General features: G+C 56.7%; 2 protein-coding genes across 3 annotated transcripts; one reads left to right on the forward strand and one right to left on the reverse strand.

Moving 5' to 3' along the window:
- Window positions 1-5,113: 5,113 nt before the first annotated feature.
- Window positions 5,114-14,471, reverse strand: MECR (mitochondrial trans-2-enoyl-CoA reductase). 2 transcript variants are annotated; one of them, XM_075173664.1, is made up of 10 exons: window positions 14,159-14,471; window positions 10,638-10,735; window positions 10,361-10,492; window positions 8,641-8,784; window positions 8,455-8,557; window positions 8,097-8,199; window positions 7,741-7,814; window positions 7,179-7,239; window positions 6,626-6,698; window positions 5,114-6,289 (listed from the first exon to the last, which is right to left on the reverse strand). In XM_075173664.1, exons 1-10 carry the CDS (start codon window positions 14,287-14,289, stop codon window positions 6,126-6,128), a joined length of 1,083 nt encoding a protein of 360 aa, XP_075029765.1. In that variant the 5' UTR covers window positions 14,290-14,471; the 3' UTR covers window positions 5,114-6,125. The 2 variants fall into 2 exon arrangements, with proteins under 2 accessions (XP_075029765.1, XP_075029766.1); XM_075173665.1 differs by having other exon boundaries at window positions 5,114-6,284; window positions 14,242-14,333.
- Window positions 14,472-28,795: 14,324 nt separating this feature from the next.
- Window positions 28,796-105,298, forward strand: PTPRU (protein tyrosine phosphatase receptor type U). The gene is made up of 30 exons (XM_075173876.1): window positions 28,796-28,868; window positions 47,032-47,160; window positions 55,442-55,713; window positions 55,834-55,915; window positions 56,600-56,715; window positions 56,901-57,075; window positions 57,720-58,013; window positions 61,590-61,898; window positions 65,619-65,728; window positions 66,151-66,352; window positions 67,151-67,253; window positions 67,385-67,658; window positions 69,345-69,381; window positions 69,900-70,038; window positions 73,758-73,915; window positions 76,182-76,372; window positions 77,606-77,678; window positions 78,676-78,752; window positions 81,887-81,923; window positions 82,266-82,363; window positions 82,459-82,575; window positions 83,869-84,023; window positions 85,575-85,710; window positions 85,808-85,957; window positions 86,123-86,296; window positions 88,393-88,533; window positions 98,513-98,638; window positions 100,981-101,138; window positions 102,224-102,359; window positions 104,968-105,298. Exons 1-30 carry the CDS (start codon window positions 28,796-28,798, stop codon window positions 105,028-105,030), a joined length of 4,305 nt encoding a protein of 1,434 aa, XP_075029977.1. The 3' UTR covers window positions 105,031-105,298.
- Window positions 105,299-139,055: the final 33,757 nt, after the last annotated feature.

Genomic DNA, 139,055 nt, shown 5'->3' on the forward strand with positions numbered 1-139,055 from the left:
CCCCATATACGGGGCGTTGTTGGGGTCCGCTTTCTGATGGGCCGGCGGTCGTGTGGGGGTCCCCCTTCCCCAGGTACACGGCGATGATGGGGGTTCCCCTTCCCATGGCTCAGAGGCCTTGTGGGGTCCCCCCTCCCCACGTGCCAGGGGTGGAAGGTCGGGGGTCCCCTATGTGCCAGGGTGCTTGTGGGGTCCCCTATGGCAGGGCTTGTGGGGTGCCCACTTCCAAAATGCGCCGGATACTGATGGGCTCCTCCTTCCCCAAATGCAGGCAGGAATGGGGGTCACCCATCCCCACACCCTGGGGTCCCCCCAGAGCATCCCCCCTCCCTGGCGACACCCCCATTCCCAGCCGCACTCAGCCGTTCCTCATTCCCACCGATGAACAACACCGGCCCTCTTGCAGATCCCTAAATGCCATTTTTGGGGACTTATTTTTATCGTTTCAGTCGACACATCAGATGCCGAAATCACACCAAAGCCCAGCAGCGGCTCTCGGGAACATTTCAGCTTTAGCAGCCACCACCCCCCTAAAGAAACCTCACCCTCACCCCTCTAAAAGATTAATCCCGTCTATCTGCAACGCCAGCAGCTGGATTTCCAACCGCGATCCCGCTCGTTTGACAAGTAGAGTTAAATTTAATTATTTATTCCTTCGTGCCCTGGTGTAGGAGTAAGCGCTCGGGAACATTTTGTGAAAGTAAGAGAGTTCTCTAAAGCTTGTTAGGTTTTATTGCCAAGTCAAATAAACAACGGGGATAAAAGCTTTGCATTAATTTTTCTGGTTTATGTCATGCTTAATAGTGCTCTTAACGATCTCAAAGACCTTTTCTTCCTTTTTTTTTTCCCCTAGTTTATTCGTCGATCAGGAAAGCACGTGATGCTGCCCTGCCTCCAACGCCGGCGGCTTTGCTGCGGCGATAATGAAAATACAAAATATCGGGGGGTTTAATAGTGATGGGAGAGCGGAGGGCAGATGCTGGCAAGGCGTTTATCACGGGTTACATCTAGTAGGCTTCTTGGTTTGCTCTTGTCTAAGGGAGGTCTGAGGGCGAGGGGCTACGAGGGGATAAAATGGCTTCAATACGGCCTGGCAAATTTAGCTGCTAACAGGGGCTGTGAATTTGAATTTTAATATCAAAGCGCTTTGCTCTCCCAAAAGCAAGCGCAGTTGTAGAGGAGCCCCCTCCAACCTTGAGCACCGTCCCAGCCCGACTGCCCTTCTCCTCACCCCCCCGGACCTAAAAAATGCCTGAAAACGAAGGTACAACCCTTAACTCCCCCTTTTCACTCCCAAAAGCCGAGCTGGAGGAGCGAGACTCCCCCCTGCAGCAGTAATTTTACATATCGGTGTTTTCCATCGCCCGTCACCCTCCAGGGAGGTAAACGTGCCGCTTGCGGCTCTGCCCTGCCATCAGCACAAGGCAGCCGTGGAGCAGAGCGGCCGTTTACCACTCTCCACCGGCGATACTCAAAAAGTCCCTACGGAAAAGAAAAAATATTGCATTGACTCCGAAATTGCAGGATGCTCAGCTGGAGGATGACATTGCTGCACCGCGGCCGTGCAAGAAATAACCGAAGTCCTTGTTCTGAGCTGGTGCACCAGTTTATTTCAATTGCAAGATGTATTGGGGTAACGTTTCACTTATACTTCATTCGAGGGAGCAGCACGGAGAGCCTGCTGAAAGCTGAGAGCATCTCCTGGGTACGGGGACAGCCACGACAGAAGCAGCGCTACTGAAATCACAGGGCAGGGGTTGTTCCGTAGAAGGGGGTACGGGCATTTCTGCACGGGGGGAAAAACGTCAGGTCTGGGGCTCTGTGGTGCCCAGCGCCGCAGCCTGCCCCATCCCTCCCTGGGGACCAGCTCCCGGGGGCAGCGGGAGCAGCACTGCCCTGGCAGGACACACCAGAGGCAAAGACACTTTGGTTCACTTCTTGGCTCAGAACAGCTCTCTCCACGACAAGAAACCAGGGCTTTTCAGCAATGGCTTCTGTCCTCCACTTCCTCTTGCCAGCAGACGGGCGCCACGCTGTGATGTCACCGTGATGCAACACATTGGAGAACTCCCCGTGGTGCTCCCCAGGCAGCCGGCGCCACGGCCCTTCATCCTGCTGACCGGCAGGACCAAGCCTGGCTGGTCGGGGAAAGGGCCACGGCTGCAAGTTGCAGCCAAGCTGCAAAAAAAGGAGAGAAAATGGAGCCGCCCTCACCCGAGACATCCTGGGCTTCTGACACGGAGGAGCCAGGTTGGTGGGTGGCTTCAGCTTCTCCACCTGACCATCCAGGAGGTGATACGGGAGCACCTTGGGATGCTGCCACCGGACCTCTCGCAGAAGAAAACACCCTTCAAGGTTTGCCTGAAGAATCCTGGGCCCCCATCATACGCTGGGAGGAGATCAGTGCCAACACCAACCAGTCTTCAGCCTGCTCCTTCCTCAAGAAGCTCTGGAAGATCGTCGGCAGCCATCGCTTCCAGTCAATCTGGTGGGGCGACGATGGAAACTGCGTCGTGATCGCGGAAAAACTCTTCAGAAAGGAAGTGCTGGGGAGGAGGGGACCCCTGAAGATCTTTGAAACCGAGTCCATGAGAGGCTTCGTTCTCCAACTTGACCTCCACGGCTTCTGCAAAATGGAAGGGGCTTCTTTCTCATCTGCCTCCATCGAGGAGCTGCAAGCACCAGCAGCAGCAGGGTCTGCTCTGGGCAAGGTACGTCGGTTCCTCCGCACACGAAAGAACCCTCGGGACATGCAGGGGGAGAGGTTCACGTTCAGATCAAATAAGCCTTTACGAGGTAGGAGATGGGGATGGGAGCAAATGGCCCCATTTTGTCTCGCGGGTCATTTTCAGGAATTCTCGACGCCGGATTTCGCAGGAGCAGAAATGCTGACAAAATAGATTTTGGTTATTTCTGCTTACTTTGAATCTGTGGGGCGGAAACACAGTCCCATCGTATCGTGCTTTTTCGTGCTTGCTCTGTATCTGGCTGCACCAAAAGGTTAAATCTTCTTGTGGCATCTGCTTAACGCTGACAAGAGACACGTCAGCATCAGCATTATTCCCGACGTGTCCATCCCACACTGAGGTGCCTGAGAACCAGTGGTATTTGGGCTTCTCCGTCGGTTTTTAGCCTTTGAAAATCCTGCACTTTTCTGCTCCCAAATGCCGAAAAGACAAGGGTGGTTATTACTTAACAAAACCCCATCCCAACATTTTATTCAGCCTAAACTTGAGGTTTAAAACGCCCCGGAGAGTCCTTTTTAATGCCCGTTTTTGTCTTTTCTGATGCCGATGCTCAGTTACCGGATCTCTGTCGTTCTCCTTCTTGCAATGATGGCAACTAACTCCTCTCCTTTGCCTTTTCTAGCTGCTCTTCTACTGCGACCCCTTTTTTAAGAGAGATTGCCCCAACCTCCTCGGGACGTGCACACAAAGTGCTGGTGAAAGGCGGAGAGCCCCAACTGCATCCCCGCTGGGCGCCAAGCTGAAGGAAGAGCACCCGAGAAGAAGACGGCCTGATGCTCAGCCGGCGGTGGGAGCTGCGGAGGAGGAGAACGACACCCAGACATCTGCAACCGCCAGCTCCACCGCGACCGAGCCCCGGGCTGACACAACCGCCGGACGGGCAGTGCCGGTCCATCCCCACCGAAACGGCCCTGCAGCCCCAGCCCCGCGGGCACCCAGAGGCGGCTCCTGCTCCGTCCACGGCTTCTCCACACCGTGTCACACCTCCTGCCCCAAACAGCCCCTTCGCACCAGCCGTGGGGCTCCCCGCGCTTCCATCTGGGCGGACAAATTCAGCTGCTCTGCAGGTCCCCGGGGCTGGCCTGCCTCCATTCTGCGCTCCATGGTTTGCGATGGCCATACTGGCAGCAGCTTTTGCCGCTCCCGTGCCAGGGCCACCGCACGGCCAAGCTCCAACCCACCACCACTGCCCAACCTGCGCCTGCGGACCAAGCACCGCAGCTGCCGGTTGGACCCTGATGGGAGCTGGACTGGAAATAATTTCTGTACTGGAAGAGTGGTCAGGCCTTGGCACAGGCTGCCCAGGGCAGTGGTGGAGTCCCCATCCCTGGAGGTATTTAAAAGCCGTGGAGATGAGGCGCTTGGGGACATGGTGTAGTGGGCATGGGGGGGTTGGGTTGAGGGTTGGACTCCATGATCTTGGAGGTCTTTTCCAACCTTAATGATTCCATGATTCTGTGATTCTAATAGGGTTGAGCAGAGCTGAACCTCGCTCCCGAGCAGGAGCACAAGGAGTTTCTTCCCCCGTTATTCTGCTTTTACGAAGCTTTATAGCACATCTTGGGGATTTTCACTCTTCTGGCGAGTGTGGATGAGACCAGTTGTGGCCCTGGCTTTACTGGTGGGGCCGCTGGGGGAAGGAGGGGGTAAAGGCACACATCGCCCTGACAGCATCTCACCCCCTTGCAGCTCAGAACCGAACCGTCCTCTTCCAACCCCAAACCAGGGGCAAGCAGAGGGACACGGGTGGCCACCAATTTGGGGGGGGAATACATAACCCGGGGTTTCTCTGCTGCTTGCAATGGACCTCGAAAGGCCGGGCACGCGTCCCCCCACCAGGCACTGGGCCCTCGCCCCAGGGCTTTGCTGGCCACGGAGCTGACGGACGTCTCCAGCACTTCCCCCCCTGCTGAATATCCTAATTAAGATCAAAAACTGAAATTAAAATGAACAGCGTGTTGCTGCGAAATGGCTTTGGAAGGGACTCGTGGCTCTTGTCCCCCTGCCCTGTTGCCCTGAGGATGAGCCTCATCCTTCCCATTGCAATAACTGGGGGGAAAAATGTATCTTTGCCTGTCCTGGGGCACAGATTTGGGGTCAGAAATGCTGTTTTTGGTGCCCGATGGGCACTAACGGGGCAGAGCCAGCCCTGTCTGCCCAAAACCACATCCATCCTGCAGCCGCTTTTAGCAGGACGCTAACTGCTTACGTGTAATTATAATTAAAGCTTTATAGGCTGGGAAATCCCCAGGATTTTGGAGGGGGAAAGGGCCAGGCAGCAAGGGAACCCGGTGCATTGGATTTGCCCATTCTTAATGCCGTGCATCCCCTGCCCACCCTCGCACGCCGGACTGAGCACAGAAACATTTATTGGCAGCATCTTAAAAAAATATATGTATATTAGACATTGATTTCCAAGAGGTTTTTTGTCACAATCAGTAGTGGCAGTGGGAACAAAACTGAGTTCAAGTCCAGGTATTGCAAAAAGCCCCCCTTGCCCTGCCCGGGTCTGGCTGTGACCTGCTGGGTGACTCCTGTCCCCACCTTGAATGCCACCAGCCCAGGGCTGTCCCCGAAGGGATGAGGGTGTCCTACAGCTCCCGCTGGCGCGGCAGCGCTGGCTGGTACTTGGTAACTTGGTGTTTTTCTTCTACCCCCGTCCTGCCAGTATGGCATGGGCTGGGCAGGGAAAAATAAAAAAAAAAAAATTTAAAAAAATAAAAAATAAATTTTAAAATCTGATTTTTCTCTGCAATTCAAGGTGGGGAGTGCCCCCAGCCCCGGGGCACTTGGCTGCTGAACTCGGAGGGGGGGGACATGGAGGTGGCTCAGAGGCTGCAGCAGCGCAGGGGGGGCCGTGCCGGCTGGGGGAAGGGCAGCGACCAGCCCCCTGCTACCCTGCGAAGTCACCCAAAAGCAGCCAAAAATCACCTGGAGGGACAGTGCAAACAGCAGAACAACATTGCCAGCTGCTAAGCCAGGCCGGAGGCGGGGGTGCAGCCCCCCCCAGCCCCAAAAACACGCACGAGGGGAAACTGCTGCTCTTTTGACACCCTGAGCCGAGCGAGCCGCCGGCTCCGGGCTCCCTGAGCTTTCTCTTGCACCCAAACTCACCCCAGCTAAAGCGAGATTGCAGCCTCCCTTCAGGAGCAATTAGCACGCTGCTGTCCGTGCAAAGCTGCAGAGGCTTTTAAAACTTCAAGTGGGCACCCAAAAGTTAAAAAAAAAAAAAAAAAAAAAAAGAAAAACCAGTGGATCTGGAGGTTTTTTTCCCTAAGCATCTCTGGTCTGCGGACAAGGCAGCAAGGGAAAGCTTGGCTGCGGTGGAGCAGCACCGGGCTCAGCCCGCTGCCGCCCACGAGCCGAGGTCTCGGGGGCTCAGAGGAGGAGGATCTGCTTCGAGGACGTGAAGGGCTTCATGGATGCCTCCAGTGCTGCCTTGTAGTCCTGCAGCGGGACCTGGGTGCAGGCGGGCGCGGTGAGCTGTCCCCTCCGGATGAGCTGGCACAAGGCGTCCATCATGCTGGCCAGGCTCTCCTGGTCTGCAAGGGAAGGAGGGAGCTCTCACCGACGTCCTGCGCCGTGCCAGAGCCACCGGCCGTCCCCGGGCAAACACCCGCCTGAAGCCGCACAGGCTCCCGGGGACGCTGGGTGCGACGTGCTCCCAGCTCGGGCACGTGGGATGGGGCAAGAGCCCCCGGCGTGGTGGCACGCCGCGGTCCCTGCCCGAGTCACAGCGCCCAGCGCCTGCGTTTCAGCCGCGCTGAGGACTATCAGCGCTCACGACACAAGTAAGAGCACCGGGGCGGCAGGTCAGCGACCCATTCCAGTGCCGACCCGCCGCACCGGTGCCGTCCCTCAGCACCCATCCGGCTCACCCTGCGCGTGCTCCTTCCTCCACTGGGTCATCCAGAAGCCGCGAAGCCGCAAGTCCCGGAAGATGAACGCGCTCTGCGGAGAGAGGGAGCCGCGCACCCGGGTGAGACCTGTCCCCTCCCAGCGTGACAGCGGTGGAAGGTGGCAGGGAGGCTCCTCGCTCCCTCATTAGCGCTCTCATTTGAGAGTCAGGGCACCGCGGGATGCGGAGATGCGACTCCCAGGCGTGGAGTCGGGGCAGGTTCGATGCTTGGCGCCTGCGGGGCCATTTCCCTGCTGGGATTTCACATCGGCCCAAATCCTCCATAAATAAAGCCAAGAGACTCGCGCTGGGAAGCAAAGCAGCCCGTCCCGTAACGGACCCCATCAGTTACAAAAAAAGAAGGTTGGAGGCTCTGAACGTGACACCCAAGCAGGTGACAGCGGCAGAAAATGAAGCCTCTTGCTGCAGGCAGGCGAGAGCCGAGCTCCCGCGGTGCCAAGGGGACGGGGACATCAGCAGTGGGGCGCAGGGGACATGCTCTTAATTTCCCTCGCGGCATCTCCAGTACTCACCACAGGCACCATCACGGGCTGCTTTGCCATCCCCCCGTAGGTGACCAGGGTCCCTTTGGGCCTGGAAGAGGAAGGGGGTACTCGGTGATGCGGTCCCCAACGTGCAGCTTTGACCTTGCCAGCCTCTCCCTCCGCCGTACCCAGCCCCACCGCTGCACCGACGGGGCTGCTCGTGCACCAAGGGCTCCCCCAGTTACCCCTCGGACTCCACTTTCCAGAGCTCCCCTCTCACTCCCATGCACCATTAAGCTGAATTTGCAGCTAAATACACCAGTTATACCTGGCCAGGACCTGGTGGACCTTCATAACCGAACCTCAGCTGCCTCCAGCCACCGGCAGGGTTTGAGACACACGGTGATGATGGTTTAACTTTAAGTCACTGCTGTTTTCCAAAACCACTTCTTCTCCACTCATCTCCCCTCACCAAAACTTCAGTGATGACCAACATCAGCTAACAACATCTCCGGCCACCTCTTGCACTCCAGGGCCTCTGGAGCAGGACCCCCCGGTGCCGGCTGCCGTCCCCGCGCCCGTGCCCAAGCCACCACCCAGCCAAACTTACTGCAGGTGCCGCAGCATCTCCGTCGTGCTTTTGCCTCCGACGCAGTTCAGGGCGAGCCGGGGCTTCGGGATGCTCTGCAAGAGTTTATTAAGAAGGTTCCCAAATTTTAGGGCTCCTTTTGAGGATGGAACCATGGTTCTTGATGGAGCAACTGCCTTAACCTCAACATTTACCTGGGGGCAGCTAAGAGTCGGAGAGCTAAAATCTATGATCCGACCCTTGGGTTAGCGGCAAAAGCCCTCAACTTCTGGGGCTAAATCCTGATCTAGAGAGAGAGATTTGTCCTTCCCACCATCCCCGCGTCTTTCCCCGCAGGGACAGCTCCGGTTGCTCCAGTGGGATCCGCATTGAGGTACCTTAAATACATCTTTCATCTCTGGCTTTCTCAGCATCTCCTCTGTGACGACGTGGTCTGCGCCCAGGGCCATCAGCCTCTCCACCAGCTTTGGGAGATCAGGTCTGCGGGAGGAAAAAACCAAAAAGGACTCGATGAGCCAGAAAGTAGTGTCGCCTTCTCCTCCCTCCTGCGCAGACGTAGCTTGGGGACAACAGGGCAGAGGCTGGAGGACACCTTGGAGGAGCCAACAGGAGAAAAATCCGGGGTTGGATGGGCAGGATGACCAGATCCAGCTCCCGACCTCCTGCCAACCTCCAACCCAGACCAAGGGCAGCTCCTGCCCCGCAGGAGATCTTCTCCTCTCCCAGGGGACCCACCTGTCCCTCACCACGTTGATGGTCTTGAGGCCGAAGGCTTTGGCGATCTGGATAACAGCCTGGCCCACGCCGCTGTTGGCGGCGTTCTGGATGACGGAGTCACCTGGATAGAAATAAATCCAGATTTTCATTGCAGAAGCGACCGGCAAATCCACCCGGATTTCTTTCCAGCCAGCAAAGCCGTACCCGGCGCCAGGGTCTCGAAGTCGGTCAGCATGCGGTACGCCGTGCAGGGGTTGACGCTCAGGGTGGCGGCGCACAGCACCGGGATGTCGCTGGGCACCTTCAGCAGCGTCTCCTCGGGGAACACCCCCCACGTCCGCCACGTCCCTGGGTACCGGCAGCGCGGCAGGAAGGTGGGCAAGGAAAGGAAAACGTTATGAGGCCACAACTCACGCCATAGCCTTAACGCCGGTCGCGGCAGCATCGCTACGCCACGTCTAAATCCCGGAGAGTGAATTATGAAACGTTTTCCTGTTCGGGTACGGCCAAAATATTGCGAGAGGCAGGGGATGGATCCCCCGTTGCCTGCTGAGATTTATCACCCAGCGAAGTTTAATTGTTTCCCAGAGGGATAACGGGACCGGAGCTCCCTGGGCACAGGGAGTGTGTGCAGAGCTAATGGAAATACTCCCCATCCTGTGGATGAGCCCGTATATTCAAAGCCAATTTACTTAGATTTAGTCTCTCTATATTTATACCCGATTTAACCCCCTATCATCCATTTACTTTTTTTTTTTTTAATGTTTAAAAATATCACATTTGGATCTTAACTAGACAGCTTTCCTTCCCCCATTAAGCAAAAAAGCCTTTTAAGAAGAAACGGGCAAAGAACAAGCTGTTACACTAAACCAGAAGCGACAATTTTTCTGGCCATTGGCATTCTGGAGGAGCACAAGAGACATTTGTTGGAAAATAAATTCCCGTGCTTTCCCATCAGAGCACTGTTAAGGAGAAAACTGTAATAAGATACAACCATGACCTTGCACAGGTTAAATGCTTTATCCCGGGTCTTTAAAGAAGCTCTAAGTAGATGTGACAAAACGCGGTTGTTTCCAGAGAAGCACAGATTGCTGCGATGCTTTATAACGGCGCAGAAGCCCCATAAAGGGTCTGTGCTATAAAAAAGTAGATTATTTCTAAATTCAAGTTTAGCATAATCAATGGCATCGCTACTGCTCCTATTACAAGTGCTCCGGGTATTTGCATTGCATGTGTCCCGTGTACAGGAGCCCCTTCCCCGCGGGCCCCCAACCTTCCCTGGGGACCCCCATCCTTCCCCGGGGACCCCCATCCTTCCCCGGGGGACCCCCCACATTTGCAGAGGACCAGCAGCATCACTCGCTGTGGCTGGGGATCAGGTATTGAGCTCGTTTTAAAGAAAAAAAAAAAAACAACCATTAAAAATACATGGCAAAAAGAATAAAATTTAAACCGAGATCTAAACAGGTGCGAAACGAGGATGCCTTTGTGCAGCTCCAGCGGTTATCCCGACGCTTCCAGTCTGAGACAATCCAGCCTGTTCTCCTCACGACTAGGCTAACGTGGCACTAAATGGGTTCCGACTGCTGCCTCCCTCACCCGGAACATTCTCTAATGGAGTTTTTTTTTTTTCCATTTTAAGTCACATCCAATTAGATGTAATTGCTGTAAGCGGGAGGGGCTCTACCCACACCCAGCAAAGAGGGTGCTTTGGAGAGCAGCGGTTTTGCTCTGGGACCCCCAAAATGCCCGCACCACCTCCCCAAGCATCGGTTCGCACGAGAGCACAACTACGGGTTTGCTCCTGCTGGGCTCGAGCATCCCAAAAAAACCCCGAGAAGATGCTTTGCAGGTGGGGGGATGCAGAGGAGGACCTCGCCGGTGAGCAAGGCTCCAGCGGTGCCGCGGCTGGGTACGCACTCACCGAGTCCGGCGCCCGCCGGGATGACCCAGTCCCCGGGTTTCAGAGCCGCCACACGACGCCCGACCTCCAGCACTTCCCCGACACCTTCGTTCCCTCCCACGGCTGGCAGCGGGGAGAGGATGGCGTAGGTCCCTGCCGGGAAACGGGAGGTGGGCTGTGGAGCCCGTCATACCCCAGACCTCCCCGTCCCAGGAGCCGGCTCCAAACCCTCCCAGACCTCCCGCCGGGAGCATCGCCCAAGAATTAATACGCAAAAAAGATGCAGCCGGCGCGTTACCTTGGATCATATTGATGTCGGCGGGATTGATGGGGGCTGCCAACATCTTGACGTGGACATCGGAGTCCCCCAGCTCGGCCACCTCGAGGTCCTTTAGTCTGAGACACAAAGGAAAAGTGCGTTAATACAGGCTTGGCTGATTAATGCACCTTGGTTTAGGCTGGAAAGAGATGCCTGTATCACCTACACAACACGTTAGACTTAAACAGCACCGTATTCCCCACCTCATCTTTATTGCTGTAGCCTGGTCTCCTCCAGTGAAGAAACCCAACGTCCAACTTAGACGTCCCCATCGAGTCTCCTCTGTCCCCAGGGAGCCGCAGGTAGCAACGCCCGCCTCCACCCCCAAACCTCACACCCTTAGCCGGGGTTAGGAACAAACCCGAAATACTCCTTGCACAGAAAAAAGCCCCTCCAAGAGGGATGACGTCGCCAACCCCTTTGCCACGAGGCTGTTTTAAACGCGGTGAAGATGCTCTTCCACCGAGGGAAGAGCGGGGCTGGGTAATTTAGCTCATCTCCCTCCCACAAACGCATCCTCCCGGTGGGCACGGCCCCGGGGGAATTGCAATATAAAACTTTTGGGATACCTTGGATTTTGCAAGAGGAGGGAAAAGTTCCTCCAGAAAACCCTGCAGCACCACGACACAAACCCAGGGGAAAGAGGAACGGGGGGCTCGGTGACTACCTGCCCCACCTCCCAGCCCGGGCAAACCCATCCAGTCGTGCCCGTTTGCAAGATGAAGGCAATTTTCACTACATTTAAGGCTGCCAATTTTAAGAGCGGTTATTTGCCGCAATTACACGCCGCTACGTACGTGTCAAATTTCTTTTCGTGGCTTGGCCTGTGCTGGCAAAGTGGTTTCCCCCTTCCCTCCTCCAAGCTGCCCGGCTGATTTGGAGATAACTTTGAGGTTTGAATTAAATAGCACCGAGCGCATGTCAGAAGGCTTTTAGCACGTGGGAATTTGCATCGCCGGCTGCAGCTCCGCCTATAGGTCCTACATACGCTCCAATAATGGTTTTGGGTGAGGGCATCAGGCTCCAGCTCTTGCTTTCAGCAGCGGCCACCCAAACAGAAAGCCCACAGCCTGCATCCTTGCTGAGCATCCCCGCTGTGCGGGTGCATCCCCGCTATTCGGGTGCACCCCCGAGCACAGAAATCCTCCGTCTGCCTCATGCAAATGCCCCCGTTCGCCGTCACTCCGCCTGTCCCGACCCTGCACACCCATCTCAGGAGGTCTCCGGCTTTTGCAAGTATTTTCCTCTCCTAATTAGCAATTAGGACGATGAAACGTGAGGGACGCTCCCAGGAGGGTCCAAAAAAACCTCACTTGGAGAGTTTGGCATTAGCGAGGTGCAGGATACAGCCCTGCAGCTGCTGAGTATGACTAAGAGTCCTGACTTTGGTGGATTTTGCTCAAAAACGTGTGTTTTTTGGCAAGGTTGTGAATTACGAAGCCAGGTGTGCGTCTAACACCCAGGCAGGAGGCAGCGGCTGCTGTGCAAACCCCCCGCCAGAATTAGCAGGATGAAGTCAGCTCCTCGCAAACCCGCTTCAAACCCAACCGCAAGGCTTCGGCGGGAAAACACGGTGACTCCATCCCGTTTAAGGTTTAAAAAAATTAAAAATAAAATAAAAAGCGGCATTACAAGACGCTGGGTCCCACGCGGAGGCATCGCTGCCAACGGGTGCCCGTGCGTCCGGCTCCCCGGCCCCCAGCAATGCCGTCCCCACGCTGTACGTATTTTTCTGCCTTGTTAGGCAGCAAATTAAATCATTTTGGGTTTTGCCACCCTCTGCATGTCCGACTAATTGAAAACCCGTTCCTTTTTCTTAAATGAGGTTAAATATTGAGGTTAAAGTTAATACCACGCAGCACCCCTGCACAGCCCTGTGCCAGCACTTTGGGCACAAACCCGCCGCTCAGATTTCCATCCCATTAAAAAAATCAGATTTATATTAGACAGACGGACAGATTTTTGATGGAGGCTGCTAAAAGCCAACCACCCAACAAAATCCCACGTCACCAAAGTAACGCTCACTAATCTTAACAAATTCAGCAGGTTGCGTAAAAAAGCCGGTGTTTCAGCTGGCCGGGGGTTTTATGGCTCATCCTGCCCCGCTTTCGCGTTACGGGAACTCGGGTATTTTCAGAAACCTGCAAAAAAAGAGAAGTCACGAAGCACAAGACCGGCCTTGCACAAGCAATGGGCAGCAAATCTCAGGAGCCGTCAGCGGTGATAAGCACCGTTGCGCAATTAAACGGTCATAAGAAAAAGCAATCATCCATCCCCCCAAAAAAAACCCGGGGGTTCGCTGTCTGGATGCACCCGGATAACTTATCAGCACCTCCTGCATTGACCTGAGCCGGGTCAGCAAATCCTGGAGGTCTCCTCCAGGAAAAAAAGGGATAAAATCCACCAAAATGTGACTTTCCCCTTGCGAGGCTTTTTGGCCGGTCTAGAAGGAAAATCCCACGGTGACGCCGAGCGCCAGGCGCTGTCCCCAAAAACCACTTGCGATGCCAATGGGCACGACACCGGCTTGGTCCCCTAATTGGGACCTCAAAGAGAAACCCCGTCAATGGGATGCAACCGGGACGAGGACGAAGCCGGGGCGCAGCGATGCCGGGGGCTCGGAGCTCGCCATCGTCCCCCAAATTAAGCACGAATGGGCTTCCTGGGAAAAACACGTGGTTTTAAGGCAAATTGAAGGAGCGGCAGCAGGCGGGTGGGGGACGGGAAGGCAAAGCCCTGCCGAAGCAACGCCCCCCCCCCCGGCCCCGGCATCTGCCTGCGAGACCTCGGCACACTGCGGGGTGTGGGGAATGGGGGCACCCCCCGAGTACCCCTGGGCGCTCAGGAGCCTCCAAACGCCCTTGGCACTGCCTCGGGGGTCCTGCAGGGAGCTGCACCCCATCCCCACCCTGGGGTGGGTAACCTCCGACCCTGCCTGCATCGCACCCCCAAAGTAGCCCGCCAGCACCCCCAGACCCGCACCCCCATCTTGCACCCCCACCCCACACTGCACCCCTGTGCTATCCCCCCCATACCTATGCCCCCCACTGCACCCCCACCCCAGCCTTGCCCTTACACCTGCACCCCCACCCTCCCTGCAATGCACCCGCAGCTTCGCCCCCACCCCATTCCTGCACCCTCTACTGCAATGCACCCCACTATAGCCCCCCCACCTGCACCCTCACCCTATACCTGCACCCCCTACTGCAATGCACCCCAGCATAGCCCCCCCCACCTGCACCCCCTATTGCAGTGCACCCCACTATAGCCCCCCCATACCTGTACCCCCTGGCAATGCACCCCCAGCTTCGCCCCCACCCCATTCCTGCACCCCCTACTGCCACGAACCCCACTATAGCCCCCCCACCTGCACGCCCACCCTATACCTGCACCCCCTGCTGCAACGCACCCCACTATAGCCCCCCCCACCTGCACCTCCACCCTATACCTGCACCCCCTGCAACGCACCCCCACGCTCGCCCCCCCATATCCCCCCTTACTGCACGACGGCCGGGGGCTCCCCGTGCCGCTCATAGAGCAGCCCCCGCGGGGGGGCCCGCGCCGTGGCCGAGCGCGCCCGCACCGGGGGGGTCCGCGCCCCGCGCAGCACCCGCGCCACCGCCCGCTGCATGCCGGCTCGGCTCGGCTCGGCTCGGCTCGGTTCGGCTCGGCTCTGTTCGGTTCGGTTCGGCTCTGTTCGGCTCGGCTCGGCTCGGCTCGGCTCGGCTCGGCTCGGCTCGGCTCGGCTCGGCTCGGCTCTGTTTGGCTCTGTTCGGTTCGGCGCGGCTCGGCACTACTCGGTTGAGACCGGCGCGGCCACCAATAGCGTCACGAGGGCAGCCCCGCCCCCGCCGGGTCGGCCCCGCCCCCCGCCCGCCTTAAGGCGGCTCGGCCACAGCTGCGATGAGCCGGCGGGGCCTCAGCGGGGCGGCCCGGGGGGATTCCCGGGATTGCCGGGGCCGGGGTCCTGCTTCGGGGCTGGTTTGTCCCAAAACGCCCGTGACAATATTACGTGTGCTAGTGTCAGCTCCCCGTGCCGAGCCATGCCAGCCCAGAGGCCTCGGTGATGGGCACAGGAGCCTGCTGTAGAGCCCAGGGTTCCTTGCATCTTGGTGCACGTGGTGAGACATTTTGGGGAGAACAGCCCTTTTTCTCTGATTTATTAAGAGGTGGCTTCCAGCCAGCCTGGAAGGGACGTATGTGCTCGCCATAGGTGGGGAGAGCCGCACGGCGAACGTGCATCAGATGATTATTTAAAACAACAGCTGCCTGACACGAGCGGTGAGAAAAAAAAATGCCTAATAGTAATTTAATTCAATGTTTTGTATAATTATCTTGAAGGAAAGGTCTCATTTAGTCTTCCAATTAAAACTGATTAGGTCGGCGGGAAAGCGGGGAAGCGAAGGTGTCCGCCTTGCTGATCGACCTGCCGCAGCAGAGTAAACAGCGGATTTTAAAAATAATTTCTTATTTCGTGTAGGGATTGGACTTCTCCGGCTGGGCGGCAGGAGCAGCTCAATAAATCCTGGTTTGCTCAGCGCAGTCCGCTTCTCTGTGCAATTAGGAGATTCCTTCGTTAACACCGTCCCTCCCCCGGCCAGCCCGGGGGGTTTGCTGGTTCGCCCGTGGACCACCGCACCCAGGGGTGCAGCGGGGGTGAGGACCCCGCGGCGGGGCTGGTGCTGCTGCCCCCGGGGCGGCTGGGGACCCCCGATGGGGCCAGATCCTGCACCTCCCGGAGACGTTGCTGTTTGCAGGTCTGGGGGGTCCGGCTTCCTTCCCCGCCTTACGGCGGTGGGGGTTTCGATGGCCATCAGCATCACCCGTAAATCCGGCCGCTTTCCCTTCCCGCTCCCCCAGTCCCGTTCTCAAGCAGCCGGTATTTTATTCCCATAAAATTGCTTCATCAAACGATATCCAACGATATCCAAGTGAGAAGTTACTCGGCTCACGCCCAGCCGATCTCCTGCCAGCAGATTGTCCCTCGTCTGTCCCCATCCCGGTGACACGGTGCGCACAGACCCGGGTGGGCATCCGAAATTCGCCGGGGTCCTGCCGGGGAGGGTCCCTCCAGGCTGAAGCGGGGGGCTGAGTGACCTGAAATGAAAGACCATAATCAACTTGCTTGATATTTCACGTTATTTTTTTAAGAAAAAAGGAAAACAACATTTTTTCGGGGGTGTGAATTCACGTGAGCGGAAGGTTCGAGAGGAAGGAAAAGTCCGGTTTTTGGAAAAAAATCCTCTTCAAAGGTGCTGGTGAGGATTTTTCTGCCTCCTTGCTCTTCTGGGGTGGGATCTGCAACTGGGAGGGAGGGCTCGGCTCGGCGCGTCCCTGCCGAAGGCTCTGCGAACGGACGAGGGGAGCAGAGAGAAAAAGAACTTTTCTCACCGACTTCTTTTATTATGAGACATTTCGGTGTGGCTTGTAACCACAGTGGGTGTAAAAATCTTCAGACGCCCGTGGGATTTGCAAGTTGGTTGTTGCTGACAAATGCTCCCGCCAACACCCCGCGCTCGCCGAGCCGACGGCACCCGTGTGCCGCAGAGCACCGGCACCGCTCGTGACACTGGTTGCTGTCTCCGGGCAGGATGGGAGGACTGGAGAAGCTGGCTGGAGGGACAGGGTGGGACCGGGGCGATGTTCACCCTGCGAGAGCCGAATCCACCGCGGGAGGAGTCGGCCAGTGGCATCGCATCTCCCCGCCTCCCCAGGCCACCTCCGTCACGGGATGGCGATTAATTCAATATATACATTTTGATTGTATTAAATTCAATATGGCCTCAAAAAATAGACAGATAGGAGTGCTAGAACAAGCAAAGTCAGGATCGACTACCAGCCCTTGGGTTGCTGGAGCTGGTGTCCAGCCCCCTCCGTGGGTGCTGCCAGGATAAAACCCCACACGGGAGCTGGGGACCCGGCCCCCCGGGTCAGGGCGATCGCAGCCGTTGGGTGCAGAGAGAAATGAGATGAGCCCGTGGATTTCAAAACACATTTTCTTGCTCTAATTGGCAGCACCCCCTTTTATTCAGCGTGAATCATGGGGGGAGGCTGGATTTGCTCCCTGCTGTGGCAGCTCCGGGGATGGCCCATCCGTGCAGTGAGTTTGAAAGGGCTCAGAGCAACCCCGTGCCACTGGTGACGGCACCGCAAGGAGCCGTCGAGTGACAGCAGAGCCACGGAGGGCAAAACAGGCTTCTCCCATCTCGTCGGTCTGGTGGGACGCTGAGCACATCCGTGTCCTGGCAGCATCTTTACCCCCGGGGAGGAACGGTCCTCGGGAGGCTGAGCGGGGTGTGCAGTCGCCTCCGGCATGGCTGGCTGCTTTAAATCAGCGTTTTAATCTGATCACAGCAATAAAATAATAGGATTTTAATAGCTTCGAAAACTGCAGCTTTCCGAGGGTGCCAAAAGCGCTTAAGATTTGTTACGGTGGGGCAGCTGCAGGCGCGGCGTCGGGCACGGCGGAGGGTGCTTGCGATGCAGGCGAGCCTGCGCGCTGGGAGACGCGGGTGCCCACGCTCCGCACGGCGTGGCAAAGGGTTAATAACTAATTACACCAGCAAAATGAGATGCCTTTCCATACCCTTAGAAACGTATGCATTCGCAAATCAGGGCTGGCAGACAATTTATGATTATTTTGTTAATGTTTCTCCTGTAACAAGCACAATTTCCTGGTGATTAATGACGACTTCATCTCCTGAAATTGCATTTTTTTGAGGAGAGATGCATGAAAATCCACTTTGCAGTTGAGAATTTAGGAGTGGGTGAGGAGGGGAGGAAGAGGAGACGGTTCCTGAGCCCCCGGAGCTGCTGCGGGTGCTCCGGCCGGGGGAAGGAGCGATGCTCCCCGCTCCCCTCTGCCTTAAAACCCTGTTAGTGTTAATGAGCTATGATTTGTCCCAGCCACTGATTAATTTGCCTAATTCATACTTGTTCATGGCTGGAAAGCAAAAGTGCTGCCGATGAGGTGGGTTTATTTTTGCAGACGTGTGGACCCCCCGACCCAGAGCCCTGGGGGATGCGGGGATGGGTGGGAGCAGGCGCCTGCAAGAGCTGGGTGACACCAGGGTGACACCAGGGTGACATTTGCTGTGATTTTAACCCTAAAACCTCAAGACCTGTTGAGGACAGAGAATTTATCCCCTGGTTTACAAGAATGAGTCAAGCCCAGCAGGTTCAGCCCGACCCGGGGAGCCTGGTGTGCGCCGCGCTGCCTCCGGCTGTCCTAGCGCTTAATCAAGCTAATGTGGAATTATTAATTAACTGCTTACAAGATCGACACGCTTTTTAATTAAGGAGAATAATAATCTATTGCCTTTTCCCTTTTTGGTGGAGAAATTGAAGGTGTGTCTGCTTCGCTTAGGAATAATTAAGAAAGCGGAGGCTGGAGAGCTTGCCTTCAAGGGGGTTTTCCTTGGGGGGACGCTCGGTGTTGCGTCTCGGTGGCCTTCCCACGGCAACCAGACGTGGTCCAAGCACCCCCGGAGACCCGACACCCTGGCAGGTGTTTTGGGTGGGGGTGCTGGGCTGGGATGCCCCAACAGCACAAGGCTTGGAAAACGATCTTGTAAAATAATTCCCTTTTTCAGCCAGAGAAGGGGATGCTCCAAAAGATGTGGCACTTAGGGACGTGGTTTAGTGGGCGCGGGGGTGTTGGGTTGATGGTTGGACTGGATGATCTTAGAGGTCTTTTCCAACCTTAATGATTCTGTGATTCTGTGAAACATCCCGTGGGGGAAGGCGGCCGAGGGGCCGCACCGAGCGCAGAGCTCCCGTCTCCACCAGCCTCTTCTCCCTCTTTTCACCCGGTCGCTGCAGCCCCTGTCCCGTCCTCCTCTTGTGCCCAGCGTAGGGTCCTGGGCCCGGACCCGTCCCCACCACCTGGTTTTTATAAGGTTTAGGAACAGCTCAGCTGTTATTTTCCCATTTCGAGCCCCATTCACCCCAAACCCAGCAGCACTGGTGGGGTCCCAGCGCTCTGCCTCGATCGCCTTTTTATGAGATGTGCCTGAATCTTCGAATGAAAAATACATTGTGCTTAAAGACCCGCTTTACGTAATCCTCGGCTTATCCCTGAATCCCTCATTTAACACCTCGGCCGGCGCTGGACAACTCTGCTGAATCCTTCACCTAAAAACTTGTGCCCGATGCTCCCGGCTCAGGGCAGATGTGACCGAATGCCTAAGGACGCTTTATTTTTTTTAAGCGCACCGATGGCTGCTTCTTGCCCCTGCGATTTTTTTATCCCCCTTTAAATTGTTTCATTGTCAGATAATTAAAAAAAAAAAAATATAGAAAGAAACGCAACGTTCGGCGGCTAACGGAGAATTGATGAGTTCTGATCCTCTGCCAATGAGATGAACAAGGAGGCTTCATCCCGAGCCGTAAATAAGGAAGGAGGGGGAGATGCGGAGAGGATCCAGCTGTGTTGCTGCCCTGCTCTGCCCAGGAGCGGCGTAACCTCGGGACATCGTCCTTGCTTGGTCTTTGCTGTTGCTTTTCCCATCGTCGCTTTTTCCCCTGCCGCTTGTATTTGGGTCGTGCAGCAGAATTGGTCCATCCCTGGACTCTCAGTGGTGATTAATGCAAAAATCATCCCCTTTAGGCATTTTTCCAGCTCGGGGTAATGAAGAAGCTGGTCCCCCGGGAGCGGTGTTTGGGGGTTGATGCAGAATCGAGGGGCGATGCTCGCAGGGCAGCGTGCAGCCGGGTGGAGGGATGCTGCTTTTGGGACCCGTGTTGCCACAACGGCACCCAAAGGCATCACCCCTGGGTGACTTGGCAGGGAAGGTCTCTTGAAATATGCCCAGGTGAAGAAAGGCATCAAATCAGCATCTTTTATCCTTTTTGAACTGTATTTTAGCTTTTCTTTTTTCCTCCCCCCACTCTAGGTCCCAACACGTTCCCATTCTGCTCCCGTCGGCTGCAGACCCGAAATACTTCCAACGTTGCAGGAAGCTGCGAGCGTGAGCCGTCTTATTTGGGAAAAGAATGGCTCCATCTCTGGGTTTTGCTGGTTCGAAAGCTGGTTGGTTTTGTTCGTTCCTGTTCTGCTCGAATGCCCGACGAGCTCTTTTTGTTGGAAACTGCCGAGCGCATCCTTTCTCCGACGGGGTTTGGAAAACCACCAAACTGGAGCTGCTGATGCTCGGAGGAAGACAAACAAGAGGGCGGAGAGCTGACCCTTCCCCCGTACATAAAATTGAATAAATAAAACCAAACAAACTGTAAAAACAAATTAATAATAATAATAAATAAATGCTGGATACAATATTGTTCCCTCCTTTCCCTTCAGTTGGATTTTAAATGATCGGGGAAGGCTGGTTGCACACCCGTCTCCGTGCTCAGGCTCCAGCCTCTCAGCACTGAGAGATGATTATGAGAAATTTGAGCAATATCCAAACCCCAGGTCTGAAAATAAACAGCTTTTGTGATTTTGGATGTGATCAGAAACCCAAAACGCCCCGGCTGATTTCCATCCCCCCCTCCCTTAAAAAAAACCATCCCAAGGCAATAGCGGAGGAGAGGGCACAGAGAGTTTTGGTGTAGATCTGCTTGGTTTTAATGCCTTTATTCTTTTTTTTTTTTTTGATCAAAGTCTTTTTATCGCAAGGTTTAGGGATGGGCAAATCCACGCAGCTGGGATGGGGGATGGTAGCTGGTCTGGGTTAAGTGCTGAGCGGATGGACAGATGGATGGTGCGTGGTGCTCTGGAATATTTTTGGGTTAAAAGTGGTCTGTAAAAATCCCAGGAGCAAATGTGATGCTCCCGGACAGCTCTGGAAGAGGGGCAGGGACCGACTCTGACCCTCGTGTCCCCACTAACGGGATTTTTAACTGGTTTGCATGAAAACGCCGGCGGGTGCTGGGTTTAGGACCGCAGGGAAGCGCAGAGCTATTCCCTTGCTTCCCTCCCACCATCACGGAGGTCTTTCCAGGAGTGAAAAAAAGAGACAAAAATAATCCAAAGTGAGATAAATAAGCCCAAAAAAGGGTGGTAGGGAGGAGACATTCGGGCTAAACCTGCCCGGGCGGCAGCGAAGGGGCTGGGGAGCGGCTGCAGCCCCAGGAGCATCGCGGTGTGCCTGGAGGTGACACCGACGGTGCCGGTCCCTGCTGAGGCCCCGCGGCTGTCGCACTCCGTGGCGGGAGGTGTTAGTGGGGGGGGCAGAGAGGGAACGGGCATAGCCCTAATGTCAGTGCTGGGATTTTATATTTTGAAGTGGAGCTGCTGCCTCGGACCATTCCCTTCCAGCCCAGGAGGAAGGACCGGGGGGGTTTTGCATCCCCCTAACGAAACCGCTTTAAAATCCCACTGGGGGAATTGGTGGGCACGGGGAGGTCGCTCGGAGCTGGCCGGGGCAGTGCTGCCCTGCGGGGCCAGCCCAGGGGCTGTGGGCCGACCCCACCGGCTCCGGAGCATCTCCCGCACGGGCTGGGATGCTGCCATGGGCCGTGCCGGCGGTTTCGCCTGCGAATTTGGGGAGATAACATGCAGCTCATGGGAAGTGCAGGAATAGCTTGAGAAAGCTCCTTCTGAGATGGAGAGCAACGTTTCTCCTCGCAATCAGCACCTGGGGTGAAAAAATAGCAGTTTGCTGGCTGCATGTGGTCCTCAGGCTCAGCCACGTGTCGGGCATCTGTGAGGCTGTGCCACCGAGCGCTCAAAAAAATGCTGTCGGAGCAGCGCCTGGGCGAGGATTTAGCTCCGGGTGTTGGGCACCGATCCCTGGGCTTCCCAATTCTCCGCGGAGAAACCCCGGTGCCCTTTGAGCACAAACCAGGAGGCGGGTTGGCAAGGGGTCGGCTCTTAAATAACATCTTCTAACATCTTCTAACATCTTCTAACATCTTCTAACATCTTCTAACATTTTCCTGGCTATTTCCTCTGGGAACTCTTGTTCATTCGTTGCATTGAGCAGGAATAGGAAGGTTTATTTGGATGAAGACACAGAAGTTATTTCATCCTTTCAGGCTGTGATAACTCATCTAATAGCCCTATTACATCCGGCCACGGCACGGCGACGGGCGTCTGACTGCTCAGGGCTGGTCGGACCTGGAGGAGAGCGGGATGAGATAATCTATTTTGTCTGTTAAGAAAGAAAAAGGGTTTTTGGCATTAGTAAAAGGCAGGTGATTTGAGAAAATAGCAGAGACTTATTAGAGATAAAGAACTGAATGGGGGTGTAATAGGTGTAGGTATAGAAAAAGGAAAAGGGGGATGTGGGGGGAAGAGGGAGGGAGACTGGTGAAAGGGAAAAGGGAAAAAAAAAAGCAGAAAGTAAAAATTTAGGGGGTGAAATTGCTTAAATTGCAGTGCAGGCCGCTGGGAGCGGTGCCCGCGGAGGTGCCAGCCCCACGCCCTGTGGGTTTAATGGGGAAAAATGGGGAATTAGTGTGCTGGCAGCAAAATGTGGTATTCTAAAGATAAATTAAAATTTAAAGGGTTTTGGCGTGGAAAGCCCTGGTCAGGGTGGAGATGCTCATCCAGCTGGTTTGGGTGAGGCTGGTGGGTGCCGCAGCTCCATCCTGTGGGTGCCGGGGTGAGGGCTCGGGGCAGCCCCTCTCCCTCGATCTGCCTTTTTATGGCGATAATTGAGAGCAAAAAAAATCCTCCCCAATGCACTGTTGACTCCGAAGAGATTCAAAGCCCCAAATCCCAGCTTTTTACCCCAAACCTGGGGGAACCCAAGAGATGTGGTGGGGCCGCGATGGCTTTGTTTGAGGCTGCTGTCACCGCACGGTCCGGAGCTGAAAACATTTATCCTTCGAATGGGAGGGACAGCTTCAGCCGACACCATTTGCAATCACGGCAAGACCTGTATTTTTCCTGCAAATGACTATACTTGAAGAGCGATTACTTCATTTTAACTCCATTGCTCCTGCGAGGCGCTCCGGGGCTGATGGCAGCGGGGGAGACAGGGCAGGGGAAGGGCTGGGGGGCTCATCCTGCTGGGTGCTGAGCGCTCGCTGCCCCCCGACCCCTCAGCTCTCGCTCAGGGTGGAAGGAGATGCTTGGGAAGGGATGGGGGATGGGATTTGCACCCCGGGGGTGGGCTGGAGCTTGGTCCTGGTGGGACATCACTGGCTCCATCCCTGTAGCTGCATGGAGCAGTGCTGTCCGTCTGTCTGTCCTTCCATCCTCCCTGCTTCCCTTTGTCCCTCCTTTCTTCCCTCCATGCAGGACCGGTGCTGTGCCATGCAGGATTAGCGCCGTGCCATGCAGGATTAGTGCCATGCCATGCAGGATTAGTGCCATGCCATGCAGGATGGGTGCTGTGCTGTGCCACCCCCAAAACCATCCCTGTGCCTCTGCCTGCACCCCCTGGGCCTGCCCCGGCACCGCTGCGAGGCAGGTCCTGCCCGCAGCTCTGGCAGGCGGTGCCAGTCCCTTTGCCGCATTTCCCTGTTACACAACCGGGATTTGAGCTGGATGTGCTGGACAGGGACCCGTCCTCACCCAGAGCCCCGTGGGCAACTCCTGCTTGTCCCCGAACCTGCTGGCCATAGGAATGCATTCCCTTCACGCATGCACGCAGCCCCTCCATGCATCCCCTCCATGCATGCATAGATCGCCTCCACGCATTCCCTCCATCCATGCATACATCCCATCCACGCAACTCTTCTATGCACGCATACATTCCCTCCATGCATACATCCATCCCCTCTATGCATTCCCTCCACACATCCCCTCCACGTACCCCCTCCAAACTACATCCCCTCCACGCATCCCCTCCATGCTTACATACGTCCCCTCCATGCATCCCCTCCATCCATGCATACATCCCATCCACCCATCTCTTCTATGCATGCATACATCCCCTCTATGCATTCCCTCCATGAAACCCCTCCACGTACCCCCTCCATGCATACCCCCCCTCCATACCCCCCCTCCATACACCCCCTCCACACATCCCCTCCACACACCCCCTCCATACCCTCCCTCCATACCCCCCCTCCATACATCCCCTCCATACACGCCCTCCATACACGCCCTCCATACACGCCCTCCATACACCCCCTCCATACACCCCCTCCACACATCCCCTCCATACCCCCCCTCCATACATCCCCTCCATACACCCCCTCCATACACCCCCTCCATACACCCCCTCATACACCCCCTCCATACACCCCCTCCATACACCCCCTCATACACCCCCTCCACACATCCCCTCCTCGCAGCCGACAGCACCGCCATCCCGGGGGCTCCTCCAAGCCCCCTCCCCAGGGCAGGAGCCCCCCGGGTGCTGGCGCCCGCCCTGCCCTGGGCCAGCGCCAGCCCTTCACGGGCAACAAGGAGCCTTTGTGGAGCCCCCGGCTCCCCCCGGCTCCTCTCATGCAAAATTCGGGCCGCGTCCCCACCACGGGTGGCAGATCCAGGGTGCATTAATAGGCCTCGTTAAGCAGCATGGATATATTTCCCTAATTAATCCCAGAGCTCACCCGAGGAGGTTGCGGTTGGGTTTTTTCCCCTCGTGACTCACCAGCGGGGGGGGTTTGGGCTGGGGGGTGACGGAGCAGGATGGTGACCCCCCGGGGAATTGGGGACGGTTTTGTTGCGACATGCTGGCTGCAGAAAAAAAAAAAACCCAACCCCTTCCCGTTTCGGTTTGCAAAGCAATTGGTTTAGAAACACAGTTTTGGGGTTTGAAAGGCTGTGGAAGGCACGGGGCATCACTCCAACAGGCTTGTGCGGCTTAAAAGCTCCCTGTTTCCAGGTTGGCTCCCCCCAAAATCCTGGAAATATCCTGCTCCTGCTTGGCCTCAGCTGCATTCTCCCCCCCCCGACCTGAGACGTTTCAGCTGCTGGACCCCCCCCCCCCCGTGTTCCTCCCCAGCCCGTCCCTCGGGCGCTGCGTGACCCCCGTCCTCTTCCCAGCAGGATTTGGGGGGGGCTTTTCCCTTCGACGCATGAAAAAGCACCAACTCCCCCATCCCGACCTCTTAGGGGTGTAACGGCAAAGAGGAGAGGGATGGCCGGATCCTGCGACACCCCTGGGGACCGGGGGGGGACACCCTGCGGAGCCAGCCCCGTGCCAGCCCCCTCCTGCCTTCGCTGCCGCGTGTCTAAGCGGCTTAATTCCGTTCTCGGGCATTATTTTAACGGGCTTTTGGCGTCGCCGGGCGAGGATTTGTCCGGATCGCGCCGTGCTCGGCGTCGGGCAACGCTTTGCCGGTGCCGGCTGGGAATGGGGCCGCATCCGCGCCCGGCTCGGGGCTGGTGTGGTTTGGAGAGAGGTGCCCATCGCCCTCCGCCTGCACCCCGAATTGGGCTTCACCCCGCGCTGGTGCCGATGGGGGGGGGGGGTGATGTCCACTTTGTCCCCGGAGCTCTGGGGACAGCCACATCCCTGCGAGGAAGTGCCACCGCGGTGCTAACCTGGCTGGGGGCTTGCTGGGAGCAACTGGGGGGGACTGGGAATGGAGGGAACGTGTTGCACACTCCTACGGCACAGGGAGGGGTGACACTGGGGACACTGCCAGGGGGAGTGTTTGGGGCTGGCGGCTCTGGGGTGACCCTGAGCGGAGCCCCTGCCCTGGGGAGCTGCTGCGGCCGGGGAGGAGGAGGAGGAGGCAGGGGGTGTGCAGTGTCCCTGGGGCTGTGCAGTGTCCCCGGGTCAGTGCAGTGTCCCCAGGGCTGTGTTGTGCTCTGTCCCCAGGTCAGTGCAGTGTCGCCAGGTCAGTGCAGTGTCCCCAGGGGCTGTGCGGTATCCCCGGGTCAGTGCAGTGTCCTCGGGTCAGTGCGGTGTCCCCAGGGCTGTGCTGTGTCGCCAGGTCAGTGCAGTGTCCCCAGGGGCTGTGCGGTATCCCCGGGTCAGTGCAGTGTCCTCGGGTCAGTGCAGTGTCCCCAGGGCTGTGCGGTATCCCCGGGTCAGTGCAGTGTCCTCGGGTCAGTGCGGTGTCCCCAGGGCTGTGTTGTGCTCTGTCCCCAGGTCAGTGCAGTGTCCCCAGGTCAGTGCAGTGTCCCCAGGGGCTATGCGGTATCCCCGGGTCAGTGCAGTGTCCTCGGGTCAGTGCGGTGTCCCCAGGGCTGTGCTGTGTCCCTGGGTTAGTGCAGTGTCCCCAGGGCTGTGTTGTGCTCTGTCCCCAGGTCAGTGCAGTGTCCCCAGGTCAGTGCAGTGTCCCCAGGGGCTATGCAGTATCCCCCGGTCAGTGCAGTGTCCTCGGGTCAGTGCGGTGTCCCCAGGGCGGTGCAGTGTCCCCAGGTCAGTCCAGTGTCCCCAGGTCAATGCAGTGTCCCCAGGGCTGTGCAGTGTCCCCAGGTCAGTCCAGTGTCCCCAGGGCTGTGTTGTGCTGTGTCCCCAGGTCAGTGCAGTGTCCCCATGGTGGTGCTGTGTCCCCAGGTCAGTGCAGTGTCCCCGGGTCAGTACAGTGTCCCCAGGGCGGTGCAGTGTCCCCAGGTCAGTCCAGTGTCCCCAGGGCTGTGTTGTGCTGTGTCCCCAGGTCAGTGCAGTGTCCCCAGGTCAGTGCAGTGTCCCCGGGTCAGTGCAGTGTCCCCAGGGCAGTGCAGTGTCCCCAGGTCAGTCCAGTGTCCCCAGGGCTGTCAGCAGAGCCACCAGTTCCCAGCAGATTCCTTTGCTCCGACTGCACCAACGCTGGGGCGCTGGGTAGGGGACGCGACGCACACGGAGCCATGGGGACAGGACTGTCCCTGGGGCAGGACCACGCTCCCAGGCTGGCCCAAACACAGACACCACCCAACACCCCTGCAACCCCCACCCTGTAGCCTTCCTCCCCTCCTCCTCCTCCTCCCTGTGGGGATGAAGGCTCTGCGAAACAGGCTGTTATTTTTAGCTCTGATTTAGCCGGTGCATCCCGGGTTTTCCCCATGCAGTAAATTAAGCGATCCTCCCGTCCATGATTTACTCGGCAAAAAGCTCTTCAGCTCCCAGGAAAAATTCATCTTTGAAATGAAGTTGCAACGATGCGGCCGGGGTTGGGATTAAAACTGCGGCAGCGATGCAAACACTAATCGGGGTGCCTGGTCCTTCGCCTGTACCCCAAGAACCAGCTCCGGGGGTGGTTTGTCCTCCCCAGTTTTCCCAGCAAGTGTTTCTCCAGGGCTGGATTTGACCCCAAATAAATCCGTCAGTCCCACATGGAAAAGCGGCACGGCAGCATCCCGGGGCCGAGCTGAACCTGGACGAAGCTTTTTGGTGCTGGTGGGCATCGTCGTCCCACTGCCAGGGCTGGAGCTTCCCAGCGGGTTCGTGGGGCTCACCGACACCCGGGTACCGTCCCCCCCCATCACCCCGCTGGGTGCTGCCTGGTCTTGCGGGACAGGGCTGCATCATTACAGGGTGCTGCTAATGCCGGGGCTTCTCCCTGCGTCATTTGGGGTAAAAAGTCCCCATATTTTGTGATATTGTTCCCTTCGCAAGTTTTCATCTGCCCAAGCAGTTTCCCAGCCCGGAGTCGCAGCCGGGGCTGGGTGACCCAAGCACGGATCACCCCGGAAAGCTCCCCCCCTCCTCACCCCAAACCTTTGGAAAAACATTTTCCTCCAGAAATAGGGCCGGAGAGGATGTCGGCGAACAAGGCGCCTTTCATCCCCGCTGGCACTGCCGGCGGGGACGCCCGGGGACTGCCAGCGCTTTGTGCCACCTCCTGCGCCTGCGCCCCGCGTCCCCCGCTGGGAAAGGGCCGGAGATTTTCCTCCTTTTACACCCTTTTGGGTTTTTCTCCCTTCTGCTTGCTCCGAGTTACGTCCTGCACTTCCCTCCCTCCGTCACCCCCTTCCCACCTCAGGGGACGGTGGCTTTGCTGGGGGTCACTGGGGTCCCCTGTGCCACTGCCACCCCCATACAGCCTTGTCCAGGTTTCCATGTCACCATCCTGTGGGAGAAAGCATCATGTCCCTGTCCTTCGAGGACATCCAGCGGGACACGGCAGCTCGTGGCAGAGGACCAGGGGGGTTTTGGGGTCTGAGGACCCCCCCGGGGTGGGCAGGAGCCTCCGTCCCCAAGGAGCGGCAGGGCCTTCGTCCCCAGTGCCCAGCCCACGGGGACCACACTCTGCTCCGGCTCTGCACCCCGTGGGTGCTGGGGCTGGAGACCCCCCCGAGGGGCTGGGGGCACCTGCCAGCCCGCCCTGGGGTGGGTGTCACCCCCCCTTCGCTCAGCTCTGTGAGGTGCAGGAGCCCCACGCAGGGTGCTGCTGCACCCATCCCACCTGCAGCTCCCACTGCTGCCCACCCCAATAACCCCCCGCCCAGCCGCCCCTCAGCACCCGCCCAGCACCCCTGGGGACACCCCTTCTGGAGCTGGGGACCCTTCTGCTGCCAGGCACCCCCCTGCACCCACGGACCCCTCAAAGCCTTGCACCCCCTTGCAACCAGGGAGTCCTCCCTGCACCCAGGGACACCTCACCTCCCTCCCACACCTGGGGTCCCCCCTGGAGCTGTGCACCCCCATGCAACCGGGGATCCTCCTGCAGCCGGGGTCTCCCCTGGAGCCGTGCACTCCCCTGCAGCAGGGGACCCGCGTGCAACCGGGGACCCCCCTGCAGCCGTGCACCCCCCTGCAATCGGAGACCCTCCTGCAGCCGGGGACCCCCGTGCAACCGGGGACCCCCCTGCAACCGTGCTGCCTCCTGCACCCAGGGTCCTCCTTTGCACCCGCCCCAGGTTCAACCGCCGCCAACTCCGCAGCCGCGCACCCCCCGCAGCCGGCGCTCCCGGGCAGCCTCCCCCTCCCCACTACCGGGGAACCCCTCCCGCAGCCGTGCACCCCTCCCCGCAGCCACCGGGACTCCCCCCCTCTCCCCCCACCCCCTCAACCCCGCCGCGGGCTGGAGGCGGGGGCGGGGCTCGGGCTTGCGTGTGCGCGCGGCCGCCGGCAGGGGGCGCCCCCGGCCTGCCCGCGGTGGCGGCGGCGGCGGCGGCGGCGGCGGCGGCGGCGGCGGCGGCGGCGGCGGCGGCGGCGGCGGCGGCGGGGCCCGCGCGGCGCTGACGTCAGGGCGGAGCGAGCCGCCGCCGCGCGGCCGCCGCTATTTGAGGCGCGGGGCGGGCGCGCGTGCCCCGCTGCGCCGCCGCGCCGGAACCGCGGGCCCGCAGGCGGCGGCGGCGGCCCCGGCCCCTCCGCCCCCCTCCCGCCCCGGCCCCGCCGCCCCCTTCCCGCCCCGGCCGCACCATGCGAAGCGCCCGGGCGCTGCTGCTCGCCCTCGCCCTGCGGGTCTGCGCGCTGGACACCGAGACACCCGCCGGTAAGAACGGAGCGGAGGGGGGGGCACCGGGAAGGGGGGTGTGCTTGTGGCGGGGGGGGTCCTGCTTGCTCTGTGGGCGCTTGCGAGCTCGGGGCGCGCTCGCCAGCACCCCCGGTGGTGGGGCAGGGGCGGGCTCCGCCGCTCCCGGTGCGAGGCTGCGCCTGCCCGTCCCGCCGCCGGGGCTTCCTCGGGGCGAGTTGGGGACACCGGTGGCCGCAGCTCGCCGGGGCTGACCGGAGCGCGCCCAGCCCGCTGGCAGGCGGAGGGGCCGGGCTGCACCCTCGCACCCCGCGTCTGCACCGCCGGAGCTGAGCCCACCCCGAGCCCGGCGGCCTCTGCTCGCTCCCCGGGTACCGGAGCGACCTCCGTCCCCGCTCCGTCCTCCCGTCGGGAAGGAAAACTTCACCCCGCTGGCAGCGTTTGCAGCGGGAGCCCTGCCAGGGTTTCGCGACTCGGGGGTGCAACCGGGCATCGCACGTCGGGAGCCCGGCCGGGGCGGGGGGGTGAAGCCCCGCTGCGGCCCCGAGCGAGGGGCGCCGGGGTCCGAGTTATTTATTTGCAGGCACCGCTCGGCCCGGGGGGATTTGGGGACCCTTCGGGAGGAACAGGTGGCGGCCGAGGCCGCTCTCCGGTTGCAGCCTGCCCTGGCTCCATTTGTGTCACCGGGATATAATTAGAGTTTTACCAAAGCACGATCGATTTTTATTTTTATTTTTTTTATTTTTTTTTTCCTCCTTTCCCTTCCCTTGAGCACTTTAGCAATTGAGACCTGCGGCTTTCCTCCCCCCGGGAAGGAGCATGGCCTGACCCTGCAAGCAGGCGCTGGGGAAGGGAGGAAGGCAGAGACGGGGAGGCGGGAGGGCAGCTCGCTCCCGACCCCCTCGGGAGGCAGGAGCAGGGCTTGGGTGCTGCGAGGTGGGTGAATTTGGGGTTCCCGAGGTGCTGCCTGGGGCTGTGAGTGCTTTTTGCAGGGGAAACTGAGGCACAGGGGAGGAGGGAGCTGGCGCCTTGCTCCAAAGGGGACCCTGGTGCTGCAGCCTCCAGCTCTTGGGTGATGCTCCGTGCATTTAGGTGTATTTTTGTCTGGTTCTTTGATTTTCTTTTTTTAACCTTAAAAATGAAGCGGCTTACCTGGATGCAGTCCCCATGCTGGTGCATTGGGTTTTTTTGGGTAGTGGCCTCTCTCCAAAAATTATAAATAGTGACACCCATTAGCAGTAAGCAAAATAAGGCTGACCTGTGTGGAGAGGGGGGGGATGGATGGATGGGGGAAATACGAAGCAGCTGAGGCTCTCCACAGCTCATGTGAGGTGGAGGAGGTGGGGAGGGAATGGGCTTATATTTTACTGGGGCAGCTGAAGGGGGGAGTCGTGTGCTGGGGTGAGGGGAGATGCTGATCTGTGCATGGAGCAGCCCCGTGCTTCAGGGCAGAGCAAGGAGGCAATAGGGAAACTGAGGCATGCAGCTGGTGAGGGGCTCCGAGTCCTCTGCTAGAGGAAGGGGCTTCTGCATCCCCCGCCGTGTGTCAGAGGGGGGGTCTTGAGCTGTGCTGCTCCCCAGTCCTGAGGTGTGTGTGTCTTTCTCCGATGGCCATCATGGCTAAGCCACAGCAGCCTGTGAGGGGCTGGAGGGATGGAAGCGGGGACGTGGCGGTGGAGCAGGGCTGGGGGGGCTTTGTGGGGAGGCTCCCCCTCCTGAGCAAACCCTTTCCCCTCTGTGGGCTTCCTTCCCTGCAAGATGACATTTGCAATCGGCAGTATCGAGCCCACTCCTGGTGTAAATCAGGAGCATGTTTACTCCAGCGTTTCTCCTGGTAGATGCAGAGCAGGCTCAGCTCCGTGGTGGAGCTGGAGGGGCTGCGTTTGGCTGGAGACGAGGGGTCTGCTTCCAACTCCCTGGGTCTCTCGCCCTCGCTGCCGGCTGCTTTTTACATGAATCCTGGTGTTTGCTCCTGCTGCTGCGGCTTGGCCGGCTGCGGGGATGTTGGCTGGCTGTGGGGACATCACCCGGCTCGTCCCTGTGGGGCTTGGGGCTGCATGGCAGGCAGGGCTGTGGTAAAAAATATTTAAGGTGGCTGCATGTGCTCTGGGGTCACCGGAGACCCCGAAGCCAGTCACGGGGAGGATCAGCTGCTTGGCTCTGTGGGTATTTGGAAGGCAAGTGGTTTTCTTGCTGCTCCTCTGCAAAGAAGGGGTGTAGTGTGATCCCTTCCACAAGTGGGGAAACTGAGGCACTGCATGCCTGTGACCGGCAGAACTCAATGAACAAGTGGCTGAGCTGGGAGAGAAGCTGGGTGCTGTGGTTGCAGCCTCCCCACCGGCTCAGGATGTTCTTTGCTCCTTCCCGGAGCACGCAAACTTTTGCAATTCATTAAGATTTCAGAGCAACTAAGCTGTCGGTGCCTGTCTGAGTTCTGAGTTGCGCTTATCACGGAGGACGGGGGGGGGCCAGGGTGGTGTTGAAAGGCGCTTGCTGAACCTCCAAACCGACTGGTCCCTTGTGCTCTCGTGGTGTCAGCTGGCTGTGACGGGGACCTGTGAGTTGTCACCGGTGCGATTTGCCGGCCCCACCTTTCCTCTCTGGGCTCTTTGCAATAAAACATGGAGCCTTTCCCCTTGCTAAAAGCCTCCGGCTGGGAGCAGGCTGGGGCCATGGGGCAGCGGCTCTTGCAGGCTCAGCTCTTTCCTCCTCCTTTTACCTTCCCCTGCTAGGAAAGGGTGCAGATCCATGCCTCTCTGTTGCACCCCTGCACCCCAAAACTTCAGCAATGAGTTGCTCTCCAGGTGTACCCCAGCCTGTGTTGTCCCCCCTCCATGCTCCTGAGCTGTTTTCCGACAGCGCTGGCAGCAGGGACATGCGCTGGGGACACGCGCCTGCAGCCGCTGGCGCTGCGTGGCACTCCTGCTGTAATTATGCGGAAGCTGTTTGCGCTTGGGTTTGACTGAGTTAGCAGCAATTAAACAAATAAAATATTTGGGTTTGGAGCTTCCACTTAGGAGGCTGGTGCTACTGGGAAGCCCCGGACTGGGGTTGGTGGCATCTCTGGTGGCACTAGGACTGGTTTGGGGGGAGCTGGGGGGGGGGGGGGGGGGATGGTTGATGGTTGTGTTGGATGAGCTCCTCGCTGGGGGCAAGGCAGGAGGGCTGGGGCCACCCAAGGGTGCTGTCACCCCCCTGCCCCAGGACAGCCTTTGCAGGCTGGCAGGAGGTGGCACGGGTGACCCCGACCCCGCGGCGGCTGCGTTGTCTCGGCTGAGTGAACGGGAACTGCCGAGCAGACGCCATCCCCGGGGCTGGGATTGGGGTTGGGGAGCGGAACAAATCTGCCTGGCGTCCCCCCGCCCCGGCCGTTAACGGCAGCATCTCCGTCAGTGGGGTCACGGGGGGGGGGACACTGCGTCTCTGCATCCCAGGGCAGGGGCTGGGTGGGGGGTTAGGAGCTGGGGGCTGTCCCCCGGGTGCTGCAGGGACACATGCTGCTGCAGCCCCCTGCACCAACCCCAGGGTGCTGGGGTCGGGGTCAGTGTTTGGTGCTCGGGTGCCTGATCCCGCTCTTCCCAGCGCTTTGCCCAGTGTTTATTTCCCTCCACCTGGCTGGCGATGGGCTCTCCCATGCCAGGGCATTTTTTTTTCCTCACCCCACCTTCACCAAGCACATAAAATGTGCAAGAGCGTTACATTTTCCTTGTCAGCTTGTTCCAGGCTTGGATTTTTTCCCCCCTGCCTGTTCTGCCGTGCCGGGGAAGAGTCTTTCTCTTGCTCCTACATGTGTGTTTTTAATGCCCTGGGAGTGCCACGGCCTTTCCCAGAGCCCCCAGACAGTGCAAACACCCCCCAGCCTCCTCCATCGGGATGCTCTGGAAAATCCCGCTGTTGCTGATCTACCCAAGTGTGCCCAGGGTGGAGGTTTCCTGCTGCCAAGCCCTTGGCTCTCCTGTATCCCCTCTCCGAACACTGGATCATGGTGGATCTTCAGTGTCTGTGGGGATGAAGCAGAATTTAGGGGTTCTCCAAGTGATGTTGGTGCTCCTGGATGGACCTGTCCCCCTGGCTCTGTATCTGCAGCTCTGTGGTAGAAGGTGGCAATGCCTGTTTTTCCCCTGCAACCAAGACTTGCAGTTGTATTTGCATCATTTTTGCTCTCTTCTTGCTCCAAAACTCCTGTTTCATGTTTTTTTCCTCCGGCTGCTTGGACCTGCCCTGGCCTTGGGAACAGGGATGCTGGTGAGTCACCTCCTGGCCAGCACTTCACATTTTTCCCTTTATTATCCAAACTAAGACGAACCAGCCCCATTCCAGCTTCCCTGGGAGCTTTCCCGGAGCAAAGCCAGCAGGATCAGGACCCCTGGGGAGCAAAGATGCTTCCTGGAAGACAAAGGCAGATGCTTGTTGGTGGCTTTGACCCCTGCCCTCCCTGCTGCTTGTTGATGTTGGTTTTCCCCCTGACTGCACCCGGGATGGAGCTTTTCCATCGCACGCAACCCATACCCCAAACTTGCTCTGCAGAGAGGCTGAGAGCCCTGAGCACCCCAAAGCACCCCGTAAAAATCCTCTCCTGGCTGCAATCCCCCCCCCAGGGATTTGCTGCTTTGCTTTTGGCAGTTGTGCAAGGGTTAAGCCCGAGGGGCTGGCGAGGCAGAGGCAGGTAAATCCCTGCTGCATGCTCAGAGCTGGGAGGTAGCACAGGCTCTGGAGAGCGTTATCGACACAGCCCTGCCATCTGCCTGCTTAAACCTCCATAAATAAGCTTTTTAATAATCTATTATTAACATGCACTATAATTGTCTTATTAGACATGTCTGGGAACCTTTAGTTACTGCGTGATTAAATGTCAAGATTCCCAAACCTCCTCTTCTCCCCGATGGCGGCTTGGGGTTTGTTTTGCAGCTTTCCTTGGATCCCACTCTCCTGTTCCAGGTTGGAGACCCCTCTGCCTTGTACTTGGGGAAACTGAGGCTTTCCCCTCCGGACAAGGAGGATTCCCAGCAATTAGTCCCCTGGAGCTAATTGGTTCCTCATTGGCAGCCTTAAAATAAATAAGTCCTGGAGATGGAGCTTTTTCTTTCTGCTGCAGGTGGCCTGGCAAAAGCTGCTGCTGGTGGGTGATGGGGTGCGGGAGAGGGGGGTGCCAGCCTGCGGTGCCCCGGCTGGAGGGGGTCCTGGAGGGGGCCCCGGGTGAAGGGCATCCCTGGGGAGGAAGAGGAGGGCTGTGGAACTGGTGGGTGCTGGAGGGACTTCCCTGGGTGTTCCCCGAGCTGTTTTCTTACCAAGCCCTGGGAGCGGCTTCTTCTACACCCTCTGCCCGGATCGAAAGCCAAAGTCCAGCTCTGCTCCAGCTGCTGGAAAGCAAATGCAGAGCCCCTGCCTGCGGGGACAGCCCCGTCCCCCTGAGCTGCTGCTGGCACCGGGGCGGGGGGGGGGGAGCTCACCCACCAGCCCTTTTGAGCTGGTTTTTTTTTTTGTTTTTTTTTTTTTTTTAAATCTGGAGTGTTGTTCCTGCTTGCTGGGCTGTCGTTAGCTGCAGCTCATCCCCTGGCTGCTTTCCTGCCTGGGGTGTCGCAGCCCTGGTTTGCAGCACCCGCCTGTGCCTGGGCGCTGGTGGGGGGGACAGATGTCCTGGGGTAGCCCATGGGTTTCCTACAGGTTTAAGGGGCTCAGGCTTTGCACCCCAATTTCTCCCACCCGGAGAGCGAATCCCAGCATGGATTGTGGCAGCTGCACGCTCCGTGAGCCAGGATGGGGCTGTCCCCCTGCACCTTGGCCAGACCCCAAATCTGGGTGCTGGTGCTCTGCTTGCTGCAGGAGCAGGACAGCAAAGCTCCCCCTGCTCCCCCCTTGCTGTGGGGCTGCAGGGGGGCATGGGGGCCTGTTCCTGGGGGGTGGCTGGCCATCGGGGTGCTAGAGCGGCCACTTGCTCCGGAGCAGAGGCAGGGCTGCAGTGGGAATGCAGGGAGGGTGATGCTCCTGCGGTTTGGGGTTCAGCGGGGCCGTGCCTGGAAGGAGCCTCCCAACTGTGTTGGGCCATAAACTTGGTTGTTTCCTGACCTTCCTCCCCCCTGAAGTGCTCCAGATGTTGGGGAAAGGGGAGCTGGGCAAGGGTGGGTGGGTGCTCGCGTCCCTCCTGCGCCCTGCTCTACCCTGCAGCATCCTGCACTGGGTCCGGTGGCCCCAGCTCGGTGTGGGGGGCACTTTGCTGGACAGTCCCGTTGCTGATGGGGGGAGCGGGGACACTGTGTCTGCCATGCCCCGGTGCACCCCACTGCCTGGGGACCCCTCTGTCTGCTCCCCCCAGGGGTGGGCTCCGACTGCGGGTGGGCAGGGGGCTGGGGAGAGCCCTCCATCCCAGGCAGGGATGCAGCAGGCAGCGGAGCACTGCACCCTCGCTGCAGCTGGGGGGTGTAAAAATGTGTTGCAGCCAGAGCAACTCTCTGAATATTTTTTTTTTGTCATACACTATTTTTTTGTTGGTTTTTTTTTTTTGGTTTGGCTTGAAGAATATTGGAGAATCGCTCCAACAGGGTAGTTGTGCTGGTGCAGCCCTCCTTGGCTGTGTGGGGCTGGCAGAGGGTCCATCCCTCCCCGCTCCGGGGCTGTGCTGGCCGCTGGCCGCTGCCCCAGCGCGGCACCCACTGGGTGCTGGGGACCCCCCGGCGAGCCCTTCATAAGCCTGCTTTGACTTCCTGGCCCCCCCCCAAGTGGATCAGACCTTTCTCGACATCGTTAAGTTAATCAGGGTTGTGGCCGGGATTCAGCGGCTGGCTGGCTTGAGGTGCTCTGAGCTCGGACAGGACAGGACGAGGGGACAGGGGCACCGATGACCTGATGCGTCCTAACGAGGCCACTGTCCCCGCGGCTGTTCTTGGTGCCTGCAGACGACCGCGCGTGGAGATGAGCCGCGGCAGCCCCTGGGCATTTGAGCCCGGCGTGCTGCTTCGTGCCGGAGACCTTCAGCCTAATTAGCCCAATTAGCCCAGCTGAGGAGTCCGGTCCAGTGTGCTTCACCCTGCAATCGGACCGTCAGCCGCTGGATGTCACCGGGAGGAGGATGTCACCGGGAGGAGAGCGGTGGCCAGTCTGGGAGAGGAGGTGGAAGCCTTGCTGCAGCCCAGCGGCTCCCCCGGTGCGGGGGGCTCGGCTTTGGGGCGCTGCCCGGGGGTCTTCTCGCTGTCTGACGGGAGATGGTGGAAATGGCTTTTTCTCCGATGGGCCAAAGGGGATGGAGCATCGCGGCCGCTCGCTTACGGAGGTGAAGGCAGGAGGAGGGATGGATTACGGACAAACTGCGCTTCCTTGCTTGGATGGATTTGGAGGAGGTGTCGGTGGAGCTGCTCTGGTTTTGGGGATGCTCTGCAGGGCTCCTCGGGGGTGCAGCCCCCTCCCTGGCCCTGGTGCCTCAGCTCTCCCCGAATCTTGAGCTGTGACAGTGGAGGGTTCAACAGCAGGGATTTTAAAACCTGGGCCGCCAGTCCAGGCAGATCTGCCCAAGGAAGGTGCCTCCTCCGAAGCCCTTTCCCTGCCGCTGGCAGCCCACCCGTGGGGACAAGGACCTGTCACGGGGCAGCCCCACACATCCTCGTGTGCCAGGTCCTGGGTCATGCAACGCTCCTCACCCTGCGGCAGCGCATCCCTGCCCGTCAGCAGAGGCGTGTTAGCACCCTTAGCAGGAGAAATGCTCTTCCCGTAATCACTAGGTGCTGCAATTTGGCTAATTGAATTAGCGGAGGTAGGTGATCCCTGGTCACCCCCCCTCGGCACCTCAAAGTCCCCCCTGGGATGTCTGGTTCTGTGGTTTTGGTGGCAGTGGGACACCCACCTCTGCACCCAATGGGTGCTGGAGCTTTCCAGCGTGTCTTTGGGGAAGGTGCAGTTTGGGGGTGACTTTTGAAGCCCCCCTGGTGCCAGGGCAGGCTCTGGCCTCTCCCCGTGGGGATGGGGGTGTGATGGGGGGTTGCCCAATGCCCAGGATCCTTTTCCCAAGGACTCTCCCCGTGCTGCATATTTTTTACTGTATTTTCAGCTGTCTGCTGAGTGATAAGGTCCCATCGATTTTTCTGCAGCCAGCGATCGGCCTGCTTTCCTTTGGTTATAGCGGTATCAAACCAAAGCAGCGCATCTCTGCGCTGGGTTATTTCTCTTTTTATTCGTTGAACTTTTTATTTCGGAAATCACCTGGGCTCCTGTCCGGGGACCCGCTGCTCAGCGTGCCTGGCTCTGAAGAGCAGTTCTCTGGGCAGGGGGCCGCATCCTGCCTTTCCTCCCGCGGGGCGGCTGGGCTGTCCTGCTTGGGCTGGGTTTAGTGGTTGCAGCCGGTCGGGGATGGGAGCTGGGACCTGGCCGGGGCAGGATGCGTGCGGGGAGGGGGTGCGAGGCGCTCGCATGGGGTTGCAAGTCGCTGTGTGTACTTTCAGCACCACTGCAGGGTCTCTTCTCTGACCACCCATGCGCTCCACCAAATTTTTCAGTTATTGCTGCATAATTAGTATAATCCCAGAGTTTTTAGTGCGTGACCAGGGCGTGAGCTGAGGGTGCTGCAGGTCACCCCCTCCCCGTGGGGATGGGGGCAGCTCTGGGACCAGCAGCGGGGCAAGGTGAGAGCACCGTGCCTCGGTCACACTGCCTGCCCAGAGCCAGGGGTCTGGGGGGGGGGGTCCCCAGTGGGGCCATGCCCAGGCCTGGGGGGGTGTAGTGGGACACCCCGACATGGGTGGCTGTGGGATGGGGGGGGTGGGAGATGCTTGTGCTGGGGTGGGGGTGAGGCAGCGATTGCATCCCGGTCTGCAGGAGCAAGGAAAAAGAAAAAAAAACTTGAGGAAGGAAATGCCAGGAATGAGGCTTTGGGCGTCTGACGTGGTGGAGCGGTGGCAGCAGGGGGGTGGCGGAGTGGGGTCTTGTGTGGTGAGAGCTGCGGTGGGGGTGATTTTGGGGGGGACTGAAGGGGTTGCTGCAGGTGAGCCCCCCCTGCCCAGCGGTGCTCGCTGCTCGGCAGCAGTTTTCCTTCCCCCGGAGCTGGATGGAGGGGCCTCAGCCTTCCCGTGCGGGGACGCGGTGCGGGCGGGTGCTGCTTCCCAGGGGCTTGCTGCAAATCCAGCCTTGGGGGTTCTCTGGGCTCGCGGGGAGGGTGATGCCTTGCCCTGCCGGGATGCAGCGGGGGAGACAGACCCCAGCAGGGCTTTTGGGGTGCTGCCGTGGGGCTGGGGAGCGGGTCCCTGCGTGGGAGCAACCGGGGAGGAGGGAAGGAAGGAGTCGGGATGCGCGATGGGCGGATGCACCACGTGCCCTGTCAGCTGCCAGCGCCGTCCGTGATCCATCCTGCGCCCTGGCTGTCGGCCGCGAGTTCTTCTTGTGCGACCAAACTCGGGGTTTTGCTTTCAGGGACGGGGGTTCAGACCCATCCGTGCACCGAGTCTACCAGGTCTCAGCGGCGCGGTGGCACCGTGGTGTCCCCGCTGGTGCGGTGCTCCCGCCTGCTCGCCTTCGGAGCTGGAGAGGGGTAGGGGGGTGGGTGCCTGCCTGCGTTTCAGCTGAGTTTTTATAGGGCCTATGAAAATAAAGGAGTGGGATGGACTTTGAGCAGCTTTCCAGAAAAAAGGGAAACTTGATTTTTTTTTTTTGACCGTTTGCAAAGCAAACCTGGCTTCGCAGCCGGTGGTGCCAGCGACGGAGGGAAGGTATTAAAAGCAATAAATAAGCTGTTGAGGAAAGGCATCCGCAGGCTCCTGCGACTCTGGATTTACAACGTGCCGTCCCTAAGCACCAGCTGCTTTTATACCCAACGTCTGCATGGGTGCCTGCACCCGGGGGACCTGAGGAAATTACCTGCCTGGTTAAAAGAGGTTTTAATCTCTGGGAGCACTGGCTGGCACTGGGATGCTGGTGGAGACCCCCAGATGAGTTTGCTGGAGCTGCTGGTTTTTACCCCAGCCTCGGGGATGGGTGGATGCCCAGGCCAGCACTGGCCAGGGATGGTTGAGCCCAACTCGGGGACTGGCAAAACCACACCTGCTGATGGGATTTTTGGGCTCGATCAGCCGTATCCCCACCTTTGCCTGGCCGAAGGGTTCCCGTCTCAGTCCGGCACGTTCCCCAGAGCTGTGACACGGACTCCCTGGGCACGGAGAGCCTTTTTATTCCCCCCACGGGGGCTTCTGCCGGTGGCTGTAACCTCCCAGCAGATCCTGTCTGTCCCCCCCATTTAATAGCAAAGGGTTTAGCCGAGCCCAGCACCGGCAGCCGGGCCCCCAGGTGATTGATTTGCTCACGTCAGCCACATTGCCACCTTTAAACCTTGGTGTCCATCTTCCCACGTTGCTTTTCCCAGTTCTGGTGCAACAGGGAGACGTCCTCCTCTCTGCCCCGACCTTCCTCCCCGCTCTTCTTCCTCCCACTCCCTGAGGACTGGGGAGCAGATGCTGGGCACGGTGGGTACCGGGCAGCCCTGGCTGGTTTTGCCGCGTGAGGGCTCTTCGGCAACGCAAGCGGCTCCGTTCTCCGCCTGGAAAGGCCATAAATAACCGGGCTGAGCTGCTTCCCCGAGGCCCGCCGGCACGTGCTCCATCACGGCAGGATTAGCCCACCGGCTGCTTCGCTCCCGCATCCGTCACTGCGGTGAGGTGGTACCCACAGGGTGGGGGGGGCAGACTGAGGGTTCCCCCCTTTTTTTTTATCCCCCGCAAAATGGGGTTGGTTTGGAAAACTTGGTCTTTCCCCTGATTTCTGCAGGCGGAGCTGGTGTCGGAGCGCGCCGGGGGTGCGGTGGTGCTGCTGCCGCGTCCTGGGGAAGCTGCTTTCCCTGCCTGGAGTCGTGCCGAGGGAGCATCTCCATGTCCTCGCGGGTTCCCCGAAAGCAGCGTTTCATCCCCGGGGCTCACTGTCCTGGTCTCTCTGGGTCCACGGGCATGTGGGGTGGATAGCCTTCAGCAGGGCCATGGGGACCTGATGGTAATAAAGGAGCAGGGGGAGAAACGAGCTTTTTCCCCCCTTTTTTCAATTTATTTTCATCTTTTTCCCCCCTTTTTTCCAATTTATTTTCATCTTTTCCCCCCCCTTTTTTCAATTTATTTTCATCTTTTTCCCCCCCTTTTTTCAATTTATTTTCATCTTTTTTCTGCCCTTTTTTCAATTTATTTTCATCTTTTTCCCCTTTTTTCAATTTATTTTCATTTTTCCCCTCCTTTTTTCCAATTTATTTTCATCTTTGCCCCCTTTTTTCCAATTTATTTTCATCTTTTTTCCCCCCTTTTTTCCAATTTATTTTCATCTTTTTTCCCTTTTTTTTCAATTTTTCTTTTTTCCCCCCTTTTTTCCAATTTATTTTCATCTTTTTTCCCTCTTTTTTCAATTTTTCTTTTTCCCCCCCTTTTTCCAATTTATTTTCATCTTTTTTCCGCCCTTTTTTTCAATTTATTTTCATCTTTTCCCCCTTTTTTCAATTTATTTTCATTTTTCCCCCCTTTTTTCCAATTTATTTTCATCTTCCCCCCCTTTTTTCAATTTATTTTCATCTTTTTTTCCCCCTTTTACCTTTTCCCCCCCAAGGTGCCAGGTAGGTCCATAGCCCAAGCCGTGGTTGCACAGTACGCAATCGATAACGGATGGAGCTTTCCAAAGGCCTGCCTTGTTTTTCTTCCTATGGGGTCGAAGAGGCAGCCCTGACTATGTTAATTAAGTGATGGTTCATTATTAAAGCACTTGTGTTGCAGCTTAGTGGCCTCCTGGCCGGGAAGTGTTTCTGGGCTGCAGGACCTCTCCCGACCTGGATGTAAATAATGGAGAAATGATGCTGGTCCTTCCCCCGGCAGCAGCACTGGCCGGATCCAGGTGCTGTGCAGGGACAGCACTTGGGTGGGATGTTAAATACACGCGTCCGCTCCAGCCGTGGGGCCGAAACCTCCCGGCTTGTGCCCCACAGCATCACTGCAAAACAGCCGGGGAGTTGCAATGCCTGGTTGCGCCCGCATCGGGGTGATGCAGCACCCTGGTCCCAGCAGTGCTGATCCCCCCCCTGCCCCGGGAGCTGCTTTGGGGGGTGGGAGGGAAGGGAAGCTGCATTTTGCAGCTGGATGTGCCCCAAGGAAGGACTCCGACTGGCAAGATTAATTATTCCCCCTTTGCTTTTAAATGCATCTTTGTGATAAAGTGATGCGTAGTGCACTTGGTCCTTGCCCAAGCACAAGCCGGCCCCGTGGCATTGCAAACCCTTCGGAGTTGTATTTTCCTGGTTGTATTTGCTCTCCCCAGGCTTGGGGATGCCTGTAGTGAATCCACATCTCCCAATTCCCCCCTGTCCTCGGGCCTGGGGTCCCTTGGAGGCTCAGGGGGGGCCGGTGCAGGGGCTGGGCACTCGCCGTGGGAGGTTTAACACCTCCGTGGGGACTTGCAGGTAAAAACCATAACGAGTCTAACATGCAAAAAAAAAAAAGAGATTTGTCTTCTGTAGTTGCTGGTAGATGGATATTGTTCTCCTAGTCCTGCGCTTTCCGAACACTGAGGTTATCAGGCATAAGTGACTTATTATGCAAATCCTCCGTCTTAATATCTGGCTGCTCTCTCCCTGGAATTGCATTGGCTAAACCCCATGCGTTATTGGAGCTGCTAATGTTTACACATTAGCTTCTTTGGCTAATATACAAGGCTTCAAGTTGCAAATTGATGTTTCTTACAGCTGAGCAAATTATTTTTCTATTAAATGCAATATTTAAAATGATTTGGAGAAGCAAAACAAACTACTGGTGAGAATTTTAATGGAGCTGCTTTCCATATTCTTCTAATCAGCTTTTATTGGGGCCAGGAAATAAGTAATATTTTTTCAAACGTTTTTATTTTGCAGAAGTGGGGAACAGAGAGGAGCAGGCATTGTAATCTCTGGTGTGTGTAATGCACAAAAACGTTTGCAGGTGCCTGTTGCGCTTGTGCCCCAGGCCCTTTGAGCGTGCAAAGTGCAGCTAAGGGGGGATTTAGCTCCCCTTTGCCTGGACAAGAAGAGGTTTTCCTAATGCCGAGCCCCCCCCGGGGTGTTTGGGCTTGGCTGGGGTTGGCCGCGGAGCTGATGGGGTGCTCTGCGGTGGGGTCTCCGTCGGTGTGAGATGCCGGGATGCTGCGGCACAGGACCTGCTCTGCATCTTGGTTTTCTCGCTGAGCTGCATTCCTCGGTGCCACATCCCCCCCCGAGCGAGTCCCAGACCCCTGCACAGCATCATCCCCCCAGGAGTCTGAGCCCCCCGCAGACAGAAATGGGGTTTCCGATCCCTTATCCATTAACAACCTCGACCGGGAGCCTGCGGTATGGTACATACGAGATCTGGCTGGATGAGAAGTATTGCTAATTTTAGCTGAATTGCAGTATGTGTTCGCTATCCCCCGTGTCTGCTGGCACCCGGAGGAAAGCAGCTCCCGGCGTTTCCTTCCCGGGGCACGTTCCCCTCGGAGCGTGCCAAGGAAATCGCCTTTAAATAGCAGCTGGGATCTGGGCAGTGGGAGGCTGGCTCGGCTCCGCGGGGGTGCCGGGGAAGGGATGGCATCTCGCTGGCATCCGCTGGAGCGGGGTTGTGCATCCCAGCAAACCCCGGCTCCCTGGGCTTTCCGCCGTCCCTGGGGGGGATGATGCTGGTTGCTGCTGGTGTTGTGGGACTTTGCCAAATCACCTGCGTGCCTCAGTTTCCCCATTTGCAGCAGCGGCTTTAGCCATTTATCCTGTGTAAAGAGCTTCATCCTTTGGTGCAGTAAAAGAGCATCTTTCTCATATGGGAGAGGTCTTGGGTGATAGTCCAGGGCTGTGTGACTTCGTGTAGCCTCCAGCTCTGTCCCTGCTCCTGGGAATCGGTGAAAACTGCTGATTCGGGAGATGCTCACCCCCACTGCATCGGTGTGTGTAGGGTGATGGTGGGTCATAGCCCTGTTTTGCTGCACGGGGTGTTTGCACGTGAACGCTCGGCAGCCGGGGCGATGCATGGTGTGTCCTGCGGGTACCCGAGTCCTGATTTCCTGCTGATGGGGAGGAGCTGCTGGAAAAGGCCAGGGATGAAAAATTAATCCTGACTCCAAAAGGTCACACCTGTGTTAGCTTTCCCACTGGTGCCTGCGCCGTGTGGTATGGGGTGCTGGGGGCTTGTGCCCCTAAGATGTTGCCCCCCAGAGATGACCGTGGGGCTAATCCGGTCCTGGCTAAGCCACGACTGGAGCAAAATGGGCTTTTTCCTGTCGGTTGGCTCTGCTTCGTCCTGGACCGGGAGTCCTGGGCTCCCACACCGAATTTCATAGCTCTGGGGAGCCCCTGCTTGCTAAAGTTTGAGTATAAACCCCCTTTTTTATAAAGTCTTTCCACTTTTAGGTATATTATTCGTGTAGCATCCCCATGCGATGATGCCCCGAGGGTCTGGGCGGTGTCGTTGCCCTCCTCGGGGTACGGGAGCATGCGATCCCATCATGATCCCATCACGGATGGTGCCGGGCTGCCCTTTAGCGCAGGAGCCTTTTCAAGGCTGCTCGATAAAAGAGAAGCCCGTGGAGCATGTCCCACGGTGCAGGAGGTTAAACAGGAAAGGTTTAAGTGTGTAATTAACTTTGAAGTGAGAGGAGCATAGACTCGGCGGATGAAAGAGCGCTGGGCGGGCTGGTGGGCAGGCGGCCACGTTCCTCGGTGGCCACGGAGATGTAATTAGACGCCGTCCGTTGTACTTGGTTGTTTGGTCTTTCTTTTCCTCCCTCTTCTTTGCAAATCCGTCGTTCCTTCTCTCTATCCCCAGGGAGGGGGATGCTGGGTGGCACCGGTACCCGGGGGGTGCTGGGTGGCACCGGTACCTGTCTCCCCGGTGAATCCCTTAAACCACCTCTTCTTTTTTTTCTTTCTTTTTTAAAAAAAAAAGTCCATCTGGTGTTTAAGCCCCACGTTAGCGCTTGCCCCTCTGCTCCCTTCAGCTTGGACCCGCTGCAGTGCCAGAGCGGTGGCAGTGGTACCCAGGGTGGGGATGCTGGGTGGCCGTGGCACCCAGTGAGGATGCTGAGCAGCACCAGTACCTGTCTCCCTCAAGCCACCTCTTTTTTTTCTTATTTTTTTTTTAAATTTTGGTTTATCTGGTGTTTAACCCCCATGTTAGCACTGGCCCCTCTTCTCCCCTCTGCCTGGGCATGCTGCGGTGCTGTGGGGGCTTCACGCAGGGTGTTTAAGGGGGTACCTCTCGTCCTTGGCGTGGGTGCCTGTCGTGCGTTGGGGCAGGCTCTGGCTTTGGAGAGGTTTAGGTGACTTTGGGGTGTTCAGGCCTCCTCTTGGATGCATCACGCCCCCGGGGAGCAGACCGTCACACCCTCGGCAGTATTTTTAGCCGCTCTCGCGTTCGAATCGCACCTCCCACGCTCGCTGCCTTCATCCCACTGCCCAGAGCTGCTGTTATCCTGGCCTCGAGCCAGCGCAGGGGCTGGGAATTGGGGGCTCCTTATTTCCACCTGGTGATTTTTAGGGAGCATCTGAACCCGGAGCGGTCCTGGCTGATTCCCACAGACCACGTCCCGCTGCCATTAGCCCTTAGGATGGGTATAACCATCCCCGTTGCTGCAGACGGGTATTTCGGGTTGCAGTCCCCCTGCCCTCCTTGCAAACCTGTTGGTGAAACCTTAATTATTTGAAAGCCACTCTGGGTTTACCCACTTTGACTTGCCATGGCTGTTGGGGGACCCACAGCCACCCCCTCTGGAGCTGGACCGTTGGCATTTAATTGCTCAGATGTTAATTTTTATGCCCCTATTGATCTTGTGATGGGGAGGGAGAAGGGGCTGGAGGTCGAGCTTCTCCCCAGCCTTGCCCTTGGATGGGGAGGGGTGGTGCCAAAAGCGTCCCAAAGCTCATGGAAACCAAGGCTCTGCAAAACCCTTTTTATTTTTTCCCCCTGCGTATACAAATCATAGACAAATTTGGTGGCGAAATGGAGCGGCCGGTTGAGCCGCCTTCATTTTGCGCCGTGGATGGGGGAGCGGATGGGAGGGAAGGCTCGCGCCGGGAAAAGCCATAACAATAAACCTGTCCGAGGAGGGAGATGGATCGGCTCGGCCAGCTGTTCCTCCGCCAGCAAAATATCTACTCCACGTAATTGCATTTTAAGCTTCTGGAGCCTGGGCATCGTCTCGCAGGTGGCCGAGGATCCAGCCTTGGGGTGATGGAGCAGTGGGGAAACTGAGGCGCGGAACCAGTTGGTGCCGGTGGCTGCGCTGGGGATGGCAGTGGGATGCGGGTGGTGGGGATGCAGCCAGGAGGAGGAGGTTACGTCTCCCCCGACGTCGTTAGCGGCTGGGAATAGTTTATTGGGGGTGAAGGAATTGCTTTTCCCTGGGAAATGGGGCTGAAAGACTGTTTGTCTCTGCTCTGGTTTCTCAGATCAAAAATACCCCAACACTAAGAACAAATTTCTTCCTCCCAGAATATCCCATTTCAGCAGATCTTGGAAAGAAACACTTGGGCTTTTATTTTTTTTTTTTTAAATCACTTGGCACTTAGTTTTTGACACTTTGTTTTATTTTGAAAATTTTTTTTTTCTTTCCTTCCTGGAAAATTTTGACAGATTTGTGCTTTTTCTCCCATTAGAAAGCGCAGCCAAATTTCAGGCTCTTTAAAATCCGGCGTGTTTCATGGCAGGAGCCGAAGGAGCTGGGGATCGGGGTCTGCGGTGCGGGGGCACATCCGCACGTGGGCTGGGCAGACGCTCCATTTTGGGAAGGATTTTAAGAAAGCTGTGAGGTCTCGGTGCCTCCAGGCATATGAATAGGAAAGAATTTGCTTTCAGGTTTTTTTTTTAAAAAGAAGTTTCTTGTGGTTCTGAGAAGAAAAAAAAAAACCCAAACTTGGTGATGGAGCTGGAGTGCGTCCTTGTGCTTTAAATAATGAGTGTAAAGAGTGGGGAAAAAAGCCCCGAATCTGTTCTTTCATGTGAAAGAGTTGGAAATCATAAACTTTGGGACATCTCACGGGCTTTTTTTTTTTTCCCAGTGTTTGGACTTGTGTTTGCACAAGCGACACGTCCGAGCATCCCCCAGCATGGGGAAGCGCAACCTGCGCCGGCAGCAGCGAGGCCATTAACTGGCAAATCCCTGGGTGGCGAGGGGAATTACTGATGTAATTTGGGGATAAAATAGGAAAAAAAACCAGAAGAAATAATCCCCTCGCCAGGCTCTGCTTTCATGCTGGCCCATTAGGAGATATTTGCCTTTGTTCGTTCTGCTTGCTCAGGGCTTTCTTAACGTGCCTGCCCTCGTCAGCCCAGGGGCTCGTATTAATTAGCGCTGGCGCCTTGGTCCGCCTGTAATCTGTGGGTTTAACGGAACAATGGGTCAGTATTAACGAACTGGTCCAGAGCGGCCCCCATGGGCAAAGCCAGCCCCAGAGCTCCTGGCTTGGGCTGGATGCGGGATGGGGGGGCTGGATGCGGGATGGGGGGGCTGGATGTGGGATGGGGGGGCTGGCCAGCATCTCAGCGTGCTCTCTCCACGTCACCTCAGTACACGTGGGGACAAGTGGCCTCTTGGCATTTATTCCCATTCTCCGTGCTCGGCCGAGCACCTTGCAGACCAGGGAGGTGGTGTGGGGGCTTTCGGCTTTGCCCCAAACCCCCAAAAGATAAATGAAAGGGCTCAGAAATGCCAGCCCGCCGCTGCGGGGGGGGGTTCAGTGATGCATTTTAGGGGTGTGATGGCTGTGGGCTGTTGGAGGTCCCGGCTGAGACCTGCCGCTGTCGTGTCAGGCAATGGACAGACCCCCCCAGAGCTCAAGGTCAAAACACAGGTGGGCAGGCGGAGGGCTGATGTTTTGCAGGAGCCCTCGGGGTCTTGCGAATCCTTTTGTGACTGCTGCAGCTGAGTGCCTGTTTCTTGGGAGAAACCCCCCGTTCGGTGACCGGCCCCTGGGAAGCAAAGCTGGGAGCTGCATCCCACTCCTGCGACTGAGACCTCCCTTGGAGCTGAGACCTGCCAGCTCGTTCCACTGATGGGGGAACTGAATGGGAGAAATGGGGGATTAGCAGCAGACAAGACCATGTCCTCGCTCACGGGTGCACATGGGGGGATGCCTGGGGTCCCCCCAACGTTTCGGGGGGAGCAGCACACCATCCCAGCAGGGCTTTTGGGGAGGGACCCGCCATTCTGTGGGGTCTCAGCGGGGACTGATGGATCTCTCTCTCGGCAGCCGGCTGCACCTTTGAGGAGGACGGCGACCTGAACCAGTGCGAGTACAGCCAGGGCGAGGATGATGACTTCGGGTGGGAGCTCATCCGCAGCTATATGATGCCACACCTGACGGCCGACCTGCCTCACGGTGAGTCCTGGTCCCCAGCGGGGCCACGCTCGTCCCCGGGGACCTCTGCTCCAAACCCACCCCTCGATCCTGTACCCCAGAGCCAAACCCAGCGGCTTCTCCTGGTTTAATTCCCACAGCGTTTTAGGTTTGACTTGTCCTCGGTCGCGTGGGCAGGGTGCTGTTGGCGAGGTGTGATGAGCTGTGTCGGTCCTCGGCGCGGTGGGGCGGGATGCTGCGTGGCCCTGGGGACGGTGTTGCTTGGGGACAAGGGACAAGGGACCCTGCTGCTGGCGGGAGGGAGGAGGGTTTTTAACAGCACAGCAGGGACAGGGACATCAGATGGCTCTGGGTACCAGCATCGCTGCCGTGGTGGGGTGTAACCCCATGCCACCCCAACCCACCCTGGAGCAAGGGGGTGGGGGAACCTGCAACCCATCCAGGCATGTCTTTTTGGGGTGAAAAGCCAGGATTTCCAGCTCCACTCCCTCCGCACATGATCTCTACCATGGCTGCGTCTGCTGCCCGCAGCCCAGGCACCCCCAGCCCTGGTCCCCGGGCTGGCCGGGGGCTGTGTGGGGGGCGTCCCCTCCGCCCTGGCATCTCCCCGCCCACGGCAGCGGGATGGCAGCAGCTCGGGCGGCTTTCCATGCTTCCCGCGGGTCTCGGCAGCATCTCTGGCGATGCCAGATTCCCCATCTGGCATTGAGCGCAGCATCTGCGGCTGCCGCCAGCCGGGATGCACCCGGATCCCGTCGTAAAGGGGCACCTTCGGAGCCGCTTTCCCTGCAGCCACCGCCTGCTTTTTCCTCGCTGGCATGTTGGCTCGTGCTGCTTTTGCAGGCTCACGAGAAATTCCTGTCTGTGGGAGATGTGGAAAAGGGGGGGGAAAAATGTGTTTCTGGCTCTTGCAAGTGTGGGGAAGGGCTTGTGGCTGTGAGTCGGAGGCATCTCTAAAGTCTCGGGAACTGTAAAGAAGAAAATGCAAATGGACTTTTTTCTTTTTCTTGTTTTTTAAACCAGTTTCTGTTATTTTCTGGGTCCAACCCCTCTCTGATGGCCCAGTTGGGGGAGCAGAGCCAGCCGGGCAGCCGTGGGGAGCTCCCCCTCTCCCACGAGGATGGCGTGGGCTCCGTGCCTGGGTGGCATCTGGGGGCTTTGCTTGCTCCCAGCTCCAGACCGTGTCCCGCTGTCACCCCCTTGAGTTGTCCCTGTACCCATTTGCTCTGTGAGATGCTCTGGGCTCAAGATGCTCCTTGTTTTTGGGAGCTCCTGCCTGGTCCCAGCGCTCCGGTTCCTCCTGCCCAGCCTGGAGGTCCGGTCCCATGCTGAAGATGGGCAGAAAGGGAGGAGAGCTGGTTTAGAGCTCGATAGTAAAAATGACTTTTTTTAATTAAAACACTAACTGCTTTATAGAAAACTCTTTACTGCTCCATCAATCTGCCTCCAGCTGTTTATCTCATGCCTTGTTCGTGCCAGGGCTTAATTTGGCTTTTCCCCTCCGCTAACCCTCCTCTTCCTTGACCTTCTTCTCTTCCCAGCGCCTTTTCCTTTCCTGTCCCCACTGGTATGTCCTGGGCACTGGGTGAGGGCAAAACAGCCCTCAGCTGTAGGACTGCTGACAGATCCCTGCTCTCTCTTGATGATTTTCCAAATAATCGCTTTAAACTGAACGATCCTAATTAGTGTCTGTCCTGGGGGGGGTTTTCCCAGGGCAGTGAGGAGGGAAGCAGAGCTGGGGATTGAGATGGCTCATGGTGGAGGGTCTTAAACCTGTAATTAGTGGGGTTTTTCTGCTCGATTTTCAGCTGTAATTTAAAATCTGCAGCAAACTGCCTGAGTTTAAAGCCTGGGGGCTGAAGGGGTGAGGTGGAATGGGGCTGCTCGAGGAAATAACTGTGGGTTAGCAAGAGATGGGGGCTTAAATTTATGCAAAGTTTAAGAAATAAACTCCGGAGTTGATGGGGAAGTGGATGCAGCCATCCCAGGTGGGATGCTCTGAGCAGGGTCCGGCCCCCGGGAAGAGCACCCGTGCCCGATGGTGACACCCAAAGGGGTGCTCATCCCCATAGCCGGGGGCTCCCCAAATACCAGATAGACACTGTTTGCTTGTGGTCTTGGGGCACCCAGTGGGTGCAGGGACCCTGTTTTTGTATAGTTTCACCCCGGTATGCACGGGGAGCTGTGCGTGAGGCTCCCGCAGCCTTCTCGCCCCTCCTGGTCCCCCTCGGCAGCTCGGTGGCTGAAGAGTATTTCACAGCACCGGGGCCTCTCCAGGGAGCACTTTCCAAAGGAGTCTCGTGGTCTTAGATGAAAATGAGTTTTTATTGGAGATCAGCCAGTTTCAAGGAGCGTAGGATTTGCTGGAGCGGATGCTGGCTGCTGGCCACCCGCCTCTACCTTTGCATCCCTCTTTCTTTTTCCTTTCTTGTTTGGTTTGGGTTTTCCGCCCCCCCCTCCCCTCTTCCCATCTTGACTTGTCTCCCTCTTCCACCTAAAGATGACGGATGGGTCTCTCCGGTGGATGGGTCTCTCCACCTTGCAATTGTGATTATTTTTTTTTTTTTTTCCCTCCGCAGCTTTTTATTGTTGTTTTTTAAAGGAGCAGTTGCAGGGAGCCAGGTAAGGCAGACATGAGGATGCACCATCGCTGTGTCTGCACCAAAATAACTCTCCCTGGATGCTTCGGCTGCACTTCCCTCCTGCCCTCCCCCCGGCATCGCCTCCGTGTGCCAGGCTGGTCCTGCCTTCAGGCTCTGCAATATCTGATCCAGGAGCCCTGGTGTTTCAAAGCTGGGGGGGGAAGAGGGGCAGCGTGTGCCTTGCTCTGCAGCACCCGGCATTGCTGGGCACCCGAAGCCCTTTGAGGAGCGGGGGACGGGGCGGCAGGGTGGTCCTCAAGCAGGGACGGGGCAGGGATGTGAAGTCAGGCTGATTTCTTGAGCTCCTGGGGTGAAACACAAGTTGAGGTTATTTAATGAACATCAAAATCAGAAACATCTGTATCAGAACTGGTGTGGCCAGCAGGAGCAGGGAGGTGATCGTGCCCCTGTACTGGGCACTGGTGAGGCCGCACCTCGAATCCTGTGTTCAGTTCTGGGCCCCTCACTACAAGAAGGACATGGAGGGGCTGGAGCGTGTCCAGAGGAGGGCAACGAAGCTGGTGAAGGGCCTGGAGCACAAGTCTGATGGGGAGCGGCTGAGGGAACTGGGGGTGTTCAGCCTGGAGAAGAGGAGGCTGAGGGGAGACCTCATCGCTCTACAACTCCCTGAAAGGAGGTTGTAGCGAGGTGGGGGTTGGTCTCTTCTCCCAAGGAACAGCGATAGGACGAGAGGAAATGGCCTCAAGTTGCGCCAAGGGAGGTTTAGATTGGACATTGGGAGAAATTTCTTTACTGGAAGAGTGGTCAGGCCTTGGAACAGGCTGCCCAGGGAAGTGGTGGAGTCCCCATCCCTGGAGGTATTTAAAAGACGTGTAGATGAGGCGCTTGGGGACATGGTGTAGTGGGCATGGGGGGGTTGGGTTGGCAGTTGGACTCGATGATCTTAGAGGTCTTTTCCAACCTTCATGATTCTATGAAAAAACAGGGTGTTTAGGTTAAACTCTGTATGAATTTGGATGGGACAGGTCCAGGATGGAGCACGGGGCAGAGCTGAGGTTGGGTCCCTGGGGGTGCTCCTTAGAGGACAGGGGTGCTCTGCGGAGCCCCAGGGTCTCCCTGGGAGAGGTGCAGGCCCCTCTTTTTGTAGCTGGTCGAATTCGCATGTGGAAATGCAAAGGAGATGGGTTGGGAGAAACTGCTGCGTGTCCTCCTGGGGACCCGAGCACCCGGGCTCCTCCGCTCTGCACAGCTGTACTCAAAAATACTAAAAATCACACTTGTGGGTACGTTTTATTTCCGAATGGCTTTTTTTTTTTTCCTAGATTTTCCTTCCAAACTCAGTGCCATATAGAAAAGTTTCCGTGAAACAGAGTTTCTGTTCCCTGCTTGGCTCTTCCCTCTCTCCATGCGCGGAGCTGCCGTCGTGCTCCCCACGCAGCCCCATCGCGATGCCCCAGCACGGCCGTGCCGGGGGTGACCGAGCTGTTGTCCCCACCCTGATGAGCTCCATGTCCCTCCATCCCCTCTGAGGAGTCGCTCCTTCAGCTGATAGCTCTGGCACCGCTTCCTGACAGGCTTCTGCTGCATATCCATAAAAATCTTGGAAAAATTAAGCCTGATGTTTGGCTCCCAGGGGAATTGCTCCGGTCTGTCCAAGGACCCCGTGGCGGTGGCAGATCAGCCCTTGGTGCTGGGGCTCCCCTGGGAGGTGCTCATCACCGGGGAGCGGGTACCCCATTCCCGTGCCGGCTCCGATTCTGTTGAGAAGAAAAACCAGCGCCCGAGCAGGCACCGTCGGGCTTCGTCTTCCAAAGCGATTTCCTGGGGGCAGATGCTGCAGCGCTCAGACCTGCTCCCCTGGCACCTCCGGGCTGGCAGTGCCGCCCTCTGCTGCCATCCTGCCTTCTGCTGCCTTTCAATAGCTCTCTGATTATTTTTTTTTTTTGTATTATTTTTATCTCTCGGTGGTTTTGTAGGAGGAAAAACTCGTCGAGACAGGGAGGCTGGGGAGAGCGGGTTCTTCCCTCCTCTTCTTGCTGGGCTGTTTCGGGTTTTTCCCGGAGGGATGCAGGCAGGACCCTCGGGACGGGCAGCTCCTTCCCTGCGGGCGAGCAGGGCTTCAGCCCGAAGCTGGGGAGAAAATCCTTGGGAGCAAATTGCTCTCAGATTCACGGCCAAGGTTATCGGAGGTGCTAAGTTATCCTCGAAGACCTGATTTGAATCCCAAGGAAGGGCTGATGATCCCACAAGTGGGAAAATGCGGCTGGAGACCCCGCATTGAGGACTTTGCTGGGGTGGGTACAAGGCTTTCTGTGCAGTTTAAACCGCATCGTCGACTTCTGTGTAGCAAATTGATGGTTTTCCCGTAGGGAATGTTGCTGAAAACTTGTTTCTCTTTTCATTTGTTTGATTGAAATATTATTTAGCGCTTTTTGAGTCTTTTCTTTTTCTCTACAGAGCACTTGGGCTCTTCTCTAAGAGCCCACCTGAAAACTAAATTAAATTATATTGCTGCAGCCGAGCTGGGGGGGACACAGAGGGGCTGACTTGTTATTTGCGGTGACAAAGGGGTGACAGCTCGCCTGGACCGGCATCTTGATTCAAACCGACCTTAAATTGAGGACCAGAGGAAGGATTTAACGTGCAAAGCATGGTATCAATGTGCGCCTGAATCCCGTCCTTTGGTTTGAAGTCTCAACGGGGGGGGATGCCCCAGGGCTGTTTCTGTGGCTCCTATTTCATGGCAGGTTTGGAAATGATTTTCCCCATCATAAGTTTTGGAGCAGATTTTTTTACTGTAATGCCAATGTATGGACAGGGCTCAAAACTAACCCCAGCTGTGCTGCTGAGCTGTGACAGTGCATCAACCCTCCGGCTGCCCGCAGTGGTCCTGCCTGTCCCCCCGACAACAGCTCTGGGACGCAGCAGGGCTGGGACACCCCCTCCTCTCCATCCCTATCTCCCCCTTTCCTGGCAGGAATTAAGATAAGCTTTAAAAACTGGAATTTGGCAGCTTGCATAGCTCTTGCTGCAGCTCTGCTCTTGCCCTGGCTGCAAAAGCTGCCGGATCCTGGTGGAAACTGAGCACCCAGTGGGGTGGGGGTTCAGGGGGGACCCTGGCAGCGGTGGTGGGAACAAGTGGAAGGGGTCTGGGGGACCCCTGGGTCCCTGCTTTATCACCCTGGGGGGGGCTGTGCAGCCCCCTTGCCCCCCAGGAGCACCCCCAGGATCAAGAGACCAGGGACGAGCAGGTCGGTGACCTGCAGTGGGACTGTGACCCACGGGGTGGGTGGTGGCAGCGTGTGTGCAGGCTGTCACCCCTTTTGTCACCCTTTTGTCACCAGCTGGCTGTCCCCCTGCCTCCTTGAGCTCCCTGTGCCCCAGTGCTGCTGGTGGGAGCACCCAGGCGGGGCTGTGTTGGCATTTTATTGGGGTGCGTTAAAAAAAAAAAACAACCAAAAAACCTCACTGAAAACCAAAAACATCCCTTGCAAAAAAAAAAAAAAAGACCAGGGGCTGCCGAGGGAGTTTGTAACCCCCAGCCACCTCTGGCTGCCTGCCCCAGGACCTTGTCCGTGCCAGGGGATGCTCCGGTGCAGGGTGCAGTACCCCAACACGGGGACAAGTACCTCTGCTTCTCCTGCGTTAAAACCCCCTGAATTTGAAGCTGAAGCTGGGACCAGTCGTTTATGGGGGAGGAGGATATAATTAGCACAAAAGCGAGCGGCGGGAGCCTGGTTTCTCCGATGCAGCAACGCTGGGAAGAAAATTAAGGGGGGAAGAAGAGCGCGTGGGGGAAACTCTGCCAGATGAGCGATGCACCGGTGGATTGCCACCCGTTCGTGTCCGTGGTCCCAGCTGACCTTAATGGACACTCTCCGTCTTTTAAAGTAACTTGTCAGTGGTTTAATTTTAGTCTTGGTCTCTTTATTTTGGTCCTCTGGCTTTTTGTTTTTAAAGGGAGGGGAGGAAGAAGGGGCTGCGTTCGTTAATGAGAGCCTGGAAGACTGAGCGGTTGGAGGTGGCTTTTGGAAGATGTCCCCTGGCGCGGGGCGGGTCGGCCTTCGCTCTCCACGCTGCCGTCGCCTGGGCCAAATGGAGCCGCTCTCGTTAGTGCGGAAATAATTTTGCCCGAGGGAAGGAAAAAAAAAAAAGAGACGGAATATGGACATAGTGCCTTCCCCTCTGTCTGTGAAATGCGGCTGTGTTGACTATAAGAAAATAAATTCACCCTGAGTATCTGCCCGGAGGGGCCGGGCGGCCGCGGGGATCGGCAACACGGTGAAAATTTTGCTTTTTGGTGCTTTCTTTCCCCTGTCCCAGCTCCCATCTCTGGAGGATGCACTGTAGCGCGGTACCCGGCACCGCATCTCCCCAGCTGATGCTCTGACCCCCTGGGTGTTCTGGGGTCCCCCCCCAGGCACAGCTCCCAAACGCTGGAGGGGATGGATGGGTGCCCCCCACGATCCCCCGCTGCCTTCGTTAGGGTTTTTCTTGGTGCCCGCTCGCTGGGAGCCGATGGGAGGCAAGCGCGTGAATTCCTTTAAATTAACCGGCGGTGAAAGCTATTAATAATTAAGCGCCTACTGTCAGGGAAACAATGGTAGACTCGAATAAATGGCCTGGCTTTGTTACTTACAGCTTCTGCCGTTATTAAAATGGAAAGGATATTAATAATCCCCTCGCCTTTGGTGTTGGGGAGGGTTTGGCAGGGTGGCTTCCCATCCGCCCCGTGTCCCGGCCCCATGGCTGTGCCGCATGGCTCTGGGAGCTGCTGTGAAGAGCCAGGACTCCTGAATCCCCCTCCTGCCTCTGGACCGCCTGGGATGGAGCATGCGGGGCAGGGAAGGATGTTGCCTTTGGGATCCCCTTTGGGATTCTCAGCCTGCCTGCCCCATAAGTACGGCCTCGGGGTTGCAGTGGGGCAAGCGCCAGGACTCCTGGTTTCAGTGCTGGGGATTTTAAGTGATGGGAGATGGGGTACCAGCGGCTGCCGGTGGTGCGACGGGTGGAGAGCCACATCTGGGTGGGCATCCCGGAGAGCCGCTGTGCCGGCATCCCGGAGAGCCGCTGTGCCGGCATCCCGGAGAGCCGCTGTGCCGGCATCCCGGAGAGCTGCTGTGCCGGCATCCCGGAGAGCCGCGGTGCTGCCGCTCATTAAGCTGACGAGCGCTTTTTCCCCCTCTGCGAGCGCCTGCTGAGCACAGTTTAAACTCGGCGACAACTGCGTGGTAAATGAATCGAGGCGATGGGAATGGAAATTAAACGGCTGGGGCCCGGCTGGGGAGGGCAGTATTGACGCAGCCGAAGCTGTGAGCATTGAAGGAAAGCAGCGGAGGGGCTGCGGTGGCATCGAAGCCGACGCTGACCCTGGGGTGTCCTGGGGGACCGTGGCTGTGAGCAGCTTATCCTGGAGGCAGCGGGTCTCATCCTTCCCTCCTCGTCCGGCAGCCAGGTCCCATTTTGGTGTCCTGCTGCTGCCCAAATGGGCACCTGACGCTGACTCCATCCCTGTTCCCCTGCACGTCCCTGCGGGCTGGCGTGGACCGGTACCCAGCGGGACCCGAGCATCGTTGCCAGGTCACGTGCATCTTTGCAATCTTGCATCCCCCACCTTCTCCATCTCTGCCGGCAAAGCTCAGGAGATGCAGAACAGGGGGATTACTCCACGCTCTCCCCCCTTCTCCCTCCCGCCGCAGGCTCCTACCTGATGGTGAACTCCTCGCAGCACGCCCCGGGCCAGAAAGCTCACCTGCTCTTCCAGGCGCTGAGCGAGAATGACACCCACTGCCTCCAGTTCAGCTACTTCATGTACAGCCGGGACGGCCACAGCCCCGGCACCCTCAGCGCCTACGTCCGGGTGACGGGGGGCCCGGTGGGCAGCGCTGTCTGGAACGCCTCTGGCTCCCACGGCCACCAGTGGCACCAGGCAGAGTTGGCCGTCAGCTTGTTCTGGCCCAGCGAGTACCAGGTGAGCCCCAGAGGACCCCCCCTTTGCATGGCACAGACCCCCCCCTTGCACGACCTGGACCCCTTTTGCGTGACCCGCACCCGCCCCAGCAACGGGTGACCCCTCTGTTTGGTGCCGCAGGTCCTCTTCGAGGCGGTGGTCTCCAGCGAGCGCAGGGGCTATCTTGGCTTGGATGATATTTTGCTCTTGAATTATCCATGCTGTGAGTGTCACGGGATGGGACCCGAGGGTGGGGGACCCCGAAGGGCAAGCGGGGTGGTGGGTGCTGCTGAGCCGGGCTGGGCAGCAGGGTTCGGAGCTGGTGTCCATTGGGATGGTCCTGGGGAGAGCTGATGGATGCAGCCTGGTGGCATCTGGGTGTCCTGTCGGCACCTGGGCTGGTGGAGCTCCATCTCCTGGGTACCTCTGGGGCTCCTTTTTCCATCTCCATCACGGAGTTTTTATAAAACCTCGGAGAAGTGCAGACTGGACACGTGGCCTCAGCATCCCCATCGAGGGGGGCCACCCAGGCTGGTGGGGACCTGAAATCCCAGGCTGTCCCAACACCTTGGCTCTTGGGGTTCACCCCCTATTTCTTCTAGGCTGGGGTAGGAGACCTGCCCCCCTCTATCAGCCCCATAGCCCGTATCGGGTGACAGCGCTGCGGGATGCTGGAGGGGAAGGCTGCAGCCCTCCCTGGGACACCGGCTGGTTGTACGGGGACGGGAACAAATTCCTGACTCCGAGCCGAGCTGTGAGGATGGGGATCCAGCCCCTCCGGAGCTCGGCTCCAGCCCTGGCATCCTGGGTGGGATTTTGGGCTGTGGTGGGGTTTTTGCAGCAATGCTACCGCGGGTTCCCTCGGAGCTCGGCCGCTTCGTCACCTCTCGCTTGCGTTCCTCGGCAGCGAAAGCGCCTCATTTCTCCCGCCTGGGCGACGTGGAAGTCAACGCAGGGCAGAATGCGACCTTCCAGTGCGTGGCCGCCGGCAAGGCTGCCGAGGCCGAGCGGTTCCTCATGCAGGTGAGCAACGGCGGTGGTGAAACCACCATCTCCACCGTCAACCCCGGGCATCGCTTCCGCAACGCCTCTGTGCCTCCCCTTTGGGAGAAGACGCTGCCGAGCAGACATCATTTGGGGACACGTTTGGTGGCTCTGGATGTCACGCCGTGCCTCCTGGTAACGTCTTGTCTCTCCCCGTGGGGCAGAGGCAGAGCGGCGAGGTGGTCCCCGCCGCCTCGGTGAAGCACATCAGCCACCGGCGCTTCCTGGCCACCTTCCAGCTGGACGAGGTGTCCAAGGAGGAGCAGGACCTGTACCGCTGCGTCACCCAGTCCAGCCGCGGCTCGGGCGTCTCCAACTTTGCCGAGCTCATTGTGAAAGGTGGGTGACTTGCTGTTGCCCGCCGGATTTTTGGGTCATGGATGGGCTATTTCTGCTCTGCTGTTCGCAGAGGAAGAGGAAGGTGGGATGCTCGGGGCGGTGGGATGCTTGGGGTGGTGGGATCGCAGTTTCTCACTGGGAACGAGTCGCTACACGTGGATGATTCAACATAAAACCAGGAAACTACCTTTCCCGGTGGCCTTAGATCATTTATTTTTGATTGCAATAGGTGGGAATTAATTAATTGTGGTGAAACTGTGCAGCACCACACTGGGCAGTGTATCTTACAACAGTAATTAAGGTTTGATTGGGTGAAACCCTATTGCAGCTGTTAAAGCCTCGCTAAAAGCGATGGAGGGCATATGCACGGGCTGAAGTTTAAAGACTGGATGGTGCCTTCCCATAGTTCGGTGTCAGTCCCCACGTCCTCTGGATGGGGGATCCGAGTTTGTCCCGTGCCCTGCAGTCCGAAGGTGATGGGTTGGTTTGGGAAGAGATGTTGTGAATGTCTCGACTGTAGCTAATTAAAAAAAAAAAAAAAGTAAATAGTGGTATGTGTGGTTGTGCCGGTGCTGGGCTGGGGATGCTGTGGAGCTGCTTCTGGAGGGGGATGCTCCACCTCCCCCTTCCCCGCTCTCTTCCAGAGCCCCCCACACCCATCGCGCCCCCCCAGCTGCTCCGGGCCGGCTCCACCTACCTCATCATCCAACTCAACACCAACTCCATCATCGGCGACGGCCCCATCGTGCGCAAGGAGATCGAGTACCGCATGACCTCGGGGCCCTGGTCGGAGGTCCACGCCGTCAACATGCAGACCTACAAGCTCTGGCACCTGGATCCGGACACGGAGTACGAGATCAGCGTCCTGCTCACCCGCCCCGGCGAGGGGGGCACTGGCAAACCGGGGCCACCCCTCATCAGCCGCACCAAGTGTGCAGGTGGGTCCCGCTTTGCATCCTTAGGCAAGGTCCCCTGCCACCCCGGGTGGCCTTGGGCAAGGTCCCCTGCCACCCTGAGCCCCGGGCAGGGAGCGCGGCTGGGGCTTTTGTGCAGGAAGGCACAGCAACGGGGTGCGCAGGGTTGGCAGCTGCCAGGCTGGTTTCCATCCCTGGAGCCGGGCAAACGCCGGCAGGAGATGGCTGCTCCGCCGGGGCCGCAGGCTCGGGGCCGGACCCAGCTCAGGGCATCCCCAGATCTTGGGACCTGAGGATGAGCCCCTTGGCCCTCCCTGGTGAGGTTCCCATCTCCTTCTCCAGTGCCTGGTTTTGAGCCTCTCAAAATATTTCTTCTAAAACTACATTAATCCCGTGCCACGCCGGAGGGGTGGTTGCTTTGGCTGGGGGGGTCGGCTGCCTTCCCACGCACTGCGATGACCTGGGGGTAATTCAGGGTAATTCCTGCCAAAACCCCCTTGGGGTGTCCCCAGGGAAGGTGGGAGCTGGGGTTTCTCTCTGCCAAAATGCCCCAACAGTTGCTCACGGTGCAACCGTGCTGCTGGTCTGGGGGGTGATGGGGAGAAGACTTCTCCGGCACCGTGGGGCTGCAGGGAAGACTTTTCTCAGGGGAGTCTGACCCCACGTCCCTTCGGGGGGTGACCTGGGTTGGGGGACGTCCCCGTCCCTGGCAGGGCTGGCAGTGGCGTTTCAGATGCTCCGTGGCAACCGCCTTCCTGGTGCCGGCGTTAAACTGCTGGTATTTGAGCAAAGTCGAAGGCAGTGAGGCGGCGCGACGGAGGCACGGGATTGTCACGCCGTCTTCACCCTGAGACCCGGCACCGCCGTGACGCTGGGCTGGGACCCTGCACTGAAAAAAAAAAACCCCAACCCGACAAAAGTGGAGGTCTGAGCTGGGAGCGATCCGGGAGCATCGCCTCGCAGACAGGGACCGGTGGGTGCATCCTCCTTACACGTGGCAGGAGCGGAGCAGGACACGGCCGCGTCCCCAGGGCTGCGGGGTGTCCCCGGTGGCTTTGGCCGCGGGGAGCCCACGTGCGGGGTCAGCTTCGGAGGCGTGCGGGGAGAGCGGGCGGAGGGGGAGATGCAAACCCCGACGCAGGCGTCGTGGCGAGGGGCTGGCGGCAGCTTTTCATCTCAGATTCATTTTCAGAGGTGCTGCGAGAAAGCCCGGATTTCCGTATTACCTTAAAGCCGATGACGGGCACTGTTTGACACGCTGGGCGCCCCATATTTAACATCCTACGGCTACCTTGTTCAGGCTCCCCCGGCTCTTCCCATGTGCTATAACGAAGTATTTTTCTCCCCAGCTTCCCCTGGGTCAGGGCGGGTTTGCGCATGGCAGCGCAGCCACCCTTCCCCGACCCGAACGGCGGCTGCGGTTGGATCCTCTGCATCCTCCGAGCCTCGCCAGCCCCTCTGCCCAGCGCTGCATCTCCCGCGCTTTGCAGGACCTGGCCCGGGAGGGGACCCTGGAAAAAGCGGCTGGGTAGATGCATCCTGCAGCTCCCGGGGCGAGGGGAGATTCCCAACGCAGCCGCGTCCCGCTGCCGTCATCGGCCCTGGGTGCCGTACTGCCGGCTCCCCCCTGGGGAGTGTAAATGCACTGTTCAATCTCTTTATCAACGATCTGGAGGAGGGGATCGAGTGCTCCCTCAGTCCGTTTGCAGATGACACCCAGCTGGGCGGGAGTGTTGATCTGCTGGGGGTGGGAAGGCTCTGCAGAGGGACCTGGACAGGCTGGATCGATGGGCCGAGGCCAATGTATGAGGTTCAACAAGGCCAAGTGCCGGGTCCTGCACTTGGGCCACAACAACCCCAGGCAACGCTGCAGGCTTGGGGAAGAGTGGCTGGAAAGTGCCCGGAGGAAAAGGACCTGGGGGTGCTGGTCGACAGCAGCTGAACATGAGCCGGCAGTGTGCCCAGGTGGCCAAGAAGGCCAACGGCATCCTGGCCTGTATCAGAACTGGTGTGGCCAGCAGGAGCAGGGAGGTGATGGTGCCCCTGTACTGGGCACTGGTGAGGCCGCACCTCGAATCCTGTGTTCAGTTTTGGGCCCCTCACTGCAAGAAGGACATGGAGGTGCTGGAGCGTGTCCAGAGGAGGGCAACGAAGCTGGTGAAGGGCCTGGAGCACAAGTCTGATGGGGAGCGGCTGAGGGAACTGGGGGTGTTCAGCCTGGAGAAGAGGAGGCTGAGGGGAGACCTCATCGCTCTACAACTACCTGAAGGGAGGTTGTAGCGAGGTGGGGGTTGGTCTCTTCTCCCAAGGAACAGCGATGGGACGAGAGGAAATGGCCTCAAGTTGTGCCAGGGGAAGTTTAGATTGGACATGAGGAGAAATTTCTTTACTGGAAGAGTGGTCAGGCCTTGGAACAGGCTGCCCAGGGAAGTGGTGGAGTCATCATCCCTGGAGGTATTTAAAAGCCGTGTAGATGAGGCGCTTGGGGACATGGTGTAGTGGGCATGGTGTGTTGGGTTGGCGGTTGGACTCGATGATCTTAGAGGTCTTTTCCAACCTTAATGATTCCGTGATTCTGTGAATAAAAAGGAGAGGGGAAGGTTGAAGCCTGGCACCACGCGGTGCTGCCCAGGGAGGTGTGGGGGGCTCTGGAGGCCTCAGGGAGAGGCGGCAGGAGAGGTCCCTGTGCCCTTGGCCACCCAACAGGAGCGATGCCGGTGGGCATCGGGGCTGAGGTTCAGTGTTTTTTTGGTAAAGCTGGACGTGGCAATGGGTTTAAGGCTGGGGTGCCTGCAGCGTGGGGCTGTGTGCCTACCGCTGTGCTTCCTCCCCCCCGAAAACCAGCTGGGGTTTTGCACGGTCCCGCAAGGGCATCGGAACCTGCAGGAGCATCCGCTGACGTTGCAAAAGCCTCTTGCAACCCTGAGCTGCCCGAATTGCTCCGCAGTGCAAATCCCAGGGGAATCGCCTGGGGGATCAGCTCTGGGACAGGGTGGACAAAGACCCTCCTTCCCCCTCGGTGTCCTTCCCACCAGGCGTGGGTATGGAAAGACGTTTACTGCCATTAACCCAAACCTCCTGTGTGCGTGTGCTGTTGGCAGAGGAGCTCGACTCCTCATTAAATCCAACTTCTCCTGTTCATGCCAATTAGAGGTAATTAAACTCCTTCCCGGCAACGGTGCTCCGTCTCTGTCCTTTGGAGAGCTTTACATGGGCTCGCTGAAAACACAGGAGGGCTCCCATCGCGCGGGCACGTTTATCTGATTATTGGGGGCTGCTCGCGGTGCAGATGCTCCTGGTGCCCACCGTGGCTCTGCGCTGGCCGGGGGCTGGTGCCCGGCTTCACCTCCGCAGGGGAAGATGAGCCATCGGGGGCTGCTGATCCTGCGGGGTTGGTGGCTTTGAGAGCCGGTGGTGTCCCCAGCCCTGTCTGCAGGGCAGCGACATCCCGTGCCGGGGCTGGTCCTGGGGCCAGGGTTGCTCTCCACACCCACCCTTCTTGTTCCTACGCTGTGAAAGGGCTTTTCCTGATAACGCACATAAACCCACGAGATGTTTTGCTTCATCGCTCATCTCTCCCCCTCTCTCTTCCACCCCCAGAGCCCATGCGGGCCCCCAAGGGCCTGGCTTTCTCCGAAATCCAGTCCAGGCAGCTGACGTTGCAGTGGGAGCCGCTGGGTTACAACCTGACCCGCTGTCACACCTACACCGTCTCGCTCTGCTACCGCTATTTCGTGGGCACCGGCCACAACCAAACCTTCCGGGAGTGCGTGAAGATGGAGCGTAACGCCAACCGCTACACCATCAAAAACCTCCTGCCCTACAAGAACATCCACGTCAAGCTCATCCTCTCTAACCCCGAGGGTCGCAAGGAAGGCAAGGAGGTGGTATTCCAGACGGATGAGGACGGTGAGTCTGCCCCGGGGGGTGCATCATCCCCAAAAATGTGGCTCCGTGGCTGGGGTGTGGCACGGTGCACATCTGTGGCTCTTGGCCAGGGGCATGATGGGAATATCTCCTGCGGCCATGGCGCTAACCGGGGGGTGAGAAGGCTCTTGCAGCCCCAGGGCTGTGCAAGGGGAGGCGAGAGAAAGGGGCAGTGATGGGGGCTTGGGAAGGGAAATGCTGGGAGCGGCTTTGGAGGGACGAGGGGACTGTGTGGGGACGGGGCAGCACCGGTTGCTCCGGTGGAGGAACATCCTACATTGCTGCAGAAACGCTGCCCTGGTCCTTCGAGTCGAGCGTTTTAGCCGTGCCCGGTCCAGTGAAGGGCACAACAGTTGGCTGATGCCCAGCTTCTCCCAGCACGAGTCATCCTCGCTTATCCCTTAGTGTGGAACCAAAGCCTAGCAGCAATAATAATAACAATTAAAACAATCAATGCTTTGCACTTAGGTAATATCTTTTATCTGCTTGGTCGCTGATTAATTCAGCATTGCTGCACCACTGGGAAAGCGCTGTTAACCAGAGCCTGGTGCAGCTTTGCTTGGGTTCCCCAATGCTCTTCCCCAGTTAAGTTTGCTCTCGGGCGGGTTCGGGTTGTGCAAACGAGCTCTGTGAATGAGCGTGTGTTGATAAGGGGTGTCTGGCCCCAGTTATTTGCCAACAACGTTGCTCCTGAACAGCCGAGCTCTTTCTCTTCTCCCTGTCCTGGCCGTGCCCTGGGGTTGGGTCCCTGCTGCCGGCACCGACGTCCTTGGTGGAGGCTCCAGCGTTGCTCCAGGACTCCTGGGTTTGGCATCTCTTGCTCCTGCCCAGCCCTTCCCCGAGGATGTCCTGGAGCCAAGGCCACCGGAGAGGTCTCCCAGGTCTGGCCTTACCCTGCACCGCGGTCCCCGGCTGCGGCTCTCCGTCAGCAGCGTGCTCGGGTCATTTCGGGCTCTGGAGAGCCGGTGAACCTGGCAGGAGGTACAGGGCAGAGCCGGCTCCGTGTCTCCAGTGCCACCCATCAGCGACATCCAGGGCTGGCAGCTCCCGCTAACGACCCCTTCCACTCGTCCCATCCTCTTCGCTGCCCCGGCAGCATCTCCTCCATGTGCTGTGACGACTCAGCCGCCTTCAAGGACAGCGGGGCAGCCCCCGAATGCTGCAGCTCTGACCGCTGGTCCTGCGGCTGGTGGGGCCAGGGGGTCTCATCCTGGACCGCGGAGGGCAGCAGCGGTTGGGGCTTGCGTGGGGCACAAGGAGCCGCTGCACCCTGGGGTGGGTGCTGGGTGCCGAATGTGGCTGGAGCATCCTTGACTCTTGGAGAGTCACCAGCGCTTACCGTTAAGCAAGAACGTAATTAATCTCCGAAGCACTTTTTAGCATCAAGAATCAGCAATTAAGGTGGAAGAATTGATAATTGCAAAGGATCCGGCTGGCTCCAGACCCCCTGGACGACCCCCAAGGAGAAGCCTGCCATGAAATCCCCCCGCGTGGGACTCACCTTGATTTGGGACCCACCGAGACGTGCAGCTTTTGTGTGTGCGTTGCTCATCGCTCCCGTTTCCCAGGCTGGAAAGCAAAGTCTGCAGAGCTGGAGCGGAGCCGGGAGGGTCTCCGGGTCCCGTTTTCATCTCTAAAGCCTAAATTTGGCACCTTTCTCTGTGCCTCAGCACTTTCTGTATCCCCAACCCTGACCCTGCCAGACCGGGGGCACCCAGCTTCACGTTCCTGACGCTTTATTTTCCGGCTCTAATTGCTTCAGCTGTTCGCACTGTGCTGTGACTGCTCCAGCTGTTTGCTTATTGAATATTAATACAGGAGCTCCAGATGTTTTTGTGCTATACTGTAATCACTCCAGCTGCTTTCCCCTATGCCTCAATTAACCGGGGCTTGCGGCTTCCCCCTTGGATTGAACTTGGGGCCACGTATACATTCGGTCTCGGGTGGGATCGATGGATGGATATCTGCCTATGGATATATTGCAAATATTACACGCAGGCTTGGCCCGGAGTCTCCCTGCCTGGGTGATGAGGATTCGAGCTCCCACAACTGGGTGATGAGCAGCCACCCGTGCAATTAAGCGAAGGTGGCGAAGGCTCGTTAATAATAGGACCCTTGATTGTGGTTTATTTTGGCAGGGGGCCACCTTCGGTTGCAGCATCTGCTGATGCAGCGCTGGGGCTTGTCTTGGGGTGGAGGGGGGGCCCTGGTGTGGGCTGCACCCCCGTCCCAGGCGGTAAACCCTGTTTTTGGGCTGGAAGACCCATTTCTGGGGCATTAATAACTGGCCCAAACCAAGGGCGTTGTTCACAGCATCCCCTTTGGACCCCAGGCAAAGTCCTGCTGGGTCCTGGGTGCGTGGGCAGGGCACCGAGAGAAGAGGGTGCCGGATCCATAGGTTGCCCAGCTGGTGTTTAAGTGCCCCATATAGATCCAGGGAAGGTCGGTGACCCGCGGCTGGAGATTTTGGTCTATGTCTGCACGAAATGATGAGACTCAATCCCAGGTGCCCGTGGAAATATCATCGCAGCGTGTTGGTGCTGCGGGGAGGTGCGTGCAGGGAGCCGGTTCTCTCCCTTGCAGGCAGGTTGCGTGCAGTGCCAGCCAGAATAAATATATATAAATACATAAAGAAATATATACGTGCGTATATGGATGGCAGAGGGGTATACGCACACCTGGGAGCCGTTGTGCGCCTCTGCCGGTCTCAACCTGGTGCATGCACAAGCGTGTGGTGCCCATACTTATATATATAAAAATATATAGGCTATATATATAAAAATATCTACGGAGGTACACACATTCTTGCCCTAAAGGTTTCCGTAATTCTCTGCGAATTTAATAAGTGCCTTGTGTACACGTGTAGGACACGGTGCATCTGATTAAATTAGCTTGTAAATCAAGTGGAAATTGTGTATTTGCACGGTGGGAAGCACACGGAAGGCGATCCCTCTCTCTCGGCCCCGTAATTAGATCTGAACAAAAGCTGCAAAAAAGAAAAATAGAGGAGAAGAACTGACGTCCCTCTGCAACGAGAGGGTGCGTGGTTTGGGTACTCGAGCCCGCAGCGGAGGATGCTGCTGGTGAATCGAGAGGCTCACTGACCCCCTCGGGTCAAGAAATCCACGGTAAAGAAGCGAGTATTGGTCCCAGTGCTGTCGATCGCTGTTATTGTTTGCGGTTATTACTGGGGTGGTGTTAATTAGAGGGGAAGGCTGGGGCACGCCAAGCCCACCTGCAGATGAGGATGTTATTGCTCGCCGGGGCAGAGCCAGCCCCGTCTCCCGAGGATGCTGGTGGCTCCGGGGGGGTTGGGTTGTGTGGGAAAAGGGAATTTTTTTTTTTTTCTTTCCTCGCACTGATGAACTCGGGCGAGCGCTGACGGTGATGCTGTTTTGCTGTCGGAAACTGGGTGCGATGCCAGCGATGGGGGGGTTTGTGGTGTGGTGTGGGAGACCTCCTTGCCCGTGGCGAAGGGTCACCAGTGGGCCTAGGAGCATCATTGCCCTGGGGAGCATCACCCTGGGGAGCCACCAGCCCCGTCTGGTGGCACGTGCTGGAGCTGGGTGACGTGGCAGAGGGGACACGGTGGCTCGGTCACAAGGGAGAGCTGCCGCAGCCACCTGGAGGGGTTTCCCGGAGGATTTCTCCTTCCAGCCTGGTTTCTTGCTGCATCCGAGCACGTCCCCTTTCCTTCCCCAGTGCCTGGCGGCATCGCCTCGGAGTCCCTCACCTTCACCCCGCTGGAGGACATGATATTTCTGAAGTGGGAGGAACCGGTGGAGCCCAACGGCCTCATCACGCAGTACGAGGTACGTCCTGGCCGGCTGCGGCACCCGCGGGGGACCCACGGGGACACGGGAGGGTCCCGTCGGGGGGGATGCAGTGGGGCGGGATCTGGGGCAACCACCGCTTTTGGTCACAGGGATTAGGGGTGGCTGCGGTGTTACTGCTGCCCCCGAGCCCTTCATTTGGAGCATGGGTCCAGCCTGCGTTCATCCTCCTGCTAGCAGGGTCTGTCCCTCTGGGGAGTCCTGCTTTCGGGGTCACCGGTGTTATCCAGCAAGGGCTTTTCTGATGAACCTCTGCTTTTGATTTACCCCAAAAAGCGTCTGTCTCCCAGGCTGCCCCTATGACAATCCCCTCCTCTGAATCTATCCCTTTAACCCCTTCTCCGCCCGGATCCGGGGTCTCTCCCGTCTCCCACTGGTGATGCTCTGCCCTGTCCCTACAGATCAGCTACCAGAGCATCGAGTCCTCCGACCCGGCGGTCAACGTGCCCGGCCCGCGACGCACCGTCTCCAAACTACGCAACGAGACCTACCACGTCTTCTCCAACCTCCACCCCGGCACCACCTACCTCTTCTCGGTCCGGGCCCGCACCGGCAAGGGCTTTGGCCAGACGGCGCTCACCGAGATCACCACCAACATCTCCGGTAGGTTCCCTTAGGCTCCACACCTGGTGCCAGGGCTTCTCCTCCGCACGGCCTCCGGTGCGCTCCCGTGGATTTTGGTGCCTGGTGATGGATGCTCTTGGTGGTGGCAGCCGTGCCGTGGGCTGAGTGTGGGGTCTCTGGTGGGGGAGTCCGGCCAGCCCGGTGCTGTCTGAGCTATCAGCGTGCAAGTGGGGGATTAATTGGGCTTCACTGATAAACCTTGGACTACTTGGGGCTCTTGGCTCACGTCTGTGGCCTCGCTATTAACTGCAGCAAATGAGCTGAGATGAGCCCTAATTGCACCGGAATTGCAAAGCGGCATGAGCTGGACCCCGGCGGCTGCTGGTGACAGCTTGGGGACCGCAGGGCTGTGCCGGGCATGAGGGGGATCCCCCACCTCGGTCTGGGGGTGCTGCTGGGCGGGTTTGGGCGTGCTTCTGCCCTGGGTGGGTTGCTCGCGCTGTGCCGGCGGTGCGGTCCCTGGGGTGCATCTCCAGGCTGGAGCGTTCGGGTCCTGACGAGGTCGGATCCTGCTCCCGTCTCCTCCCCTTGGCCAGACCGGCATTGATCACCCCCCCTAAGCTCACACCCATGTGTCCTCTCCCAACTGCGACGTTTACTCGAGACCTGGCGGGGTCTTCTTTCTTTGTAATAATCCACATTACACCGTTTGGTGATGCCTTGCCCTGGGCCAGGCTGCTTATGCCTCAGTTTCCCCCCTGAGCTTCGGTGCAGCCCCGAGCGCATCCCTGGGGACCAGGACTCACCCCTGCCCGCTCTCCCCTGCTCCCTTTGCAGCTCCCACCTTCGACTACGGGGACATGCCGTCACCGCTGGGCGAGTCGGAGAGCACCATCACGGTGCTGCTGCGGCCGGCGCAGGGCAGAGGGGCTCCCATCAGGTAGGTTGGGGCTGCACGAGGCCGAGACCCCCACAAACAGGGTGGCACGGCATGGACGGCGGGGTCGAGCACCAAGGGAAGGGCAGGACCATCCTTTTTCACGAAGCTAACCTGCGCCTGGCCCTCACCAGCGCCTACCAGGTCATCGTAGAAGAAGACCGGCCCAAGAAGCTCAAGCGGGAGCTGGGTGGGCAGGAGTGCTTCCCGGTGCCGCTCACCTTCGATGACGCCGTGTCCCGCGGCTCCGTACACTACTTTGGGGCTGAGCTGCCCGCCAGCAGCCTCACCGAAGCCAAACCCTTCACCGTGGGGGACAACCAGACCTACAGCGGCTACTGGAACCCGCCGCTGGAGCCCAAGAAGGCGTACCTCATCTACTTCCAAGCCATGAGCAACCTCAAAGGGGTGAGTAGCCGTGGGACCCCTCTCCATCCAGTTGGGTTGTCTGGGGTCCCGGTTGGACCAGGCAGGAGCCCGTCTGGGGGGGTGGTCAGAAAAAATGGGACTTTTTTTAGATCCCCCTCCCTTGGGCCCCACGCTCTGGGCTCACCCCCGGTGTCCTGCCCGGGGGGGAGCTGGTGCTCCGGGCCACCCTTACGGCACGTTGGGATCATGGGTGGGTGTCCCCCTTCCTCCTGGCACCCCCGGGCTGTGCCTGTCCCCCTCCCAGTGCCAGTACCGGGGGTGATGGAGCTCAGCCTCCGCCACCCACCGCGGTACCGGCCGGGACCCCAACCAGCGCCGGCGTGGGGGAGACCACCACCCTGGGGTGGAAAAAGACCATTTGGGCAGCAAGAACCTCGTGTGTGGCACTGGGACCCGCTGCGGACGCAGCGGCTGCTGCAGAGAGCTCCTGGGAAGCTGCCGGGTTCCCGGGCTGCCCTCTCCCTGCCTGCTGCTGCCTGTTCTCTCGGCGAAGCCGTAACAGCAGCCCCCGCGTCCCCCCGGCCTGATTTCCTCCAAGGGACCACTGGGACCCCCTGGAGACCCTTCTTGGCTTCACCTGCTCCGGCGGCTCCCATCCCAGCCTGGGAGAGGCTGAGCTGTGAAAGCGAAGCAGCAGGACCACGACAGCATCTTCATCCTCCTCGGCTCCATCTAACCGGAAAGGTGCCGGTTTTTGAATCCTTTCCTCAGCTCCGGGATCGTTCACACCTCGCTGGGTTGTAATTAGAGCCGAGACGGACGAGGAGGATCTTGGCTCTGGCTCGCTTGGGCACTGCTGGATAATAACTGGTGGCTGACACTGTTTTATAGCCTTCCTGCTGGGAGGCAATGGATTTGTCCCGGCTGCTGTCAGACGTTGTGAAAAAGCTGGATCCCAGCTTGGGTTTTTTTGTGGTTTTTGTGCCAAATGGAGCAAGAAGCAGGAGAAACAAGAGCTGGAGACCGCAGGGAGAGCGGTGCCGGAGCCGGCCCTGCCCCAGGCGTGCTGCACGGGCAGGTCGTGGCATCTCGGTCCGAGGGTGGATGGAGCAGCGTTGCCAGCACTGGTGTCCCAGTGGAGGATGCTCGGGGAAGAAGACAGTTCTGCCGAAATGGTGCTTTTTATTTTGCAACAGAAGTTGGATATATGGAAAGATGGAATATTTTAGCTGAACCCATCTCTAAAAATGCAAATGCTAAAAGCGTTGGAGACCTGAGCTGGAAGCCCTCACGGCAACCTTGACAGCACGCACAGAGCACTGGGGCTGGGGCTTGAAAACTTTGATTGATAAAAAGTCCCCGTGAAGCTCTGAACGATGACCTGGGAGTGTTTCAGCTGTAGCTGCTGACGCGCTGGTGACCTGCAGCTCGGCTGGGTCTGCTGGGTCCCTCCTTCGATGATCGTGAGCTTTGCCGTCCCCTCTGTGCCAGGAGCGATGGCCTCGGCTAAACCTGGGGATGCAGGTTTAGGGGACGCTGGGGACAGACCATCCAGCAGCATCTCTTGGGGTGCGTGTCCCCAGCACAAACCACCTGCAAACTCCTTCGCTTTGGGGGTCAAAGCACCAACAGCCCAGCTTTGCCGTCCGCCCAGCCTCGCTCAGAGCGGGAGCAGAGCAGCCGGGGTGCTCATCCCACACTCACCCCCCTTTTTTTCCTCCGTAGGAAACCCGGCTGAACTGCGTCCGGATCGCCCGCAAAGGTGAGCCCTCCCTTTCCCAGCCGACGTGATCCCACCGAGGCTGCGGACCCGAACCTGCGGCTGCTCCGGCGCGCGGGGCCGTGCCAGCGGGTGTCGTTACCGGCGCTGGCGGCGGTCGGGGTGCGCGCGGTGGTTTATTCCAGTCCCATCCCGCGCTCTTGTTTCCCACTTTCTTTGGTATCTGGGTTTTTCCCTTGGTTGAGTTTTTCCTCTTAATGCCGTTATCACGGTTGCGGTGGGAGGTGGTGCTGGATGCCGAATCCGGGGATGGAAAAGCTTACATTGGTGATGAAAGGTGGCACAAAGGGACCGTCTCACCCCATGGGAACTGAGAGAGGGACTCGCCCACGGTCACGGCGTGGCACTGCAGAGCCCCAGAACCTCTCGATGGAATAAACCACGTGCAAGGAGCAATGTGCATCCCATGGGACAAATCCCAACGTTTTCCCATCTGATGTTGCCAACCCCCCCCTGGAGCTGAGCGTTGACCCCTCCTGCCTGTCCTTGTCCCCTGGCAGCTGCCTGCAAAGAGAGCAAACGTCCCCTGGAGGTGTCACAGCACTCGGAGGAGATGGGCTTGATCCTGGGGATCTGTGCTGGAGGGCTCATCGTCCTGATTATCCTCCTGGGAGCCATCATCGTCGTCATTCGGAAAGGGTAAGGAGACCCGGTGTGGCGGCTGGTGCCTCCATCCGTCCCCTCCTCCTAGCTCAGCCCTTCTCCACCATCCCAGCACTAACTGGGAGTTACTGGTGGTGATACTGCCGTGCTGGGCAGACTCCAAACCCTCTTTTGAGCTGTGCCTCCATGCGCTTGTGCATCCCGCCGGGCACAGTGCCCTCCTTGCTCTGGGACACCGGCCATGGCAGGAGGCACTGGGGACACTGGGGACCAAGGAGCAAAGTCCTGGGAATGTCCCTTTGCCCTCGGGGCTCTGCAGTTTTGTCCGCTGTCCCTCTCCCCTGTATTTTTCAGTCTTTTGCCTCTTTTTCTGCTGCTTCTTGGGTTCGTGCTGCTCTGTTGATTCTGCATCGATGGAAATGCTTCTGGCCAGGATCGGGCTCGGAGGGGCCCTGGGCTGGCGCTGAGCCTGGCTGTCCCTGTCCCACCAGCTCTCCCCTTGCTAACAGCAGCCGGGGGACCCCAGGGTGTGCAGTCTTGCACCCCTCCAGCCTGAAATTACAAAAATCACCTTAATCTGCACTGAGATATTGTCTTTGGGGTTCCCCGCTGCCTTGGCCAGCCCAGGGCTGGATCCGTCCTGGTGAGCGTTGCTGTCTGGGCGCTGGCCCAGGTGCCCCCGGTGCTGGTACCCTGCCGCGGGGTGCGTTGGGGATGGGGCCGTTGCATCAACCCGGTGTTCCCGGAGATGGGGAGGAAGGGAAGGCGTTTTCACTCTCGCCCCTCCGCCGAGCCCCCCCGAGATGGCAGGCGACCGCCCAGCGCTTCCCAGCACCGGGGGGAGCAGAGCCCTGGGGGTGCTGGGTTTTGGGGTGCTGGCCAGACAAAGCCTCCGTCCACAGGTTTTGCCTGGGAAGCGGTGTGGTGTGTCCTGCTGAAGTACCTGGGCAGGCTCTGGCTCTTGTCCTGGGCTCCGGTTCCTCGGGAGCGTTGGGAGGAGCAGCAGACCCCCTTCCTCCGGGGCTGGGGTGCGGGTGCTCGGACCATCCTGCATCCTCCTGGGCTTGCTTTAATGGGGAACCACTGACCTTCCAGTGAAACATCAGCGATCCCTTGCTAAGAGCCTCCAGTTGGCTCAAAATGAGATGTTAAAATTTGGGTGCACGCTGGAGGGGAGGTTTTCCCAGGGGTGATGGTCCCTGGGGACCCCCAAACTGCTTTCCCACCCCCACAGGGGTCCCCGCTCTCTGGGGAGCTGAGCACGGGTGGCATGGATGTGGCCATCACGGCAGGGTGGGAGGGAGGAGGGCGAGGGCTTTTTGGGACACTCATCCCTGGGAGCGCTGGGGATGCGGCCGCTGCTTTTCGCTCGGGTGCAGCGCCCTGGAAAGCGGCTTCTTGCTGCGCGGGGCTCGAGGCGGCGCCGAGCCGGGGGGGCTCTGAAAGCAGGGGAGAAAGGACAGCAATTAAACGCCTTCCCCGTGCAGGGCTCGGGATGATGGGAGGAAAGTACGTTAACAGCCAGGGGGGGAGAGAAAAATAGCAGGGCACAACCTCAGCCCGTGTAAATCTGCAGATCTCTTTATGGCTTCGTTCTCCCTTAAATGTTTCTTGCTGATTTACGCCAGCTGGAAAAGCAAAGCTTGTAGCATCCCTGCACACTGCGAGGGGTGCAGGACTGGCTCCTGGCTCCCCACCGCCGTTGCTCTGGGACGATGTCTCTGCGTACGGCATCGGATCTGTCCCGGATGGAGCAAATTCCGGCGGGGCTGATGTGTTTTTGGGATTGATGCTGTTGGGACGCGGGTAGGAAGCCGTGAGTGCGGCTGCTGCATTCCCATTGCCCGTGCTGCGGAGCGGGAGGAGGAGGAGGAGCAGCTTTGCTTCGGCACCCCAGGGTGAACCTGTTGAAGGACAAACCAGAGCCACAAATCAGACCCGGTGCCGAGGGCTCTGAATTCGGGGCTGTTGGGAAGCTGGGATGAGCCCATAAATCTCCTCTGGAGCGTTTTGCTGTGGGGAAAACACTGACGTGGTGGAATGGAAATGCGCCCCCAGAATACGCTCGCCCCTAATAAATGGTGCACTGGAAACACGGCGTCCTGACCCCATCTCCCCCGCTGGGGTTGCCTGGCCCCTAACCGGCTCCCCGGGGAATGCCCTACATTTTGGACACGTTTGCTGTTCAGTTTTCAAAATCGTGGAATAACCCTTCAAACAAGGGTGCTACGGACACCCCACCGCCGGCGCGGGGACCGTGGTCACCCTGCGAGCTAGTGCTTGGCCTCTGCCATCGGGACGCCGGCTCCTGCCCGGAGTAAATAACCTACGGATGCAAAAGGGGAGCCAGGTTTCTTTATGGTGCATTTAATTTTCCGGTAGCCGAGTTGCCCCGTAACCCCCCTTCCCTATGCCGGAGAAAAGCTGCTTATGCAATTTCTGCTGTTCTCTTTGTTTGCATGCTTGCCAGGAGGAACTACTATTCTTATTCCTATTACCCGTAAGTAATTGTCGGTCTCTCCCCTTCCCCCTCCCTCCCCGCCACCCTCTTGCCCTGCTGCTCCAACAAGTCCTTTTCTCTGCCGAGGACATTTTAAGGGCCTCTTTGGTTTGGGGAAAATAACGCCACCGAGCTCGTTACAGACCGAAGGCAGCGTAAAAGGGGAGGGTCAGCGACTCCGGGTGGAATTCTGGATTTTGGCAGCGTCCTGCGGTGCCCCGGCCCCCCCAGGATGCTGATGTGGGCTCAGATCTCCTGTTCATCCTTCTCCTGGTTTAATCCCTGCTCTGGCTTCTTGGGACCCTGAGGCTGCCTCTCAAAAACACTCAATCGGTTTTCTTCTGAAATGTCTCGGATTTGGGGTGGGAGGTTCTGTCCCAGTGAGAGCTCCTGGGCTTTTCCAGCATCTTCGTTAGGCGCCTAATGGGACCTCGCATGGTGGAGAAACACCTCCCCAGTGGGTGCTGAGCATGTGTGCAGTCAGGGGGTCCAGCCTGATCCGTGGGGGATGGATTTGGCCCCCCGGCATGGTTTTAGAATCATAGAATGGTTTGGGTTGGAAGGGACCTTTAAAGGTCATCTAGTCCAACCCCCCTGCCGTGGGCAGGGACATCTCCAACCAGATCAGGGTGCTCAGAGCCCTGTCCAACCTGACCTTGAATGTGTCCAGGGATGGGGCATCGACCACCTCTCTGGGCAACCTGGGCCAGTGTCTCACCACCCTCGTTGTAAAAAATCCTCATGGCAGAGTCGTTCCATCCCCCTGATCATTTTTGTGGCCTCCTCTGGACCCGCTCCAACAGGTCCATGTCTGTCTTCTGCTTCTTGCGCTCGTACCGTGCAGCGCAGCGATGCACGTGGCGTGTTGGGTGTTGCAGCGAGGTGGCGTGGGGCGATGGGTGGGTGATGCCTGGAGAAACGGAGCTGGAGGAGAGCTGGGGCTCTGCCACGCCAGCCGGCCGAGGAGAGCCTTTGCTTGCCCAAGGAGCGCTCCCGGCTTCTGGGGAGGGGACAGGAGGGGACATCGAGGATGAGCAGCCGGAGTTGCGGCAGCCAGCGAGGGATGATCCACGTGGGGCTGCAACTGGCTTGGGGCACCAGAAAACCAAAGCATGATGCCCGCTGGTGGAAATAATCCATCCTGCTCCCCGAAATAATCCAAGCCCGGTAGCTTTGGGTGGATCTTGCCGCGCTGTCGGGTCAGCCGCGCTTACGTGCGCTTCTTCCCCCTCCTCACCTTTGCATCCCCCTGCAGAAAACCTGTCAACATGACCAAAACGACCATTAACTACCGCCACGAGAAGACGCACATGATGAGTGCCATCGACAGGAGCTTCACCGACCAGAGCACGCTGCAGGAGGACGAGCGCCTGGGGCTCTCCTTCATGGACACCCACAACTACGGCAACCGGGGTAAGGACGGGGCAGCAGCATCCCCCCTGCTCCCATCCAGCTGCAACAAGGGTCCCTGATAATCCCTAAATATCCCAGAAACAGCTGAAATATTTATCCAAGGCTCGGTAGCGGGTATTGCATCTATTTTAGCTTGATGTGTGTGGCACGTTGCAGGCTTTTCCATGCCCCGTGTAAACCTCCAAGGGCATCGATCTAATCTGTGTCTGTAGCAGCTTTTATTACCACCCAGGTTTTGCTGAAGGAAAAACACTCGTGGGCAGCTTGAGGTGGGTCCCTGCATCTCGACCTCTCGAAGCGGAGATCTGAGCTGGTGGCTGGGAGGGTTTGAGGCCATTTCTGGGCTCAAACGCTGGCTGCAGCCCCCTGAAGCTGGGTGAACCCCAACACTTTGGCATACGCTGAGGTTGAAAGCTTTGCACCAGCTTTCGCCCGTGGCTTTGCTCCACGGTGTTCTGCACAGCCCTGGGCTTCGAAGGGTTAAAAAGCCACCACGTTCACATCAGAGGGAGACTGATAATTTAACACCCACTGGAGTATGCATCTCGGTGCTGATTTAGTTGTAAAATAACTCGTTGGATGCCCCAGTTCCAACCATATGCTAATAACATCTGTTACAGTAACTTCAAGATGCTGCTTACCCACAGCTCGTCTCCGCTGGCTGCGGGATTAAAACGCTTCCCGGCATTGTCTCGCAGATAATAGAAGCCCAGAGGGCAAACTTTTCCTTCTCTTAATACATCTAGCTAGGTGTAGTATTTTTTGGTTACTGTCCTCGAACCGCTCAAAGGCTGGTGGGTCGCTGAGGGGCTGAGCTGGGGCTGCTGGTCCTCGGTTTCTATTGGGAAGGGGGCTGAGGGGTTGGATCCTGCTCCCACCCGCTTGCTTGCTCTGCTGCTGGCTGCTCTTCATCCCTCTGCTTGGTAGAGGAGGAGATGTGGAGAGCTTGGGCTCTCTGCCGCAGCTGGGGACAGCCTTCACTGCGACCGCCCCCTGCCTATAAGCATCGTTAATTAACGAAGGTAAATGAACGGGCTGCTCCGTGACCGGCTGGGGGCTGATCCCCCCCATGCCTCAGTTTCCTTGCATTTACACAAAGTCACTAATTCTTCTCATGGAATCCCAAGCGGGTCCTCTGTGGCTGCGCGGAGCTGTCGGCACCTTGCAAACACCTGCAATTAATCTGTGATGAAACCCCGCGGGCGGTGCGGCCGTCAGCCGTGCCACGGGGCGCAGCGTGGCCCTCCCGCGCCCTCCCGGTGGGTCAGCCCCGCGTGGGCAGCCTGCAAGGGAGGTGTTTCTGGTGGCAAAGGTTGGAGCATCGTCTCCTTGCAGGCTGTGACGCCTGATGGAGACCCTGCTCTGCGCGTGTGCTGCACCCACGTTGCACCCATGTTGCACCCACGTTGCACGGGCAGCCGGGAGGTGCAGGCAGGGGGTGAGGTTCGAGTAGACCAAAAAAAAACAAGCCTGGGAATTCTGTTAGCGAGCCAGCAAGGGTGGTTTTTAGAAGTGTTGTTAGGGGAAACCACATCCAGGATGCACCGTCTTGCAAAGCTGCTTCCCAGCAGCCTGTGGACGGTGTTCCAGGCTGGGGGCTGCGGGATCCGTGCCTGCCCGCCGCAGGATCCGTGCTTGCCGCATCTCTTGGCAGCAGCGGAGAGCATTGGGTTTTGTGCAAAGCCAGATTTCAGGATCCGGTGTGGGACCTTGCCCTGACAAACGCCGGCGAGGTCTTAGTCTGGCTCTGCTGGTAATTACACGGCAAAGGCACAAACCAGGTAAACACTGCATAAACTCCCCCATTACACAGCAGCGAGCTCCATTTGTGTCAGTGCTAGGAATAAGGTGCCGGTATCCAGCAGCGAGGAAAATGAACTGGAGACTTTGGCAAGTCAGGACTTCGTGTAATATTTGGGCACGTAGCTCTTACTCATCTGGATGGGAGTTAATTGCTCCAATCGATGGGAAATAAGCTTATTAACCCCGTTAAGGTCTTGCCCACTGATTTCTAAGACATCTGCTGTGGTCCTAAGAGGCTCTAATGGGCGTTTTTGGCTTTGTGGGGTAGGAAGAGCTGCAGAGAGCATGGCGGGGGCTGGACCACTTGTGGCCCCCGGAGAGAAACCGGCTGCAGCACCAGCATCTCCCGGGGATGTTCCCAGGTGCCCTCTTGTCCCTCCTCTGTGGGTGCGAGGAGGTGATGGGGATGCGGTCCAAGGCTTTGCTCCCCTGACGGCCCCTGGTTCTCCCTCCCCTTCTGCAGGCGACCAGCGCAGCAGCGTGGTCAACGAGTCCAGCAGCTTGCTGGGGGGCTCCCCCCGCCGCCAGTGCGGCCGCAAAGGGTCCCCGTATCACACTGGGCAGCTCCATCCCGCCGTGCGGGTGGCAGATCTCCTCCAGCATATCAACCAGATGAAGACGGCAGAAGGCTACGGCTTCAAGCAGGAGTACGAGGTGAGAACATCTTGATGAGAGCATCTTGTGTGGGTGTATCGGGGAGGTAGGATGGACAAGGTGGCACGGGCAGGATCTGTGTGGAAGGAGAAGATGCTCCAGACCTGGAGCTGCAGTGCTCTGGACAGCAGGAGCCGGAGCTCACAGCTCTCTGGACAGGCATCATCAGCACGTGGGGTGTCCCTGGGTCTGGATCAAATCTGTGGTCCTGGCAGCTCCGGATTTAATTGTCAGCTTGAAGAGGTCCCTGAGATGAGCCAAACCAGCTCTGCCAGCCAGCCTGCACCTCTCCTGTCCGCAGTGCGTCATCCCGTCTCTTCTGCAAGGGCCGGGGATGCTTCTCCCTTTCTCAGGTCCTCCTGGGCACCACGATGTCATGTTCTTCTGCTCTCCAACACTTGTCCTCCGACAAGCATGGCCGTAGCCTAAGGACAAGCAAATCCTCTACAATCTGGCAGCTCCCGAGACCGTGAAGACCCCAGGGAGAGGACACGGGAGAGGGTGATCCCAGAGGGAGGGGAATCCCTCCCAAGGGTCGTTGGCCGCATCGTGCCCATCCCACCTCGTTGGGCCGGAGCGCTTGTAACGGAGCGCGTTATTCCGCGCGTCTCTGCCGCAGCGCGCCCAGCAGGGTTGATTTCCTGACTCCTTGGTGTCCCACAGGTCTGGCGATTGAAATTTCTCAGTGAAATTACTATTTAATGCTCAGTTGTTTCAAGTGCAGGAGCTTCCCCCCCCCCCCCCCCCCCCTTCATATATTGGACAAACCAGGACTTGCTATAATCATTAGTGCTCCTTGAAAAGCTGCTGTATGTTCTTGGAACTAGTCATTTGAAAGCACTCAGATATTATGGGAGGGGAGAAAACATGTAATTTCCTTCCACTTTTCCTCCTCTTACGCCAATCTCTGAACGTTACTGTTATTACACACAAACCTATTCTGTGCTGGGGAGAGAAAGGGGCTGGGGAGATTTAGGAAAAAAAAACCCACAACCAACCCTAGAAAAAAAAAAACCAGGCAGTATATAATTCGCTGGAAAATGGGGCATTTTGTGTATGCAGCAGAAGCGCGTCGCTGGCGGAGCGTGCTGTGGAGGTGGAGCTGGGGCTGCGGGACCTGGCTGCTGGGGTGGAGGGACCACCCTGTCTGCCCGGCTCCCCGGGAAGGTTGTGGGGCTGGGGGGGACCCCAGAGTCCTGCCCGCGGTTCGTGACAGCCATCCCTTCCTTACAGAGTTTCTTTGAAGGCTGGGATGCTTCGAAGAAGAAAGACAAGACCAAAGGGAGACAGGATCATGTGTCGACATGTGAGTGCCTTTAGCAAAGGCTTAGACACCCTGAACATCTTGAAAAACTTTCTGAAGGGCTTTGGGGGCTTTTTTGGTAGGTGAGTGGTCCATGGCGAGGAATAAACTGGTGGGGTTTGGTTGGTCAAGGGCAGCAGAAGGGTCCTTGCTCAGTGCAGGGTTCCCAGCCTGAGAGGTCTTGTTGGGCATCGGACACTGGAGCAAATAGGAGGGCTGGAGCTGGATAACTCTTGAGGGTGGGACATCTTGGGGTGATGGTAACATCACCATGGTATTCTGGGGGGTGCTGGAAGGCCCCAGATAACCGGGGGTGTGTTTTCTTGTATGGATTTAGGAGAAACTGCAGCCAAGCCCCAGGGGGCTTCTAGTGTGGACATGCAGGATGAGACAAAGGGGTTAAAGGATGAGTTTTAGGACAGAAGATTGGGGAAGGGCTTGACCCCCTAGGAGAGAGGATGCTCCACAGCGTGGCACGGCCACCTTGCTCCATGCTGCATCTCCGGTGACGTTCCTGCAGGGATGGAGACACCAAGCCTGGCCCTCCAGGAGCTCTGGTGCTCTCCACCTCCCACGTGCTTTGCTCCACAGCTTCATCCCTTCCACTCCAGCATTGTCCGGGGCCCCTGGGGGACACCCCAGGTTGGGCAGAGCTCTCCGATCACCTGTCAGGGCTCTGGCCATCCTGGTGCTCTGCCGGGGCGGACAGCAGGGTGCTGGAGGGTGGGTGGCCTCTGTCTTTGGCAGGACTGGGCAGAGCTCAGGGAGATACCGCGCTGAAAGCCTCTCCCCCGTGTCCCTGCTGGTCTAAGCCACCATCTTTGGAAAGACCTCCACCAGCTTGTATTTATTGCCGCTGAATACAACCCACCTGCCTGCGTTTTGCAGATTCCTGGTGCAAAACGATTGCAAGGGGTGCCCTGGGACCCGGCGGGGTGACGTGCCGTCCCCATGCTTATCCCACTGGGTGCTGATGGTCCCTTTTCCCCTTGCTCTCCAGACGACCGTCACCGAGTGAAGCTGCACCCGCTGCTGGGCGATCCCAACTCGGACTACATCAACGCCAACTACATCGATGTAAGTGGGGACGCTGCCTTGCTCCGTGGGGGGTCTGGGCTGGGACAGGAGCTTCCCGTGGACCCCGTGGACTGTCAGGGTCTGTCCAGCAGCGTTTGGAGGAGCTTAGCCCAGGATGGGCTGATCTGTGCATCCCTGAGACACGCTATGAAAATCCTGCCTGATTTATTTATGTTCATCAGCAATTTTTGCTCGCTGCGTCTCTCCCTTCTCTGCTCGTCTCTATCCCTCCTTTCTCCTTCCCTCTCTCCTCCCCTTTTCCATCCTCTCCTCTCCCCTCGCCTGCTCTTGTGGCCATGGATCTTCCTCCTCCCTGGGTGGAGGATGCAGAGGTTGAGTGGCCCAGGGACCAGCTGGGGGCTCACACTGGGGTACCCCCCTGTGGTGGGTTGACCCTGGCTGGACGCCGGGTGCCCACCAAAGCCGCTCTGTCGCTCCCCTCCTCAGCTGGACAGGGGAGAGAAAATACAACGGAAGGCTCCTGGGTTGAGATAAGGACAGGGAGGGGTCATTCACCAATTACCGTCACGGGCAAAGCAGACTCGACTTGGGGAAATTAGTGTAATTTATTACCAATCAAATCAGAGTAGGGTAATGAGAAATAAAAACTAAACCTTAAAACACCTCCGCCCCCCCTCCTTCTTCCTGGGCTTAACTTTACTCCCAAATTCTCTCCCTCCTCCCCGCCAGCGGCGCAGGGGGACGGGGAACGGGGGTTGCGGTCAGTCCATCACACGGTGTCTCTGCTGCTCCTTCCTCCTCAGGGGGAGGACCCCTCACACTCCTCCCCTGCTCCAGCGTGGGTCCTTCCTACGGGAGAGAGCCCTCCACGAACTGCTCCAGCGTGGGTCCTTCCCACGGGAGAGAGCCCTCCACGGACTGCTCCAACGTGGGTCCTTCCCACGGATGCAGTCCTTCGGGAACAGACTGCTCCAGCGTGGGTCCTTCCCACGGATGCAGTCCTTCGGGAACAGACTGCTCCAGCGTGGGTCCCTTCCACGGGTGCAGTCCTTCGGGAACGGACTGCTCCAGCGTGGGTCCCTTCCACGGGCTGCAGTTCTTCACGCGCTGCTCCAGCGTGGGTCCCTTCCATGGGTGCAGTCCTTCGGGAACGCACTGCTCCAGCGTGGGACCCCCGTGGGGCACAAATCCTGCCAGCAAACCTGCTCCAGCCTGGGCTCCATTCCCCACGGGCCACAGCTCCTGCCAGGAGCCGGCTCCAGACTGGCCTTCCCATGGGATCACAGCCTCCTTTGGGCATCTCCCTGCTCCAGCGTGGGGTCCTCCACAGGCTGCAGGTGGATATCTGCTCCACCGTGGACCTCCACAGGCTGCAGGTGCATATCTGCTCCACCGTGGACCTCCACGGGCTGCAGGTGCATATCTGCTCCACTGTGGACCTCCACGGGCTGCGGGTGGATATCTGCTCCACTGTGGACCTCCACGGGCTGCAGGTGCATATCTGCTCCACTGTGGACCTCCACGGGCTGCAGGGGGACAGCCTGCCTCACCACGGTCTTCATCACGGGCTGCAGGGGGATCTCTGCTCCGGCGCCTGGAGCACCTCCTCCCCTCCTTCTCCACTGACCTTGGGGCTGCAGGGCTGTTTCCCTCACATGTTCTCTCTCTCCCGCTGCTGTTCCACAGCAGTTTTTTTCCCATCTTAACTCTTATCCCAGAGGCGCTACCACCGTCGCTGATGGGCTCGGCCTTGGCCAGCAGCGGGTCCGTCTTGGAGCCGGCTGGCGTTGGCTCTATCGGACGTGGGGGAAGCTTCCAGCACCTTCTCACAGAAGCCCCCCCCGCAGCCCCCCCGCTACCAGAACCTTGCCACGCAAACCCGATAGACCCCTGATCCTGTCGGTGCATGTGAGTCTGGGCAGAGCTTGGCCCTGGTGTCCCGAGAGCCACATCCCCCAAGAGTGATGTCCCCTGTCACCTCCAGCGATGCCGACACCAGGGGAGCACAGGGCTCGAGCACCTTCTGGAAGCAGCAGCAGCAAATTCCCCTCTTCCCTCCTTTCCAGGGGATGTCATCTGGCAGTGGTGGCCTGATGCCACCGTGACGGGTTCCCTGTCCCCGAGCAGTATCCCCGTGCCTGTCCCCTGTCCCCATGTGTCTTTTCTCCCCCCCGGCTCTCCGGGGCCGGTGCTCTAATCTGTCTCTCGAGCTGTGCCTCACTAATGTCGCTGTCTCTGATCTTTTTCTCTCAAACCTGTGTCCCAACGGGATCATTAAGATTCGGATTAACCGAGAAGTAAGTAGACGGTTCCCCTCTCCTTCTTTCTCTCTGCTCCCATCTCCTCCCAGGCGTCGTACCGGGCAGCGTGGTGTTAAATAGCATCTGGGAGAGGCGGGCTGGGAAAATGTGTGGATCAACTTGGGTATGGTCCAGGGAAGGGGAAAGCGAGGTCTCCGTGGCACGTCCTCCCTGGGGTGATGGAGAGCACGGGCTGTCTGCTCGGAGGAGGGGTTGAATTCAACCCACAAAAATCCCCCATGAAAGGACCTGTGGGGGATGGAGAAGCTGCCATCACCTCCACGCACGCGACGTGGTTGAACTCTGCTGGACCCGTGGCCAAGGTGTGGGACACCAGGTCTCCGGTCACTTTGGCAGTGGCCTCGCTGGGATGTGCTCTTTGGGCTGGCACGTCCCTGTTAAGAGTTGGGAATGGTCCCGGTAAGTGGCTGGGATGAAGGAGGGGAGCGGGGCCGTTGCTCGGTGCCCTGTGGCTGCTGCGGGATGGGACACCGTTAACGGGGCTCTCGTGACGGCGTTGCCGTGCTCGGCAGCAATGCCAGCGGCAGAGGAGCCGGGGTCGAGCCGGCAGACCCCGGGATGCTGCTGGGGATTTTGGTGCAGAACAGGGATGAGGATTGGGCGTTACGAGCCTTTCATGGGATGTGGGACGTGCACCCTCCCAGGACAGGGTGCGCCGGGTGCAGGGTGGCTGCTGAGCCTCCTCCTCCTCCTCCTGCGGTGGTGGCTAGCACCGCACCGGTGGCCAGGACCTGGCCCGGCGGACGTGGGGAGTTGCTACCACTTGGGTGACTGGGAAATGTTTTATGGGGCTGTACCCCAGCTCTCGACTGTCCCCCCGACTTGGGATTGACGCCTCTGCTTCTCTTGCAGGGCTACCACAGGTCCAACCACTTCATAGCCACACAAGGTGAGCCGCCTCCTCCCCCTGCCCGCTCGGCCAGCGGTTCAGCAGCTCCTGATTTAGCAGCCGGGTTTTGTCCCTGGTGGGATTGAACCTTGCGTGGGCAAGAAGGGGAGGGAATGGGCCGATTCGGGGCCGAACGGGGCGGTAGCAATGCGGAGCAGCTCCCACCCCTCCTGCCGCCCCACGGCACCGTGTGTTCCTGGGGGAAAAGGGGGCTTAAAATGCTGCGGGGGTGTCGGTGCCGCAGAGGCAGGAGGGGAAACGCGGTGGCATCGCGACGGTGCCGTGGCCGGGCTCCGCTGGCGCTGCCCGTCCATCCCCGATGGCCTTTCCTCCATCCCGCAGGTCCCAAGCAGGAGATGGTGTACGACTTCTGGCGCATGGTGTGGCAGGAGCACTGTTCCAGCATCGTGATGATAACCAAGCTGGTGGAGGTGGGCCGGGTAAGGACCCCATCCCATCCCTCTCCCTCCAGGCTGCGGCTCTGCCAGAAGCCTCCTCCGCAGAGCCAAAACCCCATCCCGTCCTCTCCTTGCAGGTGAAATGCTCCAAGTACTGGCCGGATGATTCCGAGATGTACGGGGACATTAAGATCACCCTGGTGAAGTCAGAGACGTTGGCTGAGTACGCCGTCCGCACCTTCGCTCTCGAGAGGGTACGGTACCGTCCCTGCCAGCCGTGACCTGCCCGACCCTGCCCTCGCAGGCAGAGAGCCGACCACCTTGGGCTTCTTTAACCATCGCTAGATTGGCATTTAGAATCATAGAATCACAGAATCACAGAATCATTAAGGTTGGAAAAGACCTCTAAGATCATGGAGTCCAACCACCAACCCAACCCCCCATGCCCACTACACCATGTCCCCAAGCGCCTCATCTCCACGGCTTTTAAATACCTCCAGGGATGGGGACTCCACCACTTCCCTGGGCAGCCTGTTCCAAGGCCTGACCACTCTTCCAGTAAAGAAATTTCTGCTCATGTCCAATCTAAACCTCCCTTGGCGCAACTTGAGGCCATTTCCTCTCGTCCTATCGCTGTTACTTGGGAGAAGAGACCAACCCCCACCTCGCTACAACCTCCTTTCAGGGGGCTGTAGAGCGCAATGAGGTCTCCCCTCAGCCTCCTCTTCTCCAGGCTGAACACCCCCAGTTCCCTCAGCCGCTCCCCATCAGACTTGTGCTCCAGGCCCTTCACCAGCTTCGTTGCCCTCCTCTGGACACGCTCCAGCACCTCCATGTCCTTCTTGTGGTGAGGGGCCCAGAACTGAACACAGGATTCGAGGTGCGGCCTCACCAGTGCCCAGTACAGGGGCACCATCACCTCCCTGCTCCTGCTGGCCACACCAGTTCTGATGCCAGTACCCTGTTTATTTACCCCAACATGGGGCTTTCACCCCCGGTTGAGGTGCAACCTCTGAGCCCTGGGGATGCTGATAGCTTCTTCCTTTGCCTTTTCCCTGGCTCCGCACCCTCCGCCGGGGCGAGTGGCTCAGCCCCGCTTTGGTTTCGGCAGTGAGCGAGTATTTAATTTCTGTGGGAGCACCGTGTAATTGCAAGAGGGGTGAAGGATGTTTTTTCTCCTCGGGGCTGGAGTGCGGGTTATGTGGCCATTACTCTCCAGCGCGGTACCTGGCGATGGAGCCGGTGCGATTTACCCCTTAATCTACAGGAATGTGAAATTACTGTCTAGTTATAGGGTAGGTAGCAAAGATGCTCGTGGAATTAGACCCGGGGCTGCTGCCGCCTCCTCCTCTTCCTCCTCGGCTGGTTTTTAACCCTCTTGCAGCCAAGGAGGAGGAAGCGGTGGGGCTGTCAAAGCAGCCGACCGCTCTGTGGTCCATCTGGCTGGCTGCTGAGCTGGCAAAATCATGGATTCCCAAGAAAATTAGGTGTTTGGGTGGCTTTGCCCTCCCCCTGCACCCTGACTCCATCTCACCCTTCCCTTGCAGCGGGGCTACTCGGCTCGGCACGAGGTGAAGCAGTTCCACTTCACGTCGTGGCCCGAGCATGGTGTCCCCTACCACGCCACGGGGCTGCTGGCCTTCATCCGCAGGGTGAAGGCATCCACGCCGCCCGACGCCGGCCCCATCGTCATCCACTGCAGGTCTGTGCGTGGCCATGGGGCAGAGCCGGCTGCGGGGGGGCATCTCCCGCCGGGATGGGGTTTGGTGGGGGTCCCCGGGGGGGAGAGCGCTGTGTCTTAGGTGGGTGCTCAGCCTCTGGCTCCAAATGATGCTAAAAGCTCCGAATGATGCCAAAAGCTCCAAATGATGCTAAAATATTCAGCAGGGAAAGATCAAATGTATAAATTGGGTTCATAACAAGGAAAGGCTGAGGCAGGGAAGGCGGCAGGGCTGACGGCGTGAGGTTGGACGTCCCTCTGCGATGGCATCCAGCTGTAAAATGTCACCACTGGGCTGGTGGCCTCAGGGATGGGGGGCTGTGGGTGGTCCAGGGGGGCAAGCAGGGAGCAGCACTTTTTTGGGGGCTGCCCCAGCACCCGTTACTGATGACATAGCTCTGTCCCCATGGGCAAGGGTGGCACGGGGGGGACGGGCAGCTCGACCGCTGCTGATGGTCAGGACGTTGGGTCTGGCCGAAGGGAGAGGCGGGGGGGGACAGCAGGACAGCCCCGTTCCCAGGGTTACCCACAGGGCTGTCCCCGCGGGGCTCAGCCACCGGGACACCGGAGCTGGGAGGACACCAGCGGCATGTCCGAGCGGGAGCGGTGGCTTTCTGTCCCCTGAGCCGGCGTCCCCACGCGATGGGTTAATGGCTCTTCCTCCGCTGGGCAAACAAGGAGGAGCTGACGAACGGGAGGGATTTTTTTAATTTGATTTCTCCCTGTCAATTGCCTCATCAGTATTCATTCACCGGCAGCAGCGAGTGTGATTAGTGCCCGTAGCCTGTAATCACTGATAATCATGATGAGCGATTCATCAGCCCCAGAAATTAGTATTTCAGTGGAAAAGACTTTGTAGGGAAGGAGCGGGGGGAGCGGTTCTGTTCCCGACGCGTTGCGGGGGTGGTCGCCGCATCAGGAGTTCTTTCGCTGTGAGTACAAGCGTGCCAGGATTTGGGATATCGCCGCTGCTGGGTCATCTGGCTCCAGGCGTCCTGCTAGGCTCAGCCTTAACCCGAGGGACCCCCCCAGGGGAATTCAGACCCCCTCTGCGCTGGGGGTACCTCCCTGCGCTCTCAGGGCTCGGTGCTGAGCATCCTCCTCTCCCGCTGCCTCCGTCAGCCCTTTTGGGATGGGGTCCCAGAGGACTGTTGGCACTCAGATGGTTTAGCTGCTGGTTTTGTTGCAAAAAAAGCCCGTGTTTTCATGTCTTAAAGCAAAAATGAACCTTAGATGTGGGTGCCCACCCTCCCACCCGCCGCCTGACCACCTTGCAGCCCCCGGGCTGCTGTAGCCGTGTGTTGGGCGGGTGGTGGGGCGGGTGGTTTAAGGCAAGACTGGGCTGTGGTTATGGAGGTGTGCGAGGTCCTGGCAGCCCTGCCTGCACCCCGGCTGCCCCCGCATCCCTGGGCAGGGGCTGTTTGAGCCCTTGCCCACACAGACCTTGCTCCGTACCCTCTGGCAGTTTGGGCTGTGTGTGGGTGCCGTGCAGACTGGGAATGTGTTTGCTGTGTTTTCCTCCTCCATCCCTAGCGCCGGCACGGGGAGAACTGGCTGCTACATCGTCCTGGATGTTATGTTGGACATGGCCGAGTGCGAGGGCGTCGTGGACATCTACAACTGCGTGAAGACCCTGTGCTCGCGGAGGATCAACATGATACAGACGGAGGTGAGCGGGTGTCGGGAACAGCCGGAGGACACGTGGGGCTGCTGTCACCAGCAGGTCGCGGAGGCTCAGCCCTCTCCCCTTTCCTCCCCCCCGAAAGGAGCAGTACATCTTCATTCACGACGCCATCCTGGAAGCCTGCCTGTGCGGGGAGACCAGCATCCCCGCCAGCGAGTTCAAGCCCACCTACAAGGAGATGGTGAGGATAGAGCCGCAGAGCAACTCCTCGCAGCTACGGGAGGAGTTCCAGGTGAGCGGCCCCAAAACCCCTGCATCCCCCCTGCAACACCCCCTTGCTCCTCACCCTCCTCTGCCCACCACCGCTGGGACCAGCAGGCTCTGACGAGCAGCAGGCAGGGGTTTTGGCCCCCGGTGCAGGCAGGAAGGGAGCTAAGGGGAACACGTGTACTTGTAGACCCTCAACTCGGTGACTCCCCACCTGGACGTGGAGGAATGCAGCATCGCCCTCCTGCCCCGCAACCGGGAGAGGAACCGCAGCATGGACGTCCTGCCGCCCGACCGATGCCTTCCCTTCCTCATCTCCGTGGACGGAGACAGCAACAACTACATCAACGCGGCCTTAACTGATGTGAGCGCGCTGCGGGGAGGGAAGGGGCCGGTTTGGGTTGTCTTGGGCAACTTTTCACGGCAAAACCTCACTCGGTTTGAATTTACGGCCCCGTTTTGCACAAGGGCACGAAGGGACGTGGCAGCCGTGTGCGGGGGGGAGGCAGGGCTGGGAGCGGCGTAGCGGGATCCTTCAACCCTTCTTTTGTGTAGCAGCATCTTGCTGGTCTTGAAAGAGCTTTTCGCCTGCTTTCGCAAGCCGCACACAAAGGGGCTTCATTTATTTCATCGCAAAATGGAGCGCAGGAGGGAGAGGAAGCTCTGGGAGGGGTTGGTAGCACCGAGCCCCTCCGTGTGCTGCCAGCACCCTGCCGTGCATCCTCCCGCCCGTCCTCCCGGTGCAATTCAGGGGGCTCTGAACTGCTCCCAAAGCCACCGTGCATCCCCCTCGTGCAGTCAGAAAGGACACCCGTGATGGCAAAGCTATTTCCTACCTGCTGACGACCGCAAAGCAGAGCAGAGAGGATGCTGCAGGCTCCGAGCCCGCACCGAGCGATGGGTCATTTATCACCAAAACCACTTTTCTCTGCCCGAAACAAGCCGGGGTGCTTTGCATGGGCAGCGCTGAGCCCCGCCGCACCCCGGGCACCTTCCCCAAACCCTCCTGGTCGCAGCTGAGCACTGGCACCAGGCTGAGCCCTGGTTTTTTCACCTCACGGGTGGTGATTTATCTTTGTGCAGATCTCATCTCCCTGCTCTCGCAGCAAAAAGCAGTTTGTAAAGCAGAGGTGGCTGCTGGTGGCTGGGGAGCCGCACCCCAGGGCCACGGGCTTTGGGTACCGTGGGATGGGAGCTTTGTTTTCAGCTTTCTTGGTGTTTGCATTTTATTTTTGTACACCACTGAGCCTCCCTTAATCTCTGCTACAGGGTCAGAGAATAGAAATTTCTTTACAGACAGAAAAAGCCCTTTGGATGAAATTCTTGCTGAAGGGATAAAACCCATTTCCCTCTTTGAGGGGAAAAAAAAAAGCTCATTTTCTTTAAGTGCTAAAGCAGTTTGCTCAGTGCGTTCGTCTGTCAGATGAGGTTGGTCTGTGCTGCCCGTCACCGGTGCTGAGCGCTGCGGCGGTGCTGGTACTGGTGGCAGGCTGGCGGAGCCGCGCTCTGCTCCGCACCGGCTGCCGTCATTGACACCGGTGCCAAAGGATTGCGGGTGCCAGGGCAAGCCTGGTCAACGCTTGATGAAACCCCCCTCGCCCCGCTGCTCTCATCGCCCTCCTGGAGGGCGGAAAGCGGGGGTCTCGCTGTCGCCCCACGACAGGGCAGGAGGAAAGGTTTGATAAGGGCATTTCCATGAGCTAATTGAGGAGGTTTTGCAGCAGCCAGAGGACTCTCCGTTAGTAGGGAGCTGTGCTAATTCACGGGCACCGAGCATTTTCTGCTCTGTTCCTGTATCTGACGAGGCTTGAGCTAAAGTGTGTTAATTTAAAAGCCTGATGGATGCAGTGCTGAGCCCGGCCGTGGGCTCCCCGTCCCTCGGCATCGGGATGACCAAGGGGACAAATCTCATTCAAAGCACAAATGAGAAGTACAGTCATTTTCTTTTTCCCCCTTCCTCCTCGCAGTCTCTAGAGGTCTTTCATTCGGGTTTTCTTTCCTCCCTGAAAAGACCATTGACCCCGTTGTCTCTTTGCGGGTCTCAGTGCCTGGAGGTGTTGGGGCACTGTGGGGGTGCTGCTGTGGGTGATGCTTTCACTCAGGACCAGGGTGCAGAGCTGAGGGCTGGGGCCATCTGGCAGCCACGGCTTCTGCTTGGCTCAATGGTGACGTCTTTTCCCTTGTTATTTGTGTGAAGCACCCTTCCCCGCGAGGGCAGAGAGCAGAAAGCGGGTGCTTTGGTCCCCACTGAGGGCAGGGATCACTTAGAACCTGTTTTATAGATCTCCCCAGGGCATGGAGGGACCGAGGCTGTGCCAGGGAGGCCAGCTCTGCTCAACCATGGGGAAGATGGCTCTGGTGGCATTCATCTACTGGTTGCACTGGTTTTTCGGGGTACGACAGCAGTGGCTTCAGTGCCGCCTCAATGTCCTTAACGGTGCTCATCTTCCCTCTCTGCAGAGCTACACCAAGAGCGCTGCCTTCATCGTCACCCTGCACCCGCTGCAGAACACCACCACCGACTTCTGGCGGTTGGTGTATGACTACGGCTGCACCTCCATCGTCATGCTCAACCAGCTCAACCAGTCCAACTCCGCCTGGGTGAGTGCTGCCGTCCCGGGGACCGTGTCGGCCCCGCAGGTGGCCCTGTCCTGCTCCGTCCCCACCGCCCTGGATGTGCTGCAGCCCCTGCCTTGCTCGCTCAGCTCCCTCTCCTCTGCGAGGGGAGACGGGACTGGTTGCAGCACCCCGGATTTATCCCCTGTAAGCACAGGGCTGGCCAGCTGGAGCCAGAGATACGTGGCAGCAGCAAACCAGCCTGGCTTCCTTGCGTTGGCGTTGCGTTGGCGTTGCTTTACTGTACCATAATATTTGTAGGTGCCCCAGGGAGATACAAGGTTAACGACAAGTATAACCTTGTTATAAAGAACTGATTTGCATCCTCCTTTTACAAAGGGGAAACTGAGGCACAGGGGATTTCTGCGTTCATCTTCCAAGGGCGCTGGTGGCTTGTGAATGCCACTTTACAAATCAGCCTGTTGCAAAGCAGCTGTCCCGTGGGTTTTATGGTGTGATGGGATGTGCAGGTCTGCTGAACTGGAGGGGAGGTGGCCTGTCACCCAGGGAGAGGGGACAGGAGGCGGGGAGCAGGGGGCCATGCTCAGCCTCACCTCGCTTTGCTCTCCTGGTGCACTGCTCCGGGGGGGTGCCTGGAGCGCTCCCGCCACAACCGGAGCGGATGTAAAAGTCCGCTACAGGTCTGTAATGTTAATTCAATGAGAAAACTGGATTTTTACATAAAATTAGCATTATAGCCTCTTAATGGATGTCTGGAGAAGACTTCATTAGCTGGCTTATTTTACGAGTTGATACTCGATGTAAATGACCCAACACGGCAGTTGTACCATTCGTCGCAAGGATGCAGATGGATGTTGCACCGGTACGGAGCTGTCTGTAAATACACTGGTATTTATTTTTATATATATAAATATGCCGGGCACGCGCAGAGCTGTGGAGCGCACCCACGCCTCCCTCCGTGCTGAGCTAATGCCACGTGCTCCAAAGGACCTTTGCATGGGGTGACATTAAGCAGATCCTGAGCATCGAGGGATGTCCTGGGCGGGGGTCTCTTGCCCCGCGGAGGTTTGCCGGGAGAGGAGGCAGAGCTGGCCCCAAAGAGCTTCTCAGCTCGTGTGCTCACTAGAGGAGTCGCTCTTAGATCAGGTTGACGTTTAACGAAGCGATCCGCCCAGGGACACGCTGAAATGAGCAGGTTTGTGTGACCGGGGTTGTTCCAGCACCAGCAGCTGGGACTGTTTTGACTGTCTAGAGCTTGCTGATGGTGATGAAAGATCAAGTGTTTATGGGTAAGAATCAGGGGGAAGGCCAACAAGGCAGATATCGTGGTGGGAGTCTGTTAGAGACCACTCAACCAGGATGAAGAGACAGATGAAATATGCTATAAGCAGCTGGGAGAAGTCTCACGATCGCTGGCTCTTGTTCTCATGGGGGACTTCAACTGACCAGACGTCTGCTGGAAGTACAAACAGCGGAGAGGAAACAGTCCAGGAGGTTCCTGGACTCGTGGAAGATAACGTCCTGGCACTGCTGGTGAGGGAGCCAACTAGGGACGGCGCCTCGCCGGACCTGTTTGCGAACAGAGAAGGACTTTTGGTGCATTTGGGGGTTTTTAGCAAATGCTCTCTCCGCAGCACGAGTTTCTTTCAAAAAGCAGTTACTTTCTCACTCGTTGTTCAAAAGGCACCTTCACCTTGAAGGGGCACCTGAAGTGTGTTTATTTTTTGGACAATAACTGCTAGGTAGCATACTACTGACAGCGACTGCTCATCGGCAGGTTTGCAACGCTTGTCTTTTTGTGAAATAAAACGCCTTTAAGTTCGACAGCTCTTTTAAGCCCTTCGTTGCGAGATAAGCAGCAAATCTCCGTGTGGTGCGAGGAATTTTCACGGTTGCTCCCCGTCTCATTCCAATGGATTGTGAAGAAGTCATTGGCTGTTGAGAATATGCCATCTCTGTATGAGAAAATAGAAATAAAACGAAAACAAACGGAAGTTCAAATATTTCCTTCCCGCATCCCGACGGACCGTTGTGCACACCCCACTTTGGAGACCACTGGCTTAGAAAACCTAAGTGAGGAACGACCTGGGTGCCTGCTGCTGCAGACCCTGTCACAAGCCCAGAAGTCTTCAGCACCTGGTTGGGTACAGGTGACATCCCCCTCTCTGGATTAGCGTTTCCAACATTCAGCGGCTATGTTTCCATCTGCAAACCTTGCTCGAACTGGTGTTCCTGCTTTGATCTGCTTCAAGTGACTTTGTGCAGACCTGGAAAGCTCCCAGGTGCTACCGAAGAGCTCCAATTTCCGTAACCCAAGCCACCCATGCAGCAATACCTATTGTAAAGTCATCGGGACAGGGTGGGAGATGAAATACATTTGTCTGCTGCTTCCCGGTTGGAATGGCTGTTGTCCTCTTCTCCTGGCGTAGGGATGCTTGGCTTGGGAGGTGGAATCACACCTGCGGCTCCCTTACCTTGGGACCTAATTTAGGGAAACTGTCCGTGATCGGACTGTGCTGTGTAGCGCTGTGGATTTACTGCCAACCTACGAACTCCTGATCTAATTTCTCAGGAGCCCTGTGATTTTTTGGCATAAATGTCCATGAAGTGTGGATCATTCTCCGCAGCAGGAGTTACAGGGCTGCTCTCACCAAGACATGAAATTCCCTGTTCCGTGGGAAGGAGGGGGATCGTGCTGTACCATCTCGTTTAAATGCTCCGGTCAGAGCCTCTTCTCCAAAGGAAGCCTTAGTCAATGGACATGGACCTGTGGGAGCAGGTCCAGAGGAGGCCACAAAAATGACAAGAGGGCTGGAACGTCTCTCCTACGAGGAAAGGCTGAGAGAGTTGGGGTTGTTCAGCCTGGAGAGGAGGAGGCTCCGGGGAGACCTTATTGCGGCCTTTCAGTGCTTAAAGGGTCTTACAAGGAAGATGGGGACTTTAAGCTCTTTAATAGGGCCTGTTGTGACAGGACAAGGGGAAATGGTTTTAAACTAAAAGAGGGGAGATTCAGACTCGATATAAGGAAGAGATTTTTTACGAGGCTGGTGAGACACTGGCCCAGGTTGCCCAGAGAGGTGGTCGATGCCCCATCCTGGAAACGTTCAAGGTCAGGTTGGACGGGGCTCTGAGCAACCTGATCTAGTTGAAGATGTCCCTGTCCATGGCAGGGGGGTTGGACTAGACGACCTTTAAAAGTCCCTTCCAAGCCAAAGTATTCTATGATTCTATGATTCTATGCTGATGGGAGAGGTTCTTCCTCCAGCAAGTCCAAGCTGTGACTCCTGTAGGACAGATCTATCACTTTGCCAGCTGCAATGCTGTAGTTATCCCCGATGTGATGTAGGATGGGCAGGAGAAGCCCCGTCTGCTCCCTGCAGCCCCGCTGCCCCCGGCCCCTGGTCTGAGCTGGGGGAGGAAGGGGCATGGACCCCCCAAGAGCTGTGAGGGGTTGGTTTGGTTGGAGTGGCCCTGGGTGCTGGTGCAGCTCCTGGATTAGCCCCAGATTGGCCTTTTGCTGGGTTTTACTGGGTGCAGCCCTAGTGCCTGGGGCCTTTGGCTTTTCCGGGCTGGAGCCAAACCCTTCATGGAGCACAAGTCTGATGAGGAGCGGCTGAGGGAACTGGGGGTGTTCAGCTTGGAGAAGAGGAGGTGAGGGGAGACCTCATCGCGCTCTACAACTACCTGAAAGGAGGTTGTAGCGAGGTGGGGGTTGGTCTCTTCTCCCAAGTAACAGCGATGGGACGAGAGGAAATGGCCTCAAGTTGCGCCAGGGGAGGTTTAGACTGGACATGAGGAGAAATTTCTTTACTGGAAGAGTGGTCAATCCTTGGAACAGGCTGCCCAGGGAAGTGGTGGAGTCCCCATCCCTGGGGATATTTAAAAGACGTGTAGATGAGGCGCTTGGGGACATGGTGTAGTGGGCATGGGGGTGTTGGGCTGGCGGTTGGACTCGATGATCTTAGAGGTCTTTTCCAACCTTAATGATTCTATGATTCTATGTCCCTGGAGGCACCCCCTGCCCCGGGTGTCGAGACAGCGACTGTGAGACTGGAGACAGGACAAGGCAACTTGAAAAGATTTATTATTGAGAACATCAGTGTGTTGTTACTTATTCCTATACTAATGTATTCCTACCTCGATGACGCTCACTTGCTCCCTAAGGTCTCCGCTATTCCTAGTCCAGCTCCTGTCGGGGTCCAACCCCGCTCCAGCAGCTGCGGTGCTTGGTCCGCAGGCGCAGGTTGGGCAGTGGTGGTGGGTTGGAGCTTGGCCGTGCGGTGGCCCTGGCACGGGAGCGGCAAAAGCTGCTGCCAGTATGGCCATCGCAAACCATGGAGCGCAGAATGGAGGCAGGCCAGCCCTGGGGACCTGCAGAGCAGCTGAATTTGTCCGCCCAGATGGAAGCGTGGGGAGCCCCACGGCTGGTGCGAAGGGGCTGTTTGGGGCAGGAGGTGTGACACGGTGTGGAGAAGCCGTGGACGGAGCAGGAGCCGCCTCCTGGGTGCCCGCGGGGCTGGGGCTGCAGGGCCGTTTCGGTGGGGATGGACCGGCACTGCCCGTCCGGCGGTTGTGTCAGCCCGGGGCTCGGTCGCGGTGGAGCTGGCGGTTGCAGATGTCTGGGTGTCGTTCTCCTCCTCCGCAGCTCCCACCGCCGGCTGAGCATCAGGCCGTCTTCTTCTCGGGTGCTCTTCCTTCAGCTTGGCGCCCAGCGGGGATGCAGTTGGGGCTCTCCTCCTTTCACCAGCACTTTGTGTGCACGTCCCGAGGAGGTTGGGGCAATCTCTCTTCAAAAAGGGGTCGCAGTAGAAGAGCAGCTATAAGAGGCAAAGGAGAGGAGTTAGTTGCCATCATTGCAAGAAGGAGAACGACAGAGATCCGGTAACTGAGCATCGGCATCAGAAAAGACAAAAACGGGCATTAAAAAGGACTCTCCAGGGCGTTTTAAACCTCAAGTTTAGGCTGAATAAAATGTTGGGATGGGGTTTTGTTAAGTAATAACCACCCTTGTCTTTTCGGCATTTGGGAGCAGAAAAGTGCAGGATTTTCAAAGGCTAAAAACCGACGGAGAAGCCCAAATACCACTGGTTCTCAGGCACCTCAGTGTGGGATGGACACGTTGGGAATAATGCTGATGCTGACGTGTCTCTTGTCAGCGTTAAGCAGATGCCCCAAGAAGATTTAACCTTTTGGTGCAGCCAGATACAGAGCAAGCACGAAAAAGCACGATACGATGGGACTGTGTTTCCGCCCCACAGATTCAAAGTAAGCAGAAATAACCAAAATCTATTTTGTCAGCATTTCTGCTCCTGCGAAATCCGGCATCGAGAATTCCTGAAAATGACCCACGAGACAAAATGGGGCATTTGCTCCCATCCCCATCTCCTACCTCGTAAAGGCTTATTTGATCTGAACGTGAACCTCTCCCCCTGCATGTCCCGAGGGTTCTTTCGTGTGCGGAGGAACCGACGTACCTTGCCCAGAGCAGACCCTGCTGCTGCTGGTGCTTGCAGCTCCTCGATGGAGGCAGATGAGAAAGAAGCCCCTTCCATTTTGCAGAAGCCGTGGAGGTCAAGTTGGAGAACGAAGCCTCTCATGGACTCGGTTCAAAGATCTTCAGGGGTCCCCTCCTCCCCAGCACTTCCTTTCTGAAGAGTTTTTCCGCGATCACGACGCAGTTTCCATCGTCGCCCCACCAGATTGACTGGAAGCGATGGCTGCCGACGATCTTCCAGAGCTTCTTGAGGAAGGAGCAGGCTGAAGACTGGTTGGTGTTGGCACCGATCTCCTCCCAGCATATGATGGGGGCCCAGGATTCTTCAGGCAAACCTTGAAGGGTGTTTTCTTCTGCGAGAGGTCCGGTGGCAGCATCCCAAGGTGCTCCTGTATCACCTCCTGGATGGTCAGGTGGAGAAGCTGAAGCCACCCACCAACCTGGCTCCTCCGTGTCAGAAGCCCAGGATGTCTCGGGTGAAGGCGGCTCCATTTTCTCTCCTTTTTTTGCAGCTTGGCTGCAACTTGCAGCCGTGGCCCTTTCCCCGACCAGCCAGGCTTGGTCCTGCCGGTCAGCAGGATGAAGGGCCGTGGCGCCGGCTGCCTGGGGAGCACCACGGGGAGTTCTCCAATGTGTTGCATCACGGTGACATCACAGCGTGGCGCCCGTCTGCTGGCAAGAGGAAGTGGAGGACAGATGCCATTGCTGAAAAGCCCTGGTTTCTTGTCATGGAGAGAGCTGTTCTGAGCCAAGAAGTGAACCAAAGTGTCTTTGCCTCTGGTGTGTCCTGCCAGGGCAGTGCTGCTCCCGCTGCCCCCGGGAGCTGGTCCCCAGGGAGGGATGGGGCAGGCTGCGGCGCTGGGCACCACAGAGCCCCAGACCTGACGTTTTTCCCCCCGTGCAGAAATGCCCGTACCCCCTTCTACGGAACAACCCCCGCCCTGTGATTTCAGTAGCGCTGCTTCTGTCGTGGCTGTCCCCGTACCCAGGAGACGCTCTCAGCTTTCAGCAGGCTCTCCGTGCTGCTCCCTCGAATGAAGTATAAGTGAAACGTTACCCCAATACATCTTGCAATTGAAATAAACTGGTGCTCTGCACCCCACCCCTTTCTTGGGTTGTGTTCCTCTGCTTTTCTTTGCTATAGATCCTTCAGAACCCCAACGAGGAAACTCAATGATGTTCTCTCAACCTTTTGCCAAGCTATCAACCTGGTCCTCTGAGTCGGAGGACCATGACTGCGGGAACAGTGACCTTCCATTTGTGGACAGTGAAATTGTAAGGGACCAGTTGTGTCAGCTGAATGTTCCTAAGTCCGTGGGGCCTGATGGGCTTCATCCCAGAGTGCTGAAGGAGCTGGCGGATGTTATGGCAGGACCCCTCTCGATCGTCTACCAAAGGTCTTGGGAGCCTGGGGAGCTCCCTGCTGACTGGAAGTGAGCCAGTGTTATTCCCATCTACAGGAAGGGTGTGAGGGAAGACCCAGGAAACTCCAGAGCTGTTCGTCTGACCTCAGTACCTGGAAAAACGATGGAGAAGGTCATAGCGGGTGCTACTGAAAGGCGTTTAAAGAACAATGCAATCGTCGGGCACAGTCAAGATGGTTCACAGGGGAAAGTCCTGTTTAATTAATTTAATATCCTTCTACGATACGATCACTCGCTGAATGGATGAAGGGAAGGGGGTGGACGCAGTTTTTCTGGATTTCAATAAGGCTTTTGATACTGTCCCTCACAGCATCCTTCTGGACAAGTTGTCCGACTGTGAGATGAGCAGGTACAGGGTGTGCTGGTGAAGAACTGGCTGGACAGCAGAGCTCCAAGGGGAGCTGGAGCTGGGGACCAGTCACCAGCGGTGTTCCTCAGGGCTCGATCCTAGGGCCGGTTCTGTTCAGTGTTTGTATCAATGATCTGGATGCAGGAGTTGAGTGCACCGTTAGCAACTTTGCTGATGATACCAAACGGGAGGTGCTGCTGACGCTCTTGAGGGACGGGAGGCCTTGCAGAGGGATCCAGATAGGTTGGAGCATTGGGCAATCATCAATGGCATGAAACTGAACATGAGCAAATGCCGGATTCTGCACCTGGGAGGGAGTGACGCCAGGTACAAGGATAAATTGGGAGAGGAGTAGCTGGAGGGCATTTAATTTTCTTTACTGGTGAACCTTTAGAACCAAACCCAGGAAACTCAATGATGTTCTATCAACCTTTTAAATTACACCCTCTCTGCAGGACTGTGTGGTTTTTTCAGTAAGGAAAAGGTTTGATTTAGCTCCTGTAGGAATCGGCGCTTCTCTTCCCAGTAGCTCATACAAGTAACGTACCGAGTGTGTTGGCTTTACTGGAGTCCATCACCGTATGAAAACAGGAACGAGGACAAAGGCTTTAGCTGTGGTCTGTGGCCCAGGAGACAGTGAGCGGCCGTTCGTGGACTGCTCAGGAGATGCTCTGAGCAGAGCCAGGAAGGGTGTTTTCAACTGCAAATGTGAGAAGGGGGTTCTGGTGATGGCTGTTGCCTCTCTGTGCCTCTGCAAGTCCAGAGCCGAGGGTGTCGGTGCAGACCCGGCACCCAAGGGTGGCTCTGGCCTGGGCGGGCAGGCTCTCCGGTCCCGGCGCGAGGACGGGGCTCGGCACATTGCTGCATCGAGCCCTGGCTGGCAGCAACGGCTGCCCCGAGCCTCGTGGGCTTTGCTCCCGATGGGACGGACCTGCCTGGCTTCCCTCTGCGTGCAGAGAGGTGTTGAAGGACGGAGGGTGGAAGGGCTTTGCCTGCAAGCGTGGCTGCGGGGGAGAGCAGCCACGTTGCCCGAGCAGCGGGCAGGTCCGGCTAGGGGAGGGCGACTGATGCTCCCCTGGGCATTTTTCACCTTGATTCACATTTACCCTCACCCTGCGCTGAGAATCCTGCGGGGAACCAAGTGCCCCTTCAAAAACCCAGCGCTGCAGCAGTGCCACCATCTTACTGTCCCTTCGCTGGGACCAGCCGGCACCTCCCGTCTGCAGCACTCGGCTGAGCCCAGCTGCAGCGGACCGTGGCAGGGAAGGAGGCAGCAAAACTGATTTTATTTCTCTCTCTCAACTTGTTCTTTCATTCCATGGTCCAGAAATGCCCTACAGCCTCGCGGGAGCTGCCTGCTCCTGTGCCAGCCTCCCCCAGCTCCCCGTCCCCTGCAGCGGCCGCTGTCCCCCAACACCGTCCAAGGGGACTCTGCCATTTTTCTTCATTATTGAGCCCTGCCTCTCTCTGGCCGTCTGTTCTTCAGGGATGTCTGTGTTACAATATTTAGCTGGATCTTAAATGTTTACCAGTTTAGGACCAACAGGTAATAAATCAACCTTTACAGCAGGCAGCTCTGAAAGGTGACTTAGAGGGTATATCCCTCACTTGAACTACGTCTTGCCGAAGGAAGTTTTAATATCCAAATTATAGCTCTGAGTCTGGAAGGCTTAGAGATCTTGGAGATTTATAGCCCCTATTAATAACCAATTATTTCTCAAATACGTTTGCCATGCAGTTAGGCCCAAGCCGTTAGATGGCCTGAAATGCTAAATGCCCTGTTAAAGTGCGGTGACAAACATCATATATTTTGTGTCGGTGCTGGTTTCCCAGCTGTCGCGGTGTGAAAACAGTCCCATCGTGACCCTTGGGCCCAGCCATCCATCAGTGCCGTGCTGGACACGGCGGGGGGAGCAGGACTCGCTCCCCAGCCCTTCCCTCGGCTGCAAGCTGGGGTGGCTTTGACTTGGAGGGGTGTCTTGGCCATGGGGCCAGGGGGACCGTCATCCCACGTTGCTGTTGCTGCTGATGGCAGAGCTGCTTCTGCAGCCGGTGGGGTTTGAAAGCAGACTTGGAGCAGCCGAGCCCTGCTCCATCATGGTGCAGGCTCAGGCCTGTGCTTGCTGGGGCTGGGGCAGGGACCATCCTGTCTTCTTCTGGACCGGCAAAGCCCATCGCCGGCAGCATCAGCTGTTGTGTTTGTGCAGTGGGGAGAGGCCTAGGTGGGTGCCAAGGGGATGGACCTGACCCTTCAGCTTCGATCCCTCAACACGCTGAGGCCGCCCGGCAATGTGCCGTGGGTCCTGCATGAGTAATGGCGTTGTGGGTCCAGTGTCCCATCTTGGGGCCACCCCCTGTGCCAGCAGCCCCTCTCGGTGTCCAGTGCCAACCACTCCATTCTGCTCGATGTTGCCTGTGATGCATGGTGCCCTTTCCCCGTGTCCCAGTGCATGTCCTTGGCCTCAAGTTGCGCCAGGGGAGGTTTAGATTGGACATTAGGAGAAATTTCTTTACTGGAAGAGTGGTCAGGCCTTGGAACAGGCTGCCCAGGGAAGGGGTTGAGTCCCCATCCCTGGAGGTATTTAAAAGACGTGGAGATGAGGCGCTTGGGGACATGGTTTAGTGGGCATGGGGGTGTTGGGTTGATGGTTGGACTCGATGATCTTAGAGGTCTTTTCCAACCTTAATGATTCTGTGATTCTATGTCCCCAGTCACAGTGCCTCTTCTCTCCGCAGCCCTGTTTGCAGTACTGGCCTGAGCCGGGGCTCCAGCAGTACGGCCCGATGGAGGTGGAGTACGTTTCCGGAGCGGTGGATGAGGACATCGTGTCCCGTCTCTTCCGAGTCCAGAACATCACACGGGTGAGGGTCTCTCCTCTGGGTCCATGCCAGCAAAGGGTGGTCAGGGGGGGCTTCGTGCATGTCTGTACCCAGGTGCTCCCCAGGCACCTCCCAGTGCAGAGGTCCGGGTTGGGTGAGCTCATGTGCTTGCTTTTGTTAGCTGCTGCTTTGGGGAAGGGCTGGGGCATCGCTCAGAGCTTCTTTGTATGGGTGAAGATCTCCTTCGGAGAGCAGGATGATGTTTCTAGTGAGGCCGGGTAGTCCTAAGAGCTTGGCATTGCCCGGCCAGGTAATCCTCCATATAAACTAACTGAATGGTGCTGTGGATGCTGGTGTCTTCTTCAGCCTAATCCAGCTCCTCCAGAGGATGCAGCCCCAGCTCCCGTCCCGGCAGAGAGGAGCCTGTCAAAGTGCTGTTGACTCCATCCAATCTTTCTGGAGTTCACAGCTCCTTGCAAGATTTTAGGTAACTCTGTAGGAAGACCTTTCTCATCCTGCCCGGAGGTCCATCTCCGCCCTGCCATGCATATATCATAGGATGGAGACTCCCACATGGGCACGGCGGCTCCCTTGGGACCAGCAGAGCCCTTTTGCTGCAGGGTGAGAAGATCCGCGCAGGTTTTCACCTGTTGTCCTTGTTGCATTGACACTTGGCTGGTTCAACTTGCCTTTAAATGAAGAGAAACGCAGTGAAATCGGGAAGACACGCGGACTGCGATGAACAGCCTGCGTGGGTGCAGAACTGTATGTGGAAAAAAAAGCCGATTTAGCTACAAAAGCTGGCCGTGAAGAGGTGGCATCCCTGAGGGCTTTAAATCTCCTGAGGGTTGCCAAGGGGCTGAGGCCAATGCCCCAGTGGAGGTCATTGGGCAGATGAGAATTAGGGAGCTTGGAAGGGAGCAGGCGTCTTGGCTGACCGCCCGACTGGGAAGGGTGTTTCAGCGTGGGAGCAGGGTCAGAGGAGATAAATCCTGATTATCTGGACTCTTCACACAAAGAGGGTTTTGGTTTGTGCTCCCCAGGGAAGCATCTGACATTTCCTGGGTGTCAGCGCAAAATCCTTCACCAAATGTGCTTTGCTCCCAGGTGGTAGAATATACCCCGTGCTATATTAAAATGCCACGTGATCGAAATCTCTGGATCTAAGAAGAGATTTTCCCCAGGGAGCAGATCGCTGGAGGAGCGCTGGTAAATGCAAGGAGCTGCTTCTTGCCAAGCCTTGCCGGCTGGAGGGGAGCCGGGCATTGGGGGGTGTCACAACTCCTCCAGAGCCAGACAGAGCTTTCACCTGAGCTTCAAAACAGATCCCAAAGCTTTCCTTCCCGGGCTGTCAGAGGAGTTTTCTCCTGGTTTAACTCCACTTACTTGTTTCACCTCCCCGCTCTGCCCTCCTGGCTTCCAGCTGGAAGCAAAAGCTCAAGCCCGGGGTGGTCAGCCCATCCCAGCCACGTTGCTGACCCACATTGGAGCTCCCGAAAAGCTTCAGAAAAGCCTCCGTGTGTTTGGGGTGTGCTGGTTGGAGTGGGCACCAAATGCCCCCAACACCCACCCCGCAGGCTGGGGCGTCCCTGCAGAGCCACAGCAATACCTGGTCCCACTGGTTGGAGAGGTCTGGTGCTCGCCCCACGCATCAGGCATCTGAAATCAGGTGGATGGAGCCCTCCAGAGCTGGGGATCCCCCATCTGCGTCTGATCCCCCCTTTCTCCTCCGATGCGCGCTCCCCACACGTGTGCCGCCGAGCCCTGAGGTGCAGCTGGTGTGCGTGACCCGTGGTTTCATCCCATCAGGGACTCCCGATGCCCCCAGTACTTCGGAGCAAGAGCCCCACATCTGCCTGGCTAAAGCCTGGCCTCGTTTAGCTTTGTGGATGTAATCTTCCTCCTGGAGCCTGCTAACCAGATTAGGTTTCAAAACTAACCAGATTACCAGGGTATTAAGGCGCACTCCCACCGCTCCCCGCCTCCGTGGGTGGCAGCTTCTCATCAGCCTCCTGGTTTACAGCGAACACAACAAAACGCATCCCCTGGGATCTTCTGCATGCAAGACGAGGACGTGATGGAGAAGCCTTGGGGAGGCTCAGGGGTCTGGTAACAGGTTTTGTGAGGTACACAGACAGTCCAAGATGCTGTGAGTTAGGATAAACCATGTCAGTGGAGCTTTCCTCAGGTGGGATGGGGTGGTGGGACCAGTGTGAGCTGCGGAGGAGAGGGCTGAACCATCCATCTTAAAGCACTCAGAAAGGGTCTTCCTCTCTTCCTCTACTATTCACGTGTGGCAAACCCCTCCTGCCCTCCATCAAACCTCCAGTGGAGGCAAATGAGGGCAGCCCATGGGTTCGTGCTGATGAGGTTTGCTTTTCTAGTTGCAGGAGGGGCACCTGATGGTCCGGCATTTCCAGTACCTGCGGTGGTCGGCATACCGAGACACCCCAGACTCCAAGAAGTCCTTTTTGCACCTCCTGGCCCAAGTGGAGAGGTGGCAGAAGGAGAGCGGCGATGGCAGGACCGTGGTGCACTGCCTGTGAGTGTCAACTGGAGAGGAGCAGGCTCTGGCGAGGGGGGAGATGCCACCAGCTCGTGTGTCCACAGTTCTGCCTGGAAATCCTCTAAAAAGCCCTCACCGGGGTGACTTTGTCCCCAGATGGTGCTATCTCTCCCACAACATGAGTTTTGGGTGAGGTGCTTTGTGGTCACCATGTCAAACCTCCATGAGATGGATGCTCAGTGGGAGTGACGCCCGCTAGCAGCAACCCCGCCGTTCACACCGGTCCCCTGCCTTGCAGCGGGGCTCGGCAGAGGTCCCAGCCCTGTCACCACGTCCCGTGCATGTAACAGGCTCCAAAGAGATGCAACAGGAGTTGTGCATCTCCCGCCGCCTGCTTCTCATCGAGGTGGATGTGCTCTCCACGCCCCTCTTCCCAGCTGGGTTTGGCTCACACAGACACCCATGTGTGCTCTCCTCGGAGGGGACCCAGCACCTTTGCAGATTGGTAGAGACAGCAGGCGAGCCTTTAATCAAAAATTAATTACAGCCTCGTCCGTTTTCATTAGCCGAAGGGTAATTTGAGAACATGCTTTATAAAACATGGCATCATGTTCTCTCTTCCTCTCCCCGGTCCCCTTTGCTGCCAGGGATCAGACGTGGTGGTGTAGGATGGTTTCAGCCCAGGATGGGGGGGGTACCCAGCGAGGTACCCCAACGTGGGACGGTTCCTCCAGCCAGCACTACCCAACGGGTCATCAGCCCAGCGTCACCCTCCAGATGGGAAGGGGGTGGTAGAGGGACACAGTGGCTTCCCCAAGGTCACACGAGGAATCGGTCCATGGCAGGGCTGGAAACAGCCCAGATGTCCAAGATCCAGCCCCGATGGTCCAAAAAGAGGTTTTCATGCTCTGTTGTGGCTCTTGGGAGGACCAGAGGGCAGGATCACAGCTCCTGCCACCATGTGGGTCTGGTTCAGGTCCCCCAGTTTGGGGGCACTCTGGGGTATGACCCCCTGCTCTGGGACATCTCCTGGGATGGAGAGAGAAAGGGGGAATTGGAGGGAACAGGAAGAAACTCTAATGCCATCTTTTCACCACCACCACCTGTGTTTCTCCCACCAGGAACGGAGGTGGCCGGAGTGGCACCTTCTGTGCCTCCACCATGATCCTGGAGATGATCAAGTGTCACAACATGGCAGATGTTTTCTATGCTGCAAAGACCCTCCGTAACTACAAGCCAAATATGGTAGAGACCTTGGTAAGCACCAGACACCGCCGGTGTCCACCCCGGCTGCTGGTCCCCGCGCATCCCTCCGGCAGGGAGGAGAGGTGCCGGGGGATGCTCACCTCCCAAAAAACCTCCTTTCCCATCCCAAATCCCAATTCGTATTATGGGCATCCTCATGCAGAGCATGTCTGGGTGAGCGTGCCAGCACCACGCCACGGCGGACAGGGAGGCGAGGCAGCTCTTGAAAGGAGCCTCGGGCTTGCCTTCATCTTGCCGTGCTGACATGTCCTTGGCGTCGGCGTTGGGCTTGTCGGAAATCCTGCCCAGGAGTAATAAGGCAGGTCCGCGTGAATTCACGGGATGTTATTGCAGTTCTTCGGAGGGTTTGCGGCGCCGGGAGCAGCTCCGAGGTGGAGTCAGACAAATTCCTGTTGGAAATGTAAAAGGGAACTGTGTTTTGTGTGAAATTAATTGGTGGAGAAGCTGCTGGGGGCAGCGGTGGAGCCACGTTTCATGACGGGGAGGCTGGAGGTGGCAGTGGGTCGGGGTGAAAAGCCCGTCCCTGTTTTAGGCCCTCGATAACAGGACAGGGGATGGAGCAGGCGTCTGTCCATCGTCCTGGTGGAGGAATCCAAGTGCCTAGGGATGTTTTAAAAGCAAGTCAGCCGGAAATGTTTACCCGGTGTAGATTATAAAATCCCTACGTTGCAAAATGAAATGGTTTCGAGGAGGGGATGTGATTTGCATTAGGAATTGAAGTGGAGGGGAAGGTGAGGGAGGGGACGGGGAGCAGAGGGAGGGATGCAGATAATGAAAAGATGATGTGACAAGCATGAAGCCACCAGACCCATTGGGCTAAATTGCAAAGGTATTAAAAAAAGGCAACATTTCACATCAGGACACGAGCGTCCTCCAGCCTCAAATGAACCTGAACCGTCTATTCTGGGAATCCCAATCTACCGGAGTCACTGGGAGGCCGGATCCTCACCCGGTGTAAAGAGCCGCAGCCCAGCGGAGAGCAGCCGGCGCGTAGCCGTTTCCCGCTGCCCGTGCCTCTTCCCCCACTGTTCGCCTGTGGGGTTTATTTTTATATGATGATAAATGGAAACAATCCCTTTTCTTAATCCAAAAAGCATTAGGTACTTTCAATCTAAGCTGTCGCAGCCTCCTCGCTTTGAAGCCCTTCTCCCCTGCTGCCTGCTCCCACCTGGGGTCCCCGAGCAGCCGCCCACCCGCGGGGGGGGATAACGGGATTTTCGTGCCGGTGCTCAAGCTGCCGATGAGGATTTCGGGAGATGAGCTCTCCCCGTTCCCTCCCTGCTGTCTCACACCCGGAATGCTCCCACGATGTCCCAGCACTCGCAGCAGCATCAGAAACCTGATTTATTTGGGGGTTTTTTTCCCCACTCCGGCTGGTTTTGCTCGTTGGATGCTTGAAGGAGCAACATCTCAGGGGGATGGGCGCTTCCAAGGTCCGAGCTCCCCCGTAGCTTTTTGTGCTGCGAGTCGTACGAAGACGGGAGAGCGCGAGAACAGGTCCCGTAAAGGAGGACAAGGGTGGACGAGGCTGCCTTCGCAAGCCCAATTTCGATGATTTTTGCTATAAAACCAGGAGCCGGCTGTGCTGGGCTTTCCCTTTGTGCAGCTGGGGGGGAGCAAAGGGTGGAGGATGCCGACACCGTCCGTAGGTGTCTGAGGAAAGGAGAGGGACGGGAGGGTGAGCTCGCTCCTGCCGCGGGCTGGGTGAGGAGCTTTCCCACTCACACCCCTTGGCTCCGGCGCGGCCGTCGCAGGCGGGTCAGTCTTTGACCTCAGCACCAAAATGCTCATTTATTTGGCGTTTCCCTTGGAAAATTTGGATTTTCGGAAGTGAAACCTCCTGGGACTTTCCTTCGTGCCTCTCCCCGCCCCCACGCAAAGCAAACATCCAGACCAAATCCTTGCCAGGGATGGAAAATGACAATCTTTTTTTTTTTTTCTGTAGCAGGAGAATTTGTGATGAAAAACATCCTGGCAGGCGGGGCAGGGTGTCTCCGGATGCAGCGAGGCCACGGCACTCGCCTGGGCACGCTCCCTGTTTGCAGCCTCTGCTGAACTCCAGAATAAAAACACTTCTCCATTTCACGCCCGTGGTTTTATTTCGGACACCCCATCGTTCCCACGGCTCTGCTACCATCTGATTGACAGATGTCAATCACTGTGGTGATGAGGGGGGTTCCGTGGGTGAGGCTGGTCAGTGGAGCCCCGCACTGGTTTGTAGGGAATAAACCGTATTTTTGCGGTAAGGGGACGTCGCAGTCCTTCTCCGTCCTTCGCGGGAGGCGAAGGTGCCGCGTGCCTCCGAAATGCAGGGAATTCGGCGTGTCCGGTGTGTTTGGATCCGGGGGATGGCTTGTCCCCCTCCCCAGCAACGGGTGGCGTTTGCCGACAGTGGAGTTCTCCCGGCTGTCGCTTCAGCAGGTCACGGGGGACAGGAGAGGGACGCAGCCCCAGCGAGGGGTGACGCCTGTGTTGGCCTCATAGAGCCCCTCGCAGGCTTTTCCTTAGGGCTATTGAGACTTATTTTGCCTTAAAAAGGGATAACGTTGGGAAATGGTTTACTCGGGATCATAACAACCTCTTTTCTCTCTCCGAACAGGAGCAGTATCATTTCTGCTACGACATAGCACTGGAATATCTGGAGTCCCTGGAGACCAGATAGCACCTCGCCAGGAGAGCGGCGGCAAGGGCTTGCGCAGGGGTCGTGCCAACCGTGCGTTTCGCACTCGGACGTTGCGTTAGTGCTGAAGGTGAGGAGGGGAAACAGCAAAGGACCCGACGAGAAAACCCATCAGATCAAGAAAAACGAACGGACGTGGGGACGTGTCGGCCGCTCCCCGTCTTCATCCTCCGCTCTCCATCTTTTCTTCCCGCTCCGAGCGCGTCTGAGCGGCCGTGGGTTGGATGCCCCGTCCTGGCATCGCTTTGAGTCATGGTCGTGGGGTCGGTGGGCGCAGGATGCGGCCCCGCGGCGCTGCCTGGGCATTTCTAAAGCAGCTGGAGAGGAGGCCAGGGAGGGGAGGAGGTGGACAGAAGGAGTCGAGGCCGTTTCCCAGCAGGGAAGGATGGATATTTGGAGAAGAGGTGTTGCTTTTTTAATTGTGCGTGGAGTTGAAGCTGCTCTTCTGAGGAGCCCAGACGGCTGCTGGCAGGTTTTGCCCTTGGTGGGGACACGCTCTGAGCTGGAGCAAAGACCCTGAGAGGAGCTCTTGAGTTTCTGCCCGTTTGCACCTTGAGTTTGATCTTCACTTTTTTTAGTTCTGAGAGTTGCCACCCTTTGTGTGTCCAGCCCTGGACAGAGCGGGGACGTGGGACGTGACAGGCACTGGGCACGCGATGTCCCTCTGCAGGGACCGACCCGGACCCCTCCTGGCGCCTTTGCAAAGCTTTTCAAGCGATGGTTCCCCTGCATCTCCGCACCGTCTTCTCCATCTGTAGCAATTAATTCCTCCTGGGCTGACCCAAAGGCACCAGCCCACGGGTCCGTTTTTAACCCTTCCCTTGTGAATCGCTGCACGTGAAACACCTTCGGCGCCCAGAAAAAAAATCCTCAACATTCGGGTCCACCCCGTATCCCTCCCGGATGCCTCCCCCAGGCACTTGCCCGTCGATGCTGCTTGGCGTTTGCGGGGGTTGGCGAAGCGGGACGGTCGGTTTTGGTGATGAAGCCCTGAGCCGTGGCAGAGCTGCGGGGCTGGGCATGGGGAGGTCCCCACACCCCGGGTGCCACTCGGGGACAAGCGTATGGGGACGGTGATTGAAGGTGCCTGATACTTTTTGGCTTCATCCTGCTCTGGTCGGGTGTGAGATGTCGCTTTTTCTGTTTGATATTGTGATAATTGCAGGGGTTTCTGCTTGCGGGGGAGAGCCTGGTTGTGATCAAGCTGTGGCCAGGGTTTTCCCTCCCTGCAAATGGCCTCGAGAAGGTGCAACCAGAGGGGTGCAGGTCTGGAGTCTGCCTTGGAGACAACCGAGGTGAGGTTGCTTCTGTCTCGAGGGCCAGGCAGAACCCTTCACAGTCATTTTTTTGGGGCACGGAGCAAAACAGATGAGAAACTGTCCTCCGTACGCTGGAGGTTGCATGTGGGCAACCCCATCCTTCATCCCCCCCCATCCTTCATCCCCCCCCCCCCTTCATCCCCCCCCCTCCTTCATCCCCTCCATCCTTCATCCCCCCCCCTCCTTCATCCCCTCCATCCTTCATCCCCCCCATCCTTCATCCCCCCCTATCCTTCATCCCCCCCCCTCCATCCCCTCCATCCTTCATCCCCCCCCCTCCTTCATCCCCCCCATCCTTCAGCCCCCCCATCCTTCAGCCCCATCTCCCCAGGGCAGGGGGAGCTTCCCCGCCCTGCCTGCCCGGAGGCTGGGGATCCCTCTCCTCGGGGAGTTGCATTCGGATCCATCCCACGACTCAAAGCTTTGGAAGACGCCGTTTGGCCGGACCGGTCTGCAGCACGAAGGCCACAGAGCCGAAACGGCTGCGCCCTGGATGAGCAAACCCAGATATTTCCATCCACCTTCCAAGGGTGGAGGAGAGCAACAAGAGAAATCTCTGCCCGCTCCCCACCTTGGAGGATGTCCCACCCGCGGCTTGCAAACAGCCGGGGTGGTGGTGAGGATTTCGGGAGCGTCGGAGGGTTTTGCCCAGACGTTCCCGCGGGCTTGCCGGATAATTCACACGGCCTGACAATTCCAGGCCAAAGGAGGAATAAGGCCAAACTTATTCCAAGGGCTATACAACGTTATTCCCCTTCTTTCTATCCCTGCTGTCTAACTCTGCCGTGTGCCAATGCTGTCTCGTGTCCAAATAGTCTTTTTACCCCACCAGAGCCTGCAAAACGGTCCAGTTACACCAGTACCTGGTAACACCAGTACTCGCATCGCAAGCCTTGACTTGGAATAAATTAGTGTCCTTTTCCCAATCCCCATCTCTCCGTAGACGTGTCCACGCTCTCCCGGGATGCTGCAGGGAAGGTGCTGTGTGGTGGGTGCAGAGAGGTCCCAGGGCGCAGAAATTGTTTGGTTTTGTGTGGAAATGGCTGAGCTGAACCTCTGAAATTCCCGGGGCTGGGATGTTGGTGGCACCGTTCAGCCCCAGTGCCTGGGGGCTGGAGGGACGACGCTGCATCCTCCCTCCGGTCCAGAGGGAGGGAGCATCCCCCAGTGCGCCGCAGGCAAAGCATTGTCCGAAAGACAAAAAAAAAAAGGAAAATTGAAACCCCATTTAGTCCTAACGAGACAACAGAGACTGGAGAAGCTGTATATATGTTTTAAAAGCGAGATGATTTTTTTTTTTTTTTTTTTGATATCTCCTTGCTGGATGTCTCTGGGTTTTTAGGGCATCTCTTCTGAAGGGCAGACTTTGAAATCAAAGTGCTATAAAAACCAACTGATCTCTAACTGCTACTGAGCTGCTCATATGACATGAGGCAAGGACATCCTGTACATAGAAATATATATAGAAATATATATATAAAAATATAAATACTGTTCTTAAGATGGATAATGTTTATTGGTATTACAGATTGGAGTGGTGCTTTTTTTTTTCTTTTTAATAAAAACAAAACAACAACAAAAAAAAAAAGGAAAAAAAATTAAAACCTGAGAAAAACACCAAATTGGAACAATTTTGTCTATATGCAGAAAAAGTGACCCCGAAAGCTGGCAGCATCCAAGCGCTGCTGCCAAAGGGACTGGTACCACGAGTCAGCTCCACCGTGGAGGGGGACGGCGTGGTGGGACCGCGGGAGGGCTGGCGAAGGAGGGACACGTCCGACGTGGATTGTACCACGCACATCCAGCTGTTGTCAACTGTTTTTTTTTATTATTATTATTATTATTATAATTATTTTTGGCTTTCTTTCCTTTTGAGAAAATCAGTTGCATAAATAAATGTTCCAAATTTGTGATGGCCTCTGGATTTCTTCTGGCTCTGGTCCGGGAGCTGTGGTGGAGGGAGCCCCGATGCAGGTACCCACCAGGCAGCTTGTAGAAAAGCCCCCCGTATCAGCCCTATCTTGCTTCTCAAGGGTATTTTGGGGGAGCACCTTTGCAGGGTTGAATTCCAGGACTGCAAAACCTTCATGGCGCAGAGGAGCCGCGTTCGCCCGTCACCAGGCGGAGGAGACGGGGTTGCCTTGTGCGTGCAGAGCTTTGCTGTGGGTTTCCTCCTAATGACAGCACGGTGAGATCTTGGACCGGGCAAGACCTGCCGACCAACCTGGATGCCCACAACTTGTTGCGACGCTTCTGGTGGAAGTTTTCCATTGCTGGAAAAGGTCTTACGGAGGAAGAAGAAACTTTCAGTGCATTTTCCAGCTGGAAAATGAAACCCTATTGTAAGAAAAGCCTTCTGGAGAAGAAAGCTCCTGCATTGTCTTCGGTGATTTATTTATTACAAAGCAGCCTTCAGTTTAATCTGTTGTGATATTAAACACTTCCAGTAACACTTGAGTCTTAATTTAATGGAGACCAAGGAAAAAAAAAACCCACCATCTAATTGACTTGTCAGGACTGTTTTTCATCTTTAATTAAGGTTTGTGAAGGATGCGGTAATTACATTTTACCAATAAATAATAAAAAGAGGGATAATACAAATTAAAACCAAGAACTGCACTTGAGAAGGGCTCTGGGTCCGCACATCACCTCTGGGCTGCGGGGTCAGCCCTTGGCGGGGGTGTCCCTGGGGGCGAGCTCCTTGTCCCCAAGCCCCGCGGGTGCTGCCCTGGAGGGCAGGGTGGCCCCGGGTGACCGGGGACACGAGCTGGGCTGGCCCCTGCAGCCCTGCAACCTCCAATGCCCGCGGTTGGGGGGGGGGTTTGGGGCTGTTTGGGGACATCGGGCCCTGCTCGGGGCAGGGTCCACGCCCGAGCAGCTTCCCAGCAAAGCCGTAGCCCCCCAGCCATCAGCAACGTCCCACGGCTGCCTGTTCCTTTCCCCTCCCGCTTGCTATCCGTGGTGGTGCCTGGGTGCACAAAAACCAACCCTGGAACCAAACCAAACTGGAAAGCATCTGATAAATTCACATCTCTAAAAAATAAGGGGAAGAGAGCCTTCCGCAAGGTTATTGCTGTGCGGTTCCAAGCCTCCGGCTTCCCCAGCTCCCCTGCAGCAAACAGCCTGGCCCCAGGGCCCACAGCCGGGCTGGCCACCAGCTTGGTGGCTCGTCCATCCCCAGCTGCTTTTGATTTCTTCGGTGCCCGGTCACCCTCCTCCCCGCGGTGCCCTCTCCGCCGGAGCCGGCGCTTCGCTCTTCCCGAGCTGTATTTCAGCCACAGCTCGTTGGGCACTTGCTGTCACCAGCCGCTAATGATGAAAAAACCTTTCTCCCTGGTTTTATGAGGGCCATCATTCCTTCGGCGGGTCCGTAATGAAGAGAGAAACAGCAGCTGCTCCCTGGGGCCCTGCTCCCACCAGGATCGATGAATCGCCCCTTCTCCACCATGCCCCATTAAGGTAAAAAAAGGAGCTGTTTCTGCGGGGACAAGGGTGGTGGCGATCGGGTTTGGTGGCTCTCTGAGGCCCCAGAAGCTCGGGGAGGTGGGTGGCATCACTTTCCTGCCTTGCTTTGTCCCTGCAACACCTCGGAGAGGCATGGACAGCCCAGGGAAGCCAACAGGTAACCGGCACCGTGCCGCGGAGCCGGGGCGGGAGTCCAGGTCCCCGTCCCGTAGAGATGTCTCATGGAGATGTCCCTCCTGTCCCAGCTCTGGTTCATCAGCGTGTCCTGGTGAGTGAGGTGTTGGGGGGTGGGATGGGATGGAGCGAAACGCCTGCTTCCCCGGTCTGCAGAGCCAGGAGTGCCTTGGCACGGCCGCAGGTGCCCGGGTCTCGCTGCCGCTCTCTGCCAGGCGTGGACGGATTACAGGCATTTAAAAGGAGCACTTTGCATTTCAATAACTAATCCAAACGTACCGTCCAATGCCCAACTTTTGGCCCTTGGGAATTATTCGTCAACTCAACGCCTCCTTTGTGCTGTTATCTGCAGCGCACACACCCCGGTAGAGCTGGTAATAATTTCCCAAAGCCAATGTCATGGTATTGTTGGAGGTGACCTGGATATTTTTGTTCCGTTCATGGGCTTGTTCCCTAATCCAGGCTGACAGACAGCGCTGGATGTGCCGGGGAGCCCGGCTCCAGCCCCCGGCTGGTGTCCAGCAGTAGCTGCAGAGGTGGCAGGTGGGACTCTGTCCCCATCGACCTGCCGGGAGGGGCTGGTGTTCCCAGTGCTCTGCTCTGTCCTCACCAGCCCCACCATGACCATCCGTTGGTGTTCCCCACGCCCTATCACTGGATACGGCCCTGTTTCCCGCAGCAGCTACTTCTGTGCCAAGACCCGGCTGGAGCGCGTGATGTCCAACGAAGTCGTGGGATGGAGAAAGGTCTGATCTTCCTGGGGCAGGAGCAACCCACGTTCCCCTCCTTTCTCCTCTCTGGGCAGCGAGTAACGGGGCGTGCAGGGAGGTTGTTCCTCGCACCAACACTCCCGTCCTCGGGGCTGCTCAAGGTGGTGGTGGCACCATTGGTGGTGGGGGCTGCAGGAAAAATGAACTTAAGATACCACCCAGGAGTCTTTGGCTCATGAGGGTCTGCGGGCAGAGCCCCTGGAGAGCCTGCAACCCAAGCATGTTTTTAGGATGTGGGGAGTGTTGTCAGGATGGTGCCCAGATCTCATCCACCCATCTCAGTGATCAAGGGAGATGACCAAGGTAGCCAAAGGAATTGTGGGCAGAGCAAGGGCTTGCTTTTCCCTCTTCCCCTTCAGTGCTTCAGGTGAAGCGGGTCCCTTCCTGGCGTGGGTGTCCTACCTGGGGCTCCCCACCCCTGTCCCTCTCGGCAGCTCATGGCAGTTCACCCTCTCAAGTTTTGGCTTGTTCCTTTTTACGTGGCATTTTAAAGGTTGTCTTCAGTCAAGGGTGAGGGCAAAAGCAGGGCTGGGGGAAGGGTGTGTTCAAACCCTCCAAATTAACCTTGGTAGATCAATTCGTTAAAGCGAAACCCAAATTCAGTTAGTTCCAGTGGCCCGTTTATCGCCTGTGCTGTATCTGTGAGGCCAAGTGCTGTCCGTGGCTCAGGTTGGGCAGATCATCTCCATCCTCCGATCCCCAGCCCCTGGAGACCCTGCCAGGCACCAACACTTCCCAAGCTCATCCCATGGGACTGGAATGGGGACAAGCGTGTCATGCTCCTGTCCCCAGGACAGGTATCCATCCTTGCTTTGCAAATAAGCCCAACAGCCTGGGCTGGTCACGAGTGGTTGGTCTCGATGGCACCAAAATGTGGCCCTGGGGACGAGCGGGCGGATGGGAGATGCCCTCCTCACGCTGGGCTCTGAGGTGCTCCTCAGGCTACACACTGGCGTGTGCTGACAGAGGGCCCGTGTCTGAAAAGTTTTAACCCCAGTTTATTTCTTATTTCTGTGCTCCCATCAGCAGCAGCACCAGAGCTCATGTCCGAAACTGGGAGCTGGAGCGGTCCCGTTGGGCGAGCCGGGGTGCCGCACCAACCCCCCCATCCAACACGTACCATGTTTCACCTCCATAACTCAGTCCGTCCCGTGCAGATATCACTGGGTTTCTCTTAGGTTACAGCCTGGTTATTCTCAACCCTTGGCCCTGTGGGTGTGTGCGGGGATGGAGAGCTCCCGGGTCCATCCGGAGCACGATCCCGCAATCCAGGGGAGCCCCAAACCAGCCAGTGTTTCACCTGGGCTGCTCATGGGGTGGGAAAGCCAGGAAAAGCAAAAGGAAAGCTCTCTTCTGTTAACGTTATTAAAAGAAAAAAGAGCCCTCACATCCAGTATCATTTGTTTTAAACCCAGGACGGTGCCCGATGTCCCGTGCCAGCGGGGTGCGATGCCGGCAGCAGCCTGGTCCGGGCTGGGGATTTATGTCTTTGCTGAGCAGCGGCTGTGGGAGCCAGAGCCCGGAGGAGGAGGAGGAGGAGGAGGGTGAGACATTTTGCCTTGATGTTTCCCCCCACCCGCTGTTTTGGTTGTTAACACGGGGCTGCCTTAACCCGCACAGCAGCGAGCCGGGATTTCCCATTGGAAAAATACTTTGCTGAAAATTCTTCGCTCATCTCTTGGGCAGCTCAGAGCAGCTGGAGCTTAAAACACAAGCAAAAAGCAGGAGCAATTTGTGGTCACGATGGAGTTTATAGCATGAACTGCTGATAAGGATCCTGCAAATTCTCCTCCTGCTGAAATTTCCCTAAATTTTTGACTTGCAGGAGAAAAAAAGAAAACCAGCTCTAAAACTAAGCCATTTCCATAAAAACCAAATCTCCTGGGGAGAAAATACGAGTTAGTACCAATGTTGCTTGGTTCATTTTTTGGAAGGAAGTGTGTGGAGGGTCCCTGGGTGGGATTACCTTGCGGGATGACCCCGTTCCCATGGACAGCCCGGCTCTGCTCCCAATTCTTCCGCGATGGGCACGGGGAGCAGAGGCTGAAGGGTCTCGCCCAGGGCTGTGCCAAGCTCCCCATGCCCGTGCGCCGAACCGGCGGCACAGACACCACACTCCGCTGGAGACTTCCCATCTCTCCAGTGCTGCAAATGCAGCAGGGTAATTTATTTAAGTAGCCTTAATGGTACTGTAATCTATATGCTGATAGTGTCACCTCTAAATGTTCCATCAAAAGGCTCAATGGGAAGAATTTGTATTTCGAAATAAATATTTCCTCACGGTGTGCAAAATATCTAATCATGTATTTATCCTTAAGTACTTCCAAAAGTCAACATAATTATTCCAGTCCCATTAAGTTTAATTTGCAGTAAATTATGCATTTAGCTTTAAGTTGAGGTTGCTGGTTAGAGTCAAGATAAAGCTCTCGCTATTTATAAAGCAGTATTTCAGCAGGGATATAAAATACAAATGGTTGGACAAGAAAATCCCGCTCGGGAAGTTTGGGGAGAATTACAAATAGGGAGGTTAACAAAAAATCTTTCTAATCACAGATGTGTAAGCACCTCAGTCAACTAAAATGAACTCCCAAACAGCTTACGGGGGCTCAGGCTGCCAAAAGAATTTTCCTCCGGATAAAAAATTCGATATTTTTCTCAGGACGCGGTTTTGACAAACAAATTAATCATTTAACTTCCCTCTTAGTGTCGTGTCTTTGAGGTTTACAGGACAGGGAAGGTATTCCTACTGGAAGAGGTAGAACAGCTTTTACCTGTGATTTATCTGTGGTCTCAGGTGTCCCTGCAGATTAACGGCAGCGGCTAATTGATCCTCCCCTCCCTGGGCAGCCTGAAGCCCTTTGAGTCAATAGGAGACCTCTGATGGCCAACGATGGGTCCTCAAGCTGCCCTTCCATGTTAATGGTTGCTGGAGTCACATCTCCATGTGCTGGACCCACACCTCCGTGTGCTGGACCCACGTCTCCATGTGCCAGACCCTCTGCTCCTTGGGGTCAATGGCCAAGTGACATTTTTCTATCCAGTCCCGGGAGGTGAAGAAGGTCATGGGAGGACTTTCAATCCCAAAGAGACCGCGTTGGTGGTGCCGGTGGATTGAAAAATTGCCCGTTTGCTGGTGGGCTGGAGGGTGGTCCTTTGGGTAAGGCAAGAGTGGAGGGGATCTGGGTCGGCTGCTTGGTTTTGTTGGGGGACTTTCAGGACAAGATCTCTCAGCGCTTCACCTTTCCCTTCCTAAAACCGGGATGACCTGGTCTGAGCTGGAGTGCGTGGGCTGCTCCCCTGTGTGCGGCATCCCTGGGGAAGGGCTCAGGGCAGTCCCCCATACGGGGCAGAGCATCTCCCACCGCTCGCTGTCACCCTGGGGACAACGATCCTGCCGTCCTCCTGCCCTCCCCTGCTCCGACAGAGCTCCAGGCCAAGGACAGCACAGTGCTTAGCGAAGCAGGACTTGCTCCAGGCGCCTGGGATGCTGTTGCTGCCCATTAAAAAGGGCTCAGCTGGTTGGTAAAGCTGCCAGATTTCTAAAGAGGAGGCACTCAGCCGTGTCTGAACTTCAGGCCTCTCTTAGAGGCAGTCAGAGATGAATGCACCCAAAATTACCAAGGACTTTGGAAAATGAGGGCCTGAAGCATCCCCGCAGGGATGCACGGGGGCTGCAGCCGGGTCAGCAGCAGAGTGGAACTGTCCCTGGGACGCAGGAAAGTGCTCTGCCGGGAACCTAGAATTGCAGCTGAAAAATCACCAAAGGAGCGGTGCCTGGGGCAATTGCGTATTTAGGTGACTTTGGGGAGGTTTTGCCTCCAGCAGTGGGATTTCGGCTGAGCACTGCGGGGCTCAGACCCATTTCTCCCCCGTGGCGGGGTGGGAGGTGCAGAAAAACGCCCCGTCCATCGGCCAGCCGAGCCCACGTCCCCACCTCTGTCAGCCCCCCGCCACCGTCCCCCCAGCGCTCGGCTGCCATTCGCACTGATTTTTCTCTTCCTCGCGCCGAGCCCTGAAACTTTTTCGCTGCCGTTCCAGTGGAAGTTTCCCGCAGCTCCCCCGGGGTGCCTGCACTATTTTGTTTTCTAATTTGGGACGTGAAAGGCAGCGCCGTCTCCCCGGCACCCGACGGGCCGTGTACTTTGCTCCGTAGACCTCAACCCCCCCCTCCTCGGCTCGAGCTCCGCCGCGGCGCAGCAGCGGGTGGGTTGGAAGGGCCGGCGTTGAACTTGGCTGCTCGTCCCCCGCCGGCCGCGGTGCGGGCTCGTGGCTGCAGCCCGTCGGCAGAGCAATCATCCTCTAATGAAACAGCACGTGAGCACCTCGGGCAGCCCACGCCGGTGCTGCCTATTGATCAAGTTTTCACCATCTTTAAATAGATGGTGTTTAAAAAAAAAAAGGGGGGGAACATGGAGCAGCTCGTCTCTCCCTGCTCTGTGGGACAATTAACGCGGTTTGAAGAGGGATCGACTGACTCGGCGTCTCCGGGATATTTGTTTTTATAAAAGCAAAACTCATTAGGAATGTCTGGCTGGGAACTAGGTCTCATAGCCAGTTTGTTTTGGTTTTTTTTGCCAGGACTAGCTTTACAGCGAGAAGCGTCTAGATCGCGGCAGGGAGGCTGGAGTGGCTGCGGGAAGGGCTGGGCAGGGGGTGGGAAGGGGACGGCTGGCCCCGAGCTCGGCCCGAGGATGCCGGTGGCTCTGCAGGTCCCTGGGAATTCACCAAGGTCCTGGTGAGCGTGTGGATGGGGGGCTGTTGGGGTGGGATTCGGCAAGTTGTTGCTCCAAGGAAGGATTAGAAAGTCGCGAGAGATTTTTGTCTGTACTGTCACCCACCCCTGCGTCAGTCCCTGCCTCCCTCCTTCTCCCCTCCTGCCTCTTCTTCATCCAACCGCATCTGGCTGCGAGCGCGTCTGGCAGAGGGAGGAAGGAGAGCTGGCCCCGGACACCTCCGGCCGGTGCAAATAGGATTGGAAATGACTCGAGAAACGTCGCTTCGTATGCAAACAAAGTTTCCTCGGGTGACAATTGCCGGGGAGAGGGAGAGGAGAGCTGGCGTTGCGGGAGCAGGCAGCACCGTGCGACGAGCTGCTCTCCTCTCTGATTGCTTTCCCCCAGCCTAGAGCAAAGGCGTTTTCAAGCTAATGTGCCACATTTGGACTTGATATCAGTCTGCCAATCTCCACACCGATATAACGGCCGCCAGCCTAATTTGGCCTGCGGAGCCTGGCTCTGGTGTCAGTCCCCCCCGCCGCAGGCCAGGCTGCAGCACGGTACGGCGGCGTGAAGCCTCCGCAATGTCAGCTCGGATGAGATTTTTCCCTTGTAGGACAGGCACTGCTGCAAATCTTTTTGCACCTGAATAGCACCAGCCATCAAACTCATTTTGTCGGATTTGTGGTGTCTGGTGTGACTGGCGCAGCGCTCCCGGCTCCCGGCCCCATCCTCGGGGCAGGGCTGGCTGCGGGGGTGGGTACCGCCGGGAGCCGATGGGCTGCGGGGAGGTGGGCAGGAGAGGCCGGATCCTGCTGGAGGCAGAGCAGGGTCTTACAGCCGTGCTTCCCGTCGGGTGTCTCCACCGTGCTGGAGGCAGCTGCTTTGCGAATTCGTAGGGACCCGGGGCAGCTCACCCTGGGGAGGTGGAGGGGCAGCAGGGGGTCGGGCAGGAGCCTCCTCTGAAACCGGGACTTAAGCACTGAAACATAGAAACTTTTCCAGGGGAGGAATCATTTCACAGCAAATTTCACACTTATGTGTTTTTGTTTTTTTTTAATTTTTTTTTTCTCCTCTTGTTTTTTTTTTTCTTTCTTTGTTTTTGGAAGGAGAACATATTCCACCACATCAAAAATTTCTGCTGAGTAGACACTAGAGACCGAACCCCCTTTGGGTATTTCTCCATCCACTCTTTCGGAGCTAACCCGGCAGTCCTGTGCTCCATAGCTGTCATGGTCACCTCTACCCAAATCCCAGAGATGCTGCCTGATGCCCAGATATCCCCTGCCAAAGCAAATGGGGAATCGCTCCATTTTGGGGGAAGGACGCGCTTGTGTACGAGAGCCGTGCCCTCAACCCCGTTTGTGGGGTGCAGACCGTCCTCAGCCCCGAGAGGCTGCGGGGAACAGAGACGGATGAAGGGCTGGGCGAAGCAGAGATGAAATGCTGCATCCAAGGTCATGAAGCCGGTCAATGAAACAGCCAGGAGTTACGCACCCAGCCCGAGCGTTTCAGGAGATCTTCAGACCGGGTCACGCTGTTGTGCAATGCCAAGGTATGCGTTTACTATCAAATCATATTCCTCTTTTTGCTTTCTCTTTCCCGAGAGTTTTTGGAGACCATTAAGGGAAACAAGAGATGTTTGCAAGGTTAAGAGACTCAGTGTCTAAACTTACCATAAAGGTTTGCAGTAATTTACAGCTGTAGGCAGCAAGTGCTCTTCATGGGGGGAAGGGAAATGCAATTTAAGAGAAGAGAAATAAATAAGAAGCCGCAGCAGCTAACACTCTCTGATTTAATCCCCAGCCCACGAGAAAGATTTATTCCGTTATCTGACAGTTTGATCACTCCAGAAATCCCATAGGTCAACGCATATCTGCTGTTATTATCTCTGGGCTCTTTCCACCAAGATGCACAGGGAAGATTTGTTAAAGAAATGAACCAAAGAGGGGTGCTGATAGGAGTGTAATAGATGGGACCCCCAGAGACCTTTGTCATGGAGATAACCCAAGCGATGCTTCTACACAGCGGCCGGTGTGGGTTGTTCTGTGCTGCGGATGGGAGGGAAACCTCGTGCGATGCGAGGAAAGCTTGAATCTAAATGTCTTGGAAATAGAGAGGATGAAGAGCTAGTGTGTGGGGGGGGTCTGTGCAGATGGAGCAGCCCCTGCCCAGCACCCCCACCGTGCCACGGGCTGGTCTCCGTGCAAGGGGTGCAGATCGATGGGGCAGAGCTGGGGTGGTCCACCCTGGGGCTGACAACGTGGGTCTGGCTGGGGGAAGAGAGAGCCAACATCGCTCAGGGCCTGCAAACTGCTCTGGGGGCTTATTTCCACCTGCGCCCCATGGTCCTCCAAGGGCAGCTTCCTCACGTGCTGCTCTCTGTTACCCCACGGGCATTATAGGAGATTTGGAAGGTAAAAGTCTGGTCACTGAGCACCTTCTGGGATCAGAAGGGCCAAATCCCTTCGTGAAGGGGGGATCTGCTCTTCGCTATGGGGCTGAGCCTCCACATGGAGGGTGTCAGTGGTTCCTACTACCTTTGGTGGGGGTGAGCAGGCAGGTAGGAGGGCACGCTTTGCACACTCACGTGCAAAAAGGCACCCAGGAAAGGGAAATTTGCTCACGAGTGGTGGAAACCCAGAAGACAGTGTGGAGGGACCATAAGAGACCAGCATTAGGGGCCCAAAGCAACCAGAAAACCTCTTGTAAGTCCATTAGAGCAGGGAAGAGCTGCCCAGCCTGTCAGTACAGGGGGAGGGAGGCTCCTAAGGAGGCTGAAGGATGGATGAATCATTAAGTCATTAACCTTCATTAGCGAGGGCAGGCACGTCTCAGGTGTTTCACAGGTGATAGCAATGAAGGAGGGCAGGACTTCAGGGCCAGGGAATGTTCATATACAGAGCCCTGGGAAGCAAGAAGCTCTTGGGTTGGTGGAGCCTGGTGCTGAAGTGTGGATGCACCAAGGACTTACCTCCTGGGGCCATCACAGCTCAGCGTATGATGTGTCCTTGTCTCGTTTCAGTGTCTGAACTGCAGAGCTGGCTATTCAGGTTGGTTATCTTGGAGGCTGCTGTGTTTGGAGTCGCTGCGGGAGGAATTGGAGGACCCTTCCATTGGGAAGAGTCTTGTGCGGTGGTGTGGGACACCAGTGGCATGGGCATGGTACTCCTCGGAGCCATGCAGATGTTGGCAGACAGATGCTGCTCCAGATGCTTCTTGGTTTAGATGCCAGAAAAAGGTGAGTGGGAAACATCCCTTTAAAACCCTGAAGGAGTGAGATGCAGGTTGAAAGCCATCCCACGGGGCACCTGCAACACGTTTCCCTCGCTGTGGTTCTCCCTTTCACCCTGCTTGGCCACGGGTGCCTCTTGTGCAACCCCAGCATCCCCTCCCAAACATCGTGTGTCTGGGAGGAGCCATCAAAGAGACCCTCCAGGGCCCTCCTTTCCCCACTTGGCTTTTCTCTGCAAATTAACCATTTCTCAGTGCTTCCCCTCTTCTTCCCCTGCTGTCTAATAATTTCCCATTGCAGAATGTGCCTTTTGCTGTCAGAACTGCCTGGGAATGGTACCAAAAAGCCATGGGAAACTCTCCTACGCAATCAGGCACGTAGCCACAGAGACATATGTGGAGGGAAATGCAGCCCATACCAACAAACAGCCAGAATGCAGATACATAAACAGACACAAATAATCAAGCTCACACCCTCCAGTAAGCCTGAAACACATCCACACAGGCAGATGCATTAGGAAGCCTATATGGAGACTCAGATATACAAAAATGCATGTGCACGTACAGGTTTTCCCCTTCCACGCAGCGATAGCAAGAGCAAATGCAAAGGTGGGGTACAAATGACTTAAACACCCATGCATGTGCTGCCCTATAGAGAAACCCCCCTTGGTTTGAGTTTCTCTGGCTGAAATTAAATATATTGCCAAGATCCAGAAGCTGAAGTTGTTTGCAAGCTTTTTCATGGCTTTCACAGGTTTTTTCATTTGGGGAGAGGCTGGCTAATGACTGTGTATGGGTGGGCAGAAAACTGCTGGCCAAGGAAAGGGTGTGAGATGGGTGGATGGATTAGCAGCATTGCCTTAATTGACCAGAGGAAGGGGTTGGGGGCTGCATTTTTCTGTGGGCAAATCCTGTTTTTTCTCCCAGTCCAAGGTTTTTCTAGCATTAACTAAATAACTAATGACAGCCCAGCTGGCCTCTGCATGCCATGCCAAGAGGGGAAGGTGTTTGACTTGGCTCCAGGAGGAATGATTTTGCATGGAAAAGCCTGCCAGGGTCTCCTCGCTGGGAAGATATCCTGGAGTGGGAGCAGAGTGGGTCTGGGCACTGCCCTGCCACTTGGGAGCTGGGCTTTGCTGAAGTTGAGTGGTGTGGCAGGAAACTTGAGACCCCAAAATGTGACTTTGTTTCATAGGGAAAAGAGAGCAAAAAACGTTGGAAGTCCCTGGGAAGGAAGAGACAAAGCTAGGAAAATGCTGCTGCTTTTTTTTTTTTTTCATTCTGTAATTTTAAACGTTTCCCTTTGAGGAGCTCACATGTTGACATTGGCTCTTCAGGCAAGAGTGAGGTTTGTGTCAGACCACAAAATATTTTTCAATCAAAATAAAAAGTAGCATCAAAAGGGGAATAACACAACACTGTGTGAGTGTCGAAACCTGATGTTTTCCAGTGCTTTTTCCCTGGCCTTCCCCCACCCCAACCCCCCCCCTCAAAAACCCAAACAGTTTTTTGGATGCGTTTCCAACGAAGTTGCATAGACAGATTCCTGTGGGGCTGGTTTCTGCGTTGCCCTGTATCCAAGCCCCCTGTGCCCATGCCTCCTTGTTAAGTCCCTTCTCTCCTTTCTTTCGGCAGGGCTGAGCTGAGCACGAGCCCCAGCCCGGCTGCACGGTGCTGTTGTGCTGCAAGCCAGGTTGCAGGTGGCCGCGGTGGCCCAGGGTGGGCTGTGGCACCGCAAGGAAGGGAGCAGCGGTGGGGGAGGAAACCCTTTACCCCGCAGCACCGAGAGCCTGCCAGTCTCTGTCGTGTTCTTTGTTGGCGTTTATTCTGATCTGGAGCCGGCGCTGCCAGCTATCCCCGTTACAGCTGTGCTTGTCGTTAGGTGGCTGGTTTATCAGCACGCGTCTCTTTGTGCAGATGCCGCGCAACACGGTGCGCAGCCGGGCTGCCTGCTCGTGCCCAACAAAAGGGATGAACCTCCCAATTTAACCGAGGCTGGACCTCCCCTCAAGCTGCATCTCCTGCCCCTGCTCCACAACTTGCTAACACCACCGCGACCGGCGCTTTCCTGGCAAGCGCCGGGGCTCGCGCCCTCGCCCGGCAGTCTATGGCAGGGCTGGCCAAACGCGTTGGCTTGGGATGGGCAGGAGCCTCGCTGGAGTGGAGCGAACCTCAGCACAAGCAAATGCCTTGGGGATTCGCCCAGCAGGTTTTGCAAACTGTGCCGGTCACACGTGGCTCTGCTTCGCCACCTGCTTGTCCCCCAGCTGCTTGTTTTCACCCCAACTCAATGTCTGTGCTCTCTTGCAATGAATTCTGCTATGGTTGCTCTGAAGGAGGGTATGGGTATGGCTGCATAGGAGCCCTGACCATTTATGAGTAATGAGCAGTGGTGGGAGGCCAGGAATAGGCCAGAATTGAATTGTAACTCTTTGTTAGTTTTATCATCTGCTAATTGCAAGCGATGGAGGTGGCCAGCTACAGAACCTCTGCAAAGTCCAGGCACGGGGCGATACTTGCGGGGATGCCCCACTGGGTGGGAAAGCGCTTGTCTGATCCCGCCAACGAAGTGAAAATCCGGCGGTACTCCGAGAGGAGGAGGACTTGAGTGCTTGTGCGTAGGGCAGGAGGAGGGCTGCTTTTCTTTGTGGCTGGGGACCTGGCGTGAGTTGCTCCATCTTGTTTCCCCTCTCGATGTTTGCCTCCTCGCCTCTCAGGCTCTCTGTGGGGCGTCTTGCTGCCTATAAACTGCACTTAACACATTCATGAGCACAGCAAAAGGAAAAGAAAAGGACTAATTGTTCAAAATGCTGAATAAATATTGACAGAGTGCTCCCACTATCCCACTTCCCGGTGCGGTGCTGGCTGGGCTCCTCTGTGCTCCCTCTGCACAGCAAGAGCCGTGTGGCATGACCTGGCTGACTACGCTCAGGCTGGACACGCCAAGGGGATGCTATCCCCCTGGCACAAAGTTTGGGGTCCCCCACCCCTGTTCAGGTGCACCCAGGTGCTCGTGATGAAGGGTGGGTATGCAATTCGGGAGGGAAAAGCTTTTTGCAGAGCATGGGGCTTTGCAGTTTGGCACTTTCCTCGGTGCTGTGTCCCAACACCTGAGGCACCGCTTGGTGAATGGACGGTTTTGGGCTGTGCAATTAGCAGCGAAGCAGCAGGCGAGGCCGCTGTAATGCCGGAAGGTGCCTGGGCACTCACCCAGAGCTAGGACTTGCTGCCAAACATTTGAGTCCAAGGAAATTAACTTATTTTTAAAAACTGTGTCCAAGGCGTGGGCCGTTCCCATTTGAGAGCCCTCTGCCGACGCCAAGGAACAGCTTGGTAGGGATGTACTTGCATGCCCTGCCTGCATCCCTGCCTGCTTTGCCCAGGGATGTGTGCGGGGGGGGGGGGGCAGCTCAGCTCCGGTTCACTCTGTCCCACCGCCACTCGCTGCTGCACCGACCAGGAAATGCCTGCAGTGTGTAGGAGCTGTGAGCCCATCCTCCCAGGTCTCCAACAACAGCAGAAAAGTCAAGAGGAGAGAATAAAAGCAAGGTAAGCACGCAACGTCCTCCGTGGCGAGGGACTTGCTGAGCCCACTGTGTCCCAGTTAGCTGTCTACCCATTCCATCCCCACGGATCCACCTGCATCCATCCTTGGGGACTGGCCTCCTCCCTGTGGAGACCCTTCCTTTCTATCGTGGTGAGGTGTCTAACATGTCCATCACCTGTCTTAATTTCTCTCCCCGTTGACCTCCCTGCCAGCCTCCCTTTAGGGTCAATGACTTTCCCAGCCTTTCCCTACAAGCTGGGTCCTTCGTCAGGCTCAAGCAGACATGCCTCCTGCCGTACCTGTCCCAGTCCGCCATGCATTGCCCCTTGGAGATACCTGTTTCTCTGCATGCATTTTGGAGTCTTGGCTGGCCAGCTCAGGTTTAAACGCGGGCTCACACATCTACAGCTTCAGGGGAAGCCACCCTGCTGCCTGAGACTCCCAAAGCACTTTGAAAACCCTATCCCGTCTCCTTTTACAGAGGCGGCTGTGTCTGGAGGATGACCCAGAAAGAGGAAAAGTTGGTCCCTCGGGTTTCCTGGGCTCTTCCACGCCACCCGTGCCAAATGTGCCGACAGTCGCATCCCCACCGGCAGCAGGAGCGGAACAGGAACGGGGCTGGAGCGGCGGCTGTGTGTGACAGCATCTCAGCCTCGGCGCGGGGGCCAGGCGGTGCAGAGGGGACGACAGAAGGGCTTAATGAGGGTTTGAAAGAAACATCTTGTAAACTTTGGAGCAAAGAAGCTGCAGTTTGATTTGAACATGTTTGCTTGGCAGGGGCTGCCTGGGCCCCTGCTGCTGCTGCTGCTTTTACCGGCGCTAATTAGGCAGATTTCCATCCTGCCAGTCGCACGCGCTTCTGCTGGAGGTGGCTCCATCGGCGAGCCCCGGCAGGGCTAGCATCCCACTGCGGGTGGTGGAAGGGGTCAGTGTGTCCCCCCCACCAGTCCTGGCTGGAGATGGCTCGTGTCCCGGGGGCAGCCCAGGCACCAGCCGAGCCTCCTGGGATGGTGAGGTGGCCCAAGGCCAGCGCGGGGAACGTGTGCCCTGGCTGGATGCCCGTCTTAGAGCAAAGCACTGGCGGTGCTGATGGAGGATACTCCCAAACCCCTGGGACCCCTCGCTGGCCCCGATGACTGGGCAGACACCAGCACCCAGATTAGTACGGAGCACCCTGGGGTTTTGGCAGTGATGTGGTGGCCTGGAGCAGGGAGCACTTAAAAACCTTGACAAGATCAGGACTAATCCTGCTCCCACTGGAGTCATCCTGCATGCGCTTTCCCTTCCATTGCAACCATCTGCTTCTTTTGAAGCTCGATAAATATTTCCTTTCCCCCGCTGTCTCTCCCCTTCACTCCTCCTCCCAGGCAATATCTTGCAATAACCAAAACATCTGCAATAACACCTCCTCCCACCCCAAAAGCACCTTCTGTTTTCTTTTTTCCTGGCACAGCTTCATTTCCCCGGTGGCTGTCTGGAGAGGAGAAGGGGCAGTGAAGGAAACCCGTGCTGACCTGCCTGCGCCACATCTGTGCCGAAGCTGTTGCAGCTGTTTTCCCGATCTCTCCACGCACAAGCTGTGCACAGGAGATCGACTCGCTCCGGTCGCCAGGGTAATCCATCTCCTTTGTTTAATGTTTGCTGGGAGACAGGTCCCTCTTAATCTATTACGGTGTCATTAAAAGGGAAAATGTTTGCTCCGTAGGGCCTCAAATGGCCTTTCTAAACTACAGTAAAAACATAATTACCGGCTCACTTAGGAATTTAATCCTTGATGCTCACATGCATAGTTCTGTTTCCGCAGAACTGGCAGCAGATCTATAGAGATGGGCCTGATTCAGAAACTGGGTAGGAATAGCCCGAATTTGGCTGCTGGGTAGGTCCTCTGATGTCTCTCTGACTTAGGGATGTGCTGCTGCTGTGATGGAGCAGGTGAGTGTTTTACAAGATGCTTTGGGATCTGCAGGTGAAAATGTTGGAATTTAAGACAACAATCATCTTATCCAAAGCTTAGAAATGTCATGGGTTCCTGAATTTGGATGCTCAGGCTTTCCAGGCTTCATCCAGGATGGAAATAGCTCCTCCTTGTGCTGATCCTACGTGGAGGGGCTCAGCCCACGTTGGCAGATGGGATTTGGAGCCAGCCTCCATCCAAGTAGCCCTTATACCTCGCGGGTGCCAGCAGCCCCTGCCATATGGGGCCTCCCAGAGCTATATGGATGCATGGAGACAGGCCCGAGGATGCAACAGCCCAGGGATCCCGGGGCACTGCCGTTGTGCCTCCATTTGTCACCGCGGAACGGTGCGGGCAACAGCAGGGCCAGCTCCCGGGGCGTTGTTCCCATGGGTATGTCAAACACGCTCCAGAAACGGAGGCAGCATAAGGATGTCATCCCAGTAATTCTCTGTTTTTGCATCAGCTAATGCTCCTGAAGGCAGATTGCTCTGCTGTGGTTGGTTTTTTAATCTAAATTATGAATTCTGCAGAACCAAGGACCACGTCTTCCTTTGGGTGCATCCGGTGGGTGCCGTGAAGGGTGCACCGCCTTCACGGGGTCTTGTAGAGAGGACGGCCCAAGCTTCAGCGCTGAGTGGGCTCAGCTCGCCACGGCGATGCTGCTGAAAAGGGGAGAAGAAACACCCTCAACTGGTAAAAGCCAATTATTTTTATTAGGGGGAAAAAACCCCACAACCCTTTATTCATTCTGCACATGTGCTTTAAATCATAGCGGTCGCACCGTCGAGTGGAACTTAATTATCTTACCGGGAAGCCAGGATTACTTAGTGCGTCTCACAAAGAAGGCACTTGACACCGTGCGCTGAATACGGCCGAGGTGAACAGGTTCCCGTTAAAACCAGCACGACCCCAGCTGCCTGCTGCTGCCCGCAGCGTCTCGGGGACCAGCCCGGCCAACTGGGGCAACTGGTGCCCGGCTTCAATAGCGGCTCTGCAGCCTGGAGAGAGGCTTCTGCCTCTGATGCTTTTAAAGGAGTTTTAATGTTCCTTGGCAATGAGGTTTTTTGCCCTTTGTTAAGGTAGCAGGGAAGAGGCTCTCATTTAAAGTGCTGCCTTAAAAACCCTCGAATGAGAGGAGATGTTTGAAGGTCCTGGTGGCCCAGCCACGTGGAGGACCGGAGAGGTCGCCTTGCTTGCTTATAGATGAAGCATCTTGTTGATGCCACAGCCTTGGTAAGGAGCTCAAACCTTTGTGTAATTTTAAATTTCATGAATTTCCTTGAAGAATCTTGCCACGGGAGAATTTACCCAGAGGAAAGAATTGGCCCCTGGACCCAAATCCTCAATAGTGGGTGCAGGTGCCTCCATCCTGCTTGTGACTTTGGGCTTTCTGGAGGAGCCTGTTGTGAGCAGAGAAAGCTTGAACTCTTGCTCCCAGCTGGGCCCTTGGCAAATGTCCCCAGCCCAAGACAGGGGGACTGGAATGGGGGCTTCAGGTATGCTCGTTCCGGCTGAAGGAAACTCTTGTCCCTCTCAAGGTATCGCCCTGCTGCTCCGCTTTCAGAGCAGATGAGAAACCAATTTTACAACCACCAGCTCCTGCACAGAGCTCTTGCCGTAAAGTGGGTAGTTTTGTGTCTTAACAGAACAGCTCCAATTTTAATCAAAGCAGTTGGTTTGCAACTCACTTTTTTTTTCCTGCGTGGCCCTGTGCGACTCAGAATCATCTTCATGGCAATGGCTCACGCCTGTCTGAGCCAAGCCGGGATGTTTGAGACCCTGCCCTATGTCCAGTCAACAAGCTGCGGGATCCAGTTTTGGCTGTAATTTTGACCGCTTTGTAATGAAGTGTTGAAGCGAGACTGATTTTGTAGTATGACCCAAAGGGGAAAGCCTCAAAGGACCAGCACATGTGCAGAAGCCAGAAGCAACCTCAGCTGCACGGCTCGTCGAGCAGGGACGGGAGGTTGTGGGTCCTCAGGATGTTGCTCTCCTCTACCTTGCTCTGAGCCATCCCTCTGTAGGATGCCTTTAGGTTTCAGAGTTAAATGCGTGGGATGATCCACAGCTTTTATGTTGTCTCAGGCTTCTTCCAAGGATTTCTAGCTTGCATTTGCATCCATGAAGCAGAAATCTAATTTAATGACTGGTAACTTCTTGCTCTCACCATTGCCCGCAGGAGTGCGGGAGGCAGGGTTCTCAGTTTGGCTGTGCCTTTCGGTGCTTCTGCTTTGCAGTTAAACCAATGGCAATCACCCAGGGAGAGCAAATCCTTCTCTGCTTTTCCCCCAGCCCCATGAGATGATCCACGGTGACGTTTGGGGTTCTGCGATATTGGGGGAGCAGACGGTCCCCCTGCAGAGGAGCAGCAGCACCGAGGAGGAGAGGAGAAAGGTACGCTGCTACCCTTGCCATTTCTTGGGCTCCTCCGAGCTGTTTATTTCTTCAGGGTTTGTTTCCTTACCTGTATTTCTGGCTCTTTGTCCAGTATAATTGAGACGTCCTCTTCAACCTGTGCTAAATGTTTCCGCTGCTGTTGCTGGGAGTCAGCCCAGAGGTGGTTGCACTTTGTGGCTGGGAGAAGTGCTTTGTGCACGGATGGCCTTTTGCAGATGACTTTGTCCGCCCCTCCCTCTTTCTGCCTTGAAGGTGGAGGGGAAGGGCTGTCTGGGCAGTGTGGGAGACCCAGTGGCAGAGTCCAACTGCCCTCCTGAGCATGGGCAGGTAGTTAAAGAGTTGCTGTAGGAGCAACCAGGAGGTGCAAGAAGTGGGGAAATGCCCCCCTGCTCCTTGGCTTGGTCCAGCTCAGCAAATGGTGGTGCAGAAATGGTGAGGGGGTCTGGGGGGGCAGGGGAATAAAGGTCCATGCCCAGCTGATAACCGATGCCTGCAAGCAGGTAGGACGGGTGCTGTGCCCCTGGGAGAGTGGGGCTGAGTCTCCTCCTCCGCCCACCCCTTCAGGAGCTGCTTCTTCAGCTTCTGAAGGAGCAGGAGGGGGTTGTAATTCCCTTTGGCTTTCAGCTACAGGGTTTGTGTTATGCAGTTCCTTATAGCAAGAGATGTCCCAGGGAAAACTGTCAGCCCTGTCTGCTCCTGGAGTTGGCTCTGACCTGGGGCTGAAGCAGGGGAGAGCATCCTGAATGCCCCTTCACCCGGGGGCTGCTGCAAGCCTACCCCATCCCCCTCGCTCCACCTTCCAGCACAAGATTGTTTAGCTTCTCTGTAGCGAAGAAAAACCCTTCTCTCTCCATCCCAAGGGAAGGCAGGAGAGACAGTTTGGATTTATGCTAAACAGCCAATTAGCTGTCACCCGGGTTTGAGCAAAGCTGGAGCAGCAGCCCTGCCTGGGTGAGGCTCCAAAGACAAATTGAGTGGGTGAGGATGCGGGTACCGATGTGCCTCAAAGGCTAACCTGGCTCCCGTCGCGGTCCGAAGCGGCTTGGCCAGCACCTTCCTGCTGCGTGAATGCCGCGATGTTCCATCGCACGTGCTCAGCATCCCGTCGGCCAGCTCTCGGTCGATGGGAGAGGGGGAAAACATGTTGGGGCAGGGAATATATTAGGGATGGCAGGTCTTTTCCGTCCTGCCTTGCCGAAGATATAGGGATTTCTGTGCTGCTGGAAATACTGTTCTTCTCAGCTCTCCCTCCTGAGCACAGTCCAGGGTTGTTTTCACTCCTTGGCAATTTACTTGATCTAGTTCTGACGGTGCGTGTGAGGGTCTGGTTGAACAAAGCATCCCTTGATAACATCGATACAGGCAGCGTAATCCACCCCAAAGACCCCAAAATGCCTTGGTGCCGGTTGTGCACCTCCAGTTCGATTTAAACTGGAATTATAGAGCTGGAGGTCTGGCCTTCCTGGAACAACTGGCCAACATCCAAGTCTGGAGTCCTGGCTCGGCAGTGCCGGCTGCGTGGGCACAACCAGGTACAAAACCTGTAGTAAGGGCCGTGATGTCCCCGTGCTGTGTCAGTGTGAACGTCCTTCCCAGAGCAGAAGTCGTTCCCACGCAAAGGATTTTGGCTCTGCCGCCACGAGCTGGAACTCGGGCGTGATTCGGCTGTGGACCTGGCTTTAGCACATGGCTCTGCTCCCGTTCCTGTGAGCTGACAGCAGCTCTAGCTCCACCTATTGTTACACGGTCGGATGCGGTTGAAATTCATATAAAACTGTACGCAGACATTTATGAAACTTCTCGCATGTCTAACTAGGAACGCTGCATAAATCCGTAGTTATCAGCCTTTCCCGATAACCCAGGGAAGATGATCGCTGCCGGAGAGTGACTGCTGACTTTTTTGGGAAAGCTTTTGCTCTTCAGGCTGAACTCTCATTTGCAACCAGTTGTTTTCCAGTCCCACCAGTTGCTTTATTCCCCTCCTGGATCCTGTTTGTGTCTGCTCAGCTGTCGCAGGCAGTGCGGTCTCATCCTGTCGCGTTTTGGGGACAGGGCTCGGTCAAGCTACAAGCTCCCCCGTAGCTCTCCCCCTGCCCCAGCCCAGTCCTTGCTCAGCTCCATCAGCAACCTCTCCCTGCCTTTTGCAGTGGGAAAGATGTCCCACGTGGGCAAACCAAAGACCTGAGCCTGCCTGGCCTGGAGGGTTGGCTCCCGTGTGGTTTGGGGGAGCCCTGATCCCCGGTGCAGAGTTGGGGGTGCATTTCCCACACCTCATCCCGATCCCTCTCACAACCTTCCTGGAGGGCAGACGTGCCAGGCAGGCAGACAGCTCTCTGCCTGTCAGCTATGCAGCATCCCACAAGCATGTTGCTCCCCACTGAGAGCATTTAATTACCTTTAATTACCCCTGACTTCTTTTTAATTGTTCCCCAATAACACATCCTGATTAGGGAAGGAGGAGTGTATTCTGTTACAGCTGCAGTGCCCTGAACTTTTCTCCCTCGAGTTCAGAAAAGATGAATTTTTCATGCAAAATTATGTGGGTTTCCGTCTATCCCACCCAGCCAGCAGTTGCGGGGAGCAGCCCTGGAATAACTGGTTGTTATTGCAGTTCATGGGCAAAACAGACACTGAGGAGAAGACAGAAATGGACTATCCGACGTGTTACCCCAGGCTGGGGGCCGTGCTGGGACTATAACAGGATCTGTCGCTCTTAGCCCCATCCTGCCCAGACCGTTCTGGGTCCTCGCTCTAGGTCCTTCTGCCCTCTCAGACATTCTTCTCTACAGTTGTGGCTTTTCTCATTTCTTTCCATACCTTGACATAACAGGATGAAATTAAACTGCATCAAATTTCAGCTGTCAGGGGAAAAAAAAAAAAAATAATGGCAAAATCTGTTAGACCATGGAATAATCTTGCAGGGGAAATGGTGGGAGCTTTATTACTTTAGTCATTTACATCTGGGCTGGACAGAAATAGTAGGAAAAAAAAATACTGGGAGAAATGCTGTAAATATGAGAGCATCTGGGGGATAAGGAGGCTCCTGCACTGGAAGATGTCTGACCTTGACTTGTTTCTTCTATATCCTGAGATGAAAGGGCACGCTCACAAGTGGGAAATCCACTTCTGACGAGGGTCTATTCTGTAATGAGGAGGTAAGAGTTCTTAGATGCTTGCATACCACGGTGTTTAAAGAAAACCAAGCTGATTGGGTCTGTCAGCTTGCCTGCAAGTTAACTAGGCTTGATAGGATTCAGCCTTTATTTTTATTGAAAATCAACGGTTAGAAATTGAAGCCTGTTTTTAGTTGCTGACATTTATTGCTGATATAATGTATAGTCGCTCTCAGCCTCTCTTCGAGCCGTGCAAACACGGCTTTTGCATTGCTCCCTACGGAGCCTGTTCTTTGGATGGCAGAGGCGGATTTAGGAGAGGCTGGAGGAGTGCTAGCCCGGTACAGGGTGCATCCCACCCCCCTCGCATTTTCCCTGGGGTGCTTTTTCCTGGGTGTCCCTGCCCATGATGTGAGCAGTGAGACCAACCCGAGGACACAGCTCCTCTGTGGGAGGGAAGGCTGAGTGTTGTGTGTCAGCCTGGGGCCCACAGTCTGACCCCCAAGAACTGAGCTGGAGCCACTCCAGCGAGCTGAACGTTGCTGCCTCTGCTCTCCTTTCTCAACAGGCTGCCTCCTCTTTGAAGGTGCATGCGGTACGTGGATGAATGTCTCTTGCCCAGCTCACACTGCTGGCTCTCTGCAGCCACTGAGTTTTCCTGGGAAGGAAACTCTTGGGGTGACCCTCTGCAGCATGCCGGCATGCTCCCATCTCCCGATGGCAGGAATCTTGGAGCTGGGGCTGCAGGAGGTCTCAGGAGCAGTGCAACCAGGCTAGCGAGATGTTCTGCAGAGTAGCTACATCTCCTTAGGACGCTGCTCCCCACAGTGTAGGTATGTTCAGAAAGACCTAGGCTCATACCTGTGTGTTTGGGGACACCGTGTGCTACTCTCACACCAGGTATTACTCTTCTACTATATTTTTTTACTTCACGAAAACTTGGTGGCTCTGAGTCCATAGCTAGCAAGCGAGAAATGGCTTCTCAAGCTTTGGACTAGCTGCGTCCCAGCCATGCTGGACCCATTTCTGGGCTGGGTGCTTGACCCTGTGGACTGTGCCTGTGAGCTGAAGGTGGAGGCTCACGTTTGGTGCAGCACCTTGTAGTCAAGGATTTTCAGGTGGAAAGGGCCAGAAGCAGGCTGCCTGCAGGCTCACGTCTTTTCTTGGAGGAACATTTTATACGTAAAGGAGTGTCTTGCTTGTCTCTGCTGTGAGACGGCCACTAGCAAGCAAGTGGGTGCTGTGCAGGGAGAGGGTTTCCTCCTCACTGAGACCGGGTGCGTAGTTCATGCAGGCAGGAGGGATCCTCCAAGGGATGGAGGTGTCAGGGGCTTTTTCAGAAAGGTAAAGTCCACTCCTTTGGGCTACAGATGCACAGTAAAAAGTGGGAAGAAGATGCGCACATGCACAGGGCAGAAAGGGGCTTGGGGCACAGGCAAGCTCCCTGGTTTGCAGCTCTTCTTTCTGTTCAGGCTGGGCATGGTTCAGACCCAGCTAAACACAGCTGCAGAACAGGTCGACAAATTTTGCTGCAGTTAAGCCCCCTACTGCACTAATAATCCTATTAGTTTCCCAGATTTAGTGTTTTGCATCTGGGTGTTTATCAGGATTTAATGAATATTGACTTGTTAATATTTAAACATCAGCGCACGTTGCCATTTCAGCAGTTTGCTCTCTAGAGTGGAGATGCCCTGGGACTTGCTGTTGTTTTGACCCCAAGACCTTAAAGTACCAGGGTGGTTCCCAAGACATCCAAGCAGCCAGACACAGGGACCTGTGCATAGCTGCTGGGTTTAATCCTGGCTCTGATCCCTGGGCTAGGGATGGATATGGGGGTCTCTAGGCTCATTCTACCCCTCTGACCACCTCCACAGCTCTTCTTGGACTTCCCCCAGCCCAGACCATGGCATTTGGAAGAAGATCCCCTTTGATCTCCAGGTTTCCTGTTGCTCTGCCTCTCTCCTCCAGACGCACCTCCTTGGTGCTGCTGGTGCTGTAGCAGGGCTGCAGAGCGAAGGATTTCAGTGCCTGTCGAGCTGGGATGCTTCGGGGATGAGAAAGCAGGAAGAAATCCCTCCGTGCAAGCCTGCACTGTTCTCTGATCCAAGCAAGTTCAGAGCAAAGCAAACGCCGGGTGTTTATCGGAGGTGCTGGTCTCACTCTCCTCTCCTGCACCTCCATCTCCTTCTATGCAATGTTGCTCCCAGTTTACACCAGTCCTAAACCTGTGCTCAGACCTACCGCACCTCCAGCATTGATCCTGAACACAAAGCTGCTTAAACTTAGAGGCACGCACACGCTGATGGGAGAGACCCCCCGCCAGCCTGCACCAAGCGGGCGCGGAGGGAGCGGAACAGGTATTCAGCAAAAGCAGTGTGAAATCCACTCACAGGAAGGGCGATTAGTGTTAATAGCACCTGGAATCGATAGAAGAACCAACAGATCCATTTTTAACAAGCTGCCCAGAGAAGGTGAATGCAACATTCAGAGATTAATAAAGCAGGTAAGTGTGCTTCTCAGAGAGGTGACAGTGAAAGCTGCATTAACAAAAGAGCCAGGACAAGGCCAATTTGGGCAGGGGAGAGAGCTTCCCAGCTGAAAAAAGGTGGTGAAGTAAAGGTCAGCAAACTTTCCAGAGATACCTAGGCTTAGGATTGGAAAAAACCCCATCAATATTCTTAGGCAAAAGCTTGTGAGCACCTGAGAGCTATGAGGAATGTCTAAAACTTTTAGCAACTTAAAGGTGATGGTAATTATGAGAGTACATCTTATAGCAGGGCTGAGTAATGTGGCTTTGTCCAGCTTGAGGAAGGCATGAAGTGGGGACGTCTGCTGATGCCTGTCCAGCAAGAACATCTCCTGATACATGTTTGTGTCCCCAGGGCAGGCAGCCTCATCCCTAGATTTCGGTGTTCTGGAGCCACATCATTGCAACCAGAGTCCTGCTCCTCGGGGCCAGCCCGACAGCGAGGGACCTCAGTGCGTAGGAGACGATGTAGATGAGAGCAGAACATGGAGACAAAAGCCAGAAGGCACAAACCTCTCTGAATAAATGGTTGTTGATTGGTGCGGTTTCAAGACAGCAAGGAAATTCTGCTGTCAGCCCCGTGCCCTTGGGAACCCTCTGTTATCTCCGTGGTTTTCACGTGTTGGTGTCACCAGGCTTGCAGGAGAGACAGAGCTGATTTGATTAAGAGGCAGCTCATCTCTTAGCCTGTTCTTGGCAGGCTTTGAACAAATCAGGAGCTCAAATTGGGTTTATCTGGCAGTGTGGGCACAGAAAATGTTCTCCATCATTGGAGACTTCATTTGGTCTTCTCGCCTTTCCTCCTCTTTTTCCAATTTATTTTCCTTTCTTAACACTGAGAATCTGACTTTTCTTGGGACTGATATTTAACATGTCACTTACCCCCACCAAGGGAGAGTCAATTTTCCTTCCAACTCCATTAAAAAGCTTGTAATAAAATACGAAAAGGATGGACAATAGGGCTAGTTAGTAGCATTAAATTAATTAGGTATGGGAAGATGAGTCTAGGGGGTTTCTTAATGCAGTTTAGTTTTATGGATTGTTATTGCCAGGCTCTTCTCATTGATCAGAAGAGATGTCCTTCAACGTGTGCTCCGGAGGGACTGATGCACCAGGCAGTGCACGGCACTGAAACCGGGGTCACGATGGGTGGTGTTTTCTGGCACTGCCTAATAAATACGTGAAGGAGCAGAGCTAGTGGATCTATGAATGTTAAACAACCGAATGACATCTGTTGTGTCTGAAGAAGGTGAGTGGTTAAAATGAAATTCCTAGTACTGGAAACCAAAATAGAGATATTTGTGGGTGGGAGAAAGCCAGGCTTGGGAGAAAGCAAGACAGCAGAAGAGAGGAGGTTACAAATCCTAGCATCTTAGATGAATCCTAAACCCTGAGTAAGATGATAATAGTCCTGGAAAGCTACCAGAAATGAGTTAAGCAAAAGAACAGCACAAAAGACATGGCTTCAAGGGAGCTTTGCCAGATCTTTCCTCAGCTAAGAGTGCTACAGCCACGTACACGGGGCATGGGCGGATCTGGCCCGCCGACACGGGCTGCACAGGCTGGTGGCTCTGGTGGCTGCTTGAGCAACAGTCAGTCTTACTGGGAAAAAGCCAAGCTGCCGCATCGCACGTGTTCGGAAATCCATCGATGTGGATAATAAGGGCAAAATTGCTTCTGGGCAGGCCCTGCTGCTCTGACGTCGAGCAGTGCCTTACTGCCCCAGCAGCTCCATGGGCTGCTTCTCATTCGTGCACCCAGGGAATCTGTGCCCCCTGCCCAGGACCTTCCTCAAGCTGATCCACTTACTGCTCCCAAAGCCCTGTTGCAGGCAACAGCAGTCAACGGAGAGACGAGGCAGAGCGGCCGCGTCCCAGTGCTGCAGCTCCCAAGGCAGGTATGCAGGAACTAGGACACCCCTCCCTTTCTTGAACAGAGACAAAACCTTTTGTTCTGTGCTGTTGTTAGGGGAGATCAGAGAAGCTGGGAGACAAGCTCTTGTGCTGATTCCTGCTCTCAGAATAACTCCAGTGCTGGCTGCTTTCATCTTGCAGAAATACATCCAGCCAAGGTCTCTTTCCATCCCCCGTGCAAGCACACAGGTTGCCAAAGGGGCTCCTCCTACCTGCAAATGTTTTATAATTATTCAAGGTGTTTATGCACAGGGAGGCACAGCCTCCAGCACACAAAACCTTTAGCAGCCCGCATGCAAAACCTTTCCCTCTGTTTTGTTGACTCAAGGCAATCAAGGGATGGATTCAGACCACTTGAGGAGTTTTGTGCTGGGCCCCGGCGGAGATAAAACTATATTGTTAAAAACGGTTTGCTGGGAAGCCTTTCTCCTCAGCCTTGACGTAATGGCCAAGGGAGGACAAACATCTCCTTCAGCCTTTCAAATGGTCCCTCTAGGTCAGGGCAGAACCATGTTTGAGTTCAGAGCTCTCGTCATTCCTCTGCCTGTCTGGTTGCTCTGTTATTGAGGTTTCAGGCTTTCTTGTTCAGCAGCTTTAACCAAATTTGCTCAGAAAATTAGAAAATAGCTATGTATATATCCAACCCTCTTCTCTTGTCAATTCTTATTTAGTGCCAGAGATCAGAGGGGTATTCAGGTAAGAGCATCTGGTAATTATCCTCCAAGACGCCTGGGTCCCAAAGGCAACCTTTAAAGGAACGGGGTTTTGCCTTGGGGAAGGGAGGTCGACAGCAAATGCTATTGCATGGGGGTTGGAGCGGACACTCGGGAAGGGCACAGCAAAGAGGAGCCATGGCGCGTTGCTGTAAGCTGCCCAGGCCCGAGGAGATGCTGCACGTTGCAGACCGCCTGCCCATTTTCTCCAGGTAGGTTGTAAGACTGGTGGGTGCTTGTTTTAAGAGCGTCTGAGTGTCAAGGTACCACATATTTCTGAGGCAACTACTTCTGATAGTGAACAGCTCTGGGGCACAATGCTTACATGTTGTCTGATGCCTTTTTGGGGTCTGCCACAGACCTGGACCCCAAAACTGGGGATCGAGGTCCCCCAATCGCACCCCCTTCATGCACGTGCCATGGAAGCTCCACCTGCTCCTGCCCAAACCTCTTTGGGGTAACCTGGCAGGGAAGGGAGGAGCAGGTTGCTGCAAAGCAATCTCATTAGCTTTATTCAGAGCACCTGAGAATTACAAATACCTAAAGCCAGCAGGAGTCCTGAGCTCGCCCAGCCTCTGATGTCCGTGGTTTTCGGGCAGATGGGGGAGGTCGGTGTGTTAGGACAGAGCTGTCCCTGAAACAGCGACTGCCTACATCTGCACGCGTGACTTCTGTAGGAGTTTTGTATGGATGAAACTGCGGGGACGTACAGCTTCTGCTCACAGGAACAGATGCAGCTGCGGGTGTGTTTGGCCCAGGGTAACAAAAACTTGTTCAAGCCCTTCTTTTTGCTTTTTTTTTTGGGTGATCCTGTATAGGGCAGCCCCAAGAAGTCCCATGTCTCCCCCGTGGCCCCACTGGTGAGATGCACCCTGCAGTGTACAGAGGCTGGATTCCTCTCGGCTGCTCCTGGCAGTGGCTGGAAAGGCAATTGCTGCTCTTGAGTGGAGGAAACCGGAGAAAATAATTTGAAATATCCTTGTGCCACATATGCTTTATTTTGAGGAGCAGGCAATAACGCTGCATCCCCAAATGAAATATTGAATTTTAAGGGAGATGCAAACAAGTACAAATGAAAAATGTCTCTGATCATAAAGAAAGCATTTGCTAAAATTAAAATGGAATGCATTACTGTCCAGGCTGGAGACAGAAATGTCAGCAGAGCTATGAAAGGGGAGGCTGACTACTTAGGTGACCAGATACATTTATTGTTTTCTTTCCATTAATGCCAGTGGCAGTATTAGAGAAAAAAAAATCCAATTGCCTGACAACACTTTAGAAGTGAATTTAGGTCCAGTCCTTGCAGAGGTCTCTTTAGCTTCTGTCTCAGCAGGAATGGAGACTTGAATGGACTCGTGTCCAGAGGGACAGGGGTGGGGAGAGAGGAATTAATTTTGCTGAGCAGAAATAATATAGATAATGTCATAATAATCATTGAAAGGACAAGTGAAATGGGTCTGGCCCTTGAAGCAATCAATATGGCCCATTATCCAGTTGAATTGGCATTTGATGGGAATGGCTCGTTATTGTATTGGATGTGTCTGTGTTTCACATCATCAACTAATTCAGAACCAGAGGTGTATTAATATCGGGCCACATGCCTTCACAGGGAGTGTGTGGCAGGTTTGTTTTTGGAAAGTGTTTATGTGGCTGATCCGAACGCACGCGTGCTTGAGCTGTAGGGTTCATTTGAGTGCCCCTGCGCCGGTGGAGACTCTGACCAAACAGACCTCATCCGCAGCCCGTTGAAGTTAATGAAAAGCATCCGATGACTCTAGTGGGCTTTGGGCCAGGGCTGGTGTGTAGACAAACATACTGCTCAGTGATATAAGCACCATCTGTAGGTATGTAAATGCTCGATGTGCTGTCGCTGGCCGGGGCAGATGCTCTTGTGAAAGTTTAGGCCTGGCCAGATTGCCGAAAACTTGTTCTGGGGGAATTGCCAGCCTTGTTTTACACCCTCACAGGGTTCAGCTAGTGGGGAAGAGTGTGGAGAAGTCTCTGAAAATGTGGTATTTCCTGCATGGATGGTTAGGGCACAGGTCCTGCAGCTCTCCATCATCTTCTCTCTGTGGGGTTGGAAAAGTGACACCAACATGCATTTGTTTTTGTAAAAGCTCCACGACAGATTTCTATGTTGCAGCATCTAAGGCTGGGGCCATAAGCCCCGAAACACCCATCTCCCACACGGTTTACCTGAATAAGGACTTGCGTCCTTTTGCAGAACCCCCGTGACCTCTTTCTTCCAACGGGATCCCACAGCCAGAGCCGCAGAAGGACTCAGGGATGACAATCTAGATGCTGAAACATCTGGCCTTGCTGGTAAGTGCTGCTTCCTGGTGAAAACCTAGCACCTCGTGTCTTGGTGCGTCTGTCTCCCATCTGTGGGATGCAGTAACTCTGCTGTCCTGCCTCACTGCGGTGGAGATTTGCTAAGCACCGAAGGAGCTCAGCCCCAGCAGCGATGGCAGCTGAGATTGCCACTCTGTTCAGAGGTACCAAACTACCCCTAAATTGCAGATCTGGATTTCAAGTGTCATCTTGTTTGGAGATAGGCTGTGGATCGCATTTTGCCATGAGCAGATGTGCTGTTGCAAATGTGGTTGCGGGAAACTATCACCTCCCCCTGCCCTTTCTGCTGCTGCTGTGGTTTAACCCGGCAGCCAAACACCACACAGCTGCTCGCTCACTCCCCTCCCCCTGCAGTGGGATGGGGAGAGAATTGGGGAAAAAAAGTAAAATTGGTGGATTGAGATAAAGACAGTTTAATAGAACAGAAAAGGAAGGGAAGATGATGATGATGATAATAATAATGATAGAATATACAAAATGAGTGATGCACAATGCAGTTGCTCACCACCCACCTAGCAATGCCCAAACAGCGATCGCTACTTCCTGGACCACGCCTCCTATTTATATACTGCGCGTGACGTCATACGGTATGGAATACCCCGTTGGCCAGTTGGGCTAGCTGTCCTGGCTATGCTCCCTCCCAGCCTCCTGTGCACCTGGCAGAGCATGGGAAGCTGAAAAGTCCTTGACTAGCAGGGTACTTAGCGACAACTAAAACATCGGTGTGTTATCAACATGCTGCTCATACTGAATCCAGAAGACAGCACTAGGAAGAAATTTAACTCGATCCCAGCCCAAACCAGGACAGCTGCTTGGGTGGAGCGTCCCGCCCTGGCAAGGGAGCTGGTGGCATGGCTGGGGGTCGGTGGGTTTGTGGTGAACTGCTGGAGGACTTAGTCCTGGTATGGACAGAGGACTCATGAGATTGGTTGCAGCAGCAAAGCTTACGGCATAGCCTCGGTCAGAAATGCAGGAATGAACAGCTCAGACAGGACTTTCTCAGCCTCTCGAGGAGCTGGATTTGCAGTAGAGCCCTGACCGTTGCCACAGCATGGCACTCTTCTGTCGGTCACGAGACAGTTAATTTCCATTTTTCTCCAAGCAGGAGAAAGCAGAGAGTTAAAAAAAATCTCAGTGATTTCAGTCAATTAAACTGAAGCCTACTGGGTCTGTTGCTTTTGGATTTTTTTTATTTATTTTATTTTATATTTTTGTAAATGAGTCTTCCAGGGTCTTCAAGCACTTACCATGGGGAGTGACAATCACAATCCGCTGCCTCACCTCTCCCCATGCTGCCTCTCCACAGGAGCTCAAGAAATCTTAACATCCCATCAAAAGCTAATTACATTCTGACACACCAATTGGAGACATCAAGAGATGGGGGGAGAGAGCAGCTTACATAATGGTTTTAAAATTACATGGAGCATGCTGAATATTTGGAGCTACGAAGCACTGATATTTCAGAGCAGCAGAGGGAGAAGGGTAATGGGAAGGAGTCTGTAGTTGAAGCCTACCCCAGGTTGTAGGTGCAGGACCTGATCCTGCACCTTGTATTTGCTTTCAATCATTGCAGCCTTTTTGGAAGGGAAAGATGCCCCCAGCCTTCCCCCTCTTGGGTCTCTTTCTCTCCATGGGATCAAGGCATCACCAGAGCAAAGGGGGGTGGTTGTCATCTCCAGGTCCTCTGGGAACCCCCTCCAGGTCCCAGTAAACAGAAACAACCCCTGTCCTTGTCTGCAGTCCCAGAAGGAAAGAGGGGAGAGCTGTGGGCAAGGTGGGAAGAGGAGTCCGAGAGTAACTGGGCAGAAGGA

This window comes from Calonectris borealis, chromosome 25, assembly GCF_964195595.1.
Source record: "Calonectris borealis chromosome 25, bCalBor7.hap1.2, whole genome shotgun sequence".
In the NCBI taxonomy this organism is placed as follows: Eukaryota; Metazoa; Chordata; class Aves; order Procellariiformes; family Procellariidae; genus Calonectris; species Calonectris borealis.

Coding starts and splice junctions, on each gene's coding strand:
- MECR (XM_075173664.1), bottom strand. CDS start 14,289: ATGCAGCGGGCGGTGGCGCGGGTGCTGCGCGGGGCGCGGACCCCCCCG. Junction 10,736..14,158: donor GAGCCCCCGGCCGTCGTGCA/GTAAGGGGGGAT, acceptor TTTGTGTCTCAG/ACTAAAGGACCTCGAGGTGG. Junction 8,558..8,640: donor CTTCGAGACCCTGGCGCCGG/GTACGGCTTTGC, acceptor ATTTCTATCCAG/GTGACTCCGTCATCCAGAAC.
- PTPRU (XM_075173876.1), top strand. CDS start 28,796: ATGCGAAGCGCCCGGGCGCTGCTGCTCGCCCTCGCCCTGCGGGTCTGC. Junction 65,729..66,150: donor GCCTCATCACGCAGTACGAG/GTACGTCCTGGC, acceptor CTGTCCCTACAG/ATCAGCTACCAGAGCATCGA. Junction 81,924..82,265: donor CCACTTCATAGCCACACAAG/GTGAGCCGCCTC, acceptor TCCATCCCGCAG/GTCCCAAGCAGGAGATGGTG.